Genomic DNA, 121,896 nt, shown 5'->3' on the forward strand with positions numbered 1-121,896 from the left:
TCAACTGACACTGTTTCTAATAATCATCAACTCTGAAAACTACAGCTTGTTTTTCTGTGTGTGTTCTCACCGAGGTGTCCCGAACTAACACCTGCAGGTTGTTAAACAGCCTCTGGATACAAAGGAATGCACGAAGCCCCATCAGGAGAGGAGGTTGAGCTTCCAGCACTGTCAGCATGAACGTGTGAAGTGATGAGGTGATAATCACAAAACATCAGACTGTAATCCTCTAATAGATATCTGAGACGTGGACATTTACCTGATGACACTTCAAACATTCACCTGTGCAGCTTTACTGACTGAACCGATCCATCCTAGGTGAGAGTGACTCCTCTGCATCCACAACAAGAGGCCATCGTTTACGTCGAAGGAAAAATGTCCCTCAGAAGAAGAATTGAAGCAACAAAAATCTACTTTCTCAGTCGTGCATTTTGTTAAGGTCCAATAAATTAACAAAGCACTTCCTCACTCAGATTAATCTTTGTTTTCCTTCAGTGCCAAAGCAGCCATTTAACACCATTACACTCAGACCTAATGCATCCATTATCACAGTCATTTCACTTTCGCTAAACGTGGAAGAGCTGCCTTGGATGATGCAGAAATCCTCGGTCACATGTGTCAGAGTTTTGTGCGAGGCAGTTTGAGGGAAGAGAAAAAGCAGCGGCGCCTAATAAGGGAGCTTCAGCAGTTTAATGAAACAGCTTCTCAAATGCACCGAGCTTACACGATGTGACAGCCAGAGTGTTAATGGCACCGAGCCACACATATAAATTGATACTTTAGGTAGTTTTTTAAGTGTATTCATAACCCCCGAAGCCCCGTGTGCTACACTGCGTGCCTGTGCTAATAAACATTTATCATATTCATTGTTATTTCAAACTTATTTTGCACTTTATGTGTGAAGATATGAATCAGGCTGTGATGAGAGAAGTGCAGCAGAAGCAGAAACTCTGCAGAATGTGGACGACGTCTCAGGACAGGAAGTTTGAAAGCTGCACAATAATGATGAAATACATATTTCATAATGTTCAAATCTCTGGATGAGCCTGTTGCCATTCATTTGCATGTACTGCATGTCCTTTTAATGTTGCATTATTTATTGGAGTCCTCATTTTGTAACTAATAGCATGCAGAACTTTAATTCTGCAAACTACCGCTGCACGTTTTCTGCACATTAAACCTTTTCACTCGTATGGAGATGGTTTTGTTTATGTGCTGCACTTTGAAAGCATCTGATGTTGGCTGTTTTTTTCACACTGAATGTTTCCAGTTTTTATTTTGTGGAAAATATAACAAACCTGAAAGTGTCGGCTGCTCCTGCTGTTTGCTGGGTTCATTTCAGTTTGCCCACAAATGCTGCCAGAGGGGGGCCAATTTGTGATGGCTGGAGCTTCAAAATCAATATTCTGTTTGACCTTAAAAGCCCCAATTTTGTTTTCCTTTCTTGCCATTTAGGTTGAGATGGAAAAAATGCATCAAGCTGCAGTGATTTTCAATGCAGCAGAAAACGTTTCAGTCCAGAGAGGAAACTCAAACAATGCAGACGGAGGTTTTACAGCTGTTAGCAGATTTAGAGTGCATGATTAGCTGTCGCACGCTGTCAGTTGTTCTATTAAAAGGTCTGTCAGTCAACCTGACAGTGAGAGATGCCTTTGCTCCCTGACTGCCGCCTGTTGTCACCATGTTTTGATTGCATGGAGATTAAAAGATCTCCTTTTAGGAATTTACAGAGGGAGGAAAGTAAAGAAACACCTTAAACATATGCACGTCTTTTATCAGAGAGACGATCTGATTCACACATCAAACTTTGCTCCTGTGTTTCCTCTTCTGTCTGAACACCATATTAAACTGTGCCACCAGAACATTCAGCCCAACCTTGAACGTAAAAAACAATCCATCTCTCTTGTCAAAACCAGTTTTTCCACATAATACGTCAGCGTGCTGCGTCCCAGGGTTGCGTGCCCCTGAAGCCCTGCAGCATTTAGGGTGAAGTGTCCTTATTCAAATGTGTGTCCTTGCCCTTGAGAGAGTGTGCATGCATGTCAGCAGCAGTAACCCTTTATATTTGTTAGGGCTGACAGCAGGGTGAGCGGAGGGAGGAGGGGGGGGGGCGTGTTTTGAGAATTGCTCGGCAACATTTGTTTGCAGACGGGATGATTGGATACGGCAGGGAATCCTCTAATGGTTTAAATGTCAACTGGTCAATAAAAGCCTGGCATGCTGTCACGTCTCATTTGTACGGAGAGGATGCTATTAAAAATTGAAACTAAAATTACCAACCTGACATTTCCCCGTTTACTCTCCGTTGTTTGTCACATCGACTCTGCACTCTATAACCGTGAATCAGCTCCGACGTCTGACCCACGTCGACGACAGTCATGTATATTATTTCCACCAGAAGCACAAGATGGTATTTATGTTTTAATTATTCTACATGTCACATTACACACGTCTGTTATTATTTGTTGATCACATGGTTGCATTAAAAGTAAACAAAGCGTTATTTGGATCCATGGATTAATCACACTCATGACACAGTTCAGCCAGCACGTCTCAACACACCGAACACGACGCCCAGACATGAATCCAAATCAGGTTATTGCACACGCGTGTGATGTAAATAAATAATGTGACACTGAGACACTCAGGCCAGGCTACAGGAGTTTAAAATGAGGTCTGCTTTGGGAGAGACTTCTTTGTGTCCAGTTAGAGGAGAAGGCTAACAATGGAAACAATAAGGGCGGGGCACACAATCACACGGAGGCAGGACGTGAAGCAACAAACACAGGAGGGAGGGCTGAAAATAAAACAGGAAATTAAAGCTGAACACTGAAATAAAGATCAAAAACTTAACAGAAATAAAACACAAATAAATTCATCTGCTGCTGGCTGCAGCTTCAGCGTAAAGAGACGGGTAATCAGTCTTCATCAAACTGAAACAAGTCTAACTTTAAAAGATGCTGCACCTCTAAATTTGATGACTACATCATATTAGATGAAAACAAATGTCTTTAATTTTTACATAAACAAAAAAGACAAACCGATCTCTGAACCCATCAGCTGTCTGACTAAGATATATCCTCTGGGAGTGACGGCCAACGTTTCAGGGCTTCTGGTTCAGCCAGCGGTTAGCGATAAGGACTTCCAGCTCAGACGTCCTCCTCCGTGCGCTGCATTGTTTACAGTCCAGTCAGCAGCTCGAGAAGCGACCGTGTGTTCAGATCAAAGGTAAATTCTCCCTCCAGATGTGTCTGCTAAATAAACACGGTCATCTCTCGGTTCGTCCCATCCCCCGGAGGAGCGCCCGTTCATCTGTTTGTGCCGAGTCTCAGTTTCACTGTAAACAGGAAGTTACACCTGTTTCCCACCGAAAGTAGCGCGTTGACGCAGGTTTTTCAGACCCGGGAAGACCCGCTTATAAATGCTGATAGTCTCTTTTCCAATTGCCAGTGAAGCATCCTCCTGTCGGCCTCTTTTCTGCTGCGTCACCGTCTGACGTCACAAACACGCCGCAGACAGGGTTAGTAACCAGTGAAGATGTTACGGTGGTTAGGTCTGTATTGTATCTATTACTCATTCAGTCTGTTTATTAAACTCGGCGCGACAAATTTGGAACGATGTTCGAGCGCTGCTCTGACGGAGATGGGCGGAATTTGTAGCTGAGATGACGAGGAGTCGCAGAAGTTACCGACGGAGCATAGCATCGCGCCGGAAAGGGGGCGGAGCTAAGCGTGTGGACCCGCGTTTTGTGTTCCCATCAATGCCGATTGGAGCCGAGGCGATGATTACAAACAGAAACCCGAACGAAAATCCGGTCGTGTGTCTCCAGAGTCTTCATATTTATGTGCTAAAATAAGCTAATCTGCTCCATGGCAGCAAAATTCAATATGTCTTTGATCTAATTTACGGGTGGACATGCAGCTACTGTGGAACTTCTTATCATCCAGACTTCAGGTGTGTGTTTTATTAATGTTTCTGATCTGGGTGCATTGAGTAATAAGCGCACTACCTGCGGGTGTACAGGAAATAAATTGGTTTCTAATATGTCAGATGAAGACGCTGTTAAAATGAGATGTGATGGTTCAGAGCGAGGCCGTCTCTGCAGCAGAGGAAGCATGTATGCAGAATTCATAAACTGGTGGGATTCCTTAATAGACACGGCTGCACATACGAGATTAAAACTGCCATTCATCTGATAAGAAGTCTTTCAGTCGCAGCCGTTCCTCAGAGGACTTTGGGTTCACTGTTCAGCGCTCAAAATGGCAACAGTGAATATATTAGAGAGTTTGAATCAGGAGAATAATCCAGGCCATGAACAGCAGCGCAGTCTCTCTGCGATCTGCTCTCAGGATTTAATCAATGAATACAAGTGAACAAACAAACAAACCAGAGAGCGAGATAAAGATTCCTGCTCAGGAAAAAAAAGCAGATTGTGTCTTGTGTTAATGAGCCAACCCGACACAGGCTGCAGATAAAGCTGCTCGCTGTCTGCTCACAGTCACCAGCCCCAGTTTCCTCATGAAGCCACAGACAAAGGCTCTTTGTTCCAGAACACAGATCGAGTCTTCCACTAAAATCCACCTGCAACCTCACCAAGGATCCACTGATCCTGCCGACTCCCACGCACGCTCTCACCGCGTGGCTCCTTTTCACTTTACTTATTGTTGCTCACAATTACAGCACCACTGAAGAGAGGAATGATGGGTAGTTTTCTCTCTGCATTGGTTTTGTCATTCAGTGATTCAGTTCGTCTGCAGGGTCACAGTGATTACATAAATCAAGCTGTCATTACTCACAAACAGAGTCACTGAGGGTTCAGACTGTTGGACGTAGCCACCGTGACGTAACTCGTTTGTCGACGGGCTCGTTTTTAGCAGTTATGCCGTCGCCATGTTTGTTTTTCTGGCTTCAGAAGTGACCACATTTGGACGAGAGGGTGGAGCTGGAGAGGAGCGAGAGGTTAGCGAGCACTATGTTATCAAAGCTAAACAGTTTGTGGCTAATTCATTAGCTGACAAATGAGCTAGTTAACCAGAGTTGATTATTTAATAGACTAAAGACAGCCTGTGGAACGTTTATAAACCGGGTTAATGGTCTTCTTACCACAATAGCTCGCTGTCTTCTCTGCAGGGAAAAGCAGTCCTGACTCCCTGCTCGGGCCGCCACAAATAAATCAATGTTTGACAAACACTGAACGAGCTTACAAGCTGGGATGGTGAGCACAGACGCAGATAGCTGCTAATCAGTGCTAACATATAAATAAAATAACAGTATAATGTGTGTAAAAACAGTGTGTCAGACATGTGGGACGGTCTGTTAGTCCAATAAAGCAAACACACAGATTATTTGTCTGTAACATGATCTGCTGTAAAGTGGACATGTTAACATGGGCCTCGATGGGGACTGACTCACTTTATGAGACAGCCTCAAGTGGACAAGAGAGGAACTGCTTATTTGCTCAGTCACATTTCAGCTCGTTTCATCCTCTCTTTTTAAGAAGGCCTCTCTCCGTGCTGCTTCACTTCACAAATTAAGAACAGGCTGGAATATTAAGCGGCAGAGGGCACTGATGATACTAATTGATCCTCTTCTCTGCTGAATTAATTACATCGATCCATTAGAACGTCTAACTGACCTGTTGCCAATTTTCTCCAGTGTTCAGACTAATCTAAGCTGAAGTCTCCTGAGAGCTGATGAAACATCTGCTCCTCCGGCTCGCTAACCAGAGAGAACTCCCACGGTGCATTTCTGCCTGCAGTAAGGGTTTTATTAGTTGAAATAATATTCATGTTTTTCAGAGCATACACAGATTTACAGAATAAATCCCAGAAACGTTGCACAGATTATTGTCTTGTTTATCTGCTTGGAAATGCATCCTTGCAAACACAGCCTTGTATATTTTACAGCTTTGAGTGGCACTGCTTTAAAACTAGCCTGAAAGAAGCAGCAGCACTGAACACAGTATTTTTACACTAATGATATGTTGTAATTCTGATAGTTAAACCTATTAAACTGTAATTTTCAACAGGAATTAAAATGTTAACGTAAACTTTCCGTCTCTCTCTAACCTGCAAACTTTCCCAATTAGCTTCTGCAGCCGCCGCCTCCCCGGCTGATGTCGCAGGATGCGCCTGTTTGGTCATGTGCGACTTGTCAAAACAAAATGTCTCGGGGTTACATGCGGGCTGCTGTCGGAGCTTAAACCACACACTGCACCGGTTAATGTTTTCCTGTCTGTCTCGCTCTTCTTCATTACCCTCAGAGAGGATAAGGATTACTCTGTCTTCATGCATATTTGGGATAAAGAGAGAAATCGTGTCAGATTTAAATTGGTGTGTACGCTCGTCATGTGGCTGTGTTTGAAGAGTAAAGAGAAGTGAGGACGGTGGAGAGGACGCAGCTTTACAAGTGTCACAATGATCAACATTAAACTAATTTAATAAAGAAGATGTTTCTCTCTCTCTGCCCACGCTCAAATAAAGATAGAAATAATATGATCATAGAGATGTCTGAAAATGCACCGCTGCTGCACAAACATGAGCAGTTTTTAGTCTCTTGCACGCGTTACAAAGATTTATTTCTAATGTTGATGTCAGAATTTAAGGAATATTTTAAAATAAACCCAACGATCCCAGCTTGGTCTGCAAAGATTCACCTGAACTAAAATGTCCACAAGAAGTCGGGGTGATCCGATGTGTGAACGCAGCAGGTAACAGTCAGGAACATTCAGTGTGAGCGAGTGGGCGGGGCGATGATGTTTATCATGTGACCGGTGTGAAACCAGAAGAGCGACACAGAAGAGGACGACTTAAAACATCCAACAGGTTGGAGAAGAAGGATCGTTTACGAGACGACGAGATGTCTGCAGACTGGAGAGCAACAGCGAGGGCCGACGCTGAAGTCGTCGCCAGATTTTACTCCATGTTCTGCCTCATGAGAACGCCCGAAGATCTCCCACTGTGAGGGACATGTGTGAAAGGGCAACTCTGCAAAATGTCAGAGGCAGACCGTCTTGAAATGTTCTGGAAGCTGTCAGAAGTGCACGTGTGAAAAGGGTGACGCACACATATATTCCTGCTGGGGATGAGTTCTTAGTTTTTCTAATCATTCACGATGGCTGTCTGTAAAGTTACTTATGTAACTAATATGAGCTTATGAGTATTAATAGTAATATTATGCAGGTGGTAGTTTTACAAGCATAATAGAGCTGAACAAACATTTCTCTGTTGAACCACAGAAGAAGAATGACTCTAAAATCGTCATAAAGAGACGAAGCTGCTTTAAACTGTGGACGTCCTCTGGTTCTTGAACGCAGCAGCAGACAGTGACGTTCTGCAGCATCATGTTTTATAATGAATGGCCTGTCGTATAAGTGAATGCACACATCTAATGTTAAAGAATGAGACGACTGCGAGAAGGTAGTTTACGCACGCAGTCTTCTCTTTCGCCTTTATCATCACACTGTAACTGAGGGAACGTACAGTGACAGCAAAAACTGCTGCCTATAATTCAAAATGGATCTCAATGCTCACTGCATCGGCCGATTATACGGCAGCAGTCATTGTTTTCTATTAAAACCCATGAAGCTGTCACTTCAGGCTCTGCACACAGATACTCTTTTAATAAGAGGAGGTGAAGGCTGAAGGCCCCGACCGGACTCTAACAGAGGACCTGGACCTGAGCGTGCAGTCACAGGTGGAAAGAATACACACCTTCTTTCCTCCAGTACAAGTCCAGGTACGTGTGTGAAGCCTCCGTCCTGCAGCATCAGGGCAGCGTCCAGGCTATGAAACGTCCTCCCAGTATAAAGTGAGACGGGTCCCTCTGAGGGACATTTCTAGCAGCTGTTTCTGTGCTAAGCTAACTGAAGCTAACCTCATATTTGGAGACTATTAAACTGAAATCATTCTAACAGAACAATATAGTGAAAATAATGAACATGAACTTTGCTCCAGTGTGTAAATCAGTTGGATGGGGAATGTCTTGCTGCGGCTCGTCGGCCATGTTGGCTGCTTCACTTTCATCCATGTGGCTCAGAGTTCTCCCTGTCGCTCACAGACGTCACCTTAACTAGACGCCTCTTCTCCACCCTCTCTGTCCGTTTGTCTTCACACGTCCTTCACCTCCTTTCCTTTGTGTGACATCCTTCTTGTGTGAGCTGAGCTGATGGAGACACCGAGGAAGCAGCTTCTGTGAGTAATTGTTCATTTAGGCTGAAATCGGTCCTGATGTTGAGAAGACGGTGGCAGTAATGTAGGAAGTACAAGTAAAGGGTTGTCAAAAATAAAGATATGTAAAGTATCAAAGTAATTCGTTGCTTCCGACCTCTGCATGTAGTGACGAGCACTTCCAGCATATTTAGACGTGCTGCACTAAATGAAGTCAAATTAAGAGACTTGCAAAACGTTGAAGGAGATTTAACGAGAGAGGTGAACAGACTGCTTCTCGTCCTGCTGCTCGACTCAAGCAGCATGAAGAAGCCCACTCTTCCTCTTAAGCGTCCTTGTTGCTGCTGCAGATGTTTTTGACCTCACAAGGTGAAATAATGGTGCAAATATTTCTTTGTCAGTCGCACAAATCTTTTACTTACAGTGTAAAACCAGAGAACTTTAAAGCTTCCACTCTGTCGTCTTTTATATCTGCCATGCAAAGGAGACATTTGCATTTGAGAGACACAGTAAATTAAAGGTTTATGAATTCCATTTTTAATAGACGCTTCTTTTGTTGCAGCTGCTGTCGTGCACATCCTCCGTGTGAAGCTGGGAACAATTGAAAAACAAAAGCGCAGCACTTTCCTAACAGGCTGAAAGGGATTTAGCAGTTTTCTGGGTTACATCGTGCCCTCTGTGTTCGCAGCACAGTGAAACAGAGACTTGTGAACCTCGTGCTTTATTAGCTGGAAACTCTGTTATGCTGTTTCATTAGAAATACTGCGAAGAAGAAGAAGTGAGCCGAGAGGAATAATTAAGATTCAACAGAGAGGATGTTACTGCAACAAAAGGTTGCTGCAGAACTCATCAACCTGTCAAAATCAACTGTACTGCTAAAGTGAATTTTAATGAGAGGCTCATAATTAATGGCTCACGCCTCTTATGAAAATCAGCAGCTTCATAATCAACATATATATGCACAAAGACTGTGCCCCGAACGTGTGTCTGCTCAGAGAGACTGCAGGGTGTTACACAACCCTCTGGAGAGTAATCCACACTTTCATGAGCACCACGATGACTCACACAGGCCAATTCAAAGCAGACATCTCTGTGCTTCATGGCTCAGCGTATGCCAGCAGATTAGTATACCTGCACTTTGTATTAGCAGGCTTAAGGAGCAGTCTTTGTATTAATTCCCTGCTGCTATCACCATATTAGCTCCCATGTTAATCCCCGCAGGAGATGCTGAGCGGCGCACAGAGCCCATGGAGAAGCGGAGCGTGGACGACATGAGGAGTCTCATGACTGCAGAGGGTTTTCTGACATTCAGAGAGAGTGAAAGATTCATTTTCACACGTGTCCCACTTGATTTGAACATGCAGGCTTTATTTCCCGAAGTTATTGTGCTGCATTTGCGGCTTCAGAGCTGTGAAGTTGAGTCTGGGAAGCAACTCTGATGTGCTTTCTGCTGACTGGATGGAAAGAGAGGAGCCCGCCTGAGGAGGATTCACTGCACTGCTGCTGAAATTAGCGGCGGTGCTAATTAATTTATGCGTAAACCACCAAAGAAAGCTAATACACAGCCTGAAGAATAATCTTCCCGGGCTTAAAAAAGGTGATGTGCTTTTATATTTTGTAAAGGCTCATGAATTAAACATGATCTCGTGGAGGAGAGAGGTTAACTGAAGGTTCACTGAGTTCATTTACACACGAGTTTCGGTCACAGTCTGCACAGAGGTGAGAATTTAACACAGATATCTCCCAGACGGGAGGTAGAGCTGCTGTATTACAAGAAAAGCTCTTCTCTTGTGAGAGGAAATGTGTCATGTAATGGTTATATTCTGCTTCTATTCGTCCTTATGGAACAGGGAAGCGCTTGAAGAGAGCGCTGCAGATTTATCTAAGTGCTGCTCTGCAGACTTCTCAAACAGCGGAGGGAGGGGAGGGTTACTGAAGGTGTTATACACTGAATATTGAAAGAGGGAAAAGTGGGAACATTTGTATGACACATGGCCTGTATCTGGAACCAGGCAGAGTAGGATGGATGAGTATATGGTGCTGGTATAAAGGAGTCTATGTCATACGGTATAACGCTAACACAGTTAAGCTAAGAGCCTCGGTGTGCTCCTCCTGGCGGAGCTAAAACACTCGAGGTGATTCCCAGACGTGCTCCTGCGCTCAATCAGGAGAGCCATCAGGGTTTGTCTTCATCTCAGGTCGACTCGATGCTTCCTCTCACCTGAGACGGGACTTTTATCATGTGGCTGTTCTGCATATTTATAGAGCTCCTCACACACAGGCAGGAGAAGATTAATAGAGAGAACGGTGCTGCAAAGGTGATGACGAGGACAGCTCTCTGTCATTCATACATACGCTCTCTCACCGTGCGTCCTTTAAAGGGGCCGCACAAACAAACACCATGAAATTGAAACTAATGGAATCTGCATTGAAGACACACAGCGTCTCCAGAGGATCACTCTGCCTCTGAACAGAACAAACATACAGATCCTGGAAACCTGCAGCAGCTCTGAGCCGCTCTGCAGCTTCAGGCAGGCTCACACAGGATAATGATACAGCCCTGTTTGAGAGCCGATCAGAGGGAGACGCTGCTGACAGCCACACTGACCCTCCCTGCTAATTAAAAGAAGGGCTCTTGTTAGAGTTGATTTAGGTCGGATCCCCAAGGAGAGAAAGGAAACCATCCTTCAGAGACTTTCTGTGTCGAATGGGGACAATGTTAGGAACACGGAGAGCTTCATTGTGTATTAACAGGAAACAAGTCTCTCACTGAGGTCACAGGTCAGCCATCAAGAAGAAAAACCTTCCAACCGCTCAGTAGATGTTTGTCATTACAGGATGTTCAATTCTAACCGTGTTCTGTGGATTATCGGACAGTACCAGATATCCACTTCTGCCTCTGATGATCACAGTGGTTCTGAAACTTTATGTTGGCTCGTGTGCTGCTTTCAGATATGTGCCTTGTGAATCTGACAGAGACAAAAAAAGGATGTGACAAAGGACCTGGAATAAAAAAGACGTTGTTGAAGCACGACCACATACTGTATAAGAAGATAGACGACGCGTCTCCACGACCTCTCATCGTACGTATTTGAAGCCAAATTGGCCCCGGAGCAGGCGCTGCTATCTTGTGCTGCTGACGTCATTTGGAGCCAGAGACTGTGCAGGAGAGATGGAGCCCTCAGGTGTCCATGGAGTGTTGGAGCCCTCAGGTGTCCATGGAGTGTTGGAGCCCTCAGGTGTCCTTGGCGTGTTGGAGCCCTCAGGTGTCCTTGGCGTGTTGGAGCCCTCAGGTGTCCTTGGCGTGTTGGAGCCCTCAGGTGGGCTCAGTCTGCAGCAGAACAGCTTCTTGTGTCGGTCTGAAGCAGATATTCACGCTGATGGAAAGTTCAATGACTGTAGTGTTAGTGTTAGTTACGTCTCCTCTCGCCGTTCCTCCTCTACTCTGCTACTCGGGAACAGAACGCTGCAGGAGCCCCATTTATCCACAGAGCTGTCAATCATGAGGCCACGCCCCCTTTAAAGCATCAAATAACTAATTAAAAGTAAACTTGTCAGAAAAATGAACACGTGGACATAAATCAGCATGATAAGAACTAACTATAATGACAGAAATCATGTTTGAGAAAAATGTATTTGACGTGTATTTTGATTTTATAGTTTGACTCATGTCCCATCTGTTAACATGGAGGAGGCGGGCTTTATGAGCTATACTGCAGCCAGGCAGCAGGGGGCGACAGAGAGGGTTGGGCTTCACTTTTAGGGAGCTGTCATGTCGGCCATGTTTATGCAGTCCATGCCACAGACTTATTAAACGATCCCAGATCAAAGCCTGGGATCTCCACGGCCCCCAGCACAGCCCCCGGCCCTGACTTTGTATCGAGCACCATCATCAGTACCTGCAGTCACTGCAAGTGAAATATAAGCGGGTGTTTCGCCCTTAATGAGACGTTTTCTTGACTTTTGCAGATGTGTTTATGTGTTGATAAAGATGTGTGCTAGCCAGACAATGTGTTTATTCCTCAGAAGCCACCAGCGTCATCGTCATGTAGCATCAACAGATTGGGAATGAGCTCCTGTGCAGCAGAGCTTTCTGTCTTTGTATGAATCACTTTCATGACTCCACTCTTGTGAGTGTCTCACAGACATCAGTTGAACCACTCAGAACAATGTGTCTGATCAGAAACTGAGCTACACAGCTACTCTCAGTGTAAAGAAGACCCTGACAGACACTGGTGATATAAGACACATAATGTCCCGATCTGTGCTCGAGTGGTTCAGCCTTTCAGTCAGCTCTCAAACAGACGCACATGAAGACCTTCAGCCATCAGACGCAACAGGCTTCAAATGTAATGTAAACCTTCCACTACAAAGTTAGTCGCTCAGAGAAACAGCTGTTACAGACAGACAGAGGAAGTCCACACAGGGTGGAGGTCGGGGACGGTGGACGGGCCACACGACACAAGAGACACACAGAGAAACTGGCTCCCAGAGGATGAATCATCATGAGGCCGTACAAGAGCTGAAATTGTGGTTTCTCGTCGGTTTGTAACCTAAACCTCACGAAACAGACGGTTTGACATCGTTTAGGAAAGGATGGAAACGGACAGGGCCGCGTGCCAGGGGAGGAAATACGACACTTCCTGTTGGGTACGAGACGCCAAGTGTCTGAGACATATTGTTGGTGGAGATCTGGACCGAGGACGCACCGTGTGGTTTGTGTCCAGTCTTTATTTACCACATGAAGTTAATGAAACAATCGGCATCTCAGTCTGCTAAAACATGTATGAGTGATGCACAAAGTGTTGGCCGTAGCCCCCTGGTGGGTCGTAAAGGTACTGCAGGTGGGCCATTTACAATAATTAAATAAAAAGTTTTTATAGTTTTAATTCACTTTTTGCACTTATGTCATTACTTTACAAACGATTACATGTATAGATTATTTATTGTAGCTGCGTTGCCGTGGGCTGACTTCCACACAGAATTGTTCTGTTTATGAATTAAAATATAGAATGGTTAATATTTCATCCCAGTCTCAAGTTCTAATAAGACTTTAATATTTGAGACAGAATTTGAAATGAGGCCGTTATAAGCCGATCATTATGAATACAGCAGAGTGGCTGTGGAAGTCAGTGAGAGTATAACTCCTGAGGCAGGAAGTCTGAGACAAAGAAGAATTACAGCTGAATAAACATACTGTAACAGTGAGTAAAGATTAAGAGACATTTGTCATCAATTACACGGACTGCTGATGTTCAGTCGGTGGTAAATATTCAGTAAATAAACGAGCGTCTGTGCGTACGATGCTCTGAGTCAGAGCCAGCTCGCAGCGGACGAATACATCATCAGACATCACTCCCTCTGTATCCTGCAGCAGAGCCGGGCCGCAGGAGGTCGATCGGTGCCGGGGAAATCTACAGTGAATCTTAAATAGTTATTGACAGCCCTTCAGTTGGTAAACCTATCTCGTAGCCCAGAATTGATTGTAGGTCTTGTGCTGATGCAAATAGCGCTGCCGCTCTGAATGTTTGATAAACGTTGGGTCGCAGCTGAACGCAGGGTGAAGAGTTCAGAGGTTTAATTTGCAGCTCCCCCCTTTAATCTCCAGGGCTCCTGTTCATACGGCTGCACCGGCCCAAAGGTTCGTCCGTCTGCGCTCATCGATTTGTAACTACATACTAATGTGTTTATCGATGCGCCAAAGTAGGTTTAAAGATTAAATATAAGCAGAAGATAAAATATCAGTGATTGATCCCCGCTGCCTCCGGTTACAAAAAGAGGGCGTCACTTCCTCTCCTGCAAACATGTGCAAGCTGTAACATCACCATATCTTTATCTCTTAATACGTCCGTCCATTTCCTTCACCCTGATATATAATGCATATCACAATGTCCATCCTGAGCTTCCATACTGGCAGGGCTTCAAAGCCCGAGCGATTTGATCAAGGGAAAGCCTTTTTAATATTCAAAAAGAGCTCCTGGCACGATGACGGATTGAGAGTAGCCCTCCTAAATCCTTTACTGTCCGCTTCACTACATGAAGACAAATGCTGCGTGCACGACACTGCTAAGAGTTAAAGAGGAAAAGACAACTCAGAGCCACCCAGAGGTTTGCTTTTAGGCCGCAGGCTGGACAAAGCGTTTGGCATTAAGTGGTCTGTCAAAAAAGGCTGAAAAATGCTGCACAGATTTATCAGGAGACTTTAGCACAGGAAGCATCTGTAGCTTGTATTTATTTAAACCTGTCATTAAAAAGAACTTTAATCAGCTGTGACTCAATTTATCTTGTGAGTTATTGGTGGAGATTCAGCCTCAGCGCGTCCTTAAACCTGAAGCACATTACAGGCTCACGTTCTCTCTCACTGTTCAGCTTCAGATCGATTTTCCCGCTCTTCTACAAAGTGAATCAAAGAATGATCGCGTTCAGGAATGACTGACTGACTTCAGTAGATCTTAAGAAGAAGAGAGGATCAGTCCACTTCCTGATCGCAGGAGCCTTTAATGGTGTGAACGTGCACACTGACTTCTCTTCCTGCTCGTTTCTTGCAGCTCGTCTGAGGCTTCCATGAAAATCAATTAGAGGCACATCAGCGCTGTCTGAGCCACCGGAGGGAGCCAGTCAGAGCAAATTAGAATGCTCTCCTCTGTTTCACACTTCTTTCTCATGCTAAGAAGGGAAATTAGGAGCCGATCCATCGACTGATCGATGGGTGAAACGTGCTGATTACACCGGGACGGAGCATCATTATCTCTTTATCTACTTTTGGTACGTTAGAGTGTCATATTAAAGATGGAGAATCAACCCTCGAGCTGCCACTTCCCCTAAAGAGAAGTTTACTTTTGAAGCTGTGGGCTGCTCAGGCTAAAGTTATTCCGGACGTCTCGTGGTGCTGACGAGTGAATCCTGTTTGCTGTGGGATGAAGCTCCTGAGGAGATTAGTGCAGGATGAGAAACTTTGGAATTAGATGATTAATATGGACACAGGAAGTCAGGGAGGGTCCCTGTGCTCAACCGCAGACTGCTCATGTGATCCCTCTCTTTAAATTCAGAGGGCTGCAGGAGGATAAACTCTGCGCACATGGAGGTCAGAGGTCAAGGTCGCACACACAGCAGCAAACCTGGAGCCTTAGAGAAGCAGTGTGTTGCTCAAACTAACATTTAAAGAACAATTAATGTTGATCTGCGAGGCTCACACCTTCATTATGACGCTGAGGTGTTCGTTTTAACGAGGAGAGCACAAAGTGGACGTCTCATTTATGTGTGTCGTGGAGCGTTCTCCACACCAATGAGACTAATTCTGATTCACAAAGCGCCCACAGAAGTGGAAACGCAGCCCAAACTGTGCTGCAGAGGACACAGCGTCTCGGAGCTCCGCTGCTGCTCAGAAATAAAATGAAACCTGAGCTTCAGAGTTTTAACAATTTAACAGTGATTAAAAGGCGTGGACATGTCCCTGCATGGGGATGAGTGTCTGGACGAGCTGCTCTGACTGGCTCTCTGCAGGGAGGAAACTGTTTCTGTTCATTTTACTTTAAAGATATCGCATCATTTATGTGATTTAATTATTGAACCTTTATGTAAACAGGAAGTCTGCTGAGTTTAATTTTCGAGGGAGGCCTGGCCAAGATGGCAGACCAGTACAAGGTTCAAAGACTTAAATAGAAAAATGAAGAAGAAAAGGATAATCAAAAGGCAGCAGTCGGTTTCAGACAGAAGAACACGATCAGAGATGCAAGCAGAGGGAACTAAGATTGAAGGATTTGTGCAAAAACAGTGAGTAAAGAAATGGTTTCTATTATTCTGTGTGTTATCCATCTGAAAGCCTCGGCTCTTTGACGTGTTTGTTTTATAATTTGTTTGCACTTTTAACACTTAATTGACTTTTAAGCTGTAACAGTCTGTTGAGTCTGCTGCAGCCACCTGAATAGAAACATCAGTACAAGCCTTAATCGCTCTTCTTACTGCTGGTACATCATGAAACAATCCCTGCTGTAATGGCCAAACTAAAAGGTGAAAACGTGCATATATAACACAGCTGTGAGTTGTGCGTGTCGTTGTGTGCGAGCTGCTTGTTGTTTGAAAGGTCACCGAGTCTAATGACATTTCTGAGGTTTGTAAAGAACCGGCTGCACGGCTGCACAGAAACACGGCGACCTGCAGAGTGGAACATGTCTGCTAATTGATGGTGTGTGTGTTTGTGTGTGTGTGTGTGTGTGTGTCTGTGTGTCTGTGTGTGTGTGTGTGTGTGTCTGTGTGTCTGTGTGTGTGTGTCTGTGTGTGTGTGTGTGTGTGTGTGTGTGTGTGTGTGTGTGTGTGTGTGTGTGTGTGTGTGTGCGCTTCTTGTCTCACACCTCGTTTCCCAAATATTTGACGCAGAATGTAAAAGAGACATTCACTGACACATCATCGGCTCTGAACTCGGTTTCCCTGCAGTTAATTACCGTCTCTGCTCCTCTGTGTGCAGCCGCGTTCACTCACACACTGTTGAACTTTTAATTGAGTTACTTTTCTCGCCCTGCACATCACTCGCCCGAAACCTGAAACACCTCCAAACAGGCGATGACGAGCTGCTTCAGGACCAGTTAGTTCAGGAGCGCTTTAGATGCAGCAGCTTTCTGCAGGTGCAGCGTTTTAAACGTGATCAGGATTAATGTTCCATTAACTTAGCAGCCCTACGATACATTCAGTATACATGTTGAGTGACACGTTGTCTTCCAGGTTCACCAGTTAACATATTAGCGTGCAGCAGCTCGGGCTGATGGGAATGCCACTTGTTTTGGAGGTATGGTCATAAAATAACATGCCAGAAACACACTTTTCATCCATACCACAAAATAAATAAATAAATAAATCATTATGTCAAAAAAGAGCTTTTATGAATGAACTATTATACGCTGGTTTTAAAGTCTTTCGACCACTCAAAGCGCTCGACGTGTCTACAGAGCACTTCAGGGACACTTGGACGCAGGGCAGTGTACCGACTGGAAGATGACCTGCTCGACATCGAGGCCATAACCTTTATTAAGATGCAACCTGTCGGTGCAGTAATAACATCTCTCAGTGTATGACTTTGTTCCTTTTATATGAAATATTCGAAGAAGAGCCATGAACGTTTTTATTCAGAGTCATCATTTAGTTGCTATGTAGCCTTAAAGAGGCACCTGAGGCTGCGTGTTTTCACCATCATAAAATCATCCCTGTAAACTGAATGACGACGTGAACACAGACGACCAGACCCCGATGAGCCGGAGATGATCGTTAAACATCCTCATCAGATTACAGACACAAGCGGGCTTCATTCCTTTACGGCCTGTGACTTTGAATCTCACGACTCGACACTTAAAGAAAACTTTGACATGTGCGCGCTCGACTTGGCTTCGGGACAGAGCGGCCGTTTCACCCTGTGCATGGATGAACACATCATTATTACCCCATGAGTGGCTGAGCCTCGCTCTCTTTGTCACCTCGCTCTCCTCGTTTGCATTCAGAGAGCAGGATTTTCCTATTAGTGGAACTTAATAACTCTCTATTACTGTGAAACTTCCACCTCAGCAAAAGGCCGCTCAGCACTCTGAACACACCAACATGCTCTGAATGAAACACTCAGAGTGCACTCGTCCGGTGTGTGACCCTCTCTCCACATCCCTCTGTAAGCTGCAAAGTTTGATTAACTGTAATTAATACTTGATTCTTGCTGCCAAGTGAAGGGGACGGAGTAATTTCATCAACTCGAGTCAGAGCCAGGGGTAAATTTAACTCCTCCACGGAGCCCTTCACTTTTTAAAAGTCGCTGTAGGAGGAGCAATGTGCAGATTTCTAAGTGCTTCCCCTTCGCGAGGCGTCCTATAAAGTTTTGTGGTTGGAAATCAGAATCATAACACGCCTCCCACCGGCTCTTTGTTAGCAGCTACAGTGTCGGTAAAGGGAACTTTAATAGAAGGAGGGGGAGCTGTGTTCAGGAGGGGCTGAGGAACACCAACTGCAAATAACATGACTACGGTCAAAAGAGAAGAAACTGGAATGAGCCTTGTTACGGATACGAGTGTGCATGTGAACACAAGCACCAATCCAGACCACTGTCAGCACAAACAGAATCTGTGGGTTCACAATATGACACAGTGAAGCAGATTCACCATTGTTGCTATGGAAACAGCAACATTCAACTCCTGCTAGCAGCTGCCTGTTAGCTGTGGCTAACGTTAGCCCTGAGCACACAGCACTTGACAGAAGTAGCTTACTTTTAGCTCATGATGCTAACTTACAGTGATGATGCAGCTCGTCTTCTTCATCCTCCATGTTTGGCGTCCAGCTGTCCTCTTCCCCGTTAGCAGTTAGCATTAGCATCCCACATGATCCACTCTTCTCTCTGACTAGAACAAAGTAAAGTCACAATCAGCTGATTTGCTTTAAAATATTTGTCAGTTCTTTAACAGTAATCAGACTCTTAATGAGGCTGTGTTCAAGGGGTTTCAGAAGAGTTGGAGAAATGAGTTCCTAACTACAGTTTTTTTTATAATGAGTAATACGGTATAGTTTCTGCACACATCACATTAGTTTTAAGTAATAAAGACAACATATCATCTTTGTACCGTCCAGAATGATTCCACATCAACACTGAAGCCTGTAAAGGCAACAGAATCAGAACTCCGAGCGACTGCCGAGCACCTGAATGCAACATAATAAGACTGGACTGGACCAATCAAATCAGCAACAAGCAGCACAGGTCAACGGTCACATCTCTGGGTTACTGGACCATCATTCCGTATATCTAATACATAATAAGTGTTTTTTTGTTCATAAATGATTTTTTTTTTTTTTATATAACGCTTTTTATTTCATGGCAGAATAACCGGGGCGAGAAGGACCCTCCTCTCCTCTCCCCTCCCCTCCCCTCCCCGCTGGCCCAGGGTAACGTTCACATGCAAAGACATGTTCTAACCACCTCTGATCGATAGGAGAAGAAAAGACTGAGCAGAGAGGACTGCTGGACATCTTCCTCGGGGGGAAACGCATCTCTCCCTCCCAGTGAAGCTGTCGGTCACAGCCCGCTCTCCTCCTGCAGCAGCTCTCTGACTGAAAGGCCACACACTGCAGGGAGCGCCGCCAGCTTTAGATACAGCTTGTGATGTCTGAATTAGGACCACGAGGAAAGGTACATGAGCAGTACAAGGAGCTGCATGCACCACGTGTCAGCATGAACATACAGATCATAATGCTGCTTATTAAACTCTTCATTCTGGAGGAAGACGCTTTATTTTGAAGCTTCGTGTTAGTTTAACTTTAGAGATAAATGCTTCCTGATTTATTTATTTATTACTGAACACATCCAGTAAGATTACCGGTCAGCGTTTCACTCCTCAGGAAAAGTTTTTTTAACGTTCTTATTGTTTAAAGAGAAAAAGAGAAACCCACAGACGATTCCCCCCCGTGAAGACCAAAGAGGATATGAGAAGGAGATTATTCAGATGACGGCGTGTCTTGTTACTGCACTCTTAAATTTAGTCTTTTCCTCACAGCAGTGATCCGTTTTATTATGAGGACAGGATTTAAAGAAAGGAAGAAGAAAAGGAGAAAAGTCGACAGTAAAAGCTTCAATGTCGAAACGTAAAGCTGCTTGACTGTCAGATAAACATCACGATGTACAGACGTGTATGAAAGATATTTAGTTCAAATGTTTTTGTATTTAAAGTAATTATGATGAATATTTTCTTAGTATGTCTGTAAGTCTCTCTCTCTCTGAATGAGGTAACACAACAGTGACTGAGCCTATGGCCCACTGATGAAAGCCTTTTTGCAGTATGTAGTATTATTATGGGCTGTCTGTGTTCGATACTGTCAGTACGTACTGATTTAGCCAACATGCAGTATGCAAACAAAGCAACATGTGCAGTGTGCCAAAAACACCCGCACGTCGTACTGACTCGGACAAAATCTCCAGTACGCATCGGACCAGTCACTTCGCCTACTGAGGCAGCTGGTGCCTGGTGCTGCAGACTGCAAAATACATCTGAACATCACCGTACTACAGAAACCGCCGCATGCAGTACGCCGCATGTAGTATATAGTATAGTATACAGTATGTAGTATGTAGTATAATATGTAGTATGGCATTTCAAACACAGCATACGTCTGTGGCGACATTCGCAGAAATAAATCACAAGCGGCGCCCAGTTAGTGACGCGTTTTCCATCAGCCAGCAGTGGTTGGTCTGCCAGAGAGGGTAGGCGGAGCTAAGCGGCTGCTTTTCCGCTCTTTGCAAGTGTTGCGAGTAAACAGTAATCTACTATGGCTGAACAAACAAAGAAAAGATGGATGACTACAGATACAACTTCAACAAGAAGTGAAAATCCAAAGAAGAAGAAACAAACTCGACGCTCAGATGAAGCAAACAGTCTGAAAAGGAAAGCGACCGTCAGCCAGGAAAATCAAGAGTTACAACCGGAGCCAGCCGTGGACGTCTGGTTAAACTGAGAAGTGTGCTCCCGCAGTAACCATATATCGCAATTAGGGGGCGCCCAAGAGAACAAAACTGAAACCTTTGAGATCGTCAGTTTCCATCAGTATTTAGTACATATGAGGATACACTCGCTGTAGGTTGCTAAATGCTAATAACTTAAAAAGTAAGGAAAGACTTACATGCTTTAATACATTATTAGATATATAGCATTGACACAAAGACAGCAGAGGGTGTATATGTACATCTGACTGCTGGCTGTGAGCAATATTTACCTTTACTTCAGAAACTAACAGAAACAGAAACAAAGCGCTCTCTGATGAAAAACCTGTGTGGTTCAAAAAGTTGCCAGCGCAGAGATTTCTTTGTTGTGGGAACAAAATTGCTTTTCATGTTTTTTATCTCTAAAGCTGTCATGTCCGCCGCTCGCTGACTCACCTGAACTTCCCTCAGAAAGTAAAGTGTTTTTATTCATAACTTCATGTGTAAAATAAACTTTCAGAAAGTGATATCTGAAAGGAAAAGAAAAACATCCTGCTGCGTTTCATGCTCCAGTGTTACAGCTACCAGCACAGAAGCACAGCACACTTTAACGGACCAGATTACATGAGAGAAAAAAACCTCATTCAAAATGGCCGACCACGTACAGGCACCCATTCACCTGCAGAGAACCTCAAACATGAAGAGGTGCAGGGATGGTTTAATGAAGTTACATCTCACCTGCTGCTGTGTCTCCTTCCTGGTCTGTTGAAAGATCAGCCTGAGGGCAGAGGACCATACCAAGTGCTCTAACAGCAGGGGGGTCAGGGTCACTTATGTTGTCCTCCCCTGTGTGTTTAGGCCTGGTATGGTCAGCTTGTATAAACGTCCCCCTCAGGTCTCATTCTGTCACAAAATATACACACCAGAGGAACAGGAGCGGATGAGACGATTACGGACGATTGGGGAGAGAGAAAGTTTAAAAGTGTTAAAGCGACTGGACAGGACCATCGGATTTAACATAACAGGACAAAGAGGAAAAGTAAAACCTGAAGGTGGCAGTAACGCAGCTTTATGGATGCTGACTGCTATAAAACACTGAAGAAGAAGACATGCTGTTAGGTCTGTTGGTTTAGTTCACATCTGGTAGCTCCCTGTCAGGGTCATGTTTCATGTTGACCTCTTCTAAAAGGCAGTGTAACTCCTGTACCTTTTTTAAAGTGGAGGTGAAATAATAAATGTCATCTTAATCCTTTTACATCACATCACCGGTAACATTGTGCATCTGTTTCACAACATAGGCCAAAAAAATATTATTATATCAAAATCATTTTTTCTTCCGGTAAAACTAAATTTCACGCGTGCTTACGTCAGTTAGCACCAAACAATTTCAACCAATTAATCTGCAACATTTAGCCGCAGAGCACCAAGAACGCTCGGTCAGTTAGCTAGCTGCTGCGCTGTGGAGAACGTCTGTCTACGCCCACTTCTCAACGATCCAAGCAAATCCCTCTAATGATATGTCCCGCCTGCACGTCCTGTTTCACTCGGAAATACGTCACGATACGGAAGCTAGATACTCTCGAGATGCCGTTTCAGCTCGACTTTAAAAATAAACTTTACACCCGTGTTTCTTTGTGTCTTGACTGCTCGGTCCACAACACCCGCCCCAAACCCCCCCCGCTTTCAGGACGGTGTGACTCTAGATGGGAGCATCAGCGACTAAATGAACATCACTCTGTGTTGAACACTTGAAACCAGAGATTGAGACCATAAATGTTTACTGAGGGGATAAATCAGGAGAGAAGTCAGCTCAGACCAGTGTAGTCGCCCCCTGCTGGACATGAAAGAGAATGCAGGTGTAAGAGACTCCTGCTCCAGCTCTAGCAGTCTATGAGACAGTTTTTGTGCTTCAGTAGGGGAGGCCATTTTTTTCTCTGTTGGCTGTAGCTCTGTTCCTCAAGGGCGAGATGGAAGAAGGAGAGTAGCTGGCTGAAGCAGAGGTCAGAGTGCACTGAGCTGATGCTACCTGTTGCTAATTGGCTGGAGTCTCGTTGTGTGTCTCGCTCCGGGTGACTTTCTTTGTGTCTATTTATAGATCCAGGGCTGCGTTCAAACACCAGATGTTTTCAGGGCTCACGGGGAACCACAGCCAGCAGACTGTGAGGAGATGTTCCCTGAGTTAGATCAAACATGTTGGATTACACACCACAGCTTAATGCATGCTTACTGAAAGGCTGCAAGTTGCCTTTGATAAAAACAAAAATATCTGACATCTGGACATTTTGGTGCAGTTTGTTTACAAGCCGATGACCCGGTGTAACGAGGAAACGCTGTAAGGACGCTCACGTAACCTGACACGCATGCAGCCTGTGTGCAGCGAGGGATAAAACAGCAGTGTTACAGTGAGCCGAGCGCTCTCCTGTCCTGTGGGTGCCTCATTAGCGCTGTGAGTCATCGTCGGCGCAGGAATCGAGTGAATGCAAATGAGATGTGATGGAAGTCATCTCCCCGGGTGGCTCAGCCTCAGCACACCTCCACTCACTACTGTACTATAAATCATCCCTGTGTCAATGCCTCGTTCGTCATCAGAGCTCCCATCGGCCTGTGCAGCCCGAGTCATAAACCTCAGATTAGAAAAGGAACACAGAGGAGCGACGTGTGGCAATAACAGACACCGCGGCTCATGGAGGAGTCAGGAGGCGAGGACAGGAGAGGAAACGTTCCTCTGGCTCCGGTCCCCACGAGGAGTTCAGTGTGTTCAATAAAGAGAGGGCGGAGTGACTGCTTTAACGCTGAATCGGGTTGATTCAATTCAAATCAACTGCCTTCCTGTCCAAAACCCAAAGAGCTCATGTTTGATTAGCTGTGTGAAATCTGTATTGATTTCTGTTTGCTGGAGCGCAGAGCCGTGTGTTTGTGAGGCCTGTGTGTGCTCTGGGGACGCACAATAAAATATGTGTACAGTAGCAGAGCTGTGTTCATTTTACTTTCTAATTACGTCTTTATTTTCCACTTGGCAGCCGGCCAGAGCCACATTATCCGTCAGCCTGTTTCCCTCCAGATTCCTGCTCAGACGTTCAGGCAGCGTGGTCAGCAGGAGGAGGCGTGTGCACGGCCGGATCACGTGACAGACGTCCCTGCACACCAGAGGTCACCGGGATCACCGTCAGCACATTAATCTGAGTGTAAGATGAAAAGATTAATGAGTGGGTGGTGCCAAATTGTGGCCCGGGCGGCGCTGTCTTCAATTATCATCATTAGCGGGGCTGCAGAGAGCTAAATAGTGATCAGCAGAATGGATAGGTCTCGTCTCCTCGTGTATAATGATTGAGCAGCAGCACAAGGAAATGGATTAAAGGTGCCAATAAACGGAGAGCAGGGCAGAGCCTCAAGGTTGTTTTGGTGCTGCAGAAACTTCGAACATGTTTTATTAACATCTTTGCTTCTAATTCACAACAAGTCCACGCAGTCAGGAGGTGACCTCGATCGCGCAGCAGCAGGAAGAATGTGTCTTTGTTTCTCGGCAAGGTCATTTCAACATCCTTTACATGAAGTGTTTGCTTCTTTGATTCATGAAGAAACAATCAAATCATCAGTTAGCTGAATATATTATCCAGCAGGCTCGGTTCTTTTGCATTTACCTGTCGAGGTCTGTGCTTTATAATGTTCGATCTTCAGCGAGCTGAATAAATCTCGCTGTAGTCGTCTTTGTAGATTTACGTGCACTTAGAGTTTGTTATCCTGCATGTTTGTCACACAAACAAACACATTAAGACTGAATGCGTGCAGTGTTTGAGAGCCGTTTAACCCGTCCAGGAATGACAGCGTGTCATTGAGGTGTGCAGGGACGCCGTCTCTTCTTCACCTTGTTGCTTTGGTTCCTTTCTCCTTCACACAGCGTCTCAGATCACCCACACACTGACCCTGCCAGCCACAGAGAGGAGTTTGGTATTGTCCTCAGCGCTACACAAAGTTTTCTTCATGTTTGGATTGAAGTGGAAACTCTTCTGCTCCTGCTGTGATTACTGTCAGTCTGCTCCTTCAGCACCGAGCCATGTCTCGAGCTACACAACACACATGTTCATACAGAGAGCCCCGGTGTCCCGTGGAGAAGCTGAAACCTGCTCGACTTGAGTTTGACGTCATGTTGATGGACAAATGTTTCCTGAGATTCATAGACAAAGATGGAGAAGAGTCTGTGTTACTGAGGGATTTATCTTCAGTAAGAAGAATGGAGGGAAACACTGACAGGATTATTGTCTCTGTTATGCATGAGCTGGGCCCGAGCGCCCTTTGAGCGGGCTCACACTCAGAATTATCAATGAGGGCTAAAATCAAGTTAACTGAGCTTTCAAAGGGTCTGATGATCTGCGATGAATTTTAAAGAACCACCCACAGAAGAGCAAAAAGAACAGTTTCATTTAACACTCCTACTTGTCAGATTCAATCCAGAAACAATGACTCATAAAAGGCAAACGTGCAGAACAGAGACGCCGTACACTCCTGAATCTCTGTGCAGTCTGCAGACATCTCTGCTGCTGTCGTCATCGCCCCGCCCACTCACTCACCTGCTCACGCAGACGTCTTGCAGACATTTTAATCAGAAGCTGGCAGGAAATCGTCTGCATGAAGCTGGGACGAAAAATGTGTCTGTTTGTGTTGACACATGCAGCCCAGCCGGACACTGCGGGGACATGTTCAGGAGTGCAGTGCATGTGCGAAAGGGGCTGTTAATACTTTAGGAATCGTAGCTTGTCACCACATGACCTGCGATTCATTTTTAAGTTCTTTATTTATTCATTATTTCTCACATGCACGCTCCTGGTGGATCACGGTTCAATCGACAGCCACGACTTCCTCAGAGAGCTGAAAATACTTGAGCATGCTTTGGCATCACATCCAGACAGTCGAACTACTTGTTGCTCCATCGTCCTCCTGAAAGCTGCGAGTACTCGACCAAAAAGGAGAGGGTAAGGACTATCTAAGGGAGGTGAACGTTTAAAAGCAGTTTGGTCTTACGTCAAGGGCGAGCAAGGACCACACCGTCAACAGGATGCAAGTTTTTCATAACTAATGATGATGATGTTGGAGACGTCACACTTCTTGTGGTTGGCAATTTGGGGAAGCTTTCCCGGGAATCTGCCGCAGCACCTGGGCACAACAAACCCTCTCAGGACCCGACGATGGGAGGACAGAGAGAAACAAAGAGCAAAGAGAGGAGGAGGGAGGGAGGGAGAGAAGGGTGCAGGAGGAGCAGAAGAGGAGAGGGTTTGGTTGGAAGGCGCGGTCGAGGTTCTGCTCCTGAAACTTTGCTTGTAGCATCACCACTGTGTGGGTGGTTGATCTGAACTTATTAACATTTGTCCATGGGGGGGAATAGATTGGTGAGAAACCCTTTGAAAGGTCTCTGTAATGAGTGTAAGATGATATCCAGCTGGGGGACATATATAGCGCCCTGGTAGCCTGGAAACAAGCGAGCACAGATCGGCTCGCTGCAGCTGATGAAATCTGCCAGCGACAGTCTGCATCACCTTCAGGAGAGGAGCTGCTTCCATCCACCTTTGTCTGAGATCAAGGACACCAAGCAATTACAAACATCTCGTGATGAACCGGATCATCTGAGACTCTTTGTGGCGATGAGAACAGAAAACATGCTGCAGACAGAGACGCTGTGAAACAGCTGCTCGTTCAATCAAACGGATTCACACGTCATTATGTACAAAAGTTCTTCTCATTCAGATCATTTATAAACCCTTTGATTAGATTCTGTTTATTAACTCATTCCTTTATATTAAAGTCATAATTGCAGCTCACTTAATGAATTGCTTTAATGATGTTTGCGCCTGTGATCAGATCCATGTGTATCTGTGAGCCCTCCTGGGACTCTGCAGGAGGAGATAAACATGTTTACGAGGCGCAGCCTGGATATATGTTCCGTATGTGTGATGCATTTCTGTCTGTTCGACCCCACGAGGGACGCATCCAGCAATCACTGACGCTTTCATCAATTACTTTAAACACCCACGTTACGACTCCAGCAGCAGCAGCACCTGAGTGTATCTCACAGATCCACCTGTGTGCTGCTGCGTGTTGGACCTTCAGCTCAGAGCAGTGGTGTTCTGAGTGGTGAGGCTGAGCTCAGGGACGGTAAATACACAACACACTGAGAGACGTCGTCGCTTAAAGCAGCGCTTTGATTCTGAAGGAGTTAGATAGAAGAAGAGGTCGCTGTGGCGTCGAGGCGTTCTCTGAAGTCCCTGATGGAAAGACACAACAGCAGATTACATGTTAATCGACCTTCGCCGCTGGAAGCATTAAACGAATCACACATTCACATGCAAAGACTCCTCTGTTAGCTGCTGCTTGTGTTCCTCTCCCTGGTTGGCTGGCCCACCTCTGGTGAATATCAACAGGAAGTGTTCAGGGCTGAATCTGAGCCGGGGTTTCAGGAGGAGCAGAAGGAGCCTGAGGAGCAGGCTGCCGTCTATTTTGGGTCTTTTTGTTTAACCCAATTACAGTGTGGCTGTTGTGCTGACTGAACAGCAGCAGTCAGGTGATGAGAGGCCTTTGAAAAGTGGGGCGACAGCGGTATAGAAACAAATGCTGGCTGCTGAGGGACACGCATCGCACAGCGAGCAGGATCTCCTCCAGGAGTTTGCAGATAAAAAGCAGGGTCAGGTTAATAACGGCTCACGCCTCCCTGATGACAGCGAGCGACACCTTCCTGTGACCTTGGCGGCAAAGTCTGTCACTGCTTCCATCAGCCACACAGACACGTTACTGTCTCTTACATCAGGACGTCTCGTCTGAGAAGTCTTCGTTATGTTACTGTAAGATGAAACATTGGAACATCTTTCTTGGTTAAACTCCACCAGCGCCCTCTTCTTTATTTTCTCTACTGACTTCTGACACCGTTAGTCTCTGCTAGTGTTACAGCTCTTTGAACAGAGGCGTAAGATCCCGGGTGAGAGAGTGGTCAGACTCGCAAACGTGCTTGCATTGTATTCTCCCGCATATTTAAAACTCCATGCTGTTGAAACTTAAAAAGGAAACAGCAGAACGATGTGGAACAGTTGGTCCCCGTGTCCACGTAGCGCCCTTTTCTGGCTGGAGAGAGCTGGGATGAAGCGCAGTGCTGTGAGAGAAAAAACGCTGCACGCGGGTTCGGTTTCTATGACAACAATAAGTTTCACTTCCTACAGAGCTAATAACAAGCTTACAACACGTAGGGCGATAGGAGCACAACATTTAGTGTCCGGCCGATCTGCGATTTTGATACTGGTCGTTTGTCACAGCTCAGGTAGACAGAAACAGCCAATATAAGTTGCCCCTCTGTGATTGGTGGTAACCATGGTGACGAGAGGTGCCCCATCTGATTGGTTGCCTGAAAAAAAAGCGGTGATGACGACACCGGTGCCTTTCTCAAAAGTTCAGAGATTTTCACCTTGGAGCGCTCGGAGCTGCCGCTCTGAGAAGAGAAGCCGGGTGCAGGGTCTCTCTCTCGGCCGCATGCAGCCGCGTACGCTCCGTCCTCACTGGGAACGACCGACAAAGGAAACTAGTGCTCAGATAAAGCTGTAAGTGGGCATGGGGCCTTAATCAACGGCATTGATGTGACAATAATTTATGATACAGCTCTGTATGACCACAGAGATGTCTACAAACTTGGCCAAGGGTTATAATGTTGCTCACCGTCAGCACTGTGCTGTGGTGACATGATTCAGTGGAGTTGCAGCTGAACGAAGCTGCCTGTGGTCATTCAGCATGAAGGGGAGTGGATCTCTGGCGGGCAGTCAAGTTTGGACAAAAGAACGGCTCTCACCTACGACTCGGTTCCCAACGTTCGCAGCAAAGAGTCGTTCAGAAGAATCGGATCGTTCTCAGACGTCACACAAGTCTCTGCAGCCTTTGTTCCCATGGACATCATTCCTTCCTTCTGTTCATCATCAGAGTCACTATCAATGTTATCTAAAAACAGGACTCAGGATTCTCTGAGTGGACGACGTCCTGATGCTACACACTGAAAAAGAAGAGCTGTTACAGGAATATCTCCTGTAATATAGAAAGAATAACAGGACAGCTTTCAGGATCTTCATCTATTTCAAAATAAACTCAATGTTGAGCCTGAGATGAGCCTCCGATGGAGCCTGGCTGCAGAGACAATAAAAGCATGAAGCCGGTAAATAAACAAAGACACGGCAGCTCCACCTGAGGCTCTGTTCTCTGAAATCAGTGAGTTTCAATCTTTTCTTCACGGCTAAATGAGGTCATCATCTGCGAGGAGCCACAGGAGAGGCTGGGGATGAAGACCTGGCTGCTGGTGGGAGAAAAGAATCTCATCTGTGAGCTGCTGTGTTTAACGGCACTGATGCTCTTTTCCCTCAGCAGCCGCGCTGCAGCATCCACCTGCAGAGCTGCAGACGGAGGGCTCATCACACCGCGTGTCTCCGTCAGTCCTTCTGTGTGGTATCGTCTTCAGCCCCGATGCTTCTCTCAGATATGAATCACAGAATCCTCGCTTCCTGTCAGACTCCTGCTGCTCTCCTGTGAGGCTCAGATTCTGTTCATTTAATCTCACATCATCTTCATTTAATCTGAGGGAGGCAGGAGGGCGGCGGCGTAATGAAGCCACACATTAACCCGACTTAGAGAGATGAAATGAGTGTGTGTGTGTGTGTGTGTGTGTGTGTGTGTGTGTGTGTGTGTTCTGGTTTATATACAGTAAATATCTGTTTTTATCTTCATTAGTTTTCTTTCTTGAAACCTGACGTGCATTCTGTTTTAGTGTTCATCGTTTACTCATCGATACATCCTTTAGTCCTCACCAGCACTGATTCTGACACATCGCTCAGCTTTGGCCAATACCGATGATCCCTCTGATACTAGTGCGATTTAAAGGTATACAAAATATTGGTATCACCCAACCATCCATCCATCCATCCATCCATCCATTTCCTTCTGGTTGTCAGGGGTCGGCCTGCGGTGGTAGCAGGCTAAGCTAAGTTAACTTCTCTCCCTAGCAACATGTTCCAGCTCCTCCTGGAGGATCCCAAGGCGTTCCCAGTCCAGGTGGGATATATGATCCTTCCTGTGAGCTCTGGGTCTACCTTCAGGTTGGAGATGAAACCTCCACAGGGAGGCGCCCAGGAGGCATACAACTCAGCCGCCCAAACCACCTCAACTGACTCCTAGCGATGTGAAGGAGCAGCAGCTCTTGTAGCTGCTCTTGTAGCAGCTTTACGCTAACGTCTGAGCCCAGAGACCGTGCAGAGGAAACTTATTTCGGACACTTGTATCCACGACCTCATTCGATCGGTCACTCCCCAAAGCTCACCCACAGGTGAGTGTTGGAACGTAGATCGACTCGTACTTCGCCTTACGGGTCAGCTCCTTCTTCACCTCGAAGGTCCGGTACACGACCCGCATTACTGCTGACGCTGCACCGATCTGTCTGTCAATCTCACGATCCATTTTACCCTCACTCGTGAACGAGACCCCGAGATACTTCAAAAGCAAACCGCCTCAGTGCCTGCTGGACGTCGCATCCAGATGAAGCCAACAAAAACAGATCGTCTGCAAAGAGCACAGAAGCAATTCTTGGACGCTCTCCGACCGTCATCAGAACTTTTTTAATTGATTTCTAAATGTTAATTAAATTATACATGAATAATAGTTCAATTAACCTTTAACTTTAATATTACAGTTCTCACTGCGATCTTTAGCTGCCGTAAGCTGTCAGCTGTCACAACAAGTGCAGTCGTTGCAGCAGTGCAGCTGAACACGTGAGAAAGACGTGAAAAAGAAGACAAAGCAGAGCCGATAAAAACATCAGGAAGAATACGTCTGAAAGCTCCTTTTGATCCTCCTCAGGTGTTTCAGCCAACAGCTGCACGAAGCCCCTCGTGAAGGACTCTTCAGTTACAAGGTTGAGTTGGAGGAAATCAGACGCTGCTGTAGCTTCATGCAGGCTTTTATGTTGTACCAAGAATGTGTTGGTTAAGAGACACCAGGCAGAAATATAAAGCAGATTGAGACACGCAGCTTCAACACGCAGCTCTGTCTGATCCTGTAATAATCATGAATGTAGAGCTTCATAAAAGAGACTAACTGTGGCTGCTGTGTGATCCTTACAGACGTGGAGTGTTACGACTGTTCCCTGTGTGTGTGTGTGTGTGTGTGTGTGTGTGTGTGTGTGTGTGTGTGTGCGTGTGTGTGAGGTGATGAGGAAGATTCTCGTCGTCTCCTTGGTGTGGACAAATGCATCGATGCCTCGGACTCGGAGTCACGCGGCCTCTGGGAAATCATTAACGTTCCAGGTAACGCTGAGAGCTGCAGGCGGCAGATGTGGGGACTTGTTAGGAACTTTATCTGCCGTTGTACCCTTCAACAGACATCACTCTTAATTAGGTCTCAATGGAAACGACGAGGCATCTGGACTGTTCGCTCAGGAACCAACTGAATCATGTCCTTTTGTGCTCCAGTCACACACACACGCACACAGACACACACACACGCACACAGACACACACACAGACACACACACACACACACACACACACACACACACACACACTTCCTCCACTGTATTTCAGCCTTGTTTAAGTATCACACTAATGCTATGCAGATTTCTGAGCTCCTCGCAGCCCGTTGGAGCTATAACTCCATCTAGTGGCTGTTTGTATATTGCATGGGTAGAACAGGGACCCTGCATTGCACACTCTGCAGCAGCATGTAGCCCCCTGTGAGCTCTCTGCTCCACGCTCATGCACATCACATGCGTGCTCGTCTGCAGCTTCCTGTCTGTTTAACCACAGCGATCCATCAGAGACTTCAGACTGCAGTCAATTCTCTTCTTTGTCTAACTCTCTCTTTGTGCATTCACTCTCAGACATGTCATTGATTCCTCTGTGTGCACTTTATTCGCTCTCATCGGTCCGACCGGCCACAATATGTAAAAATCAATGAGCAGTGAGGAGCTCGGAGGACGATGAGCTGGGGACGATCAGACACAGAGAGAGAGAGGACATGAGACGTACACAGTGGAGCCATTTCTCATAAATAAATGTTTCTACAGAGAAAGTGTTTCTGATCGATGTTCTTATGTGAACGAGGAGGGACAAAGAGAGGAGACACCGCTCTGCACTTGTCCTCGCCTCTTCTTGGCTTTCATATCTTTTTTCGACTCGTGTACTCGGTGAGGGATAGACTAGTTTTTGGCTATTTCAGACTCTTCAATGAAACTGGGTCGGCGTAGGATTAGCCTGAAACTCATCCACATTCAGAGATGCCAGACTCACAGAGAAACACTCCTGCAAGCCGAAGCTGGCAACAGCGTTTACGCTACGTTAGGCTGCTGCTCAACAACTTCTCACCTCTACTGGTTAACGCAGTAAACCTGATGCAACACACACGACCCAACAGGCTTTAACGTACAACTCCCCCAGATCCTGCCTCACCCACACTCCACCTCACTCTCTCCTGGAGCTTTTTAGGCTCTTAAGAGGAAAACATCAGCAGCCCAAACCCTGAAACTGCTACACCTGAGGGGACTGTTTCCCCGCCCAACATTGACCTTGAAATAATGAAGGAAGGAGCGACACAGCCCGGTGAGACACTCTCCTCTCTGAACTGAAGCTGTGGAAATATTTAACAAGGCTGGGCATCTCAGGTGGGCTCAGTCTGCAGCAGAACAGCTTCTTGTGTCGGTCTGAAGCAGATATTCACGCTGATGGAAAGTTCAATGACTGTAGTGTTAGTGTTAGTTACGTCTCCTCTCGCCGTTCCTCCTCTACTCTGCTACTCGGGAACAGAACGCTGCAGGAGCCCCATTTGTCCACAGAGCTGTCAATCATGAGGCCACGCCCCCTTTTTATAGCATCAAATAACTAATTAAAAGTAAACTTGTCAGAAAAATGAACACGTGGACATAACTCAGCATGATAAGAACTAACTATAATGACAGAAACCATGTTGGAGAAAAATGTATTTGACGTGTATTTTGATTTTATAGTTTGACTCATGTCCCATCTGTTAACATGGAGGAGGCGGGCTTTATGAGCTATACTGCAGCCAGTCAGCAGGGGGCGACAGAGAGGGTTGGGCTTCACTTTTTCGGGGAGCTGTCATGTCGGCCATCGTGCAGTAGAAAGAGAACCGTTAGTCTTGTGCTTGCTGTTGGTCACGCTGCCCCCCTGTGGCCACACGAGTATCGCCCTTATTGTCTGACTCAGTTCAGGCAGATGGACACTGATGGTGTTCACGTGCTCGTCATTCTGTTTAAAGGTAGACGTGAGTCCAGTGCTGTCGTGAGTGTTTGTGGAGGAAGATGCAGTGAATGACATCAGCCACACTCGGCGTGTTTTTCATGTTTTATTAACATTTTAAAGCTTTTTGCAGGTTAAACACAAACACACTGAACATTCAGTCATAAAGCACCAGTACCATGAAAATCAACACGAGTGTGGAATGAAGAAAAGTAAGACATGTAAGTGAGCACGTTTATAATAAATATCATAATTAAAACATGGAGTGAAGACGAGACTTGGAATGTGTGAGAGCACCATGAGGTAGGTGTTCAGGTTACAATCATCATCATCTCGCTGAGTGGAGTTTGCTCTGCTCGTAGCTGCATCAGTCATCACAACAATCAATAAGAAACACCTGGTCTCTTCATTAAAGGCACCTCAGACCAAATGTTTATGGCTCTTTGAGAGAAGGAATGCTCCACACGTCCCTTTAAACAGCACAACTTCTCATTTATAAAACCCTTTTGGCAGTGATGTCGATAAAGTGCTCAATACTCATTTGTGGTCAGTTATTATTAAAACAGAGCCCAGGATTCAGGAAGTGTTCTAAAACGTCCTCTTTCATAAAATATAAACTCAGCTGACAGCAGGTTTCAGAATGGAGACAAAGCTGCCGGCCGAAGAGGAGAACACAATCCACGTTAGATTCTTTCTGCTGTCTGAAAGAAGTTTGGTGAAACACTGAGTCAGTAAAAATGTCCTTAAATGTCTTTGCTCTGTTTGAATCCAGCGGAGGAAGATCTCCCTGACAATATGTCATACAAGAGGAGGTTCAGTAAGTCACAGACTTATTTCAGAACAGGTTTTCTTCTGCAAGAGCATCTGGAAGGAGACAGAGATGTTAGTGAAATGTGACTTCAGAATGTTTAACCTATAATTCACAGGAGGATGCTGAGGTGTGAGGCCGCTCTGTAGTTACCTTGCTGAAGGACTCTCTGCATGTAGTGGTTGAGTTGATGCAACTCAGAGTTTTGGTCATGGCGTCCCAGCTGCAAACTGAAGGGATCCATGAACGCCTCTGCAGGCAGCAGCTCCTCCGAGAGGGTGGAGGAGACGCAGAGGAGCTCCTCCTCCAGCTGGTGGGACTCCCGCCTGCTGCACAACAAACCCTGCTGGTAGCTGTGAGACACGACACCCGGACAGGACGCGCTGCTTCTCGTGGAGACCATGTCCAGGTCTTTCAAGATGCTGTCGAACACGCCGTCATCCAGGACCTGATCGTGTTTAAGAGGGAGAGGAGCGAGAGGAGGAGGGTGGAGGGGCCAGTCGCAGGCGGAGGTGCTGTTGGCAGCAAGCTGGGCCACGTTTAGAAGCGGGTTCAGGGTGTGATATGTGTTAAAGCTGCTGGCCAGGGAGGAGATCTGCTGAGCCAGGATGCTGATCTCTGCCTGCTCCCTCTCGCTGTACGGCTCAGACTCTGAGGAGGTGGGGGACTGGTTGGGGGTAAGAAGCGTGGAGTGTAGGGGCAACACGTGGTGAGGGACATGATGAGTTTGGACGAGGCTGCCCTCTTGTGGCGGCTCGATCAGGCCGAGGTCGTCTTGATGCAGAGCGCAGTCCATGGAGCCGTCACACATGTCAGACAGGGACAGGCCGTCTGGGACTAACCGAACATCTGATGCACAAGTTTGGAAATCAAACGCCGGCGATGAGGAGGAGAGAGGAGAGCGAGCAGGGAGCGCGATGAAGGAGGCCTGCTCAAAGGTCTGTTCAGGTGCAGGTGGGGGGGCGGAGGGTGATGGGTGACAGGTGAGCGCTGCCTCAGGGAAGCAGCACTCAGGGGAGGACAGCAGCTGATCTGTGTATCCGTGCACGTCCATCAGGAGGTCACAGCTGAGCTCCTCCTGCTGCAGAGGGGAGCACGAGGAGGAGGAGGAGGCCGGGCTGTAGGGAGGCGTGAAGAGAGCGAGGCTGTCACCTGAGGGAGCAGGTGAGCTGTCGCCTCGGGAGGAGGCGCATGACAAATAGTAAGCGTCTCTCTCTGAGTCCCTCCTGGCTTTGGCGCTCGGCTCCTCGCTCTGGCTGTCAGACGTCCGCCGCCTTTTAAAGCATTTAGCGCTGCTGTGGCTCTGAGAGAGAGACGCCTGCTGAGCTGCAGAGTGGCAGGACGCTGATGGTGTGAAGGCTTCACTGCTTATCTTCTTCTGCAGGAATCTGGCCTCTGTTTCACTGCAGACCAAAAACAAAGTCAGTGTTTGAAACTTGGAAAACTTTTCTCACACCGTCTCCGGGAAAAGTGAAGTTTTCTTACCTGATGATGAAATGCGTGCAGCTCATGCCCTGCGACTCAGAGAGCTTGTTAGCCTGAACGTAGATCCAGGTCCATGACAGGTTCCTGCACTGCAGTCTGAGCACCATCTCTACCTGGGAGCCTTCGTCTGCCTGCACTGGACGGGACAGAAGAACAAATATTCATTATTATCATGCACACTCACAAACATGATGACATGCACAGAATGAACTCTGAAGGACGTTTCTGTTTCTGTGCTAAGCTAACTGAAGCTAACCTCACATTTGGAGACTCATGTGACCTTCAGATCAAAGAGGTTTAGTATAAAAAGTGTTCCTGACATAAATCGTTCACTTACTTAAACTTCGATGAGCGTCGGCACACAGAGACAGATCTCCCGGGTGGATCAGACTGTACCACGAGCGGCCGCTCAGTTCTTCTGCAGAAAATCCCAAAAAATACAAAACACTGAAAAACAAAAGACAAAAAATGTTTGTCAGCAAACAAAACAAGAACATGTTAATGTACCTGTGTAAAGCAGGGGCGGATCAGTGAGCGTACCTGTCTGACAGCTCAGTAAAGGTCATGTCGGGTTTGTGGACGCTGCTAAAGCTGAGGCAGAAGCGAGGTTCGGAGCTCTGCAGGCGGTCGACCGTGGGGGTGCAGAGGGCCACAAACAGGGGCTGGGTGGTGGGGGGGCAGACTGAAGAGGTGGGCGAGCGAGGCGGAGGGAAAGACCGGAAGCTTCCTCGGACCATCATGGAGCAGCAGCTGCCGCGCTGCAGCTTGAAGGCCTTGGAGGTTTGCATGCAACAAATAAAGCTCCTCTCTGAGGGAAGAAGACGTGTGCGTTCAGTTTCTCAAAGTCAGAAGAGTTTTTAGAAACTTTACTGTAAATAAAAGATTTAAGAAGTGAGAACAAGGTGCTGAAGTTACCTGATGACGAGTTGTTTTCAATGTCCAGGTTTGATTTAACAACGTCCACGTCGGAGCGCTCCACCATGTCATAGAAGGAGTCTCCCTGCAGAACATCCAGCTGCAGAAACAACAGATTTAAGCCCAACATGCAGCAAACTAAAAAGCTCCAACAGATTGACCTCGTTTTAAATCCACAGACTCACCATGGAAAAGCCCAGATATTCAGCCACGTTTTCCGACACGTAGACCAGTCGCCCCTGTGCGGTGGTGACCAGGATGAAGCCGTGCAGAGCCTGAAGAAAGTCCTCGTACGGCAGGGAGACGTTTGATCTCTCAGAGAGTCCTGCGAAAGGAGGAGAGAGTTCAGCCTCAGAATGAAGGTAAGGTTCTAAAGGAGGACGTAACTGAAGCAGCTGTGAGGAGTGCACGACGTGCACGTCAGCTGAACTTCTAATACATTCAGCAGAAGCTTGCTGGCAGCTCTACTTACATATCTGCAGAGGTGTCGAATCAGTAAAAAAACTTTCTTTGTCATTATTGTGTAAATAAGAACAGAAACTGCACTTTGGCCTCATATGTTCCTTTTTAATCAGACAGCTTTAGTTAACCACACGAGACCTCTCCCTGGTCTGAGCTCAAACTTCTTCCAGTGTGATGTGACTGTGAGCATGCAAAGCTAAACTTTCACAGGAACTTCTCCAGCTCTGACCTGAGGTGTGCAGACTCACCCTGGAGGAGCACCGACTTCCTGATGAAGGTGCAGATGGCGGCCATGGAGTGCAGGTAGGACAGGCGCTCCTGGTCGTCCTGGCTGATGGGCAGCAGAGCGCGCATGTTCCTGATCTCGTGGTTGATGTGGTCCCGCCGGGCTTTGGAGGCTCCTTTGGTGGATCTGTGAGAGACCATGGTCGCTGAGGTCAGAGGTCAGAGGAGAACTGAGGAAACTGAAGTTTTTCTACTGCAACAGGTCAGAAAATGTGTCTGCAGTCATCCTCGTCAAGCGTTCAAAAGATGATCGGCCTGAGCCTCTTTTTCAGCCTCTCTCTGAATATCAAAAGTTCCTATGGAAACAGCTGAGTGTGTGTGAGCAGAGACGAGAGCTCTCAGCAGACTGTGTGTGTGTGATCAGTATCTGTCTGTCCACAGAGAGCCGGGGTTTTATAGCTGCCAGGCTTCAGCGTGGGCGGCACACTCAGAGGGGAGGCGGGGCTTCAGCTGCTCCCTTCATTACCTTATAAAGTGGGTGTCCTCTGAGCGGGCCCTCACGTCACAAGGACACAGAAAGCTCCACAAAAGGAGAGTTACATCAGTTTGTTATCCTGCATCTTATCAATAAAGATACATTTGAATTATGTAATTGATGGCCGATGTTTGTTTTTTTTTCTTACAAGGTTCTAGCTCCGGCTGTGGATAGAATCAAAATGGTGTAACACACATGTAACGCCTGCCACCATGTTTACATTTTACACTTATTGTATTTTATTGTAGTCTAGTATTATATTTATACATTTATATATTTATATATTTATATGTTCTGGTGTTCGGTGTATTCACTGTGTTTACTGTGTTTATTTCTCTTCGTCCATCTTTTCTTGGTCCTGCTGTTACACCAGAGTTTCTGCTCATCTATCTTCAGGATGTGCAGACTCGTTATAAATTCATAACTGTACAAATGTAAAAGTAAGTGAAGTATTCGATCTGCTGGTTCTGTTTCTGCCTGAAGACGCTTTTGTACATTTTCCATGGAAACTGGTCTCTCAGCTCTGCTGTGCAAACTTTATGTGACCTTTTTGGAGACATATTTGTTCTTCATATAGTCGAGTTTTAAATGTATCTTTGTGGCTTCTCTTCCTTAAAAGCCAAATCAAATGATGATTATTGTCCTGACAGCTGATTCTGCACCAACGAAACCTCAGTGAGTCTGAAGTGAACCAGCCTGATGTTTGCATGCAGCAGCAGCATCCTTGTAGCTGCATCAGGATGAACCTCATACAGTAACTTGGCTGCAGACTGGAGTAAACTGGATTAAAGGCTCCCTGTGGTGCAGCGCCGCGGGCAGCAGCAGAGCAGTTAAAGTCTACATGTTCTTAAAGCAGCCATGTGTTGATTCTGCCGCTAGAGGACGTGGAGCAGAAGGGAGGAGGAGGAGGAGGAGGAGTGTCAGACCTGAACCTTCTGCAGGAGGAGCTGCGGGGATCCCCGGGCAGAGGGTGGGAGGTGCTCGGAGCGGTCTGCAGTCTGCAGGAGCTGCACCAAATCGGTATTTTGGTGAACATACAGGATTAGAAGGGATGGGAGTAAAGAACATGTAAATTAATACATAAATAAAACCAACAAAAGGCAACAAAATCATTTGGCCGTTGACCACAGAAAGTCCACAAAGTAGTCCCCCCCGGTGAGGAGAAACGTTCACCTCTCACCTGCGCGCGCAGTCTGGATGATGAGCGTCAATCCTCTGCGTGCGTCCCTCCTTCAAAACCTAAAACATTTGTCATTAACTCAGCTGGTAGGAAGATTAAACCATTTAAACTTGATAATGTTTCTTGTTGTGACGTGAATAAAAAAAGATGGAGCCGGGATATATTTAGTGTAGTGGTCTAAAAATAACCCGGGAGTTCGCGCGCAGGATGTGATGCGGTGACTTAAACAGACAAAGATGTGAGTCATAAATAAACCGTGAGGAAATATGTGTGTCAAAAATGTGATGTTATATTAGTGACTCATTTCATCCTTTGGAGGTTATTTATTTATTCATTTATTTATTTATTTATTTATTGAGTAACAAGAAAAGAAATAGATTTTCTGCTCTGATGCTGCACAGCTCTCTCTCTCTCTCTCTCTCTCTCTGTCTCTCTCTTTAACAGTCTTTCTTTATTCATCAGTATATTAGATTAGAGTCCAGATAAACTAAACAGACTCCAGTTTTAATCACTTGCTCTAATTCTGCGCATAGCGACTCATTGAATGAACACTAACATGTTCACCTGAAAAGAAACAGAAACTACTTTGATCTCAAAGACAAAAACAATAGGGATGCACGATATTATCGGCATGTTATCGGTATCGGCTGATATCGGCTTAAAAATGAACTATCGGATATCGGCCAACACGCCAGTATCCGCTGATATAATTAACCGATAAAATGGGCTGCTGCATACTTGATTAAATGCCCGACCTCGGCGCAATGTCCCCGGTGCGAAGAAGACCTGCGCGGCGCAGCGTGATGACGTCACGTGTGTCTCCCTGCAGCATGAGAGAGTTAGAAGCCAAAATGTCCGCGGGGTGGAAGTTTTTCAAAGTGTCCGAAATAGACAGCAAAGCTGCTCTTTGCAATGACTGCTCAGCTTCCGTGATGCGAGGAGGAGCCAAGGCAAAGTCTGTCAACACTACAAACTTCATTAACCATCTCAAGACCCGTCACCCCGACCGTTGTAACACATGTGATAAGAGTATTACCATCATACTGTACCCTAAATCCAATACAGAAGAGAGTTGATGATCTCTGTAATTAGGTGTGCGGGAAAAAAATATCGGTATCGGTAATCGGCTAAATGAGTTGTAAAATATCGGCATATCGGATATCGGCAAAAAATCTAAACCCTAAAAACAACCCTCAGGTGTTCAAACAGTTTAAATGTGCTTTTGCTGTAATTTAAGAAAACTTTTGCAAAAGGTAACAAAGAAGGAGAAACTCTCTTTCTGTTGTGAACAAAACCTGAACAGCCAAACACCAGAGAACAACTGTCTCTCGTCTTCACACACTCGACACACTCCGAGTTTCCCCGGCTGAGGCCGACCGCATGTTTGAAAATGTTTCACTCACAAACGTTTTCATTTTTAATGGCGAACACATTAAACCACGTAAAGCTTCTGTGACTCTGTGTGAGGAAATGCTCAGATGTGTCACTTTAATCAAAGAACCAACAGCAAACTGATTTAATTGATTACTGATTAAGTACAAGTTCTGCATCTAGAAAGTCCTTTTGTTAAGTGCACGAGTATTTTAAGCTAAATGTGCATTAAAATCATGTAACTCGTATAATAAATATCATTAATCACTGATACATCAGACAGCACGGACCAGCTGCTCACTGCAGAGCTGCTTTTAAATACTTTAAACACAGTTTGGTACTTCACAGGTTCCCAACCGACGGGTCGGGGTCAGGCTCAGGGTCACGAGATAATGCTTACTGAATTAAATCTGAGGGGTCGTGAGATGATGAATGAGAGCTTTGTTTAAATGGTTCATAATTTTAACTGTTATTCAAATAAAGACGAGAGAAGGTCAGAGTTCGTCTCTGCAGGAACGGCAGCTGTCTCTGCAGCGCGCAGAGCTTCTCATCTTTTATTCTGAGATGGAGAGAAGAAGTCGCAGCATGAAGATGAAACACAGCACCTGCACTTTACTCGTCTTCTTTACACCTTATTAAAACCAATCAAACTGAAATGTGTTGAAATATTAAGTTTTCCCTTTTGCCACAAACTGAGCTGTCGTCACACCAACGTATGTGATGTTCAATATGAGACACAGACGAGTACAGTGTGTTTCTGTTGAGAACTTCAGGGTGAATTACTGTCAGATCTTTTACCAACAAACTGTATATTTCTAATAATAATCCACTTTATGTAACCTTGTCGTATCGTCTCTGAGATCCCAAACAGAAGAGTTTCTCTGCAGACTTCAGAAACTCGTCTCCAGCTCAGAGTCACTTCTATAACCACCTCATTTAAAACTGGGAAGTCAGAAAGAAGCACTCAAGAATGAATCAATCTCCCTTATTCCACTGCAGCTCGGCTGAGATAGACAACATATTGATGCTAACACAATGCTAACACTTTATCAGAGTTCCACAGAGGGGAAACGTTGTCGGCATAGAGGCGTGTTATCAGACTATAACAGATACTTTTAATCAGGCACTTTAAACACAGCAGACTGTCTGTGCTTCTCGTTCCCGTCTGAGCAGAAAGCAGCTTGATGCATCATTGTGTAATTTGTGAACAGACCTCAGATGCAGTCAGCTGTGGCAGAGTTTCTTCAGGGGGCTCTAACTGAGTGTGTTAGTCACTCAATTAAACCCCAGTTGGAGGAGAATTAAGCTACAGGTCTGCTAACGTGACGCACTGAGGCTGAGAGGCAGATGAATAGATTACAGGCACCACAAACATGACGAGCGCTCACTGGGAACCCTGAAATCTACAAAAGGCTGACACTCAAACTGGAGGAGGCACTTTATGGAGCTTAAAGGGACAGTTCTGAGCTTTAAAGGGGGGTTGTATGAGGTATTGATTAATTGTCAGTGTATTAGCTACAGTAGATGTCGGTCAGCACGTCTCATGTTTGGATAAGCTGAACAGTTATTCTGTGTTGGCACCGGCCAGCGGCTCCAAACAGGAGCCGCGCTGACCGACATCTACTGTAGGTAATACACTGACTAATGATAGATACCTCATACAACGTCACTTTAAAAACTGCAAACTATCCCTTTAATGCCTTCATGGAAAACTAAAGTGTCCCTGTTTGTAAGAGTTATGAGATTACGTCGACACATCATTTTTGCACATGCTAAAGTTATCCAGTTATAGCTTCCATCCTCTGAGGGCTCGCGCTCCTTTAATGCATCTTTTCTTAAATCCCCATGGAGCAGCCTGAGCGACGCTGGGAGCAGAGAACTAGAACTTGAGTGAGGGAACCTCACAGGGATGGGGGGGGCAAGACAAAACAAATCACTCCGAACAAATCCTCAGTCTGATTCTCAAGGGCCGCTGGGATGGTCTGAGTCCTGGGGGGAAATTAGAGAGTAATTTGGCTGAGTGTCTTCTTGCATTAACGCCTGCGTCGCTGGCCCTGCAGGCTCCGGGGCCAGACAGAGGGCCCAGCGCAGCCCTGCTTCCTGTGTGCGGCGGGGGCCAGGCGGGACAGGGTGTCTCTGCTGCCTCGCTTTAAGCTGACCCTACGTCTGTGGCCTGCACTTAACACTGCAGATAACATTGGCTTTATAGCAGGCGGCTGGTGACAGACAGGAACAAACTGCCAGGCTGCTGCTGCAGCTCAGGCACAGAGAGGAGCTGGGGTTCAGGGGAAGACACCTTCTAATGATGGGACCCCCCAAAGCAGCCGCACGCATCCCATTAGGTCCTCTGACAGGCAATGGGGGGGTTGGGTGGCACCGTGGCTTCAGAGTACCCCCTGAAGTAGACGTGAGGGCTATCAGACAGGCCGGCTGGGGCAGATTCAGCTCTCTGGATTCAGCAGGAAGCAGAACTGCAGAGTTCAAAGACCTGCGAGCTGTTAACGACACGTACAGAAGCTGCAGGAGGAGAGGAGGAGATAAAGAGGAGGAAATCAGAGTAGCTGATGTTTAGTGCATCTTTTTACTTCCACAAAGTCGACTGTGTGTCCACAGAGGTGGAGAGTAATGAAGCACAAACACTTTGTTACTGTACGTGAGTAGATCTTTAAGTTTAATCGTCTCCTAATATGAGGTTAGCTTCAGTTAGCCTAGCACCGAAAACAGCTGCTAGAAATGGCACCCGTCTGACTTTATACTGAGAGGACGTTTCACAGCCTGGACGCTGCACTGATGCTGCAGGACGGAGGCTTTACACACATACCTGAACGTACACCTGGGCACACAGTGCAGAGACATGGTGCACATTTTGGGCGGGGGAAAAATAAAAACATTTGTGGGCCTGATTTGACAAGAAATTCGAACATGCAGGGGCAGATTTAGCCCCCCGGCCGGCAGTTTGACACCCCGTGGTGCTGAGGATACTGGGATGCATCAAAATGTAAATGACAACAACGCTGACTGACAGCATCAAATCAAAGCCACAGCTTCAACAGATCCATAAAGCAGAGGAAAGAAGGAATTGAAAGAATAACAGTAAAAATGGACACAGACAGGAACTCAAATTGTCTCTGATTTATTATTGATACAGTTATAAAGCATATTGCACAGGAAGTCCTGACCAACCTCGCCAAACACCCCTCAGAGTCCCCTCTGAAAACGTGTCAAATATAAAAGAAATCAGTCAGCAAAGGGAGCCTGCACGGCTGTAAGGTGATTCCAAACACACTCCAAACTTTGTTCTGTTTTTAACAAGCAGTCTTTGTTGTTTATGAATTATTCAACCATCCACAGAAAGCCCTAAAGAGAGAGAGAGTACACTTCTTGGCATGAAATCAGTCCCATCACGTGCGTCTGCTTGGCAATAATTACTGCAAACTCTGAATAACATTATGATGAGCTCATGATGCACGTTAACAGAAGCTGTTTAGGTGGAGAGAGAGAACAGAGGCGCCTGTGAGTGGCTTTTAAAATGTAAATATATTGAGACACGTGTTAGCATTGTCGTACTGGAGGTAAGTGAGCAACCATCACTGAGGGACTTTATGTGCAGGTTTATTTTTGACCACTTTGTTGTTTTCTTAATATTCCTGAAAAGTTCCTGACTGAAAAATCCCACCACCCACAATCCTCACACGCAACAAGAAAAGGACCCAAATCCTGAATAAAAACGTCTTCCACACCAAACAGAAAAGTGAACAGATATCAGTGAGCTGACGAACAGTTTGATTTGTTCACCAGTTCCTTTGTTTCTTTGTGAACACGCGCTCAGCTTCCCTGTGGTGTCACTGCATCAGCTGCTACGGTCCAGCTAACAGGGGTTCTGAGGACCAGAAGAGTGTGATATGTCCGTGTGTGTGTGTGTGCGTGAGTGTGTGTGTGTGTGTGTGTGTGTGTGTGTGTGTGTGTGTGCATGTGTGCGTGCAGTGTCGTGGGTATAAGAGTTACATTGGCACCACCGGTCTGTAAATTAAATCCACACTTGGTTCAGGGAGGCAAAGATTCAGACTCTGGAAGCAAAGAGCAGCATCGACGCGTCTCCTCTCGGTAAGGCCGGACAGCCTGCTCGGCTCGAGTGCAGAAATCTGGTGACTTTAACCTGCGTTAAGATTGTTTTACACTGATCACATGAAACACACACACTTGTAAACATTAAGGATGTGGGTCAGGGCCATCAGAGCCCGATGTTTGGGAGGACTGCAGGGATTCAATTCATCAGAGTCTGAGTGATACTGATGAAACTCTGGCAGGACTGAAACCTGCTGATGGAGCGCTCAGGTGTGGTGGCAGTTCTTCTTCACATCAAAATAAACAGGCAGCAGAAACAAGTCTTTCCTGCCTCTATAATTATCCTCAGTAAGTCTTTAATGTTTGTCACGCTGTCGTATTCATTCTTTTTTAAAGTCAACAAACCCCATAAAAAGAGCAAAACTCAAAGAATACACTGATCTTACACGCATCGTCAGATATTCTGACTCCACAGACTTTAACTGATGTAAGAATTAAATCAAACGTGAGCAGAGTTTTGTGCTGTAAACTGTTGGTAGCCATGACGACCTGAGCTAGTAAACTTTAGATCCTAACCTCGGCTTTTAGTTCATTCTGAGTCAGTCGTAAGAACACCTTTCTGCTTCCTAAAGGGCCCTAAAGATGCTCTCCTTACTTGTGTTAGTCACATGTCTTTGTAACAGCAGAGCACAGGTGTTGAAGGACATCAGTGAAGCTCATGTTTAATCAGTTCAGCAGGCTGAGAGCTGCAGGCTGGCTCGTGTTGAGAGAAGGACCAGCAGGTTTTGATGCTTTCATGGGATTTGTTGACTGAATCAAAAACACAAACATCTTTAACCGACCTCGATGGAGGTTAAAGGTTAAATAAAGACCACCACTGCTGTGTTTCAAATTTTGTTCTAAAATTAATTAAATAAAAACACAACCTGAATAAACATCCTGATTCGAGCTCTTCCAAGTAACTTCCTCGAGCCGCGAGGCGAGTGTGTAATCTGATAACAGCCCTTTTGCATTTAGAACACCTGCTCAGGTGTAGCTTTGCTCCGAGTCGCACACAAACACGCGTCCACACTCGGCTGGTGTGGATACGCAGGTCACGCTGTTGGATTGTCTGTAAGAGGAACGACTACATTATGCATATCAGTGGTGATCTCCCCGACAACAGGCAGACTGAAGCAGAGGGCGAGGATCACGTGCTTACACACATACACAGTATATATATATCTGCATCATGATTCCCTTTCTACGTTTGGCACTGAAAAACAAACCGCAGGGCGAAGGTGGGATGGTGCGGGGATGAGTCCAACTCTTCCTGTGAAACTGCGACAGTTCTTGGAAGAAAAGAAAACAAACCCACGAATACAAACTTCCCGGTGAAAAGGCTTTTTGTTTTGAGCGGAAAGAAGATGTCCGATGTCCGGGAGGTCTGATCAAACACTCGATGCTGCTGAGGGAGGTAGATGGACTGGATTACTTCACAAGGACGACGGATAGCTAACTTCAGTCGCCTTGCAAATCACACGAGGCCGGACTCAGACGACAGGAGATTAAAATCCTGAGCGATTCAAAAATCAAGTTGCATCACGCACATAAGGAGACACTTTAGACACCTCCTCAGATCTCGTATGATGTCACAGGAAGCAGACTGACTCCGTCCTGTTTTGCTCTAAAGCTGAACTCTGAGCGAGTCTGGATGAGAAAATGTTTGCAGAGACACGGGTTGTCTTTTCTTCTGCGAGAACTGGAGGTGAGATTGTACCTGCTTGTTTTCTGTCAACAGTAGCATGCTAGCTAACATTAGCCGCAGGGCTAGAATATGTACTGTTAGAAACGTCAGCGGCTCAGTCTCCTTCCCTCCTTCTTGCTCATTGGCTGTTGTGGTCTCGCTCGTAAAGTACTGACTAAATCCAAAATAACATGTTTGAGATTATCTTGACCGCTCTGATGAGTCCACAAGCTGATTGGGAGGTTAAAGATTGGATCTTAAAAACCCTCACAATTCTGTGCCAATCATCGACACTGACCAGGGGCACAAAGCGGATTCCTCCACTGATTGTCGGGGGGGGTGAATCGGGGAAAACCAGCCCTGTCCTCCTGTAGTCTGAGTCCGGCCTGAGAGACACTTGAGAGCAGTGGGATGCTAGCCAAGTAATGATGAAGCAGGGAACAAGGTAAGCAAGAAGCCAGTCAAACAGAACCTTTCACAATCATGGCACCCCTAAAAATCGTGTACCCAACACTCCCTCCTCTTGCATGTAACACCAGAATCACAAGCATCCTTGTCCACTCCGTATGCTGCGTATGAAACTTAATCCTCTGCAGGCGCATGTTAGTTTAACATCGTTTCATGTCCGAGTTTGAGCTGCAGGAGATACAAGCTCTCAGTCTGTTTATTTGTGGAACAGAAGATTCACATTTGTCCTTTAGGGGAGATCTGCTGAGCGTGACATCAGGACGACATCCTCAAAGAGGTTAGCTCTCAGAACCTTTGGCTCAAGTTCTTGTCTCTTCCTGTGCTTAAGATTAGAAGTCTATGATTATCATAGGCTGATTGGATTTCTAGAGAGGCTAGAAAGAGGAGAGAAAGCTGTCAACGATTTCGGCCTCACACGACCAGCGTCTCAGGGGTTCAAACATCCGTAGACATGAGAAAGCTCATGGTGCCCGTGGTTTCACTCGCAGGATATTTTGGTCAGAATGAACTTGAAGAATGTGGAAAATAATCCCATTCAGATCCACACTGTACAAAAACAGTCGTCCAGATCAGTTAGTAAGAAAGATAAAAGCCTAAAGTGTCCTGAAACACAGCGAGGAGCTGAGGTCCTCCTTCACATTCAGCAGCGTCAGCCATGGGAGGAGAAGATCGGCCTGCTGATGTTGCTGTTGGTTGTCATGGCTGCCAGTTCCCACCTGGAGGAGAAAACAGAAAGAGTCAGAGGCAATAATCTCCTCTTCATGTATTCAGTCTGGACACTATTGCCTTTTAGTTCTTGTCTGGTTGAGTTCAAAGTGAACAACAAAACTAAAAGTTATCTGCAGTTCTGACGACCGTTATCCTGCATCATCAGGACCCTCGAAGGGAAACAAATCGTGGCAGGAAGACAAACATATTCCTATCATGCAACGATCTCGGAACCAATCGGCTATCATCTGACGAGAGACGGCCGCCTTTTCAGGGCTTCCTGTGGAGCCACTGTTTGCGATTAAGGACTTTCTTTTCTGTGCGCTGCACTGTTTACAGTCCGACCAGCAACTGGAGAAGGAAGAATGGAGTTGGAGTTGAGAGACGACGACTAAGAACAGATTGCTGTTAGCATGCAGATGTCTGTTAATAGAGACGATAATAAGGATAAATCTTCGTCAGAGCCGGGATGGCATCACGAAGGATCGTTCTCAGCGTAATCCAAAAGGCAACAGTTGACTGAGAACCTTCACAGAGACGGAGGACTTGTGTTCCTCCTGTTTTGCTCTCCACGCTGACTGTTTTTCCTGCATGCAACAAACGCCTGATTGGTCAATACTACTCGGACTACAAATGGACACCATCATCTGTAAATAAAGATTCAACTGGAAGCAAGGGAACGAGCAAGTAAGCAAACATATCGATTTTCTTCACCTGAAAACCTGGTGAGTTTATGACTCGTGTGTTTTATTTTGCTGCCTTTGTGAAACACTTGAAGGAGCTCAATAAATAACGGCTATTATTAAATAAATAAAGCTTATTACCAGGATCATATTTAAATATAGGCAATGCATGATTTATGATTATAAGCATCAAAAGCATCTTTCTGCTTTAATCAACTTCTGAAATATCCATGATGCTGAAAATCTTCTGCAATGAATCTCAATTAAGAGTCTGTGTGACGTTTGCCCCCCCTCGCTCAGAGTGAAGGGCTCGATGTGGACGATGATGAGGGACGGCCTCGCTGTAACCCGAGAACAACAGGGTCCAGCGCTGACCTGCTGACAGGTCAGAGGTTGAGCTGCAGATTGTTATCACTGGCTCTGGTTTCACACTCACTCCCTCTCTGTTGCTTTGTTCGTTTTTTCGTTGCGCGTGTGTGTTTAAGAGGGGAGATCGGCGCTGGAGCTGGAGGTGCCACTGAGGGGCAAAGGGGAGTTAACCAGAGTCATGTGACCTCAGAGAAAAGCCCCTCAGAGGGTCAAAAACACGACTGCAAACACTGAAGAGGAGCGTGCAAGGTGGCAGCGCCAGGGTGAGAGGAATGAGAGGCTGAGGGGAGTCATCAGGATCAAGTTACAAGAAAAAATCACTTTCACGCGAACCCTTCATTCCACATGCACTTGTCTAATGAGCGTCATCATTAGCTGGATGGAGGGATCGTGAATAAAATGTCATCAGGATAAAGAATTTCTTTATATGTTTTGGAGAAAAACAGATCAATGAATGTGAACCTGTCAAATTTAAAAGACCCGTTTGAACATTTCCCGTTTCTCTGCAGTAAATAATCAGAGTTTGACTGACAGCTCAGGATGAAAACACTATTTTAAGACATGTTTTCTGCCTGTTGATGTTTTGAATCCACATAAATAACATCTTCCATACCCTGTGATTACACAGTCACACCAATTTAAAGTGCTGCTCTCAAACTTTCTCGCTGGATGTGTGTCAAAATAATTTCTGTTTGTTGTCAGTGAGAGGGGAAATCATGTATTATTCCTCATCACACCCTTTGAGCGACAATGTTTGCTTCACACTTCTGCAGCTCCTCCATTACAGTGTCTTTAAAGGTGCTTTATTGCCTGCCTGCTTGCAACAGTGAAGGTATTTCTTTGTGTTTATTCTGGGTTAGTTCACCGTCTGTCGCTGGCTCAAAGAAAGACATGTTTTTATGCAGTCTGTGTACATTTTCTTTGTGTTGAAGAAGCAAAGAAGAATCAAAGCGTGTAACACTGATGTCTGTATCTAGTCAAATGCAAAGCGGACGGGAGGAAGTGCTGAGTAAAGATTTGAGGGTAAGCAACAGAGCCAGTGCTTCACACTGCTACTTCCTGTCTGGCTGTGAAACAGAACCATTAGGTGAACCATAAAAACACGTGATTAAGACTTACTGTGCGAGAGTTTGGGAATGATTGTAAAAAAGACCATTAATGTCGAACAAAGTACGATTTTCTTTTGTCATTTCTAACAACATCACAGCATTCAGAGCTAAAATATGATCTTTGTGCCAACAGACGAGCCGTTTTTGTGACAGAAAATAAAGTATCCAACATTCTGCTGGTCCAAACTGTTCTTGGTTTGGTAACCACATGAAGTGTTGGTGTTTCTGTCAGCTGGAGGTTTTTCCTTGAACATTAGTTTTGTCGTCTTCTGGAACATCTAATTCAACAGGATAATGTATTAAAGTTGTTTGTGTGTGTGGCCGTCACACAGAGGATCTTCTAGGGTTGTCACAATACCAGAATTTCAAACTTCGATAGAATACTAAATACTAAAAAACAAACCGACATTTTACCGACTATTGTTCTCATGATTCTGCTGTTTGGGACGTTTCTGGACGTCCATCACCGGGCAGGAGCTCATGGCTGTCTGTCTGCTCTGTCTGCTCTGTCTGCTCTGTCTGTCTGCTCTGTCTGTCTGCTCTGTCTGTCTGCTCTGTCTGTCTGCCTGTCTGCTCTGTCTGTGTGTCTGCTCTGTGTGTCTGTCTGCTCTGTCTGTGTGTCTGTCTGCTCTGTCTGCTCTGTCTGTCTGCTCTGTCTGTCTGCTCTGTCTGTTTGTCTGCTCTGTCTGCTCTGTCTGCTCTGTCTGTCTGCTCTGTCTGTTTGTCTGTCTGTCTGTCTGCTCTGTCTGCTCTGTCTGCTCTGTCTGTGTGTCTGTCTGCTCTGTCTGCTCTGTCTGTCTGCTCTGTCTGTCTGCTCTGTCTGTTTGTCTGCTCTGTCTGCTCTGTCTGCTCTGTCTGTCTGCTCTGTCTGTTTGTCTGTCTGTCTGTCTGCTCTGTCTGCTCTGTCTGCTCTGTCTGTGTGTCTGTCTGTCTGTCTGTCTCTCTGCTCTGTCGGTCTGTCTGTCTGTCTGTCTGTCTGTCTCTCTGCTCTGTCTGTCTGTCTGCTCTGCTGTCTGTCTGTCTGCTCTGCTGTCTGTCGGTCGCTGTCTGTCTGTCTGTCTGTCTGTCTGTGTGTCTGTCTGTCTGTGTGTCTGTCTGTGTGTCTGTCTGTCTGTCTGTCTGTGTCTGTCTGTCTGTCTGTCTGTGTGTCTGCTCTGTCTGTCTCTCTGCTGTCTGTTTGTCGATCTGCTGTCTGTCTGTCTGTCGCTCTGCTCTGCTGTCTGTCTGTCTGTCTGTCTGTCTGTGTCTGTCTGTGTGTCTGTGTGTCTGCTGTCTGTCTGTCGCTCTGCTGTCTGTCTGTCTGTGTGTCTGTCTGTGTGTCTGTGTGTCTGCTGTCTGTCTGTCTGTCTGTCTGTCTGTCTGTCTGTAACTTCTGCACCTGTATGAGATGTGAGAGAACCTCTCAGATCTTGTAAATCGTTTGAAACGACGTGGCATGGAACAGGGTCTTCATTCTTTGGAGGCTGTGACTGTAACTTATTAGATCTCTTTGGCTGTACAACGTTTGCATAGTCTCTTCATCTGTTCCCACGTGACACCTTTATTCTACATTACAGTAATATAAGAAAATGATCCTCTTACTTTATCAAAGTGCTGCAATAAGATGCGTAAGGTGAATAAGGTGAATAGACTGAAAGCAACACGTGGACTTCATCGACTTAGATTTACAGTGATGGTCTGACTTTTCTACAGACAAACCTTCAGGCTATTAGTCGGAGGATGATATAATTATCTATCAAATTGTACCTGTAGGGACCTAAAGAAAAGTGGCACAAAAGCCCGAGTAATAAAGAAGAATAACGAGTCATAATTACCCTCTTTGAAAAACAGCCTCATTATTGAGAGGCAGAGGGGTGGCAACAATGACGGGAACAACACAAACAGCATGGACAACAATATGTCAGCTCGATGACCCGACAACACTAATGATGAGGAGGATGCTGGTCTGACCTGATATCATGTGGGAGTCCTGACTGCTCCAGACTGTACTGAATAACAGCTATTTTGCATAACGTCTTCAGATTAGGGCCTGGAAAGAAGAGAGAGAGTAATGAGTCACAGACGGGTCACAGACATCATCACACGGAGGATATCAATATACGCTTGAGCTGAGGGAAGATGGAGAAAGGCAGGTCAGATCTATGAGTCTGTGGATGTAAGGGGTTAGATATATATATCGTCTCTGTGGTGTTAAAACGTTTAATTTATACCACACCACAGAAAAACAGGAAAAACAAACAGTGTGCACATATGAGGGAAATAAGACAACACAGTGATGCTAGTGTAAACGCTCAAGACCCCTGAGCACCACAGAGCGCACGCTCCTGGCATCTCAAAACACGGCTCATAAAAAGGTCGACGCTTCGTAATTGAGATGCTTTCAGATGTTGTCAATCACCGGAAAGGAAAGTCTAGTGCGAGATCGGTCCAAAGTTACAGTAAACATATATCTGTAAAGTATATGTATAAGTAAAAATATATATAAAATAGCGTTAAGATCTGTGTTTTTATTCTCGCTGTTATTAAGCCGGTTTCTGCCGTTAATCTAAAAATGACTGACGAAGCTCCTCGTCTGTATTCACTTGTGGAGCTGTGAGATGGTGATGTGAGAGAGATCCTGGCCCACTTTGGAAAGCTAATAAGACATTGTGAGTTCAAGCTGTTTGCTTGAAATCACATCACATAATCACTGTGTCTAAACAGCGGGACCGACCCAGCTGTCACTGCTGGAGACAGACGCTGTTTCCCACTTTTCAACACATTCAGTCTGCATCATTTTCTCATGTGAGCTGCCAAAGACAGGACCGGATTGTATGTATATATATATATTATCTTTTAATGTCGTGTGAGATGAAATTTGTGGCAAATATATTTTATTTTGAAAGTCTGGGAAGAGCCATTTAAGCATTTTTGATAAATGTTGACTCCAGAAGCACACAGAGAAAAGTGCTGGATCACACATTCCTTATAACATTTGAAATTTGGCATCATAACAGTTATTAATTTGAAAGGTTGGGTTTACAGGAAGCAGCTACTAACAAAGGTTTTAGTCCTTTTATTGTTTTGTCTGCTGTATTTTTAAAAACTTTGCTGCAGAAAGCTACAAATATGACGTATTAAGTACCAGATTAAATGTGTTTTTAATAATGAAAAAAGTTCAAATGAGGCCGTTTATTTCTGTTTGTGAGATCAAGCTTTTTATTTGGACTGAATATGACGGTTTTCCGTGAACTGCAGGAGGTTTAAATCCTCATCTTATTATTATTAACCTCCTTCCTAATAATATTTACAAACGTCCTCTTGATCAGCGCCACCGTCACGGCTCTTCACCATATGTTCAGTGATAAACAGTGAAGACACACGCGACTGGCACGTGGAGGCGTTTGCCACAGGGGATGCCGTTGGGTACTGCCAGTCCCATACGGTCTCTGTGTAATCCCACCTACACAAACCCAAACTGTGACCTGACCGCATTACAGGCAGGAAATGACTATATTTGGTCATCTGCAAGAAGGAAGTGCCCCATATGAGACACACATAAAGGCCAAGGCCGAGCAAACTAGACCAGGTGAGAGATGAAGCAGTGGTGTAAGGAGGGGAAAGGTTCTATACAACGTATCTAAGAGGCCACTTTGTGTCTTATTTAAGCAGGAAACAAGGCTGGAAATACTTTAACTAGTAACCTCGTGTGGTTTCTGGGGATTCATGCATCTGCAAGGTTACACACTTCTTAAAGGGATAGTTTGGATGTTTTCAGGTGTGCATCACCTGCAGTAACAGGGGAGTTTGGAGCAAAACACAATTTAGAGAACCAAAAAAAGTCACACAAAAAAACTTAAACTGTTTAAATGTACGCTTTCTTTTGAATAAGCTAACACTCATGCGCTAAATGAAGTAAAATAAAGTTTCCCTTCTCTCAGGCCGCCCATCTGCCTCTTCTAAAGTTAGTCCTCTGTCTTCTCTCATTAAAGTCTCCCTCATGTCTTCAGCATGAAAGTCATTCTGTCGTTTCCATCATCATTTTAATTTCCTGTATTTGTCGTCTCTTCTATACGCCGCTGATCTGATGCTGTGCACTGCATGTGTAGGAATGCAGATGTTGTACGGTAAGACTGGTAAGCTAAAGGGCTGTCTGATGGCGAGGTTAAGGAGTATAAATATACAGCGCACACTTCAGAGGACATTCATTTTTTAGTGGTTAAAGTACGTGTTGCTTCAGGCCCTGTCCACAGCGGTACATAGCTTAGCTTCTTTGTTGGAACTCCGGCTGCTTCTCCAAACAGAGGCCATGCTGACCGTCGCTTACTGTAGGTAATACACCGACTACAAGCACCTCATATAACCCCCACTTCATAATTAATATAACGTATCCCTAAAAGATCAGAAAAGAAACGCAGATGAAGACAAGGATACTTACTGAAGTCTAAGATGTACAGGTCAGAATGGTCCATGAGGTTGAATTCATCACCCATTCCTTGCTCGGGACAGGGGCTGCAAAGAGAACAAAACATTAAGATTAGAGCGGAAACATGTTGAAACTGACAACTTCAAAGTATTCAGAGCTTTGAACCTCTCCAGGAGGACCACAGTAACTTAAACCCCCCGTCTGTTTTCAGCCATGCGACTTACTAAGATGCATTTGCTACTCAGTTGTTTAAAGGGCAACTTTATAGTTTTTACTCTTCATGTCACTCCTTAATTCCCAACAATTAGCTGCCTACGCTGCCAAATATTCACCTTGTAATCCACTCTCTAACCATCTTTCTTTAATCACTGAGGTTCATAATCAGGGAGCTGCTAACACACCGCTCTGCTCTCCTTATCACGGGCTGGCATGATTTAAGCCCACAGGAAGTACATCGGAGCGGTGAGACGGCAGGCTGGCCCGGGCTGATAGTCTCCCAGACCTGTGCAGTCGTAGATATCACTGAACATCTGTTTCCTGCTTCAGCTTAACACACACACCTGTGACACACCTGGTGCACGGCAGCTTAGAAAGCTTAGCTGTATCACAACTCTCTTCAGTCACCACCTTTGTATCAATTAATTCAAAAGGAAAACATAGTGAAAGCTGGTGGAAGGACATTAGATAATAACACGGCTGAAAGGAAGCTGCAGCCTGCGGGAGTTAAACGTACATTTTAAGGAGGATTTATTCCCACCAGGCAGCACTTATATTCCTGTAAATGTATTTTATGCACATCACTGCTTTACATCCATAACAAAGTGCAGCAGGAGACCTGTCCAGATTAGTGGATAAAAATGTACTCCACAGTTTAACACGACCCCGAGGACAGCTTCAGCCAGACAGGTGCATTTACAAAGAGTTTAGTGTCTATAAATATCCGTCAGGGAGAGTCACTGCAGGGCGTGGAGGAAAGGTTTGGTCTTTAAGAAAAGGTCTGCAAAATGTTTTCCAAACGCATCAGCTGGCCTGTGACGGGCATGTTTCCAACCAAAGACACCATCAGACACTTATAAAGCATCGCCGAAGCAGCCAAGCAGAAGCTGCTCTTTTAAAGTGCTCGGAGAGACATTTATTTGATTTCTCTTTTCATTCATCTCTCTTTATTCTTCCCTCTTGCCCCAAACTACTCAGTACTCTCTCCTCCTCTGTCGTTCCACCCATCAATCTCCATCCCTCCTTCCCACTGTCCCCTCCATCAGGTCTCCCTTCGCTGCGTGTTCAGGATGTTGTAAGGGTTTTACGTTGCTAATCTTCCCTAAACAAACAAGGTGGTGGCTTAAAGCGGCCAGCAGAGGCGCAGAGCACGAGCGCAGTCGTCCCAGGGGGCCAGCTGGGGAAGTCATTACGCCCCCTGCCCCCCCAGGAGGTGATCAACCGGGGCTTACAACACGGGCCTTTATCAGAATACCCTCAATCACCCGAGCCCTCCCCTCATTATTAGACCGTCTACTCCTGGACCTGCAGTTCAATGCTGGCTGTAACAGTGACATTTAAATAGTAGTTTTTAAATTGTGAACCTGCAGTCACATCCAAAACACAAACATTTGTTCAAACAGATGGAGCCCTGGATAAGTGGCACATTTATTTATTCAAACAAATGTAGTGTGAAAAACATGCAGGGAGCAAAGAGACCGGACCTGTAAGTTAAGCTAATATGTTAAGCTAATGTATATGTGTTTATGTATCACAATGTCAGTGCACATCGCCGATTTCTTCACATCGTGCAGGCCCACTGACTATGGTCATTGTGTGAAGACAAAAACCGGCTGTGCCCCATGAGGAAAAGGGTGAATTAGATGCTGTTTTTTGCAAATGACAACAGTAGTAGCCTCTCTATCTGAAGAGCACTCTGCAGTAGCAGTCAACTACTGTGCGAGCCCACGAGGAGAGAAAGTAGAGGCCTTGGATGATGACGCGTGAAAGGCTGCAGATAAGAGGACGCTTGAACAGGAGCAACAGGAGACATGAAGATTGCATGCTGTAGGACAAGTCTTTCTCGCATGTTCATGGATTTCATCAGCATGGGTGTGAAATCCAGCGGGACATTAAGGGACGGTAATGCTTTAATGGTTGCCACTAAAAGGAGGAGAATGAGGAGAATGAGGGGGATCATAGAGGCCGGAGAAGGTAAAACGAGGTGTTAGAGGTGTGGTGAGACAGACCAGCAGCGCTTGGAAGCGGGAAAGTCACAGTGAGCGGCTTTATGTGGCATCCTGGTGTTTGATGGCTCGCTTTGTTACTCGATCAGTAAAGTATCAGTATGTGTGAAAGTGGTCCTCCCCCTGCAGCAGCACTGGTTCCCAGTCTGATGAGGCCTGAGTGATGCCGCTCCCCCACTAAAACAACACTGGTTGCTATTTCAAACAACACTCATTGAGGGTGTCTAATCACCCAACTGCTGGTCCTTTCTAGCAATGCACTGCCTGCCGCTCCTCGTTGTCTCCAAGGTCTCAACACGGTGGAAGAAGGAGCTGAAATACCAACAACACAGAGCCTGGGCACACGCGTCCAGCTACTTAAATCCCTGCTAAGTTTCTAAATGACTCTTAGAAGTGGCGCCAGCGCAAATGAAGAGACGAGAAGAAGAGTGATTATCTGAGCAAACATCGTCAGTAACACCTCTGCTTTCTAAACAATAGAGCTGGACCTGGCATGTTTTCAGTGGCTTCATTGGCCATATCCTCATTCTTTGGAGTGATGTGATCTGCATCCTTTTCCTTTCTCCACTTCCTTTGCTCCTTCAGAACCATCCAGCTCACAGGAACTCATCGTACACTATGACTTCCTGCTGAGCACCTTATCAGGATGGCCAGACGTGCATCAGGTTATTCCAGAAGCACTTTGGTAGAGAGTTAAAACACAAAGAAGATACGGGAACAGGTAGCGATGATACAACAAAGAAAAATGTCTTCGATATGCAGCGCATTAAACCCTGCAAGATTAGATAAATGCTACCATATGAGACACATAAACTCACATCATTTTATTCATTCAACAGTTAAAGGAATGATATAAGATTGTGGTTGAGCTATGGCAAGACCGTCCCAGGTGTCTGGGTCACGGTAAAGGGACAACATGTCTCTCCTATAACAGGATTTTAGCTTTGATTCTGCGCCTCAGATTTGCAGCTGTAAGCATGACGACACACAGCCAAGCAGTTTTTAAAAAACTGAGGTAATAAACTGCAAGCAGCCAGAATTATTTTGAAAGAACATGAACTCTTCTACCCTCTACTTTACTGCCACTTCAAAGAAGATGAAAAAGAAGTCTGCAGAGTCTACAGATAGGATCGAGGAAGAGCTGGCAGCGGTTTGGGAGTTACACTTTCTTAAACAAATCCAGTATCTGTTTATCACAGATCGATGGATTCCCGTCCATTTCTTACACCTTAATCTCGACTGTCTCACCTCGTCTTACCGAGCTATCTGTGCCCCCTCCCGGGCAGTGGCTGGACGGTGGATTAAGACCTGTACTTGCCCAGGCCTAAGCCCCATGCAGAGGGTGAGACTCAAACTACAGCTGGCTCCCAGAGAGAGACGCCTGGCTTCAGATTAGACAGAGGAGATGCCAGCCGCTTGCAGCATCTCAAATTGCAACCCCTGTGGATAAAGAGTAGTTGGACTTGGTGGTGATGGAGGGAAAATTGGCCCAGCTGATCTCCAGAAAATACAAATTTAGCCCTTTTTATCAGGACAGGTTGTTATCAAGTTAGCTGTATGTAAAATGAGGAAGAGGACATTAAAAAGTATCTCAGGACCTTGAAAACAGCTGTTTTATACACAGGGGAGAGTCTGAAGGGCCTGCCAAATGCTCCTCTATAGCTGGGGGATTAATTTAGGAAAAATAAGTCACTTCCTCTACAGCTCTGATCTGAAGACAAGCTTCAAGGTCAGCCACCTAACAGGAGACGCTCACAATGGAAAAGTGCAGACAGAACAGATTTAGTGCAGAAAGTTTCTGGTTTCTGTCAGAAGTGCTCGACAGTAAAGATTATCTCTTCATATCGTGCTCTTTTGTTAGTTTTTCTCATTTGCTTTGGCTAAATTCTACAATGAAATGTCAATCACTTTGCAAGTGATAACAAAGAATGAGAATTGCTCTTTCCTTTGTACCCAGGTAACAATGTTTTAGCGCTTTGAGCCAATGACTAACACACATTTGTCGACAATAATTGGCTGGATATGTCTTTGTGATCGAGCACAGATTAGTTTCTTCTAAGTTAAAAGTTCTACTATCCAGAATATGAGAGAATGTTTTCATCATGTGAGTCACCACATGCAGAAATCCCTCTAATTGTACAAATCTGCCAAGAAGCATTGCTTTGTATTGATTTGAAGAGGCAGTCAAGTGTGCTAGACAAATTGTTAAAGTCATTGTCAGACGAAGAGACAGCAGCGACAGGATGATTCAGTTTCAATTGTTTTTGTGGCTGTACCCAAAAACTTGTTCCTCCTCACATTCCATGCAAAGTGCTCCTTCGCTCTACAAGTGTAGTGAGAAGCCTTTGTCTCCTGAAATCAGCATCTGAAGAGCTTTCACTTTGATAACAACAGCTGTTAGTTAGCTTAAAAACAAAACAGACTTCTCCAGTGGGCTTTCAGTGTCAGGGAAAACATGAAGGACAATAACAAACTTCTGGAGTCTGCTGTTATTCAGACAAAACCACAAGACCACTGTGATGTTACACAGGTCCACAGAACGTCACTTTGGTGTCAATGACTTATTCATTGACACAAAAACTTCATTTAGACACTTAATTCAAAGGTTTCGGTATAATCGGCTTTTTTAAGGTTACCTTTGGGCCTTTTATGCCTGCATTTACAGAGAGGACAGGAGATAGTGTTGGAAACAGGAGAAAAGAGAATGGGGATGACATGTGGCAAAGGGCTGAGGAGGGGAGTCGAACCTGGGGCCGCCACATCGAGGATTATAGCCTCTGTACAAGGGCCACCGATTTAACCGCTGAGCTAAACAGACGCACAAGTTAAAGACTTTTGCAGGTTAACTACAGTGATTTGCTGCATGCATGGGAAATGTATGTTCAGTGGTAGGAACTAAATGTTTGGAGAAACGTGCCAAAGCGATTGAGAAAACCAGCTAAAACTGTAAGTCGGACCATCCAGTCAGAAACTATTTAACAGGTGATTAAAAATAGCCTCATATTATGTTGTTTTTTTGCTTTGTCTGCAGAAGTGAACTGAAACCACGCAGAGGTGTCTCTGTTGTGAAGACAGCAGTAACTCACACGTTAAACTACTCCTATTTAGACATGTGGATTTATGTGGACGACAGCATCACAAAGCGTCATCTATGCAGGCTGTTTATTTGAGCTGCTGTGTAACACTCAGCCCTCTGACACCTCCATGTATACAGCCTGTTAGTGGGTTAAAGAGGGTTAAGATGCAGATGAAGTACTATCATGAGCCTGTCTTTGAAGAGTAAATCACAGTGTTGCCGTGCTGCCCCGAGGTCCTGTCCTGCCACGTGCGGGGTGCCCCGTATCCTGCCGGGGTCACCTCCACTGTTTGACAGGTTTTATCTCCGGCGTACTGAACACACACACACACACACACACACACACACACACACACACACACACACACACACACACACACACACACACACACACACACACACAATTAATAAAGGAAACTTCTGCAGCCTACCCTTTGACACCCAAGGCCAAAACACAACATGTGTGTGGCAACAAAATCTACGGCGTGTTGACAGGCGTGTTTTCATGGAGCCACGTCTCACCGACGCAGATCTCGAGAGATTTTAAGAATCAGGAAGCGCCGCCATTTTTATATTAAGATTCAAATATTCACACAAATCTAAACTGAGCGCAGAAGTTTCATCCAACAAGAAGACAAAGTGTGTAAGAATGAGTTTTGCATCAGCCCCGTGTTGGGTTTAGTCTCACATTTGAACTTTCAGGTTCAACAGTGATAACAAGCCACACTTTAACCAGCTGGACTATCATAACAGCCGCCCGTTCAGCCAGTGATAAGAAGCACAATGGCCGTGTAGGTGATATCGAGGCACCAGGCTTTTGACCTTCCTGATCTACTAAACAAAATCACTGGCCTCTGCAGAAGCTCTCGGGATCAACAACTCGCTGTTTGGAAACGACCGGGCGAATTCCTCGCAGATTAAATATCACGGTGAGATTCTGGTGGATTAAACAAGAGGTGGTGGGTTGGGATGTTTTGGCTACCGGTGAGATTACCTGCTGTGTAGCCTCCCTGTTTAAAGAAGACACACACGTCTTTCAAACTAAAACTCAAAGGTGGCAGAACAACCGACAAATAAATCTTGAATTACGTTGAAACGTTGAAATTAAAACAGACTGAAGCTGAAACAAACTAACTCTACTCTGTCTTGGTTTAGTATTGGGCAAAATGCTAAATGAGTCAGAAACAGACAGAAATGTTAAAAAAAGATTTCCAAGAGTTGAGGAATTACCTTGTTGACATTTTAGAAATGTAATTATAAACCTCCAAACTTCTTTTTATAAACGTTTAGCATTACTACATCTTAGTTTTAAGGCTTTTTCTTACCTGTATTTTTTTCTACCTTTGAATTATTTTAAATAATCCAAAATATCTTCCCTGTTTGGAGATTTTAAAGGCCTTTGTTTCTGTCTCTGGTTCTTGTAACTTGTTTAATGTCATTGTAACTGAAGGTGGACTCTCATCCATCTCTCCAGTCTAAATAACTGCTGATTGATTGGAGTATAAACGTTTCTGCATCTAATGTTAGGACTGGCGTCAGCATGCTCCTCCATCTTTGCTGGATGTAACCATTGTGCATATTGCCAAATGAATCACACGCGTTAAAGCCGGCAGAGCGAATCCAGCATGTGCACCACTCGTGACGTCAGCTCAACGAGAGGAGGTGTGAGTCATTAAGTCATGACAATACACTGAGACACATGCAAACACACAAATGGCACATGACACCGGAAAACATGAGAAAAGTCTCCTCCTGGCCTGTGCAGCGAACACAAGCCAGGAGGAAATCTCAGCAGTGACCGTTTCTGAACCAGAGGAAGTGAATCATGGGTATTGTGGTATTTCAAGGATTTAAACAAGATTCCCAAAAATGAACAAAGAAATGCACTGGCAGGAATACACTCTAGGACAAGCAGTCATTCAGATGAAGACTACAGCTGTGACTAAAGTGAAAGTGTCACATCTCTTTCGGTCTCTCCCTCTTTCTCGGCTCATCCAGTCGAGGCAGAGTCTGGTTCTGCTCGACGTTCCTGCCTCTAAAGAAAGTGCTTCTTGCTCGAGGTGGATTCACGTTGGGTCCCTGTTAATAATATAACAAAGAGTACAGTCTGGACCTGCTGCATACTGTATGTAAAGTGTCATGAGGTAACTTCTGTTGAGATTTGGCCCTGCAAAATTAATTAAATAGCAGCAGCAATCAATGGAAATACATGCTCCTAAGACACTCAGCAGACTTCACCTGTGCCTGCCTACACACAGTGATGACATCAAACAGACTCCTTCATCCCTTAAAGCTACTTTGACATTGTTAGACTGACAGCCGCTGGTCCCTGTCTCTCACAGTAAAGGCAATGAAAACCCCTTTGAAGACCACTCATTATCAGCCGTCTGTATAAATCTGGTGCAGGTCGAAAAAAGGGGAAAAAGTCCTTCTGCAACATCTTACACGATCCTGCACAAACTCTACCGCCTATCATTTCCTGTTATATTTAATATCTGTATGTGGTGTTGATTTTACAAAATATTTTTATAGCTTATTTTATTGTATTTAAGTTTCTTGCTCTATTCCATTTCTGTTGTTATGCACCAAAACAACAAGACAAGGACCTTAAACATGTAACCTACTTGGGAATAGACCGTGAGTGTGATTTTATAATCTCAACTGTACAAACGACTGGTATGTTTTTGATATGGCAAAAAAGAAATCCTTTATCAGAGGTTAAAAATTAAGTTATTATTACACTTCTCGGGGAGGCAAGAATACCTGATACGGTAAAAATACCCTCCCTAAATAAAATGAGGGAAAGGATGCACATCGTCAAATCCAAGTAGCTCAAGAGCCAGCGCTAGATTCCCTTCACGGATTCCAAGCTGTCTGCTCCCAGCATGCCAATCTGTCATGTCCTAGTTCACATCCTGCCCCTCGGAGGATGCCCTGTTCCCAAGCTTAAAATGCTTCCCGATTTAGCCAAACCTAGGCTTGTCGTAAGCAATTATACACAGAGTGTGATCGATGCCAACGATGACAACATAGCCTCTGCAGGAGATCCATAATCTATGTGGCACTGACTTCATGTGCAGCTCAAATTTAGCAGCTGAATTCCTCTGAAGGTGAGAGAAGTTACAAACGTACAGGGTTCATTAAAGTTTGTTTGTTGGGTGTGTGCGTAGGTGAAGGTCAGTGCAGGTGGAGTCAGTCATGCACGGGTCGTCCTTCGTGGGGCAGTGAGCAGGTCTCAGTAAATGAGTGTAGCAGAGGCTCTGAGGGTATATCAAATTGCACTCCGTGAGAAAGAATGCTCCCTAAGGTCATAAATCAGAGACGGGGCAGAATTTCGCGCCTTTCTGCAGCTCAGCAGGCCTGTTTACACTGACGTAAGTGGCACTCAACAGACTGCCACTAATGCCCAGCCTGTCATTCACACACAATCTGCTCATTTACCTGAAAATAAGTGCAAGTTTGTACCTGAAAAAAAACTCACAAAACAAAGGATATCATGCACCTAATGACTACATATTTAATAACACCAAGAAATCCAACGTAATCATGTAACCCTAACCCTATTCAGACAGATTCTAACTCTAAGCACTAAGAAAGTCTCCTTTTATTCATTAGTTTTATAAATGTGTTCAGTGTTTTGTCCGGTCCAAAGTGTAGCCCCTTTGACTTAAAGGTTTTATTGTCTGTCGCCAAAGTAATAAATTATTCCTGAACAAATTCCTGCAGCTTAAATAAATATCATAAACTGGGAAAAGTATCAACAGAAAGGTTCTGTTTTGGATCAATATGAAAGGACAACTAACAAGGAAAACAACACGTGCACCATAAATCTGAACACAATTTCCTCAGCGGAGCAACCAAAATGAGGAGCCCCAAAAAAAACACAAGCAAAGCGTCCCGCAAATAATTCATGACGGCCTGTGCAAGCATTCATCAATGCATTAAGACGGACACCAATAACTTTGAGCCCTGTTAGCTGCCCTCGAGTTGTTAGGTCATGCAAGAATAAACACAGGAGACAAAGAAGTGGCTGCTTTTAAAAGTAACGTTCACACTAAATTACAGGCGTATAAAGAAAATACACTTACTAAGTTTTATCTGAACCCTGACAGAAATCTAACAGCTGAACCTTAGTAGAAAAACTTCCTCAGTAAAGAAGAAAAAGCAAACACATGAGTGTGGTAAGTCTGTTTGTGTGTCTTAGTATGTGTGTGCGCGTGCTTATGGGAGTTCCTGTGTGTAAGAGGCTTAAGTGTCTCATGTAAACAACAAACGTGCGACGCTGGTCCAGAGAACCTGTGTGGCCAAGAGCCTGCGAGGATCACGCTCTCCTTTGTACAGTAACAGGAAACAACATCTTTGCAGACTTAGAACAACTAAACTGCTGAACTGCAAAATCCTCCACTTTATAAATAACACAAACAAACCAAAGTTCTCCCTTTAAAAAGATGCTTACTGTGCATTCATAAATATGAATGTATTCAGCTTAATGCAGAGAAGTTGAATCAGGCCCAGCGACCTTTAAAAGAAAATCTGCCCTGAGCCTTTTAAACAGGATGTTGGAGATATTATGTGGTGTTTGATTTCTTCCTCTGCTCTGCCAGCACCCTCCATCATTCCAGCGGCCCCGATGACACTCCCCTCCAACCCCGGCCCTATCTGCTCACAACAGGAAATCATGACTCCTGAAAACCCATCCTGGACTAATCCTGGCGAGAAACCAAACAATGCATAACAATCTTGAAATGTAAGCATTTTCTAAAGCTCTTTATCTCTTATAAATAACTAGTTTATTCTCCCACAGGTTCATATCAAAACTGACTTTTGGCTGCTACTTTTTACAAGCAACATTTCCTTTCTCTGACTTTTAATACAGAAAGTATTCTGTCAAATTAAATCTGCCAGTTCTACCAACTCTTTTGCCAAAGTATCATGACATTCAGTGCCTTGAGTAAGCATTCACACCTCTTGGACTTTTCACATTTTACAGTGTTACAACCTGGACTTTAAATACTCTTATTTGGACTTTTTACCGTTTGATTCACAAACACGAGCAGTCCAAAAAGCAGACATCTGCTGAATACATAAATTAACCTGAATGAAGGCAATTTGTTGCACCTGATCTTAGCTGCAGGTTCCAGAGCAATCCATGTTTATGTGCAGCTGTAACAAGACAACATTAGAGTTAAAGTTCAAGGGGGATGAATACTTTGCAGGCACTGTATTTGTAGTAGTTAAAGATTGAAACAGCGACTATAACGCTACTGCACAACGGATGAATTAAGATTACACTTGTGTATTAGGGTCGGGCTCCCCATGATGTCGAGGCCCCTGGAGCAATTAGAAAATGAATCCAGCTGCAGCGAGGGGCCTTTAGGAGACGTAGTGGGGCTGAGAGGACTCTTATCCACAGCCTCCCGATTCCCACTATCAGGTGATCCCAGCGGGGTCTGCCTGATAACACACAGCCTTGTTGATAACAGTAGCTCAGGTCCCGGACTACTCTGGGCCATGCTAATGCCGTTAGCTACCTCATTAGTCCTCTGGCTACTGGCCTATCATAAGCCCGTCACCGGCCCAGTGGCACCTTCCCAGCTACGATCCCCCGGCAGTAACTACCGTCTCACAGCCAACGAGAGACTCATCACAGACTGCTGTCTGCAGGAGCCAGACCCTCCATTTGGCACAACGAAAGAGAGGACAGTTTTTTCTACACCACACAGAGTGCTGTTTGTCTTTAGAGCCTGTGCCTCATAGAGACGATGATGAACAACATGAAGAGGAGAAGAATTTCAGTGTTTGGGAAGGAAGCTGTTTACAAACATTATGCAGCTTTTTCTCTTTCTCTTTTGCAAACCAACATTTCATCCACATGTTTGTCGCATTGGGAGATATTCAAGAGGTTGTCTTTAACAGTAATATCAATTTAAATCCACTTTCATCAAAGACATGTTGATTTAAGGGTCAACTTCAGAATCAACAAAATTTGTATCTCCACTGACCAAAACCTGCAATAATGACACTGACAAGACTGCTTATTCTTCTAGCAGATGAACAGTTGAGAAGTGGAATCATGATGCAACATTTAGTAAATACAAAATATATATGATATACTGAGGACTGCACACTTGAAATCGTTTCCATGACATGTCACCGGATACTGTACAACTTTAGAGATATAAACACACAAACTATTTTTTTTGTATTTAGAACAAAAGAATGAATAAATCAAATATCCCAGATGCTTTCTGTGTCAGATTTCAGTCTCAGAAGTAGAAAGTAACAGTAGTGGAGACAGTCGTCCTGCTGTAGCAGTGGCAATATCAAGAGAAAGTGTGTCAGCTTGTTAGAATAGTAACTGGATGGGTTTTGGGTAAATTTGCATCTAAAGTTTAGATTTCTAAAAGTGCAAAGACGTAATGTGGCGTCTGAAATCTGTTTTTTATGCTCCTTTCTTTTGAAATACAGTTTGTGGTTATGGTAAAGTACTACTTGATTAAACAGTTTCATTTCAGAACATGATAGGAATCCACACTTTTAACTTGATGATACTTGTTTTTATTCTTTTTTACAAGAACTAAGGCCAATAGCAGACAACACACAACACAAGACACCAGCTTCATTCAGCTTTTCACTGTGTGGCAGCATCTAGAAGAGAACAACGGCTGAGCTGGCACACACTGGTTTGAACATCATGTGATGTCGGCTTACTCTCCTCCGTGGGACATGGATACAGGCGGGATGAACAACGATGAACATTTGAATGCTGAACAATTCAGCTGGGGGATCAATGACTGCTAATCCAAATTATAACTGCTCCCTCTAACAAATTATCAGGCTTTGTGTTTGTGTGTTCAAACTGAGTATCTACATTTTAATGTGCTTACGTGTTTAAGAATAAGCTTCAGCATTTGTAGGTCTGTATGTGTGTGTAGAAAATGTATAAAAAAGTATTTCTGTGTTTAATTACCACACGACCCGAAGATAATTAAGGTGAAAATGGGATCAGGAGAATGAGTTTGATTTGCAAAAATGGTGCTCACAAAATTAACTGTTTTGTAGCTAATATATTATAATTATTGAAATACTGGTTTTGTATATTTACAAAGAAGAAATTCATGAAATAACGAGAGAATAAATGAGAATCTACAAGAAGTTTTACTGCGAGACAACTGAAAGAAGAAAGTTTGGGAGCATTCTTCATTCAAGTGTACATTATTAACCCATCGATACACGTCATATCAGTTTAAGTCGTATATATTTTGTGTCTCACCTGGTTCCTCCAAAGAGGATGATTCGATCTCCAACCATACAACAGCACTGCCGTCTCCGCGGACACGGACCTTTCCCCTTCGGTTCTACCTTATTCCAGGAGAAGGCTTCTGCAGTGTGCACACAAGACAAGAGTAACGTTTAATATGTAGACAAAAGGAAGGAGAAAAAAAAGAAAAAGTAGGAATGCATGCACCCGACTGACTTCTTTCAAGATTCTCAGCAAAACTCCAGATTACATCCTCTTTTTGAACCGCTCAGCAGTGGGATCTGTAGATCAACAAATGTTGATCTGTGTTGATGACAATACATCAGCTTTGCAAACACTCTTAAAATGTTCTAAACCTACTTGTTCCTGCATTTCATTCACCTACCTCTATATTTAACCACCAACACGAGGCCCAGGAAGCGAGACAACAAAACTCAACCTTCATTTCATTCAGAAATAGAAACAAATCTCTTCTGATCTGTTGAAGTGCAATATGAGTGACGACGTCGACGCTCTCTCAGTTGTTCCATAAAAGGATGAAGTGTGGAGTCTCACACTCTCAGAGCCAACAGCATCATTGCGTCTCTATAGCAACAGGCCATTCAGACTCTGTTGGATAATTAGGACAATAAGTGAGGTAATGACTGCCATCTAGTGGACAGAAAAGCACTGGGTTGTACGGTGACAGCAGATCTCAGGCTCTCCCAGTACCAGCATCTCCAAGTGGACATAAAAATAATACTATAGACTAGTCTACCTCAAACATGATCGATACCACAGTGCACAACTGGGGCTACAACAGCTTCTCTAGCAATGACTCTCATAAACAGGCAGGATGCATTGAACCATGACCAGCTTCTGTATTCAAAACTTCTATCCATCCATTAACCATACTGCTTATGCTAAAGAGAGTCACGGCCCCAGCTCACATGGGGCGAGAGGCCAAATCACCGAGAAATCACTGAGCTAACAGGCAACCACTCACACCTACAGGCAATTTAGAGTCACCAATTCCTTGGACATCTTCGGACTGTAGGAGGAAGCCGGCTACCTGGAGAAAACCACAGGCACAAAACTCCACACAGACGTGTTCAAACCAAGAACCTTCTTGCTGTGAGGTCATAGTGCTAACCACTGCACAACCATGCTGCTCTTAGAACTTAATACATCCATCCATCCATCCATCCATCCACCATCCATCCATCTATCCATCCATCCATCATCTACACCGCTTATCCTGTTCCAGGTCACGCGGGGGGCTGGAGCCTATCCAAGCTATCACTGGGCAAGAGGTGGGGTTACACCTGGACAAGTCGCCTGTCAATCACAGGGCTGACACATAGAGACAGACAACCTCACATTCACAGCTACGGGCAATTTAGAGTCACCAATGAACCTAACGAGCATGTCATGGACTTCGGGAGGAAGCGGGAGTACCCGGAGGGAACGCACGCATGAACAGGGACAACATGCAGACTCCACACAGAAAGGCCCACTACGTCTGAACCCGGGAATCGAACCAGGAACCTTCTAGCTGTGATGCAATAGTGCTAACCTCTGCACCAACATGCCACTCAATGTATTGTGCTATTTCAACACCAAATACTGTGTATGACAATGAATATTACTCAGGTTTGTTGCTTTGACGATGAAAACAAGCACAAGGTTTGTTCTAGAAACACTTAATCTGGCAACATCTGTAAAGGCTGAAAAACTCCAGAAAGTGAAATGTGTCTGTGTGTTTGTGGCAAAGAGAGAGTGTGTCTGCTTTCAGACTACAAATAGAGGATTTGTGACTCCGTACAGATGAGGGAGGAGGAAACTGGGTCAACATGAGCTAGCACTGCCAGTGCTGCTTTTCCTCTATAGAGGTGAACAGTCATGCAGGTGGATCGCACTCAAGAATTACCCAATCAGAAAACTAGTGAATCACCTGGATTAAATTTCCAGAGGTCGTTGAAGTGCATGTCCAGCCGGGCGTTGTATCCTCCGAATATATACAGCTCTCCATTGTAGGAAACTAAACACAGGATGGGAAATCAAACATCAAGCGTCTTTCATGGTCCATCATGCAGAGTCAAGTTCCAGCACAGTTATTGTAACCATGTGAACCAGTTGATTTAGCTGGATTTGTTTAATCAGACAATGTGGGCAGAAAAAGGAATCATGTACTAAGTTAATGTAGAATGAAAATGACATGAAATACTCCCACTGCACCAACAACAGACAAAGCATGCTTGAAAATGAAACAGGGAAAAGTCCCAGTGGAAAAAGGCCGTTTGTACACAAATTAATCACATTAAGAAAACTTCAAAATGATCACATCATTTTATATTCCTCGTCTTAAAAATATACAAATTTTAACTATTTAAATTCAAATAAACGTTTTAGTTTTCACGCCACGTGTGAGATCATAAACCCAGTTACGTTAAAATGATGGGAAATGTCTCTTTCAGAGAAGGGAAACGTACCTGTGTCTCTATACAGTCGTACTGTGACAAAGTAATAATATGGATCTATTGTGGCTCAAAATTCATTCATCTCATGAGTTAGGGGATACATGCATCTACCGGTAATTTGAGAGTACTTCAGAATAAAAGTGATTTAGTGAACTGGTCAACCAAAACACACTGTGAGCATTTCAGAGTGACCATCACTAATTTGAGTGTGGGTCTTACAGGCTGAATGGCTCCTGCGTCCCTCTGGCAGCGGCTGTGCTGACGGGGTGCTCAGCCAGCAGTTGGTCTCCGTGTCGAACACTTTGATCTTGTTGCAGTAGATCTCGTTGTTGGAGTGGAAGGGACCAAAGCGGTCCGCTCGCCCTCCAAACACAAACATCTTTGTCCCGATGATGGTGGCTGAGTGGAAGTCCCTCCAGCGTGCAGGATTGCCCTGTGAGGAGAAGACCAGCAGATGACACTTTAACACTCCATAAAGCTTCAGTAGAGGTGAAGAACATAAAGAAGTCTTCTCAGGTCAGACAGCGAGGACGCTGGGTTCATGCAAAACATGAACAGTGCCTCATAAACTAGTTTTGGCTCAAAATATATAACCCTGGGTGTAAAGCTTCACCTTCAGGCTGGAAAAGATATAGCTTCATATCCAGGAACTTCAGGTTAACAGTGCCATCTAGTGGACCAAAACCAGGCCACGCTTAACTTTAAATATAATGTACAGTACAATGTAGAGAATTTACAGGGAACTAAATATTATAAATGCTTCTGGTACTTCCTGTAGTTACAAGATAAACATAACAATTAAGAAAAAACTCATCAACAATGGTGAAATGTGATCTGTCGACGAGAGAGAGGCAGGCCTCCACTCCCTTTACATTTGGCCAGCCTACAGCCATGCTAGAGCCTTTCCAGAAAGGGCTGCCATTGTTCTGCACACATCTGATGCAGGTAAGCAGGATCTTTAACATGCAATATACACAGAGCAGTGGGAGAAGAATCATGTAGGGAATACAGATCGCATTAATTCAAAACAAAGACAAATAAGACAACAGAATATGAGACTTAACAGATGCAATAACAAAGACAATGTATTTAAATCAGGGTCAACTTTACATAGACCAGGGTTTAAATAAAAGCACAGCAGTGAGATTTGTTTTAAAGAAGTGATTTCAGTCTGAGAACATGCAGAAAAATGTATAACTCTGTCACATGAACAAATGAGTCTGTAAGCCGCACGCTGTAATCCCCTCCATGACAAAGGTTATCAGTTAGGAACTAGAGCTAGGTACTGGAGGACTAAGTCCTTCTTTCACCAGTCCAGTTCCCTCCCTGGACCAGTGTCTGGGTCTAAAATACACTTAACAAGAATTTATCACATGAGCATGTTGGCTGCATCAAATACAAATGGCATTTCCCAAAAGGGGAGTGTATATAATCCTCTGCGAGGCTTTTTGTACTTGGCCACTGACCAGGGAGCTGCATTACATTGCTCTGCCTTTGTGTCCAGCCAATCCGACCTCTGGGTGCTTCTGCAGCAGCACGGCCAACGACAGTAATAACCGATGATTTGTTGATTTCAAACAGTGCTTTGAATGTAACCGTGGGTCACCGCTATGTCTGTGTTTCTGTGAGTGAGTGCTTTGTGTCCATTTTTATTTGAACTTAAAACAGTAAATGCAAAAGATCCTTTGCACAGGAGGAACTATAAAAAGCAAAAGGATTAACAGATGGTGGTTTAACTCACCCTGGCATTAATTAATGACCAAACCATGGTCGTGGTGTCCAGCTTGTGGATGTCATTGGAGAAGCAGTCGGCCTAAAAAACAGCACAGGAGATTAATTAAATCATGTTTTAATGTTCAGTGAACAGGCTCCACAGTGAGGAGTGATGAAGGCTCACCAGCTGCTCGTATCCTCCAAATATATACATTGCTTTTCCCAGGACGCAGGCTGAGTGGCCGTCCCTCGCCCCCGGAACAGTCCCCGAAATCTTGGGTGTGAACCATCTGTGGGTGTCTGTGAAGCAGGACGGTTTTTATTAACTCTAAGCACTCTTTGGTGGGTCCTCTCTCATTTTACAGTATTGACCTAACACTTAAGTTATGTGCAACAGGAAACCATTAGACATAAGAGCAGGTGTTACAACTCCCTGACGTAAAACAGTGTTTTCAGATTGTGACCTTAATATCAAACAGGTGCATCTCAAAGAAAACACAGACTGAACTACCACTTAATAGCACAAGTTAGACGTAGCTCTGCTTACTGATATCAAAGGCATAAAGCACGTTGCAGGCCCCTTCCGTGTCGTTACGCCCACCCCAGAGGTAGATAATGTCATCCAGCAGCACAGCTGTGTGGCCATAACGCATGTATGGCACTTCACGGGCACGTTCATGTCCTCCCATCCTCACAGGAGGCAACTTCATCCAGCGCAAAGACACTGAAGTACAAACAATCAAAAGAGACATTAATTAAAGACACATTTTAAAGTAAACATACTACAGTACAATGGTAAACTTAATATTTGATAATCAAGCTCAAGATATGTTCAAAAGAATAGAAAATTAAAAGCAGGAAGAACAATTTCAACTCAGACACAAGGTGGGGGACATTTCACTGAGCTCTTACAGCTGCCTGCGCCTGCTATACAAATACATTACAATAAAGTATGATCTAAGATTGTGTGAAATGTTCTTGACCACAAGTCCTTTGTAAAAGAGATTTTGTATCTCAATGAGAATATTCCTGGTAAAATAAAGGTTACATAAAATATAATGAAATTCATTTGAAACGATCAAAGCATAAAGAGAAAGGTAAAGTGAAATTTAAAGGGCAAATACTAAAGAAAAAAACGGAGGGGCAATTAAAGGACAACTACAGACAGGCAGCAGGGCTATAAAATACACATCAAAGGGAAGGAGCGCAAAACCGGTGACAGGATAAAGTCCTGAAACAAAGGCTAAGGTGGCTCCGTTTCCATTTCAATCAGCCACCGGCACCTTTATCAAGGTTTGATTCCAGACATCCTTTCATGCTATAGAAGCAGCAGGTAGGCTCAAGCTACTTTAGGAAGTTGTAAAACCATAAAGCAGGTGGCTGACAACACAGAGTGAAACAATCATTTAAATGGGTTATCAGGAAGAAAAGTAAGTGTTTTAACAGTAAGAGCAGAACATTTAAAGGAAAACACCTGTTTGTGACACGGCAACGGAAAAACAACTAACAGAGAAACATTCAAACCACAACAGCCAGCTGTGACGAGCTACCGTTGACGTGGTGAAGGTTCAACAACCTCTGACACACTCACGTATCCATCATTTCAAAAACAAACAATAACAATAACAATAACTTAATTGATCCCCAAAAGGGAAACTCACTTGTCTTGATATTACTTTATATTACATATAGAAGACTAACTTTTCACTGACATAGAAAAGAAATAATCCAAGTACAAACGGAAACCAACATTAGATAAGATTTTACAAAAACATATATACTGGAGTTCAAATGTGGTCCTGATGTTAACTCCAAACCCTTTAACTGAAAAGGTGTTTTTTTCAGGTCATTGAACTGCTAAGGAATGAACAACCAAATTCAAAACACAGTTTGAAGCACTGTCAAGACAAGCAGCTGACACTCAAGATTGTTTTAACAAATTTTATGTTAAAGGTTTTATGATACATCTGTACATTCAGCTCCTACCTGTGTTGAAGACATGCACATCGATCTGGCGCAGTGTCTCGTAGTCCTCCCCGGAGCAGTATCCCCCAAAGGAGTACACCTTGTGTCCCACCGCCACAGCAGCATGGTTGACTCTCCGCGGCCCTCCTTCTAGGTGCACCGACCAGCGCAACATTCCACGCGCAAGCACCTATGCGACTGCGAGTCCTTAGACCATCACTTTGTCGCCCGCTTGGATCCCATCAAGCCAACACCATTAAAACCTGCGATCACAGAAATGAGAGCAGAAACACTCTGGTTAGCGGAGCACTGTGGCAAACTAGGAGGAGCAATCGAGGAAAACACAAAGGGGAACTGTGTGTCTGAGTTGCTCGGCTGTGCTGCTGCTGACAGGCTCAAAAGCCCCTGCATTATCTGAGCTGGGAGAGTATTTTAAGAAGTGATTAGACATACACCTACCACTCTTCTTTATCTTTACTTTCATCCCTGCACCCTCCGGCTGCACTACAAAAGGTTTAAATATAGAAGCATAAAAATAAATATGCATCCCTGGAAAATATGATCTCAATAAACAGCTCATTTTAGGTTTCTACCAAAAACAGAACATTTGGCTCTGTGGCAGTTGGGTTTGCATGTTTGGATAGTGATGAAAATCAGGCAGAAACAAAGCCCACTTAAGGAGCACATCTGTAAAAGCTCTGCAGCTCTTAGCTTAATGGCAGCTTGTAATAGAACAATGCTTTCACAGCCTCTGTAGTGGAAATTTCTGTAATACAGAACTCACAAACAAGTGAGTGTCTTTCTAGGTTTTATGTGTTGAAACTGCAGTTGCAGGTCTCAATGCTCGACACAGTCACAGAGGAAGGTCTGAGGAAAAAGAGCCAAGAATGTCTGCTGAAACCAAAACCTAGACCATCAGGTAATACAACGGTAAAGGCTTTAAAACTGGAGGCCTTTCTCATCAATACAAGAGTCCTCTGTGTTTAAAACTTTCTGCATGTGTAAATACTGAGCTGTTTCCAACTGTATTAGGAAAATAACAGATTTATTTTCAATCACTACCTGATTTCTTGCAGAACAGAAAGAAACTTGTTTTCTTAAAACAAGTAAACCTAACCGTAAGTGCCCCCTGCTTATTCTGTCTCAATGACTCACTTTTACTGACCTCCAACCTTTGTTTGCTCTTAAAAATAAACCCCCAGAAGACCATTTCACATAGGCCTTTCTATTTCAAGCCTTAATATCTCTTAGGAGCAACACAGGCCAGATCTAGGCAACTGGCAAATAAGCGTCTCACTTTATCAGAATCATTACCATTCAAGTCATTGTTGGGAGCATACTGAAGTAGGGCCAAAAATACAGAGAAAAACAGCCTTATCCTTGAGTGACCTAGTATTCCAGCACATTACACGACACGGTACTCATTTAACAGGTATGCAAGGTGGTATTGGAGCAGATCAGCAAGATCAGTCATGTATGTTTTCAAAATGTAAACTGTCTCATTAAAGACGAGACAATAATTTACAGGCACATACTTTAAGGTTGCCTCCCTACATCCAGTAGAAATCATTGCATTTCAGAGAGTTGAGACCCCCTTGTAGTTTGCTATTTAACTAAGAAGACACTCTGTTGTTTGGGAGCTCTCTTTTTTACATGGACTGCCATTACATTGTAAAATGCAATGTATACTCTAGAAACCACCTGGCAAAGTGACTCCTCAAAATGCAACAACAGTTGAAGGAACGACTACCTTTTCTATGCTGCACTAAACACGGGCTCTAGTATATCTCCATCATTAAATATAATAACACATTAACAATCTTTGATTGTTTATTTTCGAGTCTTTGATTGTTTCTTTTTGAATACAGGGACATCTCTGAGAGGGCTGAACACCCTCCCATCGTACAGGATGTTGTTGATATCAGATGACTGGCCGTGACACTTAAGATCACTGTTGTTTTGCAGACAATATGATTCCTTTAATATACAGGGGAACTGATTTGCACAGGTCTCCGTTAGCTGTGTATATTGTGGAGTTAAGAACTGTTGATTAAGCTAATCTAAACCTGGTGACATTAAGTTGTAGCACGGTTACTACAGTCCAGTCAACGCCTCACACACTAGCCAGCTAACGTTAGCTATCAAACAGGAATAACACACCCCTGAGAGGGACAGTGACACACCACCAGGGTCGATAGATTCACAATGTCAGCTTCAACAACAACAATATAACAATCAAAGCATTTTGTGTCCCTCTGCTGATAAACAACTCACCAGGAGGAGAAGCTGTTGCTAGCGAGGCTAAAGCTATTCTGTATGCTACCTTATTTAGCTGTTAGCTAGCTAACGTCTAATAAATATAAACGGCCGGTCAAGAGTTAACACAACAGCGTTTATTTCCAACACTGGCAGAGTTACGGACTGTTTTAATAACAGGCAATAATATGTATAAATAAAATGTAGTTACCTTTAGGTTGAGTCGGTTGTGGTTAACTGGTGTGCAGACAGGCAGTGCTATCCACCGGGAGCCTCTACCGACTCCCTCGTGACGTGCTGGGAGGAGAAGCGCACGCTAGCACCCCCTGTCGGCTGAGAGAGAACACGTACTCATTTTCACACAAACCTGTGTAAACTTCTGAATTTCTACAAAAAAATTCAGTTTGTTCTTTGTTTTGTTAACTGAAAAACAGGTTGGTGTTCAGGTTTAGACATTTTCATGCAGAGATTCTTTATCGTCTCTAAGGGAAAGGTCTACCTACCTGTTTCTGAAGCTGCATGGCAGGTTTAACCTGTTAGGGGGTTCCTGGAAAAAACATTTAGCCGGCTATTTAACCCCCACACACTCACCTCACACCCTGCATATGAGGCATACCTATTCCCATTTTGTGGTGATGAAATAGCACAACTGGCCCCAAGTGTGCCATGTGCATGTAACTAACACGCTGCTTTGATTTTGAATATTTGAGCACAGTATATTAAGTTCTTTATCTCTAAATTATGATAAATGGCCTATCTTCTTTACAGGCGTGAAAGATTGCTTGAAATAAGCATTCTGATCCACAAACAGATTGGCTTTCGATCCTCCTGACGGATTACATTTGAACTTTTAAATTAGACAACAAATCAATTTAGCTGCTTTGGACTCCGGGCCCAACTGTACAGGTCACACTGTCTTTATTTACTTGTTCATTTACACCTGAATAGACCAAATTTTGTTAAAATTATTAGTATTAGAGTATTTTTCTATCATGTAATGCAGATATTTGTGTACTGAGACAAAAATGAATAAATAAATAAATCTTAGATGTCAAAGATGATCAAAGGGAGTTTGACTTCTCTCTCTTTATCTATTTTCTTGTGAAACATAAAGCACTTTCACCTCCCCCGGCCTCCAAAAATCCTTCAAATGAAACAATATGAGAAGGAAAAATCTACTTATAACTCACACACACATTAACATAGTATTTTGTAGTTAGTAGATATTTCTAACAGTAGTAACCCACGTGACAAGTTCTTTTAGTCACATTAAAACATAATTGTAGCAGCAGATGGCGCCATCACACATGTTTTAAGTTGATCATGAGATCAGAAGATCACTCGTGTGTTTTAAGACCATGAAACCCGCCCTGGTGTTATTGGTGACATAACATGGTAGGATGATCCATTTGGCTTTTTTGCATTGATACTCTGTATTGGCTGCTTCCATGTCATTGAAAAGGACTCCCAGAGCACGGTCAGTTACCCAGCAGCACCCCTGGAGATCTGAGTGTTTTATTACCAAGTTGTTTAAAAAGTCCTCAGCATTATATAAACACACTGACACAGACTGGAACCCAGCGTGTCTGGTGCAAGGCCAGTGTGTTTAACCACTAAATATGCCTCAACTCACTCCAGCGTGAGATTGTGGTCAAACTGGTATGAACTTATTTTTGTTATGAAGAAAAGTACGACATATTAAAGCAGTCTTACAGCCAAATGCTGTCAATAAATAAGAATGTGCTGTTCAGCAGCTTCTCTGGCTGGAAGAACAAAATTACCTCCAACCAAGGTTCATAAAATAATTCTACTATAACTGAGGACAAGGTGATGGTGACAAAGATAGATGTGAATAACTCTCCTAGAATCATATCCCATGTAGTGAGTTTGACTATGGATAAGAAATAAGGCCCATGTAGATGTTCCTAAAAGAATAGAATAGAATAGAATATCTTTATTGTCATTGTACAAGTACAACGAAATTGAGTGCAAACCTTATTTGTGCAGACAAGAACACATAAAACAGTAAAAAAACAGTATATATAAAAATAAAATATATATATATCACATAAAAGCTGCAGTTCCTTTGGTGTCCACTTGAGGCTGCCTCCAGCAGTGAGTCAGTCCCCATAGAGCCCCATGTTAAACTTTACAGCAGAAATAAACATGTTTACAGCCTGGTACAAAAAACAGTTTGGGTCTCTATAGCTCATTTCTCTCTTCATGACAACTGTACGGGGAGAATCTTTATACAGCTCACCTGTTTACATTATATTAAGGCTTAAAGTGATGCAGCATTAGGGGCGTGGCCTCTTTGAGTGACAGGTGGGAGCTGCTAGCTGTCTGCTAGGTGTCCCCTCAGCTAACTCAGTCACTGAACGTAACCTCTGGGCCGTCCAACAAGTCTGACACACAGTTTTTACACTCAAATTATACTATTTTATATAGTAAAAAAAAGTGTGTCTTAGAGTTTGTAACCGCCTGCTCCTCCACTTCTACCCTCTCATCCAAATTGAGTCGCTTCTGGCTTCATGAAAACAAACATGGCAGCCAAACTGACAAACTCAGACTGCCGAGGAACCAAAGTGTGGCGTCACAGTGGCTATGTCCATTATTTACACAATCTATAGATTTACTGCAACCTCTTAAATGGTTTCACGTGTCCAGACTTTAAATATGACACATCATGGGACCTTATCGGTACCTCCCTGTTAGAGCATGTCTTTGCAGGAGAAGGTTAGTTTGATTAGCTCAGTTCGGCTGAAGTGAAAGTAGAGCCTTGTAAGAGGATTATGGTACCGAGGAGCTGTGTCTCAGCTGCCAAGGATCTGCCCGTATCACTGCCCAGGTCTGGTCCACTTAGGAGGGGCTTTGATTGATTCATTGTGTGTCGGCATTCCAGCACCATGCCAGCTGCTCGTCACGCACAATGGACGGATTGTGCCTGCTGCCGCCTGAACGACAGCTGTCCGTGGCTGCCGCTCACAGCCCTGATGGGTGATTACAGACCAGAGACGGACACACTGTTAAACAGATTAGTGCACGCTGTAGGTGCAGAAGATTCTTTAATCATTTTCAATAAAAACATGAAATCATCCACAGCTTTGTAGCTTGTTGCTTTCGTCTATGGATGTAATGTTGTCAGGTCAATAAACATCGAGTTTTTACAAGTCTGTTGTTCTTGATCTCAACGTGATGCAGATTGTCTCTGCGATGCCAGAAGCCGCCTCTCTCTCGCTCTCTGTTACACAACAACAGTTAGATGATGTTATTCTGTCTGGACGGGGACCAAGGAATTTCTGGGAAAGGCTTGGATACGTTTACTTAAATGATCACATGTCTGGGACACAGGATGTTATTTGTTAAGTGTTTTGTTTTTATATGTTTCATAATGAAATTTAATACATAAATATTTATAATACACCTATATTATACTAAGGCAGGTATACACCCTCCTCTACTAGAGTGCGTGCCAGGCCTTTGTAGTTAACTGAAGTCTATCACATTGGAATCAGTCCAATATTATAGACCTCCATTGATAAACTACAATTAATTCATGACTCTGCTGGTTTTTGAAAAGCACAAGGAAGCGCGAGCGTATCTAACAAATTGTTCTGGCTCCTGGTGTCATGTCCCTTCCCCGTTTAGTTTTCTATTTAATGTATTTTAATGTTTTCATTTCCTGTTTTAGTTTGTCACTTTACTTTCTGTTGTATTTAGCTTTCCTGGCTTTGTCTTTTCCCGCTTGTGTGATTGTCTGCCTGGCACTTATTGTTTTCACCTGTGCCTTATTTGACTCACCTGTGCCTGATTACCCTCACCTCCCCAGTATATTTAGTCTTTGTCTTCCCCTGTTTCTTTGTCAATTTGTTTTTGTCTAATCTCTGCTTACAGATTCTACATAGTAGATTAGTCTACATAGTAGAATCTGGTTTCCGTTTGAACTACGCTTGTAGTCCGAGTAATATTGACCACGTATCAGCAGGCTGCGGCGTATGCAAGAAAAACAGTCCGTGAGGAGAGCAAAAGCAGGCAGAATGTAATCCGTCGTAATGCCATCCCAGCTCCCATCAGCGTGATCTGATCACATCTGCATGCCAACAGAAAGCTGTCACGAAAGCCGTTCAGTGTTCAGATTTCCTGACTTCCTCGAATGCATCAGATCGATCCGACCTCTGTTCAAAAAACAAGCATTTAAAAAGTTTTCTTCTCCTCCTGACAAAGCTTGAATTTTTACTTCTTACAAATCTGCATCATGATGTTGAAATTTGGGCAAAGGTAAGAGCCCTTAATAACTCGTCAATCAAAAGAACACGGTTTCTCTTTCTGTAACAATGCAGCACGCAGAGTCAAGTCAAGTCCTGACGGGAAGTCGATTAGCGGTTACCGCCTGGCGCGTTCACCGGTGTCCCCAGAGGCTGCATCGTCTCAGACTCTAGCTGATGGGATCCCAGATTGGTTTTTGTCTAACCTGCAAGCGTTGCTCCTTTTGTGGGTGTGTTTTCTGGACCATGTCACCAGGGGCGGATCCAGAGTGGTTGCCAGGGGTGGCCTGGGTCCCCCTTGATGAAATCTGATTGGTCACCCCGGGTGCCACCCTGAAATCCTAACCTATGGCTGTCTAATCGCCTTGTCAGAGGCGGGACCACATTTCAAACAAACATCTTCTTTTTGAGTCCTTAAAGAATTAAGCTTAGAACATTTATTGTTGCTGCTCTGTTGTGTTACTTTTTAAAGTTAAAACATATACACAGGAATATAACATATTTTGGAAACTCTAAAGTTAGTCAAGTAGACACAGTATGATAAGTGGAGATAGTAAGTGTACATAAATGCTATTCATTCGTGTGTATGTTTGTGTGGACACATTCTTCATGCCACCCCTGCATAAGTCAGTGCCCCAGCTGGGCCACCCCAGTCTGGATCCGCCCCTGCTCTTCACCTCATGTTTAGACTCTTGATTCTTCTGCCTCTCATGGACTTTAGCTTTTGTTTGTGTTTGAATAAATCTTAAGTCTGCTATGGGTCCTCTCCTTTTTGTTAAAACTGTATTAAAACCAAACTTAAGTGTATTTTAGGGTTGATTTCAGTAAGTTCTTTTACTCGTTAACAGGCTCTAAATGGTTCGAGACCTGCCTACATGACTAATTCTTTGTCGTTTATAGTCCTTTAGGCCTCTGAGATCCTCTGCAGCCAGTTTTCTTTTTACAAACCAGCAGCTCAGCCTTTAAACTCTGCACCAAAACAATGAAACTCTCGACACAAGGCTGCAAATTCTGAGACTATTTAAAACAAATGACAAATAAATAACAAAAGTTCTGTTGTTTGCTTTGTTTTATCACAACTCTCTCTCTCTATCTCTCTCTCGCTCTCTCTCTCTCTCTCTCTCTCTCTCTCTCTCTCTCTCAAAGCCACTCCCCCTGAAAGTTGCACTATAAATAAAGTTTTATAATTTTTATTATTAACTGCTTCTACAACAAAGGGAAAAGGATTGAGCTTGCCTGCGTATTCCAGTAACATTACACATAAAACGACTCTTCAGCAGCTGATGATCACATAAACACTTCAGAATATTTTTCTCTTGGTGCTTTGTGTTTGCAAAAAGTGACTTTCTCACACAAAGAAGCCACAAGCCCAGCCCAGTGAAAGTGTGTTCAGGCCTGCAGACACACCTGTCAGCATTTGCACACATTGCGTCACCCATCTGATCCTGCTGAGCCGCTCTGTGACACATTTGCTTAGTTGTGTCTTTAACAAACTTTATAGCCGACACATGTGATGTCTGTCTGTTGTTGCACCTCGACACGGAGAACAGGAGTCGACCAACTGCAGCATAGCTCTGCAAGTCAACAACAACTGCTGAAACCAACTGTTGTTTGGTATTTTTGGGCTGGTCCGGTGATGGAGGAGCTCTGCGATGCTTTGTGGCAGAGAAAAACACAGGCTCTACTTGGAAATGGCTCATTTGGTTAACCTTTTTCTTTAGCATGGCTCATAACGTCCTGAGTGTGCAGTAAAAGCAAGTGCATTCAAAATAAACCAATAAAGGAACGGAAAGCAGCAGACGTAAAAACAGCACTTTAGTAGTTAAGTTTGGTCATGCAACATTATTTCTGTTTCTACAGAGTCTGAAAAGGTTTTGCAATCTCCTCAAAAAAAAACTGCCTTTCTGAGGTCAAACTGTCATAATATCGAAAGTGTATTCAGCAGCCGAGGTCGGCGCATTCAGCATCACGCAGAGATATTCCCCGGATGTTTAACGCGCTGATCTGACTTCCGCTCTCACTGGATGAGGTCGACGGCGCTCAGCGGTCCAGGATGATGTCATAGAGCATGATCTAACTCTGCGGCCAGATGATTGAATCATACATTTTCCTTTAATTTGGGGGTTATTAAACGAACAGAGCTGCTCTCTGTGAGTTTCGATTGGTATTCGCCTGAGGTCACTTTCTCGCTTGTGTTTCATTTGAATTGCACTGAATTAGGAGTGAAATTAAGACTTTGTAGCAGCTTTTATTAGTTAGGCTGTGTTTCCAATTACCAATTAACCAACAAGCCGTACTTTATGAGCAGAGTCATGTGGGCATGCAGAGAGGCTGCTTATTGGATAAAGCTTACAATCCTAAACAGATGAGTGATTTAGTGGAGTATTATCATTTCCACTCTGCTTGTAACAACATGCAGAAATGCTTTGGCATCATTTATGACTGGCTAGAGGAGGTTCAGACCTTTGACAGCTCTGTGGTTGACCTTTGACCTGCTTTATGAAGGAAGGATAAGATCATTCTCTTTGGATATCATTAAATCATTATATTAAGGCTGTAATCTGATTTTCAGTCAGTGTTCCTGCGATGTATTTCCTGATGTTTTTGAAGCTTCGTTGAACCCTCGCTCCTGTGGCTCGCTCTCCTCGTTGGAAGCTGTTGAGATTTCTCCCGTTAGACAACGTGTGGAGCAGCTTCTTTGTGTGTTTGTGGTGATTTTGTGTGTTTGTTTGTTTGCGGCTCTCTCACCTCCCCAAATAAAACCAAGTTAAGAGCAGGAAATGCTCCTGGTTCCACTCAACTGCACAAAATAAAGCAAGGTGTGAAGGAGCACTTACGCCTCAGTAATCTCACTCGGAGGCTGAAAATGTGGTTTCCCTGCTTGTTTTCCATCCATTCTTTACACATCATCATTTGCACATCATTCTATATTTGCTATATTGTGTAAGTAAGGCAGTTTAGCCTGATATTTATTACCATCACGTTCAGAGGGATAAAATAATTAAAGTTCCACAGGGTCTTTCAGATTGACTGCAACAGGACACAACCAGCTGCAACAAGTATTTTTTTCATCTCAACCACTTTAATTATGTGGCTCACTTTCTATTTTTGCCCCTCCTCCCCCTCCTCCCCTCCTCCCCTCCTCCCCCAACAGTTGGTACAGTTGAGTTGCAGATTGCACAGCACCTGTTTTAAACCCAATTGTTATCCCACGCCCTTTCTAAAGACGCTAACACCTGCTGCCATCCTCCCCTTATGATGCATGAATAAACCTCAACGCTCTGCTTCGTTCTGTTTATCCATGAAAATAAAACTGTAACCTGGATTATGTAAAGTTTCGTTTAGTCATTCTATAAAGCAACCTTGAGCTTTCACAATGTCTCATGTGTCTATGCTAACACAGACATCTGAGCAAAGGGAACATGGACAAGCTTTTACATGAACTTGTCAGAATGATACGACATCAAATCTGCAAACTGTCGGCTCCTTTGACTAAATGTTGTCAGCCTCTCCAAGTTGTTGTTCCTACTCCCTGGAGTCTTCTGTGAGTTTTCCCTGTCAGACAACTAATGTTTGTGTTAATGTTAACACCACATGATGCAGGGTTAATGCCTGCTATGGAGAGGACCCCTCCCACTTGTTGGTGGCTTTGGCCCAATCCCAATCTCCACCCTGAAGCCTGAGCACTGAACCCTCGGTGCGTGAGTGCGTGATGGTCTGTATAAAAATGTGGCATGGGACACACGACCATTACATCTAATAACACAAAATGCTGGCCTCCATGTAACCGTGTGTCACGTTACAGTGTTTACATATTTTAGTAACTATCAAAAGACTTAAAGGCATTCATGTTAATCCTCTGTGAAAGCTTAACTGTTGTCACATAAACCTATTTGCATATTTTCCCATCACCGTCCATGCTGGTTCAAACTTTATTGAATACTACCTCAATGTACGAACATTACACAACTACAACAACGTCCCCTCACGCACTCGGTGACTTCACAGTGGGACAGCACGAAGCACTCACACAGTTACCGGGAACGCGCCTCAAAGTCTGTGAGTCCCTGAGTGTGGGGACTGAGATTGGGCCTTTGTGTTGGCGTGTTTGTCCTGTGCAGGAGGTCAGAGTGGCAAAGGTGTGTCCATGGGATGAGTTACACCTGAATCAGTTCCCTCTGATTGATCCTGAATGATCAGAGGCCTGTAGGTCTTCTTGTATTTTGGGCTCTTTAAGATTCACTTTTAGCCTTACATGTTACACTTCCCACACTCGTGCTCTCGCTTGTGTATAGTTTAATATTCGTTGGATAAGTTTGTTGTACTTGAATCCATCATTCTCTGTGTGGTCTCTCTTTTCTTGTCTTGGCTTTGAGCTGGTCCTGCGACAGTATTGGGGCTTGTCTTTATTCAAGTTTGGATTGGGCTAGTTTGTCGTGTGGGGAATGGATTTTGGACTTCTCCCGGGGAGGTTTACTCTGTGCCTCATTTGATTGTGAAATTATTTCACAGGTGTTTGGTTTTGGTGTCTCAGGTAACAAACTTTGTTTCAAAGTGAAAGGCCTTTGCTTTTATTGGTCTAATTCTTCTGCAAGGTTTCAGACAGCAGGTTCTGATTAGCCAATCCTCTCTCATCATTAGCGTCGTGGTAAACGTGTGCAGAACGTTATATTCTATTTTCTGTGTTGCAAATTGTCATTCCACTCCAGAGACAAATAATGTTTTGTCTCTTAATTCTATTTGTACAAGAGTACCTCCAGTGTAGGCGTGTTTGTTAGCGTGTCCACAGGACTGGTGTCAGCAATGAGCTCATCTGTTCCACTAACAGGAGGCGACACGAGTGAGGCAAACAATAAGACGGGACTTCCAGGTAGGTCCAGCTTGTTATGTAAACCCCCTGGGACCACCTTGAATGTCAAAGCAGGAAAAAATTACCTCCCCCCGTCCTGCACTGAATCCAGACTGTTTGAGGTGAAGTGTAATGATGATGACGATGATGTCTTCATAGTGAGATAAAATGAACAAAGTGTGTTTCATAAAGCTTTAAGAACATCTGTGAAAGCTTTTCAAACTTGTCTGTGTACTTATTGGTATTTTCCTGTTTACCTCGAGAAGAAGTACCTCAACCAAAACATTCAGCTAATCCGTAACGCTGTGGTGGTGTTCAAAAATGACTCAAGATGTACTCTGGCTTGCCCATATTTTTCCGTTTGCCTGACGCTCTCAGATGAAACACTTTTTCTTCTGTTGCTTCTTCTGTGAAGTTTGGAACTACATCATGATTACAGAGCCGATCCATCAAACGTCTGGACGTGCGTAAATGTAAATATGTCGGTCCATATGTAGGCAGACTGTGGCATCCCATGATGAAAGTTCCTGTATGTGATTAATAAATCACACCGCCGGGGCAACAGAGCGTCCAAATAAAGGCTTGAAGGCACCCAACCTGCCGCTGGAATGACATCAGAGGTCAGAGGTTAAGCTCCCTCTCATGGTGATTGATACTTCTGCAGAGGGCAAAAATAAGCTGCAGCTTTCTTCTGTTATTCAACCTTTGATATGGGGAAATTGTTTCCTGCTGCTGGAGCCCTGTGAACCTATGATGTCACATGATGGAGTGACCTCATCCCGCCATTCAGTGTGACTACCACCTGAGGGCGGCTTTAAATTGCGTTTACAGAAAGGTACAATAAAGGCCTGTATGACTTTTTACTGCGCTGCACTGGAACATTAATCTGCAGCATGAAGGATGTTTCTATACAACTTTGATTTATTTGACTATTTTTTTTATAGATTGGGGCTGCACGGTGGTGCAGTGGTTAGTGCTGTTGCCTCACAGCTAGAAGGTTCCTGGTTCGAATCCTGGTTCAGACGTAGTGGGCCTTTCTGTGGCGAGTTTGCATGTTTCCCCGGTGCATGCGTGGGTTCTGCTCGTTAGGTTCATTGGTGACTCTTAATTGTCCGAAGGTGTGAGTGTGTCTGTCTCTGTGTGTCAGCCCTGTGATTGACTGGCGACTTGTCCAAGTGTAGCCCCACCTCTCGTCCAATGACAGCTGAGATAGGCTCCGGCCCCCCCGCGACCCTGAACTCCTGTAAGCGGTATAGATGATGGATGGACATATAGATTAAAACACATTTGAGCTTCAAGCTAAATGTTCATGCCATGTTCATACCATCATCTGCAAAGTGCTCTACTGTCCGGGGGTCTTTTACTAAACACAAGTACAGCCGAGGATGATGGGAAATTAAATTGTGACTTGATGATGGTGCTACATAAAGTTATCTAATACCTTAGTTACTCTAATTTATCCTCGGGGGGATTTGAATTTCTGCACCAAATTTCTTCTGTCCAAAAATGTCGACACATTTCAGAACATAAATTTCCACCTCCTGCTGGTGCCAGAGGGAAACTCAGGGATCACCAAATGTAGGCTATTCATCCACTGGGGACCATGAACAAAATGTAATGGCAATCCATCTACTAGTAAAGTGGTTGTCAAAACCAACTGCCGGACAGACTGCAATTTATGTTTTACTACAATTTATCCTCATGGAGGTTTGAATTTCTCATTTCTAAAGTAAATTTCTCTGCAATCGCATAGTTGTTGAAACATTTCACGCGACACAACCTCATAAAGTCAGGAGATCACCTAAATCTGGATCAGATGTCCATTTTCAGACATTTCACTGTGGACTAACTGACTGACTTTGTCATACTAACGTTATCCTCAGGAGCACATTAATTTCTGTTCCAGGTTTGTCTTCATAAATGTCCTCCTCATGCTGGTGCTGAGGGGAAAGTCAGCAGATCACCACAATAAGATTCATCATCAAGGGTGTCATGTCACCATGGATGTCATGACAATGCATGCTATACATACAGCTATTTCTGTCATGACTAACGTTGTGGATTGAACAACCAATAAACAGACAGTCATCACCAACCCTAGAGGTCTGCTGATCCAAACCTTTCTAGTACAGGTAAGAAAAATCAATGACCCTGCCAGTCTATCACCAACTGGCCTTCACTCCAGAATTAGAAACACAATCAAACTGTGAAGTGGATGCATCTGATCATCTGATCGCCCCTCGCTGACCTGCTCATTGACCCGCTTAACAAGCCTGGATGTTGACTTTAGATTATCAGCTTTTTTAAGATCCAGTGAAAGCCTCTTTAATCTTGAATGTTCTCACTGTTTCCCAACTCCACTGACATATTTGTCTAATGTCGCAGCCAATTGTAATGGTCGGACAAGAAACACGTTTAGAAGTCAAAACAAAGTCCCTTTGTCTCGCAGCCAGGTCTGACTCCTGCTTTTATACTCCTTCATCTCTGCTGACACTGTTTCTACTCATGATACGAGCCTGCTGCCAAAGCTGGAGGCTGAATAGAACAAATATTACATGTTTGCGTGGAGGAATGCTGCAAACGAGTCCAGAGATCACAGTGTTGTGGATGTCAGAGCAGGAGTTACCTTTAAACATCCCGAGATATTTAAGAAGAGGAAAATATTAGACATGGGGGTTTTGTTTTTTTGGAACAAAGCCTCCATAGTATAAAAGATTAAAAATATATGCGTCATGGCAGGCGGTTGGGTTTCATTGTCTCTGCTTGCCTCTCTGCTGTGTGACAAACTTGGCACACCGTCTCTCCAAACAATGACTGACTGAGAAGGAATTTTATTGCACATGATGTCATCCAACACTCGAGCCTGTTCGGGCTCTTTACGGTTGAGATAAGAGTGGACATGTTCAGGAGAAATGTGTGAAACAGGACTCCCAAGATGGAGAACCACAGGTGTGTGTGGACGTCAGCTGATAAGCATGCAGTCTCATTAGGTCAAACACAGCCTCAGGTGCGCGTCAAAACCAGGCGTCACAATTATCTCAGTATTAAATCAGTGATCACAGTGTTTGGTGCTTCATTTGACAGGTTTAACAGCTGCAGCTTTTATGTTTTTAAGAGGATTTGATTCAAGTTATGTCATAAACAAGGTTTCAAAAGTACACACAGTCTTTTCTAAAGAACAGAAAATAAAAGACTGGTAGAACGAGAAGTACAGATGAACTTGTTGTTGAAGTCAGGCTGTGAAACGTCCTCACAGTATAAAGTCAGACGGGTCCCTCTGAAGGACAATTCTAGTGCTAAGCTAACTGAAGCTCACCTCATATTTGAAGGCTATTAAACAGAAATCATGTGAAATTCAAAAAGATTTTTTAAAAAGTTGTTGTAACGCGTTCTAGGCTACGGTTTTGGGTTTCGTGATTCTTTACTAAAAAGAGGACATCAGAAAGAAATGCTGAAAAATGCCAAAAATGTGGCTTTAATAAAGTGTTTATTTTTCCCTTTTGTCCATAAAATACAGCTGTCATGTTGTTCTATTCAAGCACAAATCATTTCATTGTTAATGCTGCGTATTAGCCCACAGGCGAGCCGTCTGAGGGAGGCTAGGTCATTGTCAAGATGTGGGTTCAGACCTGTGAGCTCAGAACAAAGGAATTTAAAGCTATTTAGATCAACAGATAGACATTGATACACATTTATGACCTCACAGTTTCATCGCTGCCTTATTGCTTGTGTTTTGTTGACATTCACAACCTCAGCTTTCTCTTTAGTGTCTATTTTAACACAATAAAAGTAGCTGATCCTGTAAGTGTGCTTATTTTGCTTTAAACATCGCCAAAGACTTTAAGTTTGAAGAGAGTTTGTTCATGCAATGTCCGTCTTCCCTGTAAAAACTCAAATGTAGGGGATTTCACTATAAAACTAATAAACAGAGACTTGATTCTGCTAACTTAAGAGGTTGATTTAAGTAAAAATTAAAATGAATGTGGATGTTTATATGTGCAATCAGGTTTAGATCTCTCTAGGTCCAAAAAGCTCAGGCCCAGCAGGCCTGAGCGAACACATGTGCGGCAAGTATTTTTCCTCATCCTTTCATATCAACCTTTTTAAAAACTACAAATCTTCTCATTTTTGATCCTGATCCAGAGCGAAAACTCAATCTTATCTGCCCTGAAACTTGACCAGCAGGCCGATCATGCCTTTGTGATGACATACAGCGAGTGGAAAAGTACAGACCCCCTCCAGCTCCCATGCATATTCTCTCCTCCGCAGCAGCTATCACTCTCCTTTCATGCGGGCAGCCTCGGTGACATCACCCTTTGAACTTGTCTTCCAAGTCTTATTTAATGACTCTAATAAAACAGAAAATATCAAACAAGGCTGATCACAAACCAGGGCCTGTGGTGAGGAAGCATCAGGACTTTATTATCATCCTGGGAGGCAGTGATATCAGCCATCAGGCCAGAACCAGCCTGTCTCCATCAGCCATCTTTATAGATGTGAATAAAGGAAGATGGCACAAACAAAGCGTTCAGAGTTTAAATGATTTGTATTTACAGATGTGGGCAGCACAGTTAAACCTAACACACTGGATGTGAGTAAAAGCTGTTGGGTGGGAAGGAGGGAGGACTCCCAAAGTAAACAACATAAGGAAGGTGTTACAGTAGCTTAATCTGGCTCTGTTGGCAGAGGTGGGACACCTGGTTCAAATCTAACCTGACAGTAACTCTGCTAGCAAACAACTTTCCATCCTTTATAAATGTTTACAGGTTAAATAGAAAACAGGGGCTATACACACTGAGCATTCAAATACTAAAAAGTAAGTTTTCATACATTTTGATTACATTTTTTTACTTAAAGATTAAGATATAATTCATAAAGGTTGAGCAAATATCATATGTTCCTATTTATTTTCTTCTTCAAAGTGATTAGGAACCTAGTTACGATGCTAAATGTACTGTAGCGACCGGGGAAGGAAAGCTGGAAGGAATAGTTTTACATTATGGCACATGTATTCACTTGCTTGCAGTGAAGTGGATTAGAAGAACCAACATATTTATACATGTTTGTACATTTTAATAGAATGTTTATGAAAGAAATGTAATATAAACTCCATATGGCTGTATGTTTTCTTTAATAATTTATTTTTTGCTAGCTCAATCCTGAATTGTTTTAATAGCTGAAAGTTCTCACAGTAAAAATAAGCTAATAACATAGACTGTATAAATAAGGCTATTAATCATCCTACTCATTTAAGTAATGACGTTCTCAAACGTGAATGATGATGAAGTTGGCCGTTTAACTTTTCTGCTTCTGCGATTGATCGATAGATTCGTGACATTTAAATTCTGGTTCAATGTGTGAAATGTTTTGGTGAAATCAAAAACTTTCTTCGTCCAAGTGTGTTGAAGCAAAATAGCTGATTATGGACCGCTTTACTTTGGTTATCGAAGAGACAACGGATAGTAGATAATGCTAGTGACAACGATCACAGCCTGCTAATTCCAGCTATGAAGATGCTAACTGCTAACATTATGATGCAAAACATGGAGGATAGTGATGACGGAGATGAAGACTGTCTGAACGGGCTGCATTAATAAGGTAAGTTAGCATAGTGAGCGGACAGTAAGCTACTTCTGATAGTACTTTGTGCCTCAGGTTGACGTTAGCTAAAGCAATCAGGTAGCTGCTAGCTAGCAGGAGTTGTGTGTTGCTGTTTAAATACGAACGTAGAAGAAGAATCTGCTTTACCTTTACGTTTCTGCTCAAAGCCGCATTATTGATTTTCTCCAACAGTAAAACTGTGCCCGCGTTGCACATTTAGTGCATTTCAGTTATATTCCAAGGATGATTTAGCCTTGTCTTTTCTGTAATAATATGAATTCTTATTTAACAGTATGTTATTGGCACCTGCTATTTACAATCCAGTGCCCCATAGCTCCCCCAATCACAACCCCCTGGCTCCAGTAATTATTTAGTAACTTAGAAAAAGTCTGTTTAGTTTTGTCTTAAAATATGTCTAAAAACTACTAAAATGACATTGACAGGGTTTTGTTTTTCACCCCGCTTCTCCTTCTTAAGTCACATGTTAAAATTAATTTTCTCCATAAGTAAAAAGAGTTGATGTTGATCAGGAGAGGTCGATTTCTCTAGAGCCAGCATTTTGTACTTGTTCTTTAACTTGCAGCAATTAAAATCTTAAATAGTATGTCACTTTTACCTTCCTGTTGAACCAAACTAACTTTGTGCATATGGTTTTGTGACACACTGTTCCCGCTGCGGGCGTAAATCACACACTCTTAAAGTCCCTCACCAGCAATAAGAGGAAATGGCATTTTAAAGTTAACCAAACCTCTTGAACTCCACCCATCCACCCCTCTGTGAACACCACCCTGCCTGCCGTGAACTTATCTCTGATTTCAAGCTGCAACACATTAAACTCTTCCTTAGATGACTTCATCATGAAACCAGAGCTCTTTTAAAAGCGTCATTAACCATGTCGACTCCGGGGCCTCCTCTGTCATGTGGAGCCCCACTGAGTGGCTGTCGTCCCTCTGCTGTCTGTTTTAGCCCCAATCAAACAGCACAGGGACACTGGAGACACGAGGGCATGTGAATGAAAACACTTGTTTTTCTAAATATTAGGTAATTTTTCTAAAAGGGTTGATGAACACATTCCAAAATATGGCATGCAATAACCTCACTTTCCTTTCATTGACAGGGTTTTGTTTTAAGAGGCTGGTCGTCCTCTGAGAGCCGTGGGACCAGGTGCCGGGTCGAGTCAGAGGTCAGCAGAGTGAAGAGGGAGAGTTCCTTTTTTGGGAAAGCTTTCACTGGTGGAAGCAGATTCTTCCCTCTTCGTCCTGCAAATATTTTCTCTGCTGCCTGCTCTCCTCAGTAATCCCTGCTCCCCTGACATCCGCACGCCACCCTTGCCATTCCAATCAGTCAGCCCAACATGTGCTCTGTTGAACCCCAGCCACCATCAAGGAGTGGCAGGGGTCATCATCTGCTTGACTGTAATTTGCCCCCCCCCACACACATGTCGTGCCAGCAGCTCTGAGGGTTAAGGAACAGCGACAGGGTGGCTCTGTTCGACTCAGCTGAAACCTGTGCGACAACTGCTGCTCTCCGAAGGGGAAAGAGGAGGTTCGGAGCTGAGGAGGGCACTCTCACTCCTGCACACACAGCGCTCAGACAAGCTGCAGAAGCTCCTCAGATTTTACACTGGATTTTTTCTGCCTTTTATAACTTTTTTTGTTTTGTAGCTTTTGGACAGAGCAGAGCAGCTCAGGGCTGAATTAGGTCCTCTACACTTTGGTTCAGAGGTAAGGTAAAAGCAGTGTGGGTGTGAGTGACTCTGTTTCAGCTGAGGATATTACCTCATTGAGGATAAGCTGTCAAGAGGTCTATCCCTCTGACTCCATTAGTCCTGTCCTCTTATCTTGGCAGCTTTTCTGTTCGGCGGGTTCAGAGGGGAAGTTTTGACAGCCAGGCTTTACAGACAGAGAGAGTGGAGAAAGAGAGAGCGAGAGTTGAGAGGTGGTGACTTCATCCCCTCTCTTAACCAGCCCTCCTCTTCCCTCCTCCTTTTTTGAGCTTTCTCTTTTTTTTTTTGCGCTGCACATTCAGGCAGCATGCCAGCAGTCTTCCTCTTGCTGCGGTCCCTGCTTATCAGGCTCTTCAGTAGCAGTCTGGCAGGCTCAGTGGCACAGTTTCTCCGGAGGATCCTCTCTACAGGCGCTGCCCATCTTGGCACGGTGCTGCGCAACATCTGGGACCGCGTTCGATCCCAGGAGTCCAAGGAAGCCGTCCTGGGCTGTGTGATGTGCATTCTCAACATGCACAAGAAGGTGGAGAACTGAGCTCTGCCTCCACTTTCTGCTCGACCCTCCACTCGCCTACTGAACACAGACTGGACAAACAGAACTAGTGAGTGAGGAGAGGACTAACTAAGGGATGTGAGAGACTTTTTTAAAGCCTATTTGGACTTAAGTTTGTGCTGTTTTCTGAACTGGACTCTGGAAATGTCTGAGAGCATCGTGAGGAAGGTCCAGCCCTTCACCATCGGGACGCGGCTGTCGGTCCCGGCTGTGCCAAAATGCCAGGACTTTACTCAGAGTTACCTACAGAGCCAGAGTCTGGATAACTGCACTCTAAACCTGAACTCGCTCTACCTCAGCCGATCTCAGGTCTGTGCACATGGCCCGTGTCTCGTCTCGCCCATCGTCCAGCAGGTTTCCCCCGTGAAACACAACCAGGAGGACATGGCAGCCGAGGACCACCTGAACCAGAACGTCTCCTCTCCCTCTGCCGTCTCCAGGTCCATCAGGAAGATCACCATCTCTGGGAGTAGAGACAGATCCGAGAACAAGGTGTCAGCTCAGCTTTCAATCAGAGGGTCCACGTCTGAAAACAACAATAACAACAACAACGTCAGCAGCTCATCAGATCCACATCTGCCCAGGATCGTAGATGTGAGCTGTGAGAATAAGCCCAGCTCTCAATTCAAGGTACAGGACGCACTTTAATAATGTAAATATAGAAACGTAGTAACAAGGGAAACACGAAATATCACAGAGAGCTGTTTTAATAATTCAGTATCATTTAAAGGCACTTAAAAGAATAAACAAGTTTTCACTCAGTAAAGACGGATTCATGTTTTCAGAGATGTGAGTCCATGTTGGTTACAGAAAGTTTAATAAATATAAAACTTTACATAATAAAAACAAAGAAATGAACATTAACACAGCATGCAACAGAGACTTTAGTACAATTAACATGCAACGTGCAAATCTTTAGCAAAATGGGCTCCATACCTGAAGACACCTTTCCTTTGGAACTGAAATGTTTGAGGTATAAAACTATATTTTAAATACATATTGTTTTACAAGTACAATGTAAAACATATTTTAGTTATTTAAAGTAAAAACGTAAAATCAAGTTATTTCTTTTGAGAGGTCTAAATGAAGTGAACTGGGGGTTTTCTTCCTGCCACCATTGTCCTGGTCCTGTCCAGCTTGCTTGTTCTTATTTACAGCTTACTTCCAGGACTTATGGCTCCTTTTTTTTATCTTACTTTTTAGGTTTTACTTAGAAAAGACAGCAGTGATGAATTTCAGCCGACGCAGGGACAAACCAGGGCGACACTGAACGGAGAGAAATCTGTCCAACAGGTAGGAGAGCTAACTCAGAAGATAGATTAGAAATGACAAATTCATTTCTTCACTTTTGTTTAATATTTGTGAAAGTGAATGAGTGTGATGTTTTGTTGTTTATAGTGTTATTTTTTCCAGCTTTATTCCGACTGTAGAAACAGTTGTTTTGTTGTAGTAGAGGGTCTCTGTAGCCCGCTGTGGAGTCATGAATCTCTCTGTTTAGGAAGTGAAGTCATGTTCTGTGTTCGCCAAACTTCAACAGTTTATTATATTATACATTTGGAGCACAGTCGCGCAGAGGTGGAAAACCATTTATGGGAGAAACGTGTCCTTGAACGCCACACAAACAGCCTGTTGTTCCCTCCGTAAACTACTAAAGAAACAGTGTACAGATGAGAAACAGTCAAAGTGCGCTGTATGATATTGTTAAAAGTCAATGGGCTGTTGGATTTGGCCTGTTCCTGGTTGAAGTCATCAGCGTGTGTTGTGGATGAAGTGCTGCAGAGAGGCAGGGCTCATTGGAAAACATGAGGTCAGGGAAGATGTTAACAAAAGAAAAGGCTCGCTCGAGTCCTCATGGAGGCGGCTTCTACTGTAATAACAGTGACACAGCATGGCCTCATTTCCCCTTTCAGAAAAATAAACCACGCTCCTCTTCTGCATCACCTCTCTGTCTCTGACCGCAACAATACTTTACTTTTCCTCCTCTCATACATAATTCATGTAATGGTGCCTTTACCTGTTCAGGTATGAAAGAGTGAACATGATCCTTTAAAGGTGATGTGTTTACACGAGAAGCTGACAGTGAAAAACGTCAGACATCCGAGGATCTGTCGGCTCCTGCTTCCTTCATGAGCCCAGATGTTTCCTGACTGCAGAGCAGCAGGAATGCTCGTCCATTAGTGAAGCTGTGCCAGCCGGGTCCAGTTCATCTCATGTAGTATGTAGTGCTTGTTTTTGTTCAGTCCTGACCTTGGGGCCAGTCTGACTCCAGTTTTTAAAGACTGTGTGTGGTTAAAAAGGGTGTTATGAACATTAACGGACACTGAAACATCCCCCCATTGTGAGGTGTTGACAGCTGCTTTTTAGTGGCTTTGTTCGGGACAAGCATCATCTGGTGTTAATGTTTTATCTTATTAAAAAGGCTAATTGCAAAATTGCCGTCATGATTCAACACGTTGTTGCCCGTGTTGTGTGCTCACACAGATTTCAGTGCCTGAATCGCAGAAGAAAGAGCCTCAGAGGAGAGAAAGTCATCTCCACACACATCACGACGCTTCAGCGGCCGTCTCGTCGCAGAGCGACTGCTTCACTCAGCGCAACTCGCTCTTCAACAAGGAAGTGCTGCAGGTAAAATGTTTCTTTATGTCTAGCAGCTGTTTCTGTGCTAAGCTAACTGAAGCTCACCTCATATTTGGACACTATTAAACTGAAATCATTGAAACTTCAAAGAACAACACAGTGAAAATAATGAACATTAACTTTGCTCGAGCGTGTAAATCAGTTGGATGGCGATTGTCTTGCTGCTCTGAATCACTACTGTCCAATCCAATCTGCATACTGATACCAAATAACGAGAATCTTATTGATTCTTCGTAACCATGTTCCGCTGAGTATTGTCGCTGTGCCTTGGTCAGTCAGGAGGTTTAATGCACGCTGCATCAGCTTGAACTCCTGCTCATGAAAAGCTTCTTTTTTCCTACTTTTCTGTGTTTCCTCATTTAATTGGAAGCTCGTCAAATGTTTGAGGAGGTTGAATTTTTTCCAGTCCACTGTTCCAAACATGCAGGAGATGTTTTAAATCATGTTAAAATTAATCCTCAGTGAGTAACTTTCAGAACCTCTCATCTCCTCTCATGTAAATAATGCGAAATGACAAGAAGCTGGAGCCGGTTTATCTAAAAAGCAACAAGTTTGGCTGATGAGATGAGATCAGAGAGGAAGCTGCCTGTCATATGACCCGCGGAGGAGAACAAAATATGAACTGGTTCTTATTTTGTCCCGAGAACTGTATGAGCTGTGTTCTGCTGAGGGAAGAGGGAGGGGAAACCGCCACAAGTGAAGCAATTATTTAGGGATGAGATCATTGTTTGGCTCCATCTCTTCACGCCTATGGCCCAGAGAGGCTCAGCCAAGCAGCACAACTGGCTGTGTTATCTCATCGCTGCGTCCCTCCCGATGTACGAGGACATTTTTCAGAGAGTTCGGCTGAGGGACGTTTTGTCCCGCAGCGTGCTTTGTCACCAGATCTCAGAGTGATAAACTGTTCAACTCCAGAAATTAATTTTCAATGTGTCAGCTGAAGGAAACTTAAGATGTATGTGTTGAAAACAGGCCCGTAGCACGTCGTTAATGTTAACAAGCTTAGCAGCCCCTCTGCTCTTAAGTGGAGCTTGCGTATCTGTTGCCTTTGGAGGAAACAGCTTTCAGTATTTGAGCTTGTACTTTAAATAGCCAGAAGTTTTAGTACCTGGGGACCTGCTTGTTTTACAGGGATTCGGTCGACTGCTATCGCTGATGAAAATGTGTTATTACAGTATTACATCGCTGTGGAAGTGGAAGTGAGCTTTCCAGAGAGAGACTTTTAAAGGCCCCTGATGTTTCAGGCTCGGAGAGCAAAGCAGGTCACCACATGGAGAAGCTCGGCTGCATGAGGGCCATCTGTCTCCGAGGCTGCTCTGCAAAACATCTCGCCTTTCAGCGTCTCATTTCCATGATAGAGAAACTTCCACTCCCACAGACTCTTCAGGGCCAAGCTGCATTACTGGAGAGGATAAAAATTCAGTTTGTGTGTCATTTTTTGAACTCTTTCTTTGTTTTCCAGTTCAACAAGGTTCCTTGAACTCTTAGACATGACAGTCAGTCTGAAAAGTGTTTTCTGCTCACAGATTGTCATCAGCAAACATGAGGTTTATTTTTAAGAGTGTTCTGTTTTGACTGCAGGGCTGTGTTCCTGTCACCACAGACTTTACACCATAAATCAGAAGCAGCGATACAATCTGAGCTGCATTCATTAGAGGCCTATTCTTCGTGGCCAGACTAAGACCCTACTGTACATTTTGATAAACAGACAATTGTTGTGGAGAGCAGACAGGAAGAAACAAGGGATCCATAGACTTCCTGTATGAGGTCATTATAATGCCATGGAGCCTGTGTGAGGAGATAGGGGCAGGCCTGTTCCATCAAGCTCTTTTCCTCCTGTTGGACCCAGAAAAACCTCCGCTGCTCCGGGGGGCCTCGTAAAGTTAATGAGCCGGCGCTCGGAGGAGAAGTGACTTCACGTTTTAATCTTCAGAGTTGTTTAGAGGCCGGGTCATGTGCCAACGTGATGCTTTAATGATACTACTGTAGAGTCTATCATTTATTCTCAGTCACACTCAAATCTGAGGGTGAAATGATGTCATGTCATAAAGACTTAATTTGTGCACAACTGTTCTTTGACGTTCTGCAGAGAACTCAAACGTTCCGTCATTTATCAGTGTGTCATTATCGTATGACTCATGTAGGATCAGCCTCAGCTGATTTATTAATTCATTTAATCACTGTGACTCGGGTGGGTCTGACTTCCACACGGGATCCTTTGCAGAAAAACAAACATGATCTTTCCAACACTTTGACCACCTGGTTTGCAGCTCCTCTCTCTCCATACAAAAGCTGCCAGAAACACAGAGCCTTATGCAACAGAGTCCAGGCTCATGCCAAGAGAAACTTCTGCTCGGCATAACATGACACGGAGAACAAAGGGCCGAGGCTCCGAGTTACTCAAAGTCAGGCGAGGAAATGTGGCCTGTTTGCTCTCCTGACCAGCAGAAATGAGACCGTGACTAATAATTGTGTTGATTGTTCTGTCACGCAGCGGAAGCCGCACAGTCTGCCCTCCACCGTCCGTGAGCTCGAGGAATACGTTTCATCAGAAACACTGCAAAGGAAACTTGTCTGTCATGTTTCTGTGTGTAATGTTGATCCCTGCAAATAAATCTGTTCTTTCTACGTGTTTGAAACTTTTCAATGAAGAATTTATGTTTCTGCTGTTTCTGGTAAAGTTATATAGTCAGAGCACCGAGATCCCGGCTCAAAGCTAGAGGAGACCGAGCGTGTGCAGTGCTGCTCCTAACCTGTGGAACAGTCCACCTGTAGATATCAGAACTGCAGAAAAGTTTAAATCATTGCTTCAAGAGGTGTGTCCTCTTTGCCTTGGCTTTTAATTCCACTTGAGCTCGACATTTTATTACGCAACCATATCGTACTCTTATTTATTGCGTTTTTATTGTTCATTTGACGTATATTGGATCTTTTATTCGATGTGGTTGTTTTTAAGCCTGTACAGCGCAGCTGTGGTTGTTCTAAATGTGCTTTATAATAAACGCTGACCTGACATATATTTATATATATATATAGACAAACATACATACGAGTATAAACATATGAGTCAGGTCTGTAGACAGACACAAACGGTGAGAACAGTCTACAGCACATCTTTCAGGTGGAGGCCGGTGGGCCGACTCAGGCCCTTTCATGACCTCAGTCTGACCCTCTAATCAATAATCAAAAATATAAATTTAAAATGTCTATAACAGACAACAAATCTCTCCAATCTCTGCCGCGCTGTTGATGCAGCCATTCAGAGCGAATGTACGCTCATTCGTCAGGACGTGTTTGGACATCAGATCATGAGTGTCCCTTTAATTAGTCTCTCTGGTCATTACGCACAGACTGCATTATTTATGAGCTAGTTCTGAGCCAGGCTGTTTAAGGGGATGAAGGAGCATCAAACTAAATAAGAATGATGTCAAACAAACACCTGTTTATCTTCGAGGATTAAAAAGTTGCTTTGTTAACGATTTTAAATTCCTAGCTTTACAGGTGTGACGTGGGAGATGTAAATGTGCAGCCCCTTTGCACACACCTGCCTTTTGTTTAAATCTTGAATAGTTCACGTCTCAAGCTTTTCTTTAAAGGTGTTTCCCTGTTTGTGATGCAGGCTGAGGCCTGGATCAAAGGCAAGATGCAGGACTTGAAGGATGGATGTAATATTCAGCGCTGCCCCCTGCAGGACTGGGAGGAAGCCTCACAGACGCTCCACAGAGACCTCAAAGACTTTGAGAACACCTTGATCCAACTCAACCAGGTGACCAAAAGAGTCAAGACAAGGGTTTACTTTTACTGTTACCAGAAGAAGCACATCAGAGCAACGCACATCTTTAATGAAATGTTTATATGAACTCCTGAGCAGGTAATGGAGATCTGCATGTAACCATTAATCACTGCCTCTGGTGCTAAAACAGTCTGTCAGATCACAGAACACGTAACAGAACGCTGTTGGAGGTATTTCCAGGCGAGAGGAAAGCAGACCCTCAATGTTCCAGACGGCTCTGACAAGCCAGTTTATTCTTTCTCCCTCTGGAGAAAATGTTTGGAAATGGTACATTGCCGATAATTAACCTCCTCTGACACTCGGACAGCTCAGGAACCAGCAGATTTTTCACGGTTATATCCAAGAAATCAGAGGCCGCTTTACAGCGTTTGTGAAGCCAGCAGGCACAATGACTGCTCCGAGGTGTCAGATGTGCTCAGCCCCTGTTTTATGTCCGTGCGCTGCTCCATCTGTGCTTTACCGAAAGGGAACAGTGACTTTAATGTTTCTTTATGTGTCCAAAGATGGGGGAGCAGCTGGTCTGTAAGCTGAACCCCTCGTCCGACCTGGTGAAGAAGCAGCTCGGCCAGCTCCGGGACCAGTGGCACACCCTGAAACAGACGGCAGCCAATCAGACGAGGGCGCTGGGCGGAGCCAAGAACCTGCAAGAGTTCAACAGAAAAGTGGACAAGCTGGAGGCGTGGATTACAGAGAAGGTAAAAAAACCAACTGTTTTCTGGATGGTGTTTTTGACCTTCGCTTGCTGCTGAGTTAGCCCATCATGCAGTGAAACAATCAGTCACTCTTTATTCAGCAGTGGGAGACATACAAGAGCGGCTTCATGGTTACGCTTTCTTGAGTAAACTCGGATAGTTGAGCTGCTGTCGAGCCTTCTTACCAGAGCAGCAGTGTTGATGGTTCATGTGAGGTCCTCTGTGATGTGGATTCGCTCTAACTCAAAGCTGGAATCTGTTCCGATTCTTCCTCGATGTTTAGAGGAAAGAGATCCTCAGCGTGTCTCCTGTTTCGCATCGCCCCTTCCTCTTCTCCTTCTTTTCCATTTTCATCCAAACAGAAAAGCTGTCAAGCTCTCCAACTGTGACAATTAACACCAGCATCAGAAAGCCCACAGGCAAATTACAGTGGACAGACTGCTCTAATCAACAGTTGTCAAGCTAATTGGCACAAAAACAGGACTTGCTAATAGAGGAAATTAGCTCCGTGTCCTGAAGACAAGTCTTGTTTGTGTGTATTCACCGCCGTAAAACATCTGCCTGTCATTATCGGAAAGCAATCAAGTGCGTTTCAGGCCTGTGTTTATCTCTCGGTTCATGTCCGTGTCTGGCACAAGGGCGCTGATGATTGATAATGGACCTGCGGGAATGTAATGGAGGATGTTGCTTATGAAGTGTACAAACATCCATCCCTCGAGGAGGCCGTGTTCTGCATCTAGTTTCCCTCGTGCTTTCCTCTGCCTTTCTCTCCCGACGCTGAAGGCTGTTTCTGTTCAGCATCCACCTTGGTAGCTAATGCGGTTAAATCCTAGTGCCTCTGAAAAGAACTAATGCTTGAGTTCCAAACAAATGGAGGCTATAAACACTGACTTTTATGTGTGCCAGCAGGAAGAGGAGCAGTCTCTGGTGAACGTCCTCGGGGAAAATGTTGACAAAATGCAGCTGACCAGGAGAATCTTAGATCTGAAACAGGTGAGTAACGTAAAGGAACAACTATTTATAATTCACATCACACATGCTAAACATGGGCTAAGAACATACACATCTCCATATGCTAACGCTTACAGTTTTGTAGAGTTTTTCCAGCCATTTACCTGCCTGTAATTTATCTCCCAGGGTGTAAGGTAAAGACAGCTGAAGTCATACTTGGATTGTGTTCCCTGTTTCTCTGCAGGACGAGCAGCTCTACAGAAACCTCCACGAGGAGATCAACCACTTGGCCCTGAAACTGGAGAAGCAGGGGAAGACAGATGGCAAGAACATCTCCAGCAGGAGGAAACACATCAATAAAATGTAAACTTTGGCTCTTGAGTTGAAGCCGTATGCTGCAGGAAACATCATCAATCTAAAGATGCATTAAATAAGTGACCTTGTTTGTCCTTTGGTCTGCTGTGTGCAGGTGGCTGAAGGTCCAATCTCATCTGAAAAACTACCATGAAAACCTTCAGCTGGCCCTGGAGGTGTCCTCCTTCTACCAACAGGCTGATAATACGCTGTCTGCAATCAATAACATGGTACAGTTCTCTAGCAGCGTAATCATTTCTTTTCCACGTACATACATTTAGCTGACGTGCACTGACAAAGTTCTTCTCCTGTAGAAGAAAAGTACATCTGCATCCAAAGAGCTGGACAGCCTCAGTGACAGAGAAATACGTGACATCGCCGGGCAGATCATGGTAGGAAACATCGCTTAAAGCAGCAGTGCCTGGTCAGTTAATGGGAGAGTGTTGCAGAAGCTTCTCTGCCTAACCTGCGAGTGTGTGTGTGTGTGTGTGTGTGTGTGTGGTAGATGCTGGATGTGAGCGTGTCCCAGCTGTCTAATCTGCATCCCGCGCTGGCTGCCGGCGTCACACAGAAGCAGAGCGAGGTGAAGGACTGCTGGGCGCTCCTTCAGAAGGTTCTCAGGTAAGACAGACAAAGCGTCTCATTGGACAGAAAGTTAGTCTCCGCCCCCGAGTGCAGAAGAGTCACAAACTCTAAAATATTAAGAGTACCTGTTTTTTGTTAGATGCTGATGTTAAATGTTAGATACTCCGTGCTGGCCTGCAGGCGACTATCAGCTCGAGACAAATGTAATCAAAACATTTCATTGGAGCTGGAATTTCAGTCTGGACGGTAGTTTTCATGTTATCTTGAGCCGGATCAAAGAGTTGGACCGGCCAGTGGATCAGATTGTGATCCTTGTACTCACCCTTGGCTAAAAACGGACCATATTTTATTTAAATAATAATAGAGTCAGAAGTTACTCAGCTCTGACATCCATCTCCAACATCTCCTGCTCTCCAAATGTTTCTCAGAGCGTCTCATGTGGACGGGCTATCTTTAGATCCAAATATTACATCATCCTCATCTGTCTTATCAGCTGCGTTTCAGGGCTATTTAAACTGAATTACACAAACACTGGTGGAAAGCTCAGAGCCATACTTGGAGCTCATCGTGGTCCTCTGCTGTCAGCACCACAGTAACCTCCTGCTCTGCTCCCCCTGCAGGAGTGACAGAGCCTCCCTCTCTCCCAGCGGCTCGGCTTTCACCAGGGAAGATGCTGACCCCCTGACTCCAGCTCGGGAACTCCAGTGCAACGTGGGAATGGAGACACAGAGGATTATGGGAAAGGAGGTGAAGGAGGAGCAGAATCGTCTGAAAGGCTGCGTGGTGAGTAGTTTGGGTATTTCCTTCTTTTAGTGGAGAAACCACAGTGTGGCTCCGGCCCGGGACAGAACAACGCCATCAGCCTCTTTCAGTCCTGCGTCTCCTGTGGCTGCACAAAGTGACGCACTTCGTCCTCTGGTTTGGAAAATGCCTGATTTACAGTTTTAGCAGTTTTTTCAGTGTTTTTGGAGCCAGTCATATGTGCTGCAGAGCGATGGCCTGCAGGCCTGGCACTCAACACACTGCAGGTTTTCCATCCTACCAGCTAGTTAGTTGTGCATGATTACATCTTCTAATGTCCCCGTTGTGAGGAAGCTTTTTATTTTAACCAGAGGCCCCTTGTGATCTAAATCTCTTCTCCAAGAGTGACCTGGACAAGACAGAAGTCCAGTTAAAATCTGAAATAAAAATAAAACCCCGACAACAAGCAACAAGGACGAGACTTAATCCACATCAAAAAGGGCATTTCTCACTTTTTACATGCCCTTACATTTCAAATTTCCAACCGCACTAAATGATTTAAATGCATACATTTAAATGTATACATATATGTACAACTGAAGCTGCCTACTTAGCGATGGCAAGCCTACCAGTTCATAAAGTGTACAGTAATGACAACAGGAGACAGAGTCAGTTATAAATCTGTGTGCACTGCGGTACACAGAATCTCAAAGGTGTGTAAGAGGCAGCATGCATGGAGACAAAATCACTAAAGTCTGAACAAGTTTTTCCCCGGCTAACATGTTCAATCAAAACTTGTTCGGTAGACGGAGACCTTTCCCTGCTTTCAGCTTCTTGACGAGATTTCCAATGAGCACTTAAAAAGAAATCTTGTCATCAAACTGAATCCCTTAATCCTGACACGATGACATTTTTTGTGCAGAGATGTGATGAGAGAGTTCGGCTGAATGCCAGCTGTGAGAATAAAGCATTTCTACCTTTGCTTTCTGTTCTCCTGCCAGTCTTCTTCATCCACACTGTCAGAGTAAAACCCTGTAAGAGTCACAGGAAGAGCCTCCAGAGGTGTTATTTAACCTGGCACAAGAATTCCAGAAGTTTCCATGAAAAATGTCAAGCCGTGACTGTACAACATGGTTGAATTGCGTGCCAGAGCAAATAAGCTTTTCCCTCCGACCAAAAATTTCACTTTATGGTAGGATGACATGTTGGCTTCTTACCGCTCTAACAAAGGTTCACAGTCTGTGGATTAATAGTGTATTACTGCATGTTGTGTGGGTCAGTGCAGGGTGAGTGGATAATCTGCAGGACATTCCTCAGACACGACATTCCTCATCTTTATTGAGCACTCCTAAAGTACCCCCGCTGCCCATAAAGCTACAAGGAAATACTGTTCGTCTTTTTGAGGAGGAAGTGTCCTGAAACTTAAGTGTGTGGTGCGTTAAGAACCAGTTATTATGTGTATATTTAGTCTTTTGAGTTAGCACATTAAATCTCTTTATAATACGTAAGTGTGGCTGTTTGTGCTCAGCTCAGAGGTATCCACGTTCTGCCTCCACAGGGAGATTTCATCCTGCCTAGTTTCCTCAGAGGTGTTTGTCCAAGTATGGCCACAGGAAGTAGACAAAATTACACCAAACATGCCATGACTACCTGTCGGGGTTTGACCAGGACAATATTAGGCTTATTTTAAGTCTTGGGACGTTGCATGTGCCGACCAAGTTTCATACATCTTGGTGAAACGTGCTGCAAGGGTTATGTTTTAGAGATTTTGTAGGGGGCGCTGTGGAGTCAAATAACCACTCCCATGTGCAAGACCCATAAAATATCAAAGTTCTGATTGCATTGAATAATACTTTTGATGCATTTGTGCATTTTCAGAGCAGTTCCGTGTATGTGCCTGCTGGTGTTTTTTAGCCTCGCCACCTGTGATTGAAGCCCATTGTTTGTCTCACCAGGCGCTGAGCTTGTTGGCACGGCCGTCCCGAGCCCTTTCACTGCGGTTAGTTGCCTTTATTGCACTAGGAGTTACCTTGGTGCTGTGTCTGTGGGAGCCTCAGTCGTTACTCTTTATGGACGCATTAATAAAACACTCCAAACTAAAACCTTGGAGCCCAAAGGGCAAATTTAGCGCCAGGCTCAACCACCAGTCCAACAGTAAAAGTAATTTGTCGCATTCTTTCACAGCGCTGCAGCTCCTGGGTGTTCTGAATTGATTTCTTTAATTGAGTACTTTTAAAGGTACGAGATGCAGCTGCACAGGTTCAGACATGTGCATGCTACATTACACAGCACCCTCTGTGGTGTGATTGAAGGTAACTGTAAAGGCTTTAGTGTCTGTATGTGTACAGATGCATACATTATAATCTGTATACATCCTCGTCTGTGTTAGCCGTAGTCCGGCCTCTTGTTTCTGGAGGTGTACATGGCTATCGTCTGTTTCTCGGGCTGATTGCAGCCAGATGCGGTGGCTGCAGACCAGATGGGCTCGGTGCTAAGTGATAGTTCTTGGCTGACATCATATTATAGCACGTTGCAGAAAGACACAAGAGGAGATCAGGAGAAAACAGATAGGAATCAGCAGACAGGCAGAAGTATGCTGACATAGAGGGCGATTGGATGAGGCTTAGAAAAACAGAATACCATTGAATATGACATAACAAATCATTAAACGTCTATTTTTTGCTGCGGCCGACATGATTTTTTTCTCATATGGCAGAGAGGGATGTCGAGTGCACCGCAGGACTTGTTTTCAGTGCGAGCCGCTGTGAAGGATGAAGGACAGAAGCAAATATCTGCAGAGGAGACGTCAGTGATGGTTATCAGCCTGTCAAATCAATCACCAGAGTTTGTTAGTTCTGCAGCTTTCGCACACAAACGGTCTGATAGTATTCCTCTGTGAAACTCAGACTGGCCTATAAAATGACTGGCATGTTAGTAAATGATGTTGGAGTCCTTCATTTTACTGCATCTCTTGCATAATTTTGGAGGCGACACTTTTCTCCAACTCTCTGACTCACTTCTTCTTTAAGCCGTCTCAGTAAATAAGGTGGTTAAATTAAAGCTGCTCCATAAAACGCTCTTATTAATGGCTGTTTTGTGCTTCTTGGCTGTCGTGGACTTTCAGCATTTCAGATTTTTTCACATGAAACCTTTGACAGATGCGTATTTGCCTCGCTGATTGCTGCAGAGCCCTTACTTGTGTTTTTACTGGCATATGTAAAAGACATTATGTTATATAGAACAATAAACACAGCATGGTCTGCATGATTCATACAGCTGGTCAGCATAAAAGAATGTTTTACTTAATTCACAGTTGGTTTTATTATTTATATTTATGCCAGCCAGATTTTGGGAAGCAAAACGAGGAACGTCTTCTTTATTTAGAACTTTCTGAAGCATCGGATTTTAAATTAAAGTTTCAAATTATAAACATTTAGAAAAAAACTGAATTAAAAACCAGAAAAAAGCTAAATGAGTATTTCACATATATTCTTCTTGCAGTGGTTCTGTTGGATCCTGTTGCAGTAAAAACAGAACGAAACTCCAGCTTAAGGAAAGTTGTCCTCTTAGCCGCTTTCCACTGGTCAAAAAACCTGCTAACACTCGGCTTCTTTGCTTAGTGGGAAAGGTTACAATCATTATTCAGACCCGGGTCACATGACTCTGCAGTAGACCGGGTACTCATTACCTCGGCTACGAAAAGAGACCGACAGGAGGATACTTCACTGGCAATGGGAAAAGAGACAATCGGCATCTACATGCGGGTCTTCCCGGGTCTGAAAAACCTGCGCTAATTTGGGTGGGAAAAGGGTATTATTTACTGTGTGCAGAAAGTCCCTTTTTCATATAAGCAGGTGAACAGAGTTCAAACATCAGGAAAGACAATAAAAACGTAATAATAGGATCCATTGGTAAACGAACCTCCCGCAGGCATCCTGTCTTCATGTTGTTTCTTATTTTTGCCGTCTCACTTCTGTAATTAAGTCTCTCAAGCTGAATGTACACAAACTCAAAGACCCAAACCTGTAAATTATAGACAAAGGTCACAAAGATTCCTCAGTTATACAGCTCAACTAATGATAAACAAATAAGAAGCCAAAGGATGTACAAACATAAACACAGTATACGAGCTTCGTTAATCTAGTACTTTGTGCGAGCTGCTTCTTTTAGACAGAGGACTTCAGTGTGTAACAAGACATCAGGAAATCCCACTGTGTTCTCTGTCCTGGTCCAGACACGTGTAGCTCGCTGTGGAAACCTGCTGCAGAGTCCTTTGGCCAACCTTTAAAGCACTCTGATGGTAGTTAAAGAGGCTTAGTGGCTGTTGACGTCTTTGATATATTTCTGCTCATACACAGCGTCTACAGCTCCGGCTTTGACCTTGCTAAAATCTCCACTGCAAAGTTCACAACCGAGTCTGAGCGGACGGCCGTGAATCAGGATCCAAGGCTGAAAAAACATGGCTGCTATTTCATGAGAGCTGGAGAAGGGGGGTTTCAGAATTCCAACTGTGATGTCTCTTTCTAGTCATTAGAGCGGTACAGCACATGTCGGCTCCCTTCTCAGACTCGATGTGTTCATTCATGAAGAAACTCTTTCTGCCATCTTTTTGTTTTTATTGCAAACTTTGAGCAGGTTTGTGCCTTTAGTCTGCTCTGGATTATTTCAACGAGAACAGCGCACTTTTGTAAGAAAGTCCGCTTTGTGTCGTTAACAGGAGACCTTTCTTTCCTCTGGGCTGCCGTCCATGTTGTCCGGGCTCCAGCCACATTGTAACATGCACATGATCAGCGATCTACAGCAACGCCTCATTGTCTAGTGACTGCTCAGACCTTAAAATCCTCTGCTCGAGCTGTTTGTGCATCCAGTTAACATTTAGTCAGGGGGCGGTTGACAGAAAGAGCACAACATTACTCACACTTCCTGTTGCTGATCTTTCCTACTGAGACTTTTACTCTTTTGTCCGCAGAGCTCTGCTGAATGTGGGATCGGTAGGAGAACAGCGAGCGGCCAAAGCCAGGAGCAGCAATCAGCGAACCACACCTCGTCGCCCACGGGAGACGGCCCGGCCTGTGCGAATGATGTCATCCTCAGACATCCATTGAAGGGGGAAAGGTGACATTTCAGCCCGGCTTCTCCCTTTTCTTTCTCTCTCAGTGACTTACATAATGAGAGTCTTTATGTAAGTCATAATTAAAGTCACATGTCTGTGTTTGCTTTGCAGCAGGAAGCCCAGAGCTGAGCCCAGGCCTGGCACCGCCCCGCGAGGCCACACACAGCTCCACACACAGCTCCAGAAGTTCACGGTGTCTGCTGACAAGGTGACCCGACCCCCGCTGGGCACACCTGCATTCACCTTTACACCAGAGCTCACCTTTCAGTAATGCCTCTTTACTACACAGCAGAAATGCTGCAACAAAAATGGTTCCTGTGGACCTCAAGCTCAGAACGCACTGCGTCAGCATTGCAGCAACTTTTACACCCTTTTCTTGTAACCAGCCACAGACACGGTCACATTTAAATGAGATGACTTTTTAATGCATTCAGGTGTGACTGTGTTCTGCCTGGTGTGCTGTTGTTGCTCCTCTACATGATTGATTTTTACAAATGTTTGGTCGGTTCAAAGGTCAGGATGGAAAACATCCCCTGTAAACTTGTCGCCGTGCTTCTTGTAGCTCTTGGCATCTTAATTTCATCTTTGTTGTTCTCTGCTCAGACGTTTTCATTGTTCTGTTTGTCTCTTTTCTTTTTGGGAAAACTAGATAATAACCCAAAAACACTTCAGCTCATTCAGAAGAGCCGAGAGCTCTCCGGCTCTTAAATCTTCACACTGGCCTGATTTATTCAGACTCATTTTTAAAGTGCTGCTGCTGGTTTAAAAAGCATTCACTGATCTCCTCGAAGAAAATAATAAAATGAGGAACCTTTGTGACCTCTGTAAAAGCAGTAATCTGGTAGTTTTCAGAGTCTGAACCTTCGTGTGTTAGCTTTAGCTATGATGCTACAAACACAACGAGTTCCTGATGTTTTCAAATCTGCCTAAAGATTTAAGTTTATTCCATAATTGATTTTATTAAGGTTTTCTTACATTTTTATTTCGTTGTCTTTTCCATTTTCTTGCTCAGTAAATCACTTTGAGTTGCCTCTGTTAGAAATGTGCTACCTAAATAAATCTGCCTTGCCTTTGACCCCTTTCCTCTCCCTGTTCGCTCTCAGACTTTGTCCTGGCTGAAGGACAACGTGTCCATGGCCACACAGGTGTGTTCTGTAGCCAGCTTTGAGGGTCTGGAGGCGGCCCGGAGGTGTCAGCACGCTCTGGAACAAGAAATCCTCTCCAACAGAGCCAGGATAGAGGTGGTCAAAAGGGTAAGCCAAAGCACACTGTCATAGTCACGGTTTGTCTTAGAACATAAGCGCTGGACGACCGCCCTGAATGAAAATATCCCCCACATGCTGCAAACTGGGCACCTCGACAGGCCTGGCCTGTGTATTAATCAAATAATGAGCTGACATTTCATCTGAGGCAGCTTAACTCACCACAGACGTCAGATTAGATCTACATTTCTCAGCATGAGCCCCAGTCTTTAGTCATCACATGCTCACATCAGTTTAACGCTGCGTCCTCAGGAGGGCCGCGAGCTGGTCCGAGCTCAGCACCCGGGCGGCGCCAGGATCGAGGAGTTCCTCAGCCAGCTGGAGGTCTTGTGGGAGGAGCTGCGGAGGAGGCACCAGAGGAACGCTGTGTTTCTGAGGGCCTCAGAGGAGCTGGGCTTCAGGGTAAGCTTCATAAAACGCCTCACAACAGGCGCTCTGAGTCATACTGAGGAAAGCTACTTACCTCTGAAGTTATTGGGGAAATTTATGGTTATGACGGATGGTTCTGGATCAGGACTCCCATTGTGAGAGGCTGCATGCTGGCTCATGCACTCATGGTTAGGAGCTCTTTACTTTCATCTTTACCACCTTAACTGGCAGTCTGCGCGGTATATCCCCAAAATGTATCAAGGCTAATCCAAGGCGTGTAAAATGAACTGCTATATAATTCAATTATGGGATGGAAAGCGGCTGCAAAGCCATCCAGATTGATGACTAAGTTGGAGAGCGTGAGTCTTTTATTGCAGTCCCAGCATGGTCTACTTACATTAGGTAAACCTATTACGGTCTCCTTTGTACAGTACATCAGCTCTGTTTGTTTTTGCTCTGCACTTAATCACCTGCAAACCCTCTGGATGACCAGCTTTCTGCTTCTCTGCTCTGCAGGTTGTGAAAGTGTTGCAGGCCCTGGGCAGCCTGGAGGCCTGGCTGGAGTCGGTGGAGCTCTCCATGAAGGAGTCTGCTCTTGCCGGTGACCCTGAAACGATGAGCGTGGCTGAGAGGGAGAGCTGTCTGCTGGAGGGAGAGGTGGCAGCACGCAGCCTGGAGCTCAGCGCTCTGAGGCAGGAGGTGGACCGGCTCCAAGGGCACACTCACCCACACACACAAGGCCTGCCAGCACGCATGGAGGAGGTGGAGAGGAAGTGAGTTTTTCAGAGGAGGAGAGGTCAGGGGTTTCCTCATGATGTCTGTCATCATAGAAGCTCATGTTCTGGATATAAAATGTCAGACTCTGGAGGTTTCTCTCATCACTGCGGTCAGGGAATAAGAAGTCAGTGTTTCCGAGAGGTCACAGGTTTGGGCTGGCTGTGTCTGCAGTCCAACATGGAAGAGTTTATTCATAAAACCCCCTGTTCTAATTTAAGACAAACAATTTCACCCCATAAACCACAAACATATACATTACTACGTTGCATTTTACTCTCCAAATTGGCGAAGGGAAATACCCTCCATGCACTCACTCAGTGCAGGGATCATGTTTTCAGAGGTCTACCCCACAGTCCTGACATGCACTCACCCTCAGCCGTCAGTTTGTGTCAGACTCAGCCGTGCAGTGTTTGCATGATGGCGCCTCTCTTTGGTTGGCCCTCGACGGCAGGATGCTGCCATGGACTCTCAGTGAAAGCTGTAGTGCTGTCTGGTTGACTGGACGTACCTGTGTCTATAAACACGTCTCGGACTCAAGAACTCCAAAGAAAATAAAGAATCGGAAAGGGCTCAGTTTTAGTGTTTTCAGGGTGGGGGTGTTGGATGAGGCAGGATGAACAGTCTGAGGATCTGCTGGTGCAGGTGAAGCAGCTCCCTGAACAGCTGTAGGACAGTTGGGATGATGTCATTATTTAATATAACTTATAAGCAACTTAAGGCTCATTTGTTCTGGAGAAAATATCCTTTGAAATCCTCCCTTTAGCATCTCACATACAAACTGTACACGCACCGAGCAGCTTCATGAAGTACAGGATGTTTACATTTACAGCACTCTCGCACAGTAACATGCTGCGCGCTGTCTCTGTAATGTGGCTCTGCTTAAGGATGAAGGTGTGTATATATGGATGTGGATTAAAGTTAATGTGTAGCTGGTAACATTACTGTTGTGCGTGTGTGTGTGTGTGTGTCCCAGGTACCATCGTGTCCAAAGTGCCCTGACCCAGCAGCACTCTGAGCTGCAGGACACACGGATGCTGACGGAGTTCCTTGAGCGTGTGGAGCTGGAGGAGAGCCAGGAGCTCAGCGGGAGTCAGTACAGCCTTGGCCAGGTGAGGTATTGTGCACATTTCTCTTACATTAGTTTGGGTGAACAGATTAGTCTTGGAGATGTCTGACTCCAACCCAACAGAGAGATAACAGAAATAATCTACAGTTGTTTTGCTTCCTCTGATTTCACCAACCTCTTGTTTTGTGGCAGCAGCAGAAAGCTCAGTTATCAACATAAACGCACAAAGCCACACACTCTTTGTATAATGGATACGTCCAACCTTATTCTTTCCAGCCCGTCTGTTAACAACTCTCTCTGTACCCTTCAGCCTCTGCACAGTGAGATCTCCTCAGCTCCTACGTTGATGGGACTCCAAAGCAGTGGTGGCGGTGAGCCCCTGATAGAAAGCATGGGAGACCCTGTGGAGGAGCTCCGAGAGGCTGTGGAGATGCTGAATGACACTGTGAGGGAAAGAGGCCGATCACAGAGCCACGAGCAGGCCGTCCAGGAGCTGCTGAGCAAGGTCAGGGGATGGGGCTGATGTATAAGTCTCTGTAGCTGTAGGGAGCCGTAGTTGTAGTTCATTAAATCTAATGGCTGCTGCAAAGTTTGTCATGTTATAATGATCTTAAATGATGCTGAATGGTTTTTAAGTCCCTCTACTTCTGGCACAAACAGCTGCACAAACCGATGGAGCCACATCTGGTTTGCTTTTGTCTGTGGTTATGTACTTTAATAGGCCCCAAACGAGCCACCACTCCTCCTCGCTTCAGTGTTTTTGCACTAATTCGATTTATTCCTGCACACAGGTCAAAATAGCACACGCACACACGCCCGCAGGGGACTCCATGACACCATTTTTAACACTAATTTGCAATGTGGCTCTCATTGGAAAACAAATAATACACAGTGAAGCATAATGACTTAATGACAGCCTGCGAGTGCTCATGATGACTCTGTGCCTCGCCAGCATGCCCGCCTGGCCGTGCGTGTGGAGGAGTGTCTGTCCTGCAGCAAGGAGCTGAGCCTGGACATCCTGGAGAGGGAGACGGACATGGCCGTCCAGTGTGAGCCGGACCGCTGCGGCCTGGAGGCTCTGCAGGAGAAACAGGACCACCTGGAGGTGAGAGGAGATCCTGGAACATGACGTGGTGCTAATAAGATCAAGTATTTCATCCAAAGACTATAAATAATTGAAGAAGCCATCATGACATCGCCTTCCACTGGTTTGTTGACTGCCTTTTTAAAGCCTGGACTCTGGCGTGTTGGCAGTCCCCATGTTGGTTTATTGAGCCAGGTGACCATGTTTGTCAAGAGAATAATGAACGCCAACTTATAATAGCTCTACAGTCTACAGTCTAACTCTACAGTAGTTTGAAAGACAGATTATTTGTCTGATACTTGCATTAAAAATCCCAAAAAGTGACTGAGTTAGCTGAGGGGACACCTAGCGGACAGCTAGCAGCTCCCAGCTGTCACTCAAAGAGGCCCCGCCCCTAATGCTGCATCACTTTAAGCCTTAATATAATGTAAACAGGTGAGCTGTATAAAGATTCTCCCCGTACAGTTGTCATGAAGAGAGAAATGAGCTATAGAGACCCAAACTGTTTTTTGTACCAGGCTGTAAACATGTTTATTTCTGCTGTAAAGTTTAACATGGGGCTCTATGGGGACTGACTCACTGCTAGAGACAGCCTCAAGTGGACACCAGAGGAACTGCACTTGGAAGTTGTCACTCACTTCCATCCCATTGACTCTGACTTGAGGACCTCAGTGTAATGTAGCAGTGGAAGCACCCCTCTCCCTCCCTGCACTCCCCTCTAACACATTGTTCCACAGCCTGTTTCCTGTTGTGCCAGATTTTCTCACATCTAAAAAGTTCCAGCCCACCCCGCTTTGTGCTGTGTTTGATTTATTATACAAGCTGCACCGTGCAATCACACATATACACACTAAGAGCGTGCAAAAGTTTATTATTCACACAGGATATTTGTTTATGCGTGTGACTCATTCCTCTGTTGGCTCTCAGAGTGTGTGTTTGTGTGAATCTGGTGGGGTGTGCTGTGCGTCCGGGGGGTCGCAGGGTTGGAGGTGTGAGTTTGGTTGATGGTAAAGTTCTGTGTGAGTCATTTTTGGGCAGTGGTATGTTTATCACACGCACACACAGCTGCCTGGACGTGATACCAGTGAAGAGTAGAAATGAGCTAATCTCAAACTGAAATAAGCGTGTCGTCAGCAGTCAGGCATCCACAGCTCTTCAGGCTCACTGTAGCTGAGAAACATTATGGAGTATTTTTCCCAGAGAACGCTCAACACTATTAATTACTGCTCGTCAAAGGGAGAAAAAAGAGGTCAACATTGCTAGCTTCTTTTAGCGTGGCAGCACATATGCACACCATATGGCTCTCTGGCTGAGCAACATGCATAAAGATATGGGATGAGGTCATACAGAGATACAATTGGTACAGGCTGTCTGAGTGATACAGAGGATGATGCGAGATGATAGATTTTTATTGTGATTCTCCACAGATTGACTATGAAGTCATGAGGGAGGAGGTGGAGGAGGTGGAGAACCAGGTGTCCCGGCTGGAGGAGCTGTGCCCGGAGAGAGTGCACGTGCTTGGGGCAAAGATCCGGGCGATGCTGCAGGGCTGGGCGGAGCTGGGGAAGAGTGTGACGGAGAACAAATCACGTCTGCAGGAGTTCGTGCAGCTCCAGGACTTCTTCAGGAGCTACCTCGCCATGATGTAAGCGGGGGGAGGGAATCAGCGGGAGGCCAGAAGGGATGTTATCACGATTTGTTCCAATAGGATATTATTGTGATTCACATATGCTGCAATTATAATATCTTTTTCTAGCTTCAGATAGGCCTCCAACAACTTCTTAAGTTTTCAATCTGTTCATCTTACTCCAAAAATGTTTATCCGTCATTAAACCTGCTACAAACGTTTCATAAACTGACAGATATTTACAGTCTGCTGAGTGTGAACGTGTGTGGAGTCCTGTACTGTTACAGGTGTTTGGAGCTCGACAGACACTCAAAGAAAAAAGAGAGCAGTTGTTTTTATCATTTCAATAATGAAGTTTAATTTGTATTTCAACATTATCATAGATTTTATATAATAAATGATCAATACTTGGGGTCTGTGTTTTGATACAATATCGCCATGCAAAATATAACAATGCTCGATTTATCCATTTCCCCCACCTCTCGTAAGCGGGGCGTGGGGATGTTGTGACCCCTTCAAGGGCCAGACGTTCTTTCGTAATCCACAATGAGAACATCTGCCCATTACAGCATCTTCTAAAGGAAAGAACAGGATGTTCTCGTTGTCAAGCGCAGGTCCCTGGTGAAATGTATAATTTAGGACGTGTTCAGGAGGTCAGCGGGAGTTTCCTGGGCCGAGTGTGACAAGGCGATGAATGTCTGTGCTATCAGGGAGCGTCTGCTCATTCTCATGTGTGGCTTTCCTCACAGTCCTGTCTCCTCCTCCTCCCCTCCTCTGAACAGCTCGTGGACAGAAGACACCAGGTCGTACATTTTCTCTGATGCCGCCTTGCATCTTGGGAAAGATGGCCAGACGTCGCTCGCCGCAGAGCTGGACCTGCAGATCGAGCAGAAGTTTGAGGAGTTTGATGAGCTGGTGGCCACAGGGAGGAACATCTTAGACAAGGACCACCACCTCACGCAGATGGTGAGCAGAGTTACACACTGTGGACTCACTGCAATGCTTGGATGTATTGTAGGTTTGAATGTTACAAACCCCGAGTGCTGTCTGGCAGGTAAGAGAGCGCATGGAGGAGCTGAGGAGCATGCTCGGGTGGATCTTGTTGCACTGGAGGGCTCAGAAACAACAGTGGCTTCACAAGACGAGCAGACAGGAGCCGTCACAGGACAACATTTACTCTGAGGCCACGATGTGCTCTCCACTCACCTGTCCAGAGGTAAATGACTCATGAAATTAGTAAGAAATATTGCCCTGTCAAATCGTCACATGTCACTTTTTTTGTTTTGTTTTGTATTTGATTCAAAAAAAAAAAAATCAAACCATCTGTCCTTTACGTTACGTTTAAAACAAATGTAATAGGAACGGTTTAAGAATGTCTTTACTAGTGTGAATAATTGTTAATTTCTTTCTTTCCGTGGCCTCCTTCATAGAGTCCAACTTCTGTGCTAGAGGCCTACAACTCCCATCAGCCCCCAGTTATCACCTTAGATGAAGACAGACTGATTGCAGCAGGAGAGAGCCGACCTTCATCCCTGCAGCCTGGTCAAGCCGAGCCTCCAGATGAGAAGCACTTAGAGGACGGATATGAGGTCATGAACAGTATTGGACCACGGGGCGGTGAGGCCCCCTCCTCAGAGTCTCCCAAACCCTCCATCGTGGTCCTGAAAGAGACCGGCAGCCCTGCTTTAGGGGGCACGGTCAACCTCATCCTCAGCTTTTCTAGCGCAGGAGACAGCCAGGTGCAGGTGCTGGAGCCACCTGCTGGGACAGAGGAGGTAGTGGAGGAGGCCTCTGAGCCCGTGCACAGGGTGAGAAACACCCTCCTCACTCACACCAGAATCACACTTATTACTATTTAATGCGTTTTGTTGCTATTCCTGAAAGTCAGCCCTGCACATGCACTCTCTGTAAAGTCACTGCATGGGATCTCCCTCCTTCACTGTCTGCTGCTGATCATTCCTCCCTCCCTTCAGCCTTCACATCCTCCTTTTTTCCCCGTTTCTCCCTCAGCCTGCTGTGCCTCAGTCTTCTGCCTGTAAAAACTTTTGGAGGCGCTGCCAGGGAGTTTTGGAAAATACTTTGGGTAGTTTAAAGCGAAAGAAAAAGATTTATCGGCAGAGTGCGAACGAGGTAAATTGCGCGGTGTGAAGTGGCGTTGCATGCTGCGTCTCAAAGTGTGCTGGGACTGCATGCTGTGTGAGGTTGTTGTTTCTACTAACTCCTGGGCTGCAGCTCCCCCAGGCTGGTGTCTGTCTGTAAGCCAGGTACAAGACTTAAAGAAAACAAGCCATGACAAAGAGCTATCATGTGTGCAGTCACTCCCTCTCCACAGTCAGGACCGCTGTAGTTAATGTGAGCTGTGTCTGCTGTACTGCAGCCATTTTACCGATAATAATGATAACAATGTTTTATTTAAGTTGCACTGTTTATACAAGAAATGCAGCTCAAAGAGCTTCACAACAAAACGTTCCAGTCTTTAAAGGGGAAGCTCGCGGCTCTGAGAACATGACGTGTATATTTCAGTGTGTTCCTTACGTTCATCGCCGGTTGTCACTTTCCCGTTCAGCTCGTCTTGTGTAAACTCAGATAAATGGATTTATTCCCGGCACAAACTCAGACAATTAATCAGCTTGTGAACAATCCAACTTTCCCTTACGAGACTTTTCTTTGGACCTCCGCTCGTTCATTGAGCCTGGATTTATGCCTGGAAGCTCTGATGACAGAGACAGAATGAGGGTGATGAGTAAGAAGCACACACACGGCCTTCCTCCTGCTGTGGATGTTGACAGAAGCTCTCTCTCCTCCTGTCGTTTCACCACCAGCCTGATGTAAGCCTGCTCTTGTTCTGCTCTCTGAGGCGCTGCCACAACGGTGTAAAATAAGTGACCTCATCCTCACTTCCTATGAAACTTGTGCTCCAAAATGGCTCCCAGCAGGAGCGGGTCCTTAACGCCAACACAGGCGCAGTCATTAGACAGAGAACTGGTGCTGAACTTTCTAGAAAGGCCCCCAGACTGCACAGCATGATTTATAGTCTGGGGCTTCCACAGAAACAAGAGATTAGTCACAGAGTTGAAAGGTCAAGCCATTACAGCTGCACATGACGGCATGTGCAGCCACATGTGATTTTGATTTAGATCTGCAGGCGTGTAATCGCAGTCATGTCTGTGTTCTTTGTCCTTTCATCCAGTGTTTTTACATTTGTGTTGCTGTGTGAGGACTGGACAGCCCTTCATCTGTTGTTGTGTCTTCTTGTTAGCGTTGTGTCTTCTTGTTAGCGTTGTGTCTTCTTGTTGGCGTTGTGTCTTCTTGTTAGCGTTGTGTCTTCTTGTTGTGTTGGATGTTGAGGAAAGAAGCCGACTGTCTGAGTCAGTTTTGCCTCATCCATGTGTAACACATAGAACAGCTCTTGTCCTCTCAGACGGCTGCAGGACGCATGAGTCTCTCTGGGGTTAACCTTGTTTTTGTGATGAAGCATTAACCGCCTCAGTGATGTGCACACATGCCTAATTTCCTTTTCTTTTCACAGGTAAGTACCTACCTGCATGTGAAGGATAACAACCTGGCTGCGGCCCCTGTGTATGAGAGTATCACCCTGCCCCGCCAAAAGAGCCGCTCTGCAGCCTCGGCTTCCCCTACTTTCCTGCCATCTTCTTCCTCCTCATCATCACCGTCTTCCTCAGCGCCTGCCCCTCAGACGGCTAACGTGACCTTTCACCCGTCGACAGGGAGCAGCTCCATCTTCAGCAGCCTGAAGAGGATGGGCAAGAAGAGAAAGAGGAAGAGAGACACTCGCAGACACACCATCCAGAAAATCATGGGAGTGGAGGAGCAAACAGAAGAAAGGCCTCAGTACGCCTGCGATACGATCGCGTACGACACACACACGTGGCCTCTGAAGGAAGCAAGACGAAAGAAGAGTTCAGGAAAGAGCGGGGATGTAGTAGAAGGTACGGCCTACATGAAGAATCCCCTGCTGACGGACATCGACACAGAGTGTTCAGGAGAATACAGCATCACTCCTTACGCTGTCTCAGAGGGGCCAAACACTCTGCTCTCCACAAACCCTGTGAGGAGCCACTGCAGAGTCCTCTCTCTGGGCTCTGTGCTGAGCTTCGACCTGCCAAAGGACATGACTCTCATCCCCAGCATTCAGGACATCATCACTATCGCCCCTCCGGAGTCCAAAACAGGAGCAGGGACCGATCCGGACCCCCTCTCCCAGAGACACTCGGCCCTGAGCTCCTTCAAACAGACTCGAGCTGCTCCTGCTGCCGTCACACACAGCTCAGCAGAAATCAGCTTTCCTGGATCACAGACTTCTACTGTTGTAGTGAAAGATCTTCCTGATGAGGACACGAGCCTCCAAACACCACCTCCTCTGTCCCTGGAGCAGCAGGAGGAGGATCAGACTGTACCATGTAACGTCCTGTCAAAGACCCAGTACAGTCTGCAGGAGGACGCAGAGCAGGAGTGGGACAACATGTCATCAGAGGTCAGAACCAGAGACGCGACCGGTCAGCCTTCCCAGCCCCCTATTTATGTGAACCAACCCCAAAGTGAACATAAACACGGCTGCCCGAGTGTCCACACGCTCATTCGAGACCTAAACGGACACATGTACCATAAATGTGCACGACCCCAGAGTGTGCACGAAGAGAGTCCTGGACCTCAGAGCCAGGCTTCTCACATGGTCGTGAATCTGAAGTCCACAGTGAGCGTGAGTGTTCGTCAGGACTCTGTGGACTCTGGGATCTCCACCTCCAGCAGCATCAAGCTCTGCACCGATGCTCCGTGTCAGGAGCAGCCCAAAGGAGTGGTGGGCAGGCTCCTGTCCTTAGAGGTGGGAGGTGTGGACTGCACTAAAAGGAGGGAGGACACTGTGACTCCTCCGGGTCCATCAGCAGACTCAGCAGAGCGAGAGGCGGAGCCCGTCCACCTGGACCACCAGCAGTTTGAGGAGGAAGAGGAGGAGCTGGAGGACATCTGGAACCAGACGAGTAACTACAGGCAGAGCATCTGCTCAGACATCATGTACCAGCCCAACCCGGAGGAGCCCGGACCCTCCGAGAAACCAGGAGAGCCCCTCCCTCGCTCGCCTTCACCTCAGACCCCCGCTGTGCTCTACAGGAACCTGGCCACCGCCTCAGCACCAAACCTGCTGGTGGCTGAGTTCAGACTGCCCCCCCACATTCAGAGCCTGCTGGGTTACGACAAGGAGCAGACTCCTAAAGGTCACCTCCCCCCGCTGGCTGCAGGAGACAGGAGGTCCTGGGCGGCGTTTCCTAACAGAGAACCAGCCAGTAAGACGTCAGTGATGGTGAACGAGACGGCGTCTGACCCGGTGAAGCTGCCGGATGTCGCGGACAATCAGAGATATATTTATCAATACAGAGAGGACGAGGAGGAAGACGAGGAGGGGGAGGAGGCACAGGTGGGGGAGGAGACGGACGAGTGCACAGGCTGTTCACAGGTGAGGTCAGCGTGTGATAAACTGTGATGTCACAAACCTGCAGGCTGCAGCAGTTTAAATTCTGATCACTTTAACTGAATTAGTTTTAGTTTGTGCATTAAGATGACAACGAACAGAAACATGTAGTGAGCCCATAAAGAGGTTAATGATGTTGAAGGCACCATGACTGCACGAGCAGCTAATACTGTGGGGTCTCCTCTCTGCTCAGGACCAGTCGATGAGTCTGCTGTCGGTTCACGTGGGTTTGGACGGCGTCTGTCAGCAAAGAAAAGCCTCTCAGAGCCTGGACATCATGGAGAGGCAGGAAGGATCAATGGCCACCAGAGGGCGCTGTGTCACCCTGGTGAGTGTGACTACAATCTGTGGTGCTCACTGAGGAAGAGCTTGTCTTTCAGGCTTAATGTTGATGTTATTTAACCCTGTCAGAGTGGAACGCCTGAGCTGCAGGCGATGGAGGGAACGCTGGAGAGGAAGCACAAGCTGCAGTTTGGAGGAAAGAAAGTAAGCACGCCTCGTTTCAGTGTTTCAGCCGCCACAGTCGGCACATGTGAAGCCCGCAGTCAGCAGCACACACTCTTATCTTATTTCCACAGGCCGCCTCCAGAGGATGGAACTCCTACCACGCCGTCCTCCACAGACACACCTTGTGCTTCTACCAGGACAGAAAGGACACGCTGAGGGTGAGCAGGAGCCACAACAAAAGAGGAACAGACATAAATAATTAAAATGAATTGTATGAAGTAAGTCATGATCAATCTGTGCTGCAGAGCTCTGCATGTGGCCTGCCGCTGAACCTCATGGGGGCTGAGTGCTCACCTGCACCTGAGTACACCAAGAAACCCAACTGCTTCAGCCTACAGTAAGACTTTAATCCGCTCTGAATCAACCTGATGATGATCTGCAGGTTTGAAAGCAATGACTGACACATCGTCAGCTGTGTGTTTATGGAGGCTGTAATTGTTCTCTCCCTGCCCTCAGGCTCCGTGACGGCTCTGAATATCTGCTTAACGCCTCCTCCCGCTTTATGATGAAGAAATGGATGATGAAAATACAAGCAAACACAGGTAAGAAACTTTAGTGATCCCACACTGCAGGAAATGTATTTGTTGCCGCAGTGCAAGAGTCTGAAAAAAGGATAAATGAAAATGCAAACGTTATTTCTCCTAAAAGGTGCGATGGCGTCCGTGTCTCCATCGTCAGGTGTCCCTGTGGATCAAGACTTCCTGCTCTCCAGGTGACACTTGATGCTTTAACGACCTCCTGAACCAGAATGATGCATCTTAAATGCTTCTGACCTTTTAATGTTTCGTAGTAATAAAAATGTTTCCCTCCGCCCCTTCCAGAAACTCCTCCGTCTGCTCCTCCCCCTGCTCCGGCTGTCATGGTCTTGCCAAATGCTACTGCCCCTCCCAGCATGATGTCACCTCCACGTTCCCCAGACGCAAACCACCAGGCGCCGCCCAAACCAAAGAGATTGTTGTCCTCACCCGAGAGTTCAGTCACACGCAGCAGGGTCGTTTAAGGAGCGTGGAGGAGCCGCCGACCTCCTCAGAGGGAGGCTGCTGCGGTGAGGACTTTCTGCTGAGTGGACAGGAGCTATATTTACCTGGGGAGGGTTTACTGAACATGCATGTGCTCCACATTCACACTGAGAGGAAGCAATAAAAGCTCCACCCTCCATTGTTGGCTCCTGTATCTCCCCTCTGAGGCTGGTGGTTAGAGGATGCTCTCCTCTGTGCTGCTTATTGATTGAACATTCACTTTTCCCACGATGACTTCATCATCCGCGCTGGTTTCCCTCCTTCCTCACCCTCCAGGGTTCTGTTGGGTTCCTAAATGAATTCATGATTTGACTTTAAAGTGTTTCAGAGTGCCGTGTGAGTGCTTTAACCAACACATGAATGGCTGCTGCAGTTAGACCGTAGACCACTAGGGGGAGCTGTGGTAATACAGAACTCCATGTCTGACAATGAGAGCATCACAGGAGTGCACAGAGACGCTCACATCTATTGATACAGCACATGTTCATATGTAGTGCAGAGCGTTTTTGCCATTTGACGTGTTTGCTGTGAAATGAACCACTGAGTCTGAGTCTACAGTAAATGAGAGGTTACATGTTTCCTGTTTAAAGTGCTTAGTTCAACATTCACTCTCCATCTCAACCTTAGAGGTAGTTTTTCACACAGTATATCTCTCCTTTTGAGTCCAAACAGCAGCTGAAGCTGCCGATGATTAATCCCTGCGTTAATGATTGTTTGTCTCTCTCCAGCTGATGATGAAAGCCGTTTAAAGCAGACGATGACTCACCGACCGTCTGGAACATCCAGAGACAACACCTCCGTCCCTCGTCACTCCCCGGGCTGCAGCGGCCAGGACTGGCTCAGCAGCAAGCGTCGCTCCCACTCCTTCACATCAGGTGAGGGTGCAGTTAATAACCTCAGGGATTGGTCACCATCAGACAGCTGATTTTACTCTCCTAATGTTCCCTGTTTGTCTTCTCTCAGCTACTTTTCAGAAGATAAAGCCCATGCTGCACACTCCTGCAGGCCCCGGTCTGGAGACAGGCTCCAACTACTGTGTGACTCTGGTAGTAGGAGACAAGTCATCAGAGAGTCCGTGTGAGCGCCCCCTGCTGGCCTCAGCTGGATGGCAGCAGGACTCTCCGGCTCTGAGGAGCTTCACCAGCCTGCCGCGTCCACGCAACAAGTCCGTCTTTAAGAAGTTCTTTGGAAAAAAAGACGTCTGAGTGCTTGAAGAGAAGATTTGACTAATTAAGGTTTTTACAGATTCTAATGTGCAGTGCACGTATTCGTTGCTACTACTGACTGTATTTATGATCCAATGAGCTACCAGCGTCTTATTTCTGTGTGTTTTATATAAATCACTTCATGCTCTATAAAGTCCTCGTTATGTTTATGAGCGTTCTTAAGTTTAGGGAACAATCGTGTGTGAGTGTGAAATGTGTAGCTGTAGATTTTCAGTACATTTTCTCGCCAGTCTTACTTCATGTTTCTTGGTGTCGGGTTGTTGTGTTACAGGTTTCCGTTTCTGTATAAAGTCAACCTAAAATAACATTCAGACAATAACTCCGCTGAGTTCATCTCGACTCATTCATGTAAAGTATTTAGAATATCCTGAGCTCATGACTCTAACTGTGCCGGATCATTACATCACTCCTCCTTCACATGTTCAGTGTGTGCGCACCAAAACATGCTCCTCTTTTACAGACATCTGCAGTTTGACACTGCCTGAGCTTTTTAAATACTTATCATAGCAGAGACTGTTCATAATAAAACCTTTTTAAACATGATTTGCTTCATCTGTGATTAATTAATGAAGATATTTATTTTTAATCCAGTTGTGCTGAAAGTTGTTATGTAAGCCTCGTTGTCCTCTGCAGGCTTTGAAGAGAAAAGGGAAGAGATGAATAGAGAGAGATTAAAGGCCAGAACATCTTCACATCATTAGCCTTGTTTCTGCATATTAAAACCCTTCCACCATTCAAAGACGTGATTCAAACAGATCCATAATCAACATGAAGGACCCAGCATTCTCTGCAGACGTTTATTATGGCTGCATAATGAGTCATATGCATAAAGTCTTTGCAAAATTCTGCTGCTTAGCATTACAAAATATTCAGAGACTCCCTGCAAGACGTCTGAGGCACAGATTGGAGACGGCAGGGAGGGACGTGGGGCCAATCCAGAATTTACAACAACTCGAAAGAGCACATTTTCAGAAGAATTCAAGTGTGCATGTCTGCTTTAAAAGCTGCAGCTGCAAGCGTTAAAAGTTTGAGATGTCTTCAAATATTAGTTGTTTACGTGAGAGATGTTGAGAGCTGCAGTTGAAGTGAAAGTTCTGTCAGGGATTTTAATGTCTTTGGAAACGAGAAGCAGCTGAAATCAGATGAGATGTAATTCAATTTCAAGTTTAAGCCTCCGAGGCAGCGAAATTGTCAGTTTGTATACGAGGAGCAAAAGTAGTTCAACTGTCAGCTGCGAAGAGAGATGAAAGCGACTGAGCTGTAATTTACAGAGTATTG

At 44.8% G+C, this 121,896-nt stretch overlaps 4 protein-coding genes across 5 annotated transcripts; 2 read left to right on the plus strand and 2 right to left on the minus strand.

The window, feature by feature from the left end:
• Window positions 1-33,041: 33,041 nt before the first annotated feature.
• On the minus strand, window positions 33,042-36,963 carry npas4l (neuronal PAS domain protein 4 like). The gene is made up of 8 exons (XM_069659252.1): window positions 36,786-36,963; window positions 36,261-36,400; window positions 36,076-36,175; window positions 35,701-35,968; window positions 35,498-35,607; window positions 35,161-35,296; window positions 33,829-35,078; window positions 33,042-33,731 (listed from the first exon to the last, which is right to left on the minus strand). The coding sequence occupies exons 1-8, from the start codon at window positions 36,961-36,963 to the stop codon at window positions 33,703-33,705; spliced, it is 2,211 nt and encodes a 736-aa protein (XP_069515353.1). The 3' UTR covers window positions 33,042-33,702.
• Window positions 36,964-42,980: 6,017 nt separating this feature from the next.
• On the minus strand, window positions 42,981-74,628 carry klhdc3 (kelch domain containing 3). Its single transcript, XM_069659303.1, has 11 exons — window positions 74,545-74,628; window positions 72,099-72,340; window positions 70,660-70,836; window positions 70,297-70,412; window positions 70,141-70,212; window positions 68,619-68,832; window positions 67,874-67,960; window positions 65,953-66,061; window positions 53,394-53,467; window positions 50,927-51,005; window positions 42,981-46,823 (listed from the first exon to the last, which is right to left on the minus strand). The coding sequence occupies exons 2-11, from the start codon at window positions 72,250-72,252 to the stop codon at window positions 46,757-46,759; spliced, it is 1,149 nt and encodes a 382-aa protein (XP_069515404.1). The 5' UTR covers window positions 72,253-72,340; window positions 74,545-74,628; the 3' UTR covers window positions 42,981-46,756.
• A 16,843-nt stretch (window positions 74,629-91,471) lies between these two features.
• On the plus strand, window positions 91,472-106,464 carry LOC138588763 (spectrin alpha chain-like). Its single transcript, XM_069659015.1, has 12 exons — window positions 91,472-91,957; window positions 93,809-93,952; window positions 97,584-97,730; window positions 98,261-98,452; window positions 99,359-99,442; window positions 99,645-99,763; window positions 99,870-99,984; window positions 100,069-100,146; window positions 100,260-100,375; window positions 100,960-101,122; window positions 106,050-106,195; window positions 106,305-106,464. The coding sequence occupies exons 1-12, from the start codon at window positions 91,472-91,474 to the stop codon at window positions 106,462-106,464; spliced, it is 1,950 nt and encodes a 649-aa protein (XP_069515116.1).
• A 783-nt stretch (window positions 106,465-107,247) lies between these two features.
• On the plus strand, window positions 107,248-121,150 carry LOC138588140 (uncharacterized). Of its 2 annotated transcripts, XM_069658039.1 has the most exons (20): window positions 107,248-107,446; window positions 107,708-107,857; window positions 108,341-108,597; window positions 109,575-109,710; window positions 109,978-110,172; window positions 110,620-110,772; window positions 112,179-112,396; window positions 113,161-113,344; window positions 113,433-113,594; window positions 113,809-114,186; window positions 115,908-117,851; window positions 118,060-118,194; window positions 118,278-118,352; window positions 118,445-118,531; window positions 118,619-118,710; window positions 118,830-118,915; window positions 119,022-119,085; window positions 119,195-119,418; window positions 120,121-120,267; window positions 120,356-121,150. In XM_069658039.1, exons 1-20 carry the CDS (start codon window positions 107,327-107,329, stop codon window positions 120,595-120,597), a joined length of 5,049 nt encoding a protein of 1,682 aa, XP_069514140.1. In that variant the 5' UTR covers window positions 107,248-107,326; the 3' UTR covers window positions 120,598-121,150. The 2 variants fall into 2 exon arrangements, with proteins under 2 accessions (XP_069514140.1, XP_069514141.1); XM_069658040.1 differs by lacking the exons at window positions 119,022-119,085; window positions 119,195-119,418; window positions 120,121-120,267; window positions 120,356-121,150 and having other exon boundaries at window positions 118,619-118,755; window positions 118,830-118,888.
• Window positions 121,151-121,896: the final 746 nt, after the last annotated feature.

Source organism: Semicossyphus pulcher, unplaced genomic scaffold (assembly GCF_022749685.1).
Source record: "Semicossyphus pulcher isolate SPU_LCO1_2020_fin unplaced genomic scaffold, fSemPul1.0.p SCAF_12, whole genome shotgun sequence".
Taxonomy (NCBI): domain Eukaryota; kingdom Metazoa; phylum Chordata; class Actinopteri; order Labriformes; family Labridae; genus Semicossyphus; species Semicossyphus pulcher.

Excerpts from the sequence above, each read along its gene's own strand:
- npas4l (XM_069659252.1), bottom strand. The coding sequence starts at position 36,963 with ATGGTCTCTCACAGATCCACCAAAGGAGCCTCCAAAGCCCGGCGGGAC. Across the intron at positions 35,608-35,700 it reads TTTACTGAGCTGTCAGACAG|TGTTTTGTATTTTTTGGGAT; the intron begins GTACGCTCACTG and ends TTTGTTTTTCAG. Across the intron at positions 33,732-33,828 it reads GCAGAGAGTCCTTCAGCAAG|ATGCTCTTGCAGAAGAAAAC; the intron begins GTAACTACAGAG and ends GTCTCCTTCCAG.
- klhdc3 (XM_069659303.1), bottom strand. The coding sequence starts at position 72,252 with ATGTTGCGCTGGTCGGTGCACCTAGAAGGAGGGCCGCGGAGAGTCAAC. Across the intron at positions 53,468-65,952 it reads ATCCTCTTTGGAGGAACCAG|CCCCTGTCCCGAGCAAGGAA; the intron begins GTGAGACACAAA and ends TTCTCTTTGCAG. Across the intron at positions 46,824-50,926 it reads GGACTCCCACATGATATCAG|GTGGGAACTGGCAGCCATGA; the intron begins GTCAGACCAGCA and ends TTTCTCCTCCAG.
- LOC138588763 (XM_069659015.1), top strand. The coding sequence starts at position 91,472 with ATGTCTGAGAGCATCGTGAGGAAGGTCCAGCCCTTCACCATCGGGACG. Across the intron at positions 91,958-93,808 it reads AGCCCAGCTCTCAATTCAAG|ATTTCAGTGCCTGAATCGCA; the intron begins GTACAGGACGCA and ends GTGCTCACACAG. Across the intron at positions 99,764-99,869 it reads AGGAAACACATCAATAAAAT|GTGGCTGAAGGTCCAATCTC; the intron begins GTAAACTTTGGC and ends TGCTGTGTGCAG.
- LOC138588140 (XM_069658039.1), top strand. The coding sequence starts at position 107,327 with ATGGCCACACAGGTGTGTTCTGTAGCCAGCTTTGAGGGTCTGGAGGCG. Across the intron at positions 118,916-119,021 it reads GAAAATACAAGCAAACACAG|GTGCGATGGCGTCCGTGTCT; the intron begins GTAAGAAACTTT and ends TTCTCCTAAAAG. Across the intron at positions 120,268-120,355 it reads CTCCCACTCCTTCACATCAG|CTACTTTTCAGAAGATAAAG; the intron begins GTGAGGGTGCAG and ends GTCTTCTCTCAG.